The 143294-nt window shown below is 47.3% G+C and overlaps 3 protein-coding genes and 1 pseudogene across 8 annotated transcripts; all 4 read right to left on the reverse strand.

The window, feature by feature from the left end:
* Nucleotides 1-11124: 11124 nt before the first annotated feature.
* On the reverse strand, nucleotides 11125-12278 carry LOC115834831 (annotated as a pseudogene).
* A 2628-nt stretch (nucleotides 12279-14906) lies between these two features.
* NEIL2 (nei like DNA glycosylase 2) lies at nucleotides 14907-32215 on the reverse strand. 5 transcript variants are annotated; one of them, XM_003271439.4, is made up of 5 exons: nucleotides 32055-32215; nucleotides 30288-30427; nucleotides 21898-22250; nucleotides 18841-19037; nucleotides 14907-16283 (listed from the first exon to the last, which is right to left on the reverse strand). In XM_003271439.4, exons 2-5 carry the CDS (start codon nucleotides 30423-30425, stop codon nucleotides 15973-15975), a joined length of 999 nt encoding a protein of 332 aa, XP_003271487.2. In that variant the 5' UTR covers nucleotides 30426-30427; nucleotides 32055-32215; the 3' UTR covers nucleotides 14907-15972. The 5 variants fall into 5 exon arrangements, with proteins under 5 accessions (XP_003271487.2, XP_004088004.2, XP_030668234.1 ...); XM_004087956.3 differs by having other exon boundaries at nucleotides 31517-32198; XM_030812374.1 differs by having other exon boundaries at nucleotides 30283-30427; nucleotides 31517-32198.
* A 7589-nt stretch (nucleotides 32216-39804) lies between these two features.
* Nucleotides 39805-40501, reverse strand: C4H8orf49 (chromosome 4 C8orf49 homolog). Its single transcript, XM_030812376.1, is given in 3 exon segments — nucleotides 39805-40229; nucleotides 40232-40264; nucleotides 40267-40501. Coding segments are annotated over 3 exon segments (693 nt in total).
* Nucleotides 40502-41911: 1410 nt separating this feature from the next.
* On the reverse strand, nucleotides 41912-97640 carry GATA4 (GATA binding protein 4). Of its 2 annotated transcripts, XM_012511141.2 has the most exons (8): nucleotides 97538-97620; nucleotides 95815-95934; nucleotides 92918-93990; nucleotides 52766-52935; nucleotides 51614-51739; nucleotides 46745-46832; nucleotides 44809-44957; nucleotides 41912-43616 (listed from the first exon to the last, which is right to left on the reverse strand). In XM_012511141.2, the coding sequence occupies exons 3-8, from the start codon at nucleotides 93531-93533 to the stop codon at nucleotides 43434-43436; spliced, it is 1332 nt and encodes a 443-aa protein (XP_012366595.1). In that variant the 5' UTR covers nucleotides 93534-93990; nucleotides 95815-95934; nucleotides 97538-97620; the 3' UTR covers nucleotides 41912-43433. The 2 variants fall into 2 exon arrangements, with proteins under 2 accessions (XP_012366595.1, XP_003271486.1); XM_003271438.4 differs by lacking the exon at nucleotides 95815-95934 and having other exon boundaries at nucleotides 52766-52932; nucleotides 97538-97640.
* Between the last annotated feature and the right edge of the window lie 45654 nt (nucleotides 97641-143294).

Below are 143294 nucleotides of genomic sequence, written 5' to 3' on the forward strand. Positions count from 1 at the left end.
CCTGCCAGCCGGGTGAGCTCTGCAGGCGCTCCCCGTTGAGCCTAACACCGTGAAAAGGCTGGCCCAGCGCCAAGCGGGGCGTCTTTACTGTAACACACCCGAGCACAGCCCCACTCGCCTGCCCGCCACCGCCATCCAGCCCCAGGAAGCCCCGCACACTCCTGGAGCTTCAACTGCCCCCTCTGTAGTGTTTACTTGAGATCCAGCTTAGTCCTAGAAAAAGGAGCTGAAGCCTTAGAGGGTCTGTAACAGGAAGGTGGAAACTTCTCTCATCCTAGATCTCTCCAGCCCTAGAAACTACTGGCTACCCGGCCGGGCGCGGTGGCTCACACCTGTAATCCCAGCACTTTGGGAGGCCAAGGCGGGTGGATCACAAGGTCAAGAGATCCAGACCATCCTGGCCAACATGGTGAAACCTGTCTCTACTAAAAATACAAAAAAGCCGGGTGTGGTGGTGGCCGCCTGTAGTCCCAACTACTCCGGAGGCTGAGGCAGGAGAATGGCGTGAACCCGGGAGGCGGAGGTTGCAGTGAGCCAAGATCACGCCACTGCACTCCAGCCTGGGCAACAGAGCAAGACTACGTCTCAAAAACAAAAAACAAAACAAACAAAAAAAAAACAAAAAAAACACTACTGGCTCCTAAGCCATCCTGCAGTCTGTTTTAACACAGCCACCAGTAATCCTTTTAAAACCTGTCAGGTCTAGCGGAGCGCGGTGGCTCATGCCTGTAATCCCAGCGCTTTGGGAGGCTGAGGTGGGTGGATCACCTGAGGTCCGGAGTTCGAGACCAGCCTGGCCAACATGGTGAAACCGCGTCTCTACTAAAAATACAAAAATTAGCCAGGCGTGGTGGCAGGCGCCCGTAATCCCAGCTACCTGGGAGGCTGAGGCAGGAGAATCGCTTGAACCCAGGAGGCAGAGCTTGCAGTGAGCCGAAATCGCGCTATTGCACTCCAGCCTGGGGGACAAGAGCGAGACTTTGTCTCAAAAACAAAAACAAAACGTGTCAGGTCCGTTCACTGCCCAAAGCTGTTCAGCGTCTCTCCAGCAAAAGCCAAAGCGCCCACCGGGATCCCGAGAGGCTGCAATCTTCCACCCAGATTACCTCTCTGGCCTCCATCTCTTATGCTTTCGCTTTCTCTGGCCCCAGGACTTTTTGTCTAGCTGTTCACTATTCCTGCGCTATTCCCCAGATACTGGCTTGGCTAACTCCTGTGCCCCTCGAGTCTGCTCACACCTCATCTAGACCCACCTGTTTGCCCTCTCTCACATTTCCACCACTGCTAATCCCAGTGGGGGTCTACTTGCCTATATTTACCATATTCTAATACATCATTTACTTGTGTATTAGATTACAGAGTGTTTCCCCTGCTAGTGTAAACTAAAATTAAAATCCTAAGCCCCTACCACTGGACAGCCCTCCCACTCCCCACCTCGGCCAAGGGAACCCCAGAAAAATCTTAAAAACTTAGTTTCCAGCCATGATGGTGTAAAAAGTAAAGTAGAGGTTCCTCTTCAAAGACTTTCCTCCCCATTTAATTAGGAATAAATAGTAACTTCTGTTAGAAGCAAAATTTATTCAAAGACCTGTGCTAACATTCTTAAATATCTGCTAGCCATGATAAAGAAATCAATGTACTTCACATTCTTAGCTCTCACAATTTAGCCTAAATATTTGCCCTGGCACGCTTATACTGGTCCAAGAAAGCATTAGGTCATAGGCTGTTCCTCTTCCTTATTTGAAGGTGTTTTTACCTTTCTCACCATTCCACAAATTACTTCCTCCTTCTTTGTTCTCCTCTACCTTTGCCTCTTTTAAAAAGTTCTAAATTGCTAGCCAATCGGGACAAATACAGAACGTGAGGTCCCATTCCAGCCAATGGAAACCGGACACAGCAGTAGGGTGGACATGTCAGGTTATAAATGACGCTGTCTCCTTTGTTTGGTATACTCTTGTAGCAAAACTGCTGGCGAGATTACCCTTTCTGCACGAAGTAAAAATGGCCTTGCTGAGGAAATTAATGTTCAACTGCTTTTTTTTTTTTTTTTTTCCCCCTCAGACAGAGTTTCACTCTTGTTGCACAGGCTGGAGTGCAGCGGTGCAGTCTCGGCTCACTGCAACCTCCGCCTTCTGGGTTCAAGCAATTCTCCTGCCTCAGCCTCCCGAGTAGCTGGGATTACAGGCGCCTACCATCACACCTGGGTAATTTTTGGATTTTTAGGAGAGACAGGGTTTCACCATGTTGGCCAGACTGGTCTCAAACTCGTGACTTCATGATGCACCCGCCTCAGCCTCCCAAAATGCTAGGATTACAGGTAAGCCACTGCGCCCAGCCTTCAACTGCCTTTTTTTTTTTATTTTTTTGAGATGGAGCCTCATCCTGTCGCGAGGCTGGAGTGCAGTGGCGCGATCTTGGCTCACTGCAACCTCTGCCTCCCAGGTTCGAGTGAGTCTCGTGCCTTAGCCTCCCGAGTAGCTGGGACTACAGGCGTGCACCACCACGCCCAGCTAATTTTTGTATTTTTAGTAGAAACGGGGTTTCACCATGTTGGCCAGGATGGTCTCAATCTCTTGACCTCGTGATCCACCCGCCTCGGCCTTCCAAAGTGCTAGGATTACAGGCATGAGCCACAGCGCCCGGCCTACACGTGCTATTTCTTTACGGCACCAGGGAACAAGCATTTCAAATAATGGGACAGGAGATCAGACAGCCCTCATTGTACCCCCTCCCTTTTGGAGTTCATACACAACTGACCAGCATTAACGTTAAAACAGAGATCATAAGACTAATAGAACAGACTCTGTGGCAATAAGATACCCAATTATAAACAGGACCTAAGGCCGTGCAGGCAATGGTGAAGTCATGCACCCCTACAAGAATCAACTAAGCTCTAACTGCCACAGGGTTCTTCTTTTTCTCCAGCAGCTAAACAACACTGGCCTTGAGATAAGCAAGAGTAAAACACCTGCAGTTCCACTAGCCATAACTACAGCTTTGACTGGTCAAGAGACTGTTTTCAGTAACTTTCTCCTGATAAGACCACCGACTATGGACTGGTCTGGCCGCTTTACAGAGACTGTACACTCAAGGTGCCTTCCTGTCCTAAAAAGACCTTGTGACATATAGGGCCTAATTGTAATGCATTCACATGTTGAGTCTCTATCCCAAAGTGAATATGGGTCATATATTACATCCATGTTTGTTCAATGTGTCAGGTCCACCATCATAAATATTCATAGCTCCTCTTGTAACCTGTTAAATATGTATGTTTGGCCAACCCAGTCAGCATAAAGCTCCTACCTCAACCCCTTCTCCTTCAAAGTGCCTGTCTTTGGTCTAAGCTAGAAGCATGCTGTAACCCTTTAGAAGAAATAAAAGTCTCTTCTCCCTTTCTAAATTGATAACTCATTTTTTAAGTCAACACTAGAAATCTAAGCTCAATGATGACAGATCTTTGTTTTGCTCACTAATGTCCCCTCCTCAAGCATCTAGAATAGTGCCCAGCACATACTGGCTCAATGAATATTTATTGGGTGTTCAATGAATATTTATTGAATTGAGCTGCGTGTAGGACACGATGGTGCCTAAACAGTGCAAAGTTAACATGCCCATTTCTTAAATCTCTCTCCCATTGAGTCTGCTTCTACTGTGGGTAGAATTAACAGCCTCTCAGTTTTGTAATCACAAAATCCAGGTGTCATTGATAACTCCCTTTCTCTCCTTATATCCACCCCTTCAAAATCATTCATCAAGTCCTGTGGAGTTCAAGAAAACAAATATTTTTCATTTTAATCTCTCCTCTCTGCTCCATCTTGGTTTAAGCCACATCTTTCCCAAACCATGTTGAAGTTGACTTCCCTCTGTCCTTTCCCATATGGCAGGTAGACTTATTTGTCTAAAACACACACTGGGCTGGGTGCAGTGGCTCACACTTGTAATTCCAGCACTTTGGAAGACCGAGGCAGGCGGATCACTTGAGGTGAGGAGTTTGAGACAAGCCTGGCCAACATGGTGAAACCCCGCCTCTACTAAAAATACAAAAATTAGCTCAGTGTGGTGGTGGGTGCCTGTAATCCCAGTTACTCGGGAGGCTGAGGCTGCAGAATCACTTGAACCCAGGAGCCGAGATCACGACACCACACTGCAGCCTGGGCGACAAAGTGAAACTCCATCTCAAAAAAATAAAAAATAAAAACAAAAATAAAACACACACTTGATTATAATCCTTCCATTTTAAATTCCTCAAATGAAATGTCTTTGAATCAATGGATTGATTTAAAGGAAATCAAGACTTCTGGCATAGAATAAAAACATTCTTGCCATTTGGCATCTACATCCTTTGTTAGGATTTCAGCCTCCTGTCCATCCAGTCTTGTACTTTCACACCCTGATCCAGTCCTAGCAGCACTTACTGTTCCCCAAACAGGCTACAGTACTTCACATCCGGCTTTGGCCCAAGCAATTCACCTGCCTGGAATACGCTTCCTGCTCCTTGCCTAGCCACCTGCCACGCCTCCATTACAGCTCAGGAGAAATCTGCTTCAGGAATCCTTTTCTGGTGTTGCCTGGCCTCTCCTTTATCTGTTCCCCTCCCCCACCATTTTTTTGTTTTGTTTTGTTTTGTTGTGTGTGTGTGTGTGTGTGTGTGTGTGAGAGAGAGAGAGAGAGAGAGAGAGACAGACAGGGTCTTATGTTGTCCAGGCTGGCCCAAACTCCTGGGATCAAGGATCTTCCCATCTTAGCTTCCCTACTAGCTGTGATTATCTGTTCTTTAAACTCAACAAACACTGGTTGAACATCTACAACGTGGCAGCAGACATGGGAAAAGACAAAGATGAGTAAGATAAGGTTCCACACCCAAAGAGCTTACAATGCAGAGGAAGAGACAGACGTGTTATGTGATGGTGCTATTTGTTAAGAGACACAGTTGGAGCCCCTAATCCAGGTCCCTCAGCCTGACTTAGGTGCCCACTTGGAAGCTGAATATACAAATGGACAACAGCCAGATCCTATATAACAGAACCGTGGCTTAAACAACCGCTGCTGCAAGCAGTCCAAGGAAATCAAACTGAGGTAGAAACTGAGATTCGACTCCAGAGGTGGGGCTCAGACAGCCGACCAAATTGAGGACTAGCTAAAACAGGGAGGGGCTGAAGCAGCCTTCCGTAAGACACACCCACCAGTGTGCCATATCAGTTTACCACTGCCGTGGCAACACCCAGGAGTTACCACCCGTTTCCATGGCAATGACCCAACAACCCAGAAGTTACTACCCTTTTCCTGGAAATGTCTTCAGAAACTGTCCTTTAATCTGCATGCAATTAAAAGTAGGTACAGATCTGACTGCAGAACTGCCCTGAGCTGCTGCTTTCAGCACACTGCCTGTGGAGCAGCCCTACTCTGCAGGAGCAGTCACGGAGCTGTCACATTGCCTCTTTAACAAAGCTGTTTTCTTCCACCCTACCACTGGCTCACACTTGAATTCTTTCCTGGGGAAAGCCAAGAAGCCTCATGGGTTAAGGCCCAATTTGGGGCTTGCCTGTCCTGCATCAAAACCACAACCTCAGCAGCAATCAGCCCCAAATGGTCAGGACTCTTGCAACTCAGAATCAACCACAGAAAGACAAATACGCTCCTCAAACCAATCACTGAGGACACCTATCTCTATCAGCTGCTTCCAGCCTCCCCAGGCCAGAAGCCTCCAATCAGAGCACCCTTGCAGCCTTCCCCTTTTCCACCGTAAAGCTTCCCACTCCCCTGCCTGCCTCTGAGCGTCCACCAAGTGCAAAACTCCCTTGCTAGAGCAAGCTCTGAATCAAGAGCCTCTCTTGTTTGTGCTCATTGGGCTGGTCTTAACTTTCATAGACCTCAGTACTTCTACCATGTTCAGTGGTTCCTCCCGTCGTGAACTTTCTGTATTCTAATAATCTCTTGTCTGTTTCGCCACCTCACAGTGGCCCCCTCAAGGGCAAGCACTGGGCCTACACAGTATCTGGCAGAGTGTTTACAGCATAATCACATCTGTCCTAGAAAGCTCAGAACACAGACAGTCCAGTCACTTATCCTCCATCCTCACACAGCACTTTTTCCATTAACAGAAATACTTTTCACACTCCCGTTACAGTAGGATTTGGCTTTGTGTTTTGCTTATCCTTGTATTCCCAAATCCTAGCATTTAGGAGGCATTTAAGAAATATTTATGAAACGTCTAAAGCCACTGTGAAAGCATACGTTAAATCCCACGTTTTTCACAATGTCATTTATCACAAAACCCCAACTCATGAGCTACACCAATCTTTCACCTTAGAATCTGTAGAGTCCAAGTGTGTCCAGAATTGGTGGGTTCTTGGTCTCATTGACTTCCAGAATGAAGCCGCACACCCTCGCGGTGACTGTTACAGTCCTTAAAGGCGGCGTATCTGGAGTTTGTTCCTTCTGATGTTCGGATGTGTTCGAGTTTCTTCCTTCTGATGGGTTCGTGGTCTCGCTGGCTCAGGAATGAAGCTGCAAACCTTTGCAGGGACTGTTACAGCTCTTAAGGCGGCGCGTCTGGAGTTACTTGTTCCTCCGGGTGGGTTCGTGGTCTCGCTGGCTTCAGGAGGGAAGCTGCAGACCTTGGCGGTGACTGTTGCAGCTCGTAAAGGCAGTGTAGACCCAAAGTAGGAGCAGTAGAAAGATTTATCACAAACAACAAAAGAACAAATCATCCACAACACGGAGGAGAACCCCAGGGGAATTCCCATTGCTGGCTCAGGCAGCCTGCTTTTATTCTCTTATCTGGCCCTACCCACATCCTACTGATTAGTCCATTTTGCAGAGAGCCGATTGGCCTATTTTACAGAGAACTGATTGGTCCGTTTTGACAGGGTGCTGATTGATGCGTTTACAATCCCTGAGCTAGACTCAAAAGTTCTCCACTTCCCCACTAGATTAGCTAGATACAGAGTGTCCATGGTGCATTCACAAACCCTGAGCTAGACACAGGGCCCTGATTGGTGGGTTTACAAACCTTGAGCTAGATACACAGTGCTGATTGGTGTATTTACAATCCCTTAGCTAGACAAAGATTCTCCAAGTCCCCACCAGACTCAGGAGCCCAGCTGGCATCACCCAGTGGATCCTGCACGCAGGCTGCAGGTGGGGATGCCTGCCAGTCCCACGCCATGCGCCCACACTACTCAGCCCTTGGGCGGCCGATGGGACTGGGCGCCGTGGAGCAGGGGGCTGCGCTCGTCGGCGAGGCTTGGGCGGCGCGGGAGCCCACGGCGGCAGGGGGAGGCTTATGCATGGCGAGCTGCAGGTCCCAAGCCCTGCCCCGTGGGGTGGCAGCTAAGGCTCAGCAACAAATCGAGCACAGCAGCTGCTGGCCTAGGTGCTAAGTCCCTCACTGCCCGGCCGGCATGGCCGGCCGCCCGCTCCGAGTGGGGGCCCGCCGAGCCCACGCCCACCCGGAACTTGCTGGCCCGCAAGCGCCGCGCGCAGCCCAGGTTCCCGCCCATGCCTCTCCTTACACACCTCCCCGGAAGCCGAGTGAGCCAGCTCCGGCCTCGGCCAGCCGAGAGAAGGGCTCGTCAAGCGCGGCCAGAGTGGGCGCCGAGGCCGAGGAGGCACTGACAGCGAGCAAGGGCCTCGAGGGCTGCTAGCATACTGTCACCTCTCACAAGTATCCCGCCTCTCCTTACTTTGATGGAAGCCTAGATTCACACCACCCCCCCATATTTCCATGCCCTTCTTCACGGTACTGTCGAGTAAAAACCTCTCCTCCTTCCAGGCGACAGGCACAGGCACAAAAGGCATAACCGCCACTGGTCACGCTCCACCCTGCTGTCTCTGTACCATCTCTTCTTCTCTCTTTCAGTCCACTTACACCATATCGTGCCTGCCTTTTATTTATTTAAAATTTTTATTTATTTATTTTTGAGACAAGGTCTCACTCTGTCACCCAGACTGGAGTACAGTGACATGATCTCGACTCACTGCAGTCTTGACCTCCTGTGCCCAAGTGATCCTCCCACCTCAACCTCCCTAGTAGCTGAGGCTACAGGTCTGCATCACCATGCCTGGCTAATTTTTGTATTTTTTGTAGAGATGGGGTCTTGCTATGTTGCCCAGACTGGTCTCGAACTCCTGGGGTCAAGCAATCCTCCTGCCTCAGCCTCCCAAAGTGCTGGGATTACAGGCGTGAGCCGCTGCACCAGGCCCTACCTCCTTTTGGAACCAACCTGAAACCCACTGAGAGCCTACTGCCAGGGTGAGTTAGATCTCACTCACTGGGAGAGAAGCATGGCAGTGTGGGTGTTACCTGCCCACATTCCCCCTTCCCCACCTCTTCCATGCGGAACACGTTCCATGGAGTTCCAACGGCACCAACCACAACACTTACTCTCAGCTGCTAGGTACTAGTATTTTCCCAATTATTAGTTTTTTCTGTAAGTCACTGCAGTCAGAGACACTATTAGCAAGGCTGCTCCAGAGATCCTCCTAAGGCAGGGATGAAGGTCATTCTTTCATGTTTCACTCTATAAACTTTGTATTGTGTGACTCTTTTGATGTCTGTAATTTTAAAAAATAATGTTTCTCCTTGTGCCTTTGGTCTCCCACCATCCTTACCCCGACAAACATCCACGTCCATTGTGGGGTAATCCAACATTCAGTGTCTTCATTTTTTATCCTAAACCACTGGATGCTGTCAGGGAAAGTCAGGAAATGCACAAGTGTCCTGAGCCTCCAATGTGGCTCTACAGCCCTTCCCTCTAACCCGAAGTGATCACGTTTCCCTTACAGCTGTTACGAACCTGCCCACTCTTCTGTACCCCAAAGACCTCACTTTTAGCAAATTTTCTAGGGACCTGTTACTCTTTCTCTTCCCACCCTAGTCCAATCATCTTTAAGCGACAGCTCTGGTGTGAGCTTTCTCTCTCTCCTGGTTTTCTCCCCTGAACTAACTATACATAAATCTTCACGTTATATTCATCCTTTGCTCTCCTCCCTACCCTTCATTTTTTTTTCACATTTCTTACTTTTATTTCAACATTTAAAATATTCATAGATGGAGTATTATATTCAGACATCTCCATGGAAGATGTATGAAAACAAAGCATACAGGCATTTCACAATTACGGAATTACATATGTGTGATTATGTGAATGTTTACCCTAGAGTTTATCTGGAAAAACACCATTAAAAAAAAAACTTTTGAGTGTTTCACTGGATTAATTTCCATAAAAAATGAACTGCAAAGAATTTCAGGATACCTAAATATTAGTACTTTTTAAAAATTTCAAACTTTTATAGTATTTTGCTAACATATCTCCTATAATGAACACTTAATACTGAATTCTTTCTTTTTACCCTCAATAGCCAAGTCAGAATTTCTTCTACTTACTTCATTTTTCACCCAAGTCTTTGTTTCTAAACACATTATGTAGAATAGATTTGATCATCACAGCATCTTGAGTAGCTAATGAGGTAGGAGTATTCTTAAGTTCTTAGGCATTGATAAAGCAAAGCAAAACACAATCAGATTACAAAGTTTTTCTTTTTTAGTGGTTGTTCTTTAAGTACAATGCCAAGAGAACTGGAAATTGGTCAAAAGCTGCTCACATTTTAAAAACAAAGAGGAAAAACCCATTAGAAAGCCACGATACACATAGAGTCTGTTAAAGGGAAAAACCTGAGTACTGGAATTAAATTCATTTTGACACTGTAAGGTAAGATACCTATGCCTAAAAATGCCAAGCTTTCTGTCTTGGAGAAAAAAATCTTACCAAGGAGATAAAATTTAAACAGAAAACAAAATTACACTATATTTTCTTTTCAGAACAAGTTAATTTGTTTCTTTTAACCCAGTTCTCTTTTCCTATACACAAAAAATTGATTAATAATTTCAGTATTCTGCATATCCAGTAACACATTTAAAGGAAGTTAGCAGTCAACTTACCAACTGTGCCAGAGAAACACTCCTTATATGGAGGCTTCATTAACATAATGCTAAACAGCTAGAGAACATGTAGGTAATAGATTTCAGCACCGTCTGTTAATAGTGTTTCAAAATGCATACTCCCCCTAAATTCATATAAACCTAGGAAACTTACCCATCATTCTCTCTGTATCTACACCAAAAATCAAAGTTCTGTATTCTAACCACTCTGTGTGCCAAAAATAAGAAATACTTAAAAATCTATCCAATTAAGTTAATAGGACACAAACATGTTCCCCAAAAAAGACGGGAAGTTACCAATCAAGCATGACGTGTCTAAAATACAACTTTTGGGGGTTTCTCTGAAACTATTCTGGTTCAAGGGGCTGCAAAAAAAAAAACAATACATATTTTTAATACATTGGTACCTATTATTTGATGAAGGCTAAATTACAAGAAGAGATTTATTTTACTAATTTGCACCTCTTAAGGTTACTGCTAAACAGACTTTAAAAAGTCATCTAAAAAATGTTTTAAAAATACAGCAGAATAGCTGCTAGAAAAAAAATTGATAACTATGTGGCCTGGCAAATGATTTTCAAATTATGTCCTTGACAACTACAAAATATTTTAGATGTACAAATCAAACTTGGTAGCAAAATAGTGCAAAACTCTGATATGGCAGCCCTTAATAGCAGGTAATCATTTGAGATTTGCTACCAAAAATAAACTGTCAACAAGAATGTTTTATATGTCTTTAAACCTCTCCTTTTTCTACTCTACCTAGAATTGTGTTCCACTGCTGTTATAAAAATCTCAAAATATCATGTGTATATCATTTAGATAGAAGATAATTATTTCCTCTTCACTGCCACCTCCTTCAATTTCAGTTATAGTTCCCTTTATAAACATTATTTTCCTAAGGCACACCATGCCCTATTTACTGCCACAAAACCACTAAAATCTGTGCCTCAATCTGTCTTCTTCATGGGTGTGGTTAAATACAAACCACTTGCTAGTGTCTGCTAAAACTTAGTAATGTCAAGTCTAGAATGCCATTGTCTGTTCTACTGGGGCAAAGGCCAGTGCATGTGCTCATATGCTCTTTTCCCTACAAGCTAACCATATTACCTACTGACAGTAAACCTTAATGACATCTCTGGCTACATATAATTCATACTCAATATTATAAAATAAAACGTTAGGCCAGTAAGCTTTCATAATTTTTATTAAATCCTAGTCTAGTTTAACAATATCTGATGTTACAGACATCATCCCATGGTGAACATGTTTAATAAGTGAAAGCAAGTCAGACATCTCATCTAGGTCATCATTTTCTGCAGACTAAGGAATAACTACACAGAACACTATGGGTAATGACAAACACCTGCTCAGTGTTCACACAAGCCATTTGTTTGTCAAACTAGATCTGCTAATATTGAATACAGTCGATTTGGTGATTGTAGTTCTCATACAATTATGAATATCTTATTGAGATAACATTTTGACAGTTTCACTGACTTTCCAAATAAACATTTGATTGGAAGAGAACAGATCAAATATGGGTTTCACAAACCAAAAGTTTATAAACTCAATGCAATACAAATCCTTTTTATTGTAAAAGCTGAGTTGAAACTAAAAGATTCATAAAAACTATTACTTTTGGCCTTAAACAGTAACAACTCTTAAGATCAAAAAAGGCCACAACAGTTAAGACTGTATTGCTTGATTTTATTTTACACTAGGTGGTTGGGCACAATCCTCCCTAATAAAGCTGACAATTAGCGTCACTCAACATTTTTAATAATGCACATTAAAAAAACGCATTCATCTTACAAATTCTTCTGCAATCCAAACATACAATAGCTTGGAGAACAACGTTTAGAAAACAAAAGCCAATGTAAAAAGACAGATTAGAACAACTAGAACAGTACAGGTTTTATTTATATGGCTCGGATTTTACAGTTTTCTTACTGCATCATCAATGACAGAATCTGTTCCTTCAGCTAGCTCCATTGTTCTGGATTTAAAGAAATACCTTTTCTTCCTGGTTTCTTTTCACCTTCAGGATCCATCCAATATTCTCTAATATCAATTAGCACTTTCCCTTTAAAATCTCAAACGCTAACGTGCCTCTTTTCCCAGTCTGAAACTTGTGATCGTCTCTGCTGTTGCCGCTCTGTTTAGAAGACGACAGAGCTCTCGAAGTTTCACCTGTCTTTTGCTTCTTCACAGGTTTCTCTGGAGCAACTTGCTTTTTCCTGTTTAACTTTTCGTCAGCCTCACTGTCAGAATCACTGCCAGAAGAGCTTGAAGAAACAAGTTCCTTGGATTTAGGCATCGCTTAGCTCGGCTCTAGCAGTCAAACACCCTCCGTTCGCTGGCGACTCCTCCCTGCCCTTCATTTTCATACCCTCCAAGGCCAAACTTCCAGCAGGGGAGACCACCCTCACATTCCACGTCCTCCCTCCCACCGGGTCCCTTCCCACTGCTGGCACTCTGCACACAGTGCTCTCCTGAAGGTCATCATGACCTCAAATTTGATCACCTGCCAAGCCCGAGGGGCCACTGCTCCATCGTCCCGTCTTTCTCTTTGCATGATTCACGATACCGACAGCCCGCTTCTCCTTGGACGTTCCTCTCTCCACTTACATTTGACTCATCTCACTGACTGCTTTCTCCTTCCTCTCTCGCTCCTTAAACACAAGACTTTCTCTAGGATTCCCTGCACCTTTCCTCATGCTCCATGACTCCCTGTGAGCCTCTCTAGCTCATCATGACTCCTACTAGGAAAGCTGCCCCATTGGTGCCTCCAAGACCAGCCTGTCCTTGAGGGGGGCCGGGCCTGTTCCCCAATTATGTTGTGTCCATCTTCACAGCACAGGTGGTCGCAGGCTTGAGCTCAACACGCCTCAGGGGGTGATACACAGTGCTCCCTCACCCGCTCTGCCTTTCCCCATCTGCCAGGCGGTGGCCTCTGCCAGTGCTCAGCTCAGTGCCGGCTGAGCCGCTCCAGTGTTTCCTCCTCGCCCCGGTGCCCACACTTTTGGCCAGCTGACACCAACAGGGCCCACTGCCGCCGTGGCCTGCGCCTCTCACCCTCTCCACTCCTACAGCTACAGCCGCCCCATCGCTTCTTTGTCAGCAACTTCCTTCTTGGCGCCACAACAGCCTTTTCCTTTCTACCAATACCAGTTGGAGCAGACCACACGCAGGCCGTGGTGTTCAGTCCCCGCCACGTCTGGGGAGCCCCTGGACCCAGTGTCCTGTAGACACCCACTCATAGGAAATGGTCTCAGCCTCATTTGCCGCAGCTCATGCCTGGAGTCCTAGTCTTGTCCTATCCATATGGGTTAGAAAGGTGCATTTCAGTACACACACACACACACACACACACACACACACACACTTTTTTTTTTTTTTTTTTTTGAGATAGAGTCTCACTCTGTGGCCCAGGCTGGAGTGCAGTGGGATCACTGCAACCTCTGCCTCCCCGGTTAAAGCAGTTCTCTTGCCTCAGCCTCCCAAGTAGCTGGGATTACAGGCGCCCACCACACCAGGCTGATTTCTGTATTTTTGGTAGAGACGGGGTTTCACCATGTTGGCCAGGGTGGTCTCGAACTCCTGACCTCAGGTTATCCACCTGCCTTGCCTCCCAAAGTGCTGGGATTACAGGCACGAGCCACCACGCCCGGCTCACATTCTTTGATGTTACATATTTTACATATGTTCATATATACACACAAGTGGGTGAGTATGCTCTTCTCTTCTAAATACAAATAAATCCATTATTCAATATTTTCCCATCGTCTATTCTGGAATTGAGGTTTTATTCATTTTTTCTTAAATCTAGGACTTCGTGAAGGGAAAGTGAGGTTTTATAAGCTATTGTATGTTTTTTCAAGAGTGGGAGGAATGACCTTTGAGAAGTTGAAGATTTTCTCCCAAATTCCTTTGTAGCCTGTAACAGACTGAATTGTGTTCCCTTAAAATTCACATATAAAGCCCTAATCCCCAGTGTGATCTCGTTGGGGAACCGAGTCAGCCAGCCCTTGATCTTGGACTTCCCATAACAGTCTGCTGTTTGCGTCGCCTCCCCTATGGCACACTACGGCAGCTAGAGCTCACTCAGGTGTGGCTCTGGCCCTTGTTAACTGCGTGAGCTTACGCGAGGTCCTCAGCCTCTCTAGACTCTTTTGTTTTCTCATCTATAACTTAAGGACAACAAGGGTGAGTACCTATCTTCATGTGTTATTTTGTAGATCATGTGCAAGAAGTAAGCAAGTGGTGAGGACTGGGTGAGGGAGAGATGGCCCTCAACACAGGGAGAGCACCCCGTGCAGGAGGAGCCTTCAGTACAAGCGACTTGGTCTGCCATCAAGTGGCTCTCCGCACTATTGACAACTGTCAATCATTTAAGACAGAGGAGGCCGGGCACAGTGACTCATGCCTGTTATCCCAGCACTTTGGGAGGCCGAAGCAAGTGGATCACTTCAGGCCTGCAGTTCGAGACCAGGTGGGGCAACATGGTGAGTCTCCGTCTATACAAAAATACAAAAATTAGCCGGACATAGTGGTGCACACCTGTAGTCCCAGCTATTAGGGAGGCTGAGGTAGAAGGATCACCTGAGCCTGGGAGGTCGAGGCTGTAGTGAGCCATGGTCACACCACTGTACTCCAGCCTGGGCAAGAGTGAGACCCTGTCACAAAAAAAAAAAAAAAAAAAAAAAGAGGAGAATAAAGGAAAGCCAGAAACATCAGCCAGTGTTTTCAGCTTCACTCTCACAAATCTCTGTGCAGACATCATGGTGACAGAGGTCAAGTCCATCTCTGTTCACCTGGGGCAGAAGGGCAGGCGTGCACTCACCTCCTCTCACGGCTCCTTTTATGTAGATTCCTTAGCTAACCCAGTAAGCCCTGGAGGCCACCTCCATCAATAGTTGTGTATTTAAAGACCTTTTACTACCAAATAAAGATGACAACAGCAAGTAACAGTGAGCTTTATTTTCATGTCACCGCTCTAGCTTCATTCACCTGTTGCCAACAACCTGAGGGAGTTTCTCCACAGCCCTTGATTCCTGAATTGTTCAACATATCAACAGTCACCAACACATTGACTTAAGGAGTAAATAAGCAGCTTTTCTCTATAGACCACCCGGCACCCCAGGAAGGCGCAGCTCCCTGCTCCATCCCCGCCTCTTGGTGCCTGTGTCCAGCAGGAAGGACCTAGCAGGAGGCTGAATCCAAGCACTGCTCTCAGGCCAATCTATCCTAACCCCTGGATTCTCCAGGGGAACAAGATAAAAAAAAAATCCTGTTTTCCTGCTTTCCAAAATGGAGGGCCTTAACATCAACCAAAGTTACAAAACAAAAACAAAACACAGGAGCTGGCCGGGCGCAGTAGCTCACACCCGTGGTCCCAACACTTTAGGAGGCCAAGGTGGGAGGATTGCTTGAGTTGCAGGGGTTCAAGACCAGCCTGGCCAATATGGCAAGACCCTATCTCTACAAAAAGCAAACAAAAATCAGCCGGGCATCATAGCACATGCCTGTAGTCCCAGCTACTCTGGAGGCTGAGGTGAAGACTGCTTGAGCCTGGGACGGCAAGGCTGCAGTGAGCCAAGATCATGCCACTGCACCCTAGCCTGGGAGATAGAGCAAGACCCTGTCTCAAAACAAAAACCAAAAAAGAAACCCCACATCATCTGCAAAGCTATATTGGGAGCACAGCTATTTCCCATAGGCTTTCTTTTTCCTTGGCCCATTGCCTTCCGGGAAGTTTTCCCCTCACCCATCACCACGATTTTTCTCACCTTTCACTATCGTCCAATTCAATAGGATGAATTAACTCAACTAGAAAAGGACAAAAATAATCTAACCCTATGAAAACTCTGCCTTCAACATAACTCCAGGCAGATGAATATTATAATACTGGCACCTCTGACCCACACTATCCTCTGTACCCCGTCCCTGCCCACATCCTCCTTTCTGGACACTTAGACGTCAGGTTCCCCAAGGGGCAAGGTTCCATGAAGAGCACCACCAGTTCCTTAGGAGAACTGGCGCTGCTCTGGCTCCTCTGACAACTGGGGCTGGCACTGTGGGCACCACCAGGTGAGCCTCTGTAATCCATTTTGGGGCCCAAACGCCTCCTTCATGACCTGGTGGCCAGCAGGGCACTGTTCTTTCTGGTAAACCTGTGTGTGCTGCGGTTTGCCTTCGAACTTGCCCTGTAGCCAGGCTGTACTGAACTCCACCACGTGATCCACCAGGACCTCCCGACGCGAGGCACTCAGGACTGAACCAAGAGAAAGGGGATGGATCCCAGCTCTGTACAAGGCTTCATTCTTAATGATGTTCCCTGAAATAAAGTGGGGGAAGGTAAGGGAAGGAGAAAGGACACACGGCATGATGAAACCACCCACAAAGTTAACAAGGCAGAAATCAGCTCTTCCACGTCTTGTGGGACCCTGGGCGGGTCTGCGATCTCTGACTCCACTTCTCTGTCTGTAAAATGGAGTTGACAATTCCTACCTTTAAGGTTCCTGTGAAGACAAAATGAAACTCATGCACGGCCTGTCATGGCAAACAGGCTATCAAAAAGGGATCTGGCATCTGACTGCCTGTACTTGAATCCCAGCTCAAGCAGATCCTACCCACGTGACTCTGGCAAGCTCCTCAGCCTCAATTAGCTGCAGTTTCCTTATCTGTAAGGCAGGGACGGCTTACCTGGTTTTTGTGAGCAGTAAATGAGAACTCACCAAAAAACGCTGAGCACAGTGGCTGGTATGTAGAGTACTCAATAGATATTAACTGCTGTTATTATTTAAAATGTCGGCCTGGCGCATGCCTGTAATCCCAGCACTTTAGGAGGCAGAGGAGGGTGAATCACTTGACGCCAGGAGTTCAAGACCAGCCTGGACAACGTGGTGAAACCCCATCTCTACCAAAAATACACAACTTAGCCAGGCATGGTGGCACCTGCCTGTAATCGCAGCTACTCAGTGGCTGAGGTATAAGAATCGCTTGAACTTAGGAGGCAGAGCTTGCAGTAATCTGAGATTGTGCCAATGCACTCCAACCTGGGCAACAGAGCAAGACTCTGTCTCAAAATTTTTTTAAAAAAATTAAAAACAAAATGTCAAGCATAGCTAGGCACAGTGGCTCACGCCTGTAATCCCAGCACTTCGTGAGGCAGAGGCAGGAGGATCACTTGAGCCCACAAGTTCAAAGCAGCCTAGGCAACACAGTGAGACCTTGTCTCTACAAAAATTTTAAAAATTAGGGAGGCATAGTGTCATGCACCTGTAGTCTCAGCTACTCAGGAGGCTGAGGTGGGAGGATTGCTTGAGCCACGGAGGTTGAGGCTACAGTGGGTTGTGACTGTGCCACTGCACCCCGGCCTGAGTGACAGATAGAGACCCTGTGTCAAAAAATAAAATAAAATAAAACACCAGGCATAATGCTTGTTATGTAGAAAGTGTTTGGGGAGGTGTTATCTTACTATTTTTTTACTCCTGCCTCATTCTCTGTGAAGCCAGCCTCGATCCCTCCTTCCAGAATCAGTAACTCTCTTTGGAAAGTTCCAACCATACTCTTTCAGCTCCACCAGGCATTCATTGCAATCTTTAGTAACCCACAGTGGACTGAGTCCATGCTTGCTGGGCCATTAAACAATGATCCCCTTAAGGAGAGGTGGTGAGCATGACAGAGGTCAAGTGAGTGTCTGTGTCTGGAGTGAGCGGGTGAAAGAAAGTCCTGCTCTTTCCAAGAGGCTCATAGTCACACTCCTCATTACACACATCAGTCTCTCCAGAATTCGTTGACAGAATACCTGGATTCATGTCTCAGCTGCACCATTTACTAGCGATGTGTTCTCTGCTTCAGTTTCCTCATCTGAAGGAAGGGAAAACCACTACACAACATCCTATGGAACAGCAGTAAGGACAAAAACGTGTGCCTGGCACATCAGAGCTGCTTGGAAAACACTGGCTGTTATTAATTACTACTGTTACTGTTGTTAGCTCTTGTCCCATATAACCAAAAAGCCACTTCCAATGGCTCTTTGCTCCTGACAGCACAGGGACTCCCATGGTTCTAACATGAAAATGCAAGGCTAGTGCCTGGTGCACCATCTGGCCTCCTCCGACCTGCGTGAGGGGTGGTGAGCAGGCAGCAAAGCCAGATGTTGGATATGGAGGTGACTCTGTCACCACCAACCTGCCTGATTGCTTCAGCAGCCAATTTTGGGCACAATTATTCCCCTGCTGTGACTAATAAGAACGGCACGCTGTCATAGTCCCGCTAATTAGCTGTTATATATATTTTTGAAATTGTTCAGCTCTTCTCCCTACCCTGAAATGCTCAGTTTCACTGCTCACACCGCTGCAACAGAGAGAGGGAAACTGCTTCTTCACTCGTGTCTCGTAAGAACTCAGTGTAGACTGAGTCATCTCTGTGCTCTGGCCAGGGCAGGAAGCTCCATTCACCCAAAAGCAGCATCCCTTAGAACAGGCACTCACTCCTCTGTTAGCAGCCTGCACGACTTCAGTTCCTACAGACACAGGTCAGGCACCTCCTATGTGCAGGCGCTGCACTGTGCAGTGGAGGGTACAGAGGTGCCCGAGACACGACCCCGCCCTTTAGGAGGTGATGCTCCAATGCTGCTGGCAGAGGGCTCACAACTGATAACACAGTTAGGGTGTGGATTCTGAAGCTGAAAGTCAAGTTAAAAACTGCCTGATCTAATGCCCTCAGTCTAAAAACAAGGGAAGTAAAAGAAAGGAGATTAAGCAAGCGGCACCTCAAGACCAACAGCACTGGCACAACTAGGGTGGGCCTCAGGTCTTGTGACTCCCACAGGAGCGACTTTTCCATGAAGCAACTCTGTGGACTCACCCCTTTCCCATGAGTCATACCTAGCCCTGAGAAGTATCTCTGGTCCAGCAGTGTATAGCAGACAGGCTGAGCCTGGCCTAGAGCTTCTAAGGCTTGTCCTCGATGGAACTTCTCAGACAGGATATCACAGGTGGGTGTGACCACTGGGGAAGAGCTCCAAGACATCTGACAATTATAAAATGCCACGAAGCCACCACCACCAAAGTGCAGGACCAACCTGGGAAGAAAGAACAGGTCATACGGATACATCGTTACCACAATATAGTCAGAGCACACTCTGTGGTCAGATCATACACACATACAGACATCCCTGACTTACAATAGCTCACTTTTAATTTTTGATTTCATAATGGTACAAAATCAATGCACACTCAGTAAAAGCCATACTTTGAGTACCTGTAAAACCTTTATTTTCAGTACGGTATTCAATAAATTACATGAGATATTCAACATTTTATAAAACAAGCTTTATGTTAGATGATTTTGCCCAACTGTAGGCTAATGTAATTGTTCTGAGCACATATAACGGAGGTTAGGCTAAGCCCGGATGTTTGGTAGGCTAGGCATATTAAATGCGTTTTTGACTTATAATTTTTTTTTTTTTGAGATGGAGTTTCATTCTTGTTGCCCAGGCTGGAGTGCAGTGGCACTATCTTGGCTCACTGCAATCTCCGCCTCCTGGGTTCAAGCGATTCTCCTGCCTCAGCCTCCCGAGAAGCTGGGATTACAGGTGTATACCACCACACCTGGCTAATTTTTTGTACTTTTAGTAGAGATGGGGTTTCATCATGTTGGCCAGGCTGGTCTCGAACTCCTGAAGTCACGTGATCCACCTGCCTCGGCCTCGTAAAGTGCTGGGATTACAGGTGTGAGCCACCACACCCGACCTAGTATTTTCAATACTCCATATACCCTTCCCATATAGAAAGAATACATAAACCTAATTTTATTTATGTATTTATTTATTTGGAGATAGAGTCTCGCTCTGTTGCCCAGGCTGGAGTGTAGTGGCACAATCACAGCTCACTGCAGTCTCAACCTCCCTGGCTCAAACTACCCTCCCATTTCAGCATCCCAAGTAACTGGGACTACAGGTATGCACCACCATGCCCGGTCAATTTTATTTTTATTTTTTTGTAGTAACAGGGTCTTCACTATGTTGCCCAGACTGGTCTCTTACTTCTGGGCTCAAGTGATCTTCCTGTCTCAGTCTCCCAAAGTGCTGGGATTACAGACAGGAGTCACTATACCTGGTAAGCTAATATTATTTATTTCAAAGACCAACAAAGTAGATAAAACTCAGGGCAGCCTATTAAAGAAAAAAGGGACAAAGCAAAATAAATATAAAACATGTAAATGAGAACAGAGACATAACCAGGTAAAAAGAGATTTAAAAATAATGGCATGGTACACATTCACTCTATGGCAATATATCTGAAAAGCTAGGGGTAAGCCTACTTCGTGGAGGGCATTTCAATGCCTCCAGCTGGTGACTAATCCAGGACTCAGCAAAGGGCAGGCTCCTGATGATGACAGGTTTTCTGGGTGTTCTAAGAAAAGTTTCCTCATCCAAACATCTAAAAATGATCGTCTCTTCTTCTGGATTTTTTGGTGGGAATAAAATCCTGGAGCTGCAGTAGCCTCTCGCTGCTGGTCTAAGGACAAAACCAATGCGTGGAAAGTGCAAAGCCAGGAGACTCACAAGAACGTGAAGCCAGAACCTCGGAACTGCAGCCCCAAAGCCCATACTCCTTCTGAACTTCCAGTCATGTGAGCCCAAAACCTCCGGACCACAGAAGCTACTCCAAGTTATTTTTACAGCCCATAGCGTCCTATGGTACCTACATCATGGCTCAAGTAAACACTACAGTTCTAAACATTTTTACAAGTTATAAAACTTCAGAAAATAGAAGTCATGTGACTTTCTCTGCGGGCAGAAGGGGCCTTTTTTTAGTAAAAGGGGAAACCTACGAGCAACCAAGAAAAATACCCACCACTGATGATATAAAAATTTAAAATCCCGAAAGCCAAGAGGCAACATAAGCACAAAGGACAGAGGACAGACTTGAAACAATACCGGCAACAAATGTCACAAAAACAAACACACTTTCTGTCCAAAAGCTTCAATAAATTGATAAGAAGTACACAAACGACCTAACATTCATGAGATTTCAGCTCAGCTAGCACTTTCCTAAGGCCAGAAAAATGTACAGCCCTAAGAATGTGCATTCCCTCTGACCAGCAATTACTCCTCTGGGAATTGACAGTAAGGACACATCTTAAACCTAGATAGAGTCTTATGCACAACATGTTGATCTCAACATTCATAGATTATAAAAACTGGGGCCAAGCATGGTACCTCATGCCTGTAATCCCAGCACTTTGGGAGGCGGAGGTAGGGGGATCACTTGAGCCCAGGAGTTCCAGACCAGCCAGCCTGTCCAACATGGTGAAACCCCGTCTCTATTAAAAATACAAAAGTTAGCCGGTGTTGTGGCACGCGCCTGTAGTCCCAGCTCCTCGGGAGGCTGAGGCAGGAGAATTGCTTGAACCTGGGAGGCAGAGGTGGCAGTGAGGCGAGATTGTGCCACTGCACTCCAGCCTGGGCCAACAGAGCAAGACTCCGTCTCAAAACAAACCAAAAAAACTCATCAAGCTGAACACTTGAGATCTGCATTTTATTGTATGTTAATTATATCTCAATAAAAAATAAACACACAAACAATATACTTAAAACAAAACTGGGAAAATCTTGTCCCTAAACTCAAAGCACACTAGTCAGGAGACAGGCAATAAAATGTTCTTCAGGGACAGTCCACCCTCAAGTGCCACATTTGTTGGGAAAATTCTCCCCTTCTCCCAGCCACCTCTTGGTGCTTAACCCTCTCCTGCATGCAGACCACAGTCTACTTCCTATCACAGGTAGATACAGAGGTGGCCTCTCTCCCCAAGACAGCAGGGCCCTGGGGGGCAGACTGGATGTCCTCAGTGTGTCCCCACTGCTTAAATCCCAAACCCCACCAAGCAGGGCCCTATGACTATCAGAGCCCAAGAGAATCAGATGGCCACACCATTACCTTGGGGAAGGGTCCCTCCAGTCCCCCCTCTTGTTGGCTTTCTTGGCTCTGGAGAACTCGTTCACCCAAACGCTGCCAAACAAACCAAAGCTGACACACAGCCACCTCCCAGCATCTCCTGCAGGGGCGTCTCTCTCCAAATACTCAGAATCATCCTCGCCCTGGGGGCCAAGCTCTGCAGACTGTGAGGATCCATCAGGGGTCTTCTGCCCGCTGGGCTCCCCGACCTGCTTTGGGTCCGCGGCCCCTTCCTTCTGCGCTTCTTTTTGTGGAGGCTCTGGCGGTGGGCTGCTGCCAGGGGGCCCCATTGCTTCATCTGGATCAAACCTAAGGAATAATTTCTTTCCATGGACCTAGAAAAAATGAACAGAGATCTAAGCCTTACAGACCCAGAGAGGGGAACTGGGTAATGCAGATATTCAGCCTACTGCAAAGGTCTTCCTTCTCGCCCCTCCTGGGGGGCCTTCCCAAATGAAGCCTTTGGGCTCTGCCTTTTGCCCTTTTGCTCCAGTGGTGTGAACAGTTTGCATGTGGTTTTCAAAGTGACCGGGAGCAAGTAGACTTAGTTGGCAGTGAAACAGACCCATGCTAGACGGCAGGGCCACCCTGGAATACCTGAAAGGAATCGCTCCCAATTTTTTCACGCAGTAGCTAAGAAATGAACATAAGTTGTCATTCCTTCATTCCATTCGTAATACATTTTCTATGCCAGAAATAAGCAGCACGTGGGAATGCACACACATAGAGCAGCTAAAGACAACACTCTGTAAAACTGGGTACCCCTCGCTACCCCCTCCACCAGCATATTGGACTTGATAAGAAAACTGTAATGAATAAAAATTAGATACTGAAACAAAAATTGATCAATGAATCAAATCACCACCGTAAAATGTACATGGCAAAGGACCCACCTCATCTCAGTGAAAATGATTTCAGTAGAAGAAAATAAATATAAAAATGTGTGTTAAAGGATGTTCTGGCTGCTTTTCTTTTTTTTTTTTTTTTCAGATGGAGTCTTGCCTAGACTGGAGTGTAGTGGCACCATCTTGGCTCACTGCAGCCTCCATCTCCTGGGTTCAAGCGATTCTCTTGCCTCAGCTTCCCAAGTAGCTGGGACTATAGGTGCACACCACCACACCCAGCTAATTTTTGTATATTTAGTAGAGACCGGGTCTCACCACATGAGCAAGGCTGGTCTCGAACTCCTGACCTCAAGTGATCTGCCTGTCTTGGCCTCCCAAAGTGTTGGGATTCCAGGCATGAGCCACCACGCCCAGCTCTTGCTTTGAGTTTATTTTCATATTGCACCTCCTGATATGCAATATGTGTGCCTAGATTTCAGGATGAGTCAGTTCTACACAGCCTGAAATTCAGGCAGTCTTTCAAAGAGTATAAACCAAAATAGCTGGCATTAATACTGGAAATGCCTGTGTTACTTTTTTGACCACTACACGTCCGTGCTTAAAGATCACTGTTCTGATATGATCTTTAACTTGTTAATTAGTATACAAATTAATATTGAAGTTTTCTACCCAAAAAAGCATTACCTTTCGAAATAATCTCGGAATAGCTTATCTGTAAATCTGAGCACAGATTGTTATCTGCCACATATTAGAAATGGTTCAACTGCTCTACATAAAAAAAAAAAAAAAAAAAAAAAAAAAAAACCGAGCAAGGATTTAAGTGGGCATAATATAATTTGCTGCAGAGAATATTTCTTGGTGTAAATTCACCAATGTTGATATAATTCTGATGAAAATAACTGTCAAATGCCCACCATCAACAAAACATTTACTACGTCAAAAATGTCTAGGTCAGGATGTCCTCATACCCTCTCCAACTACAGCAATTTCTGCTGTCCCTCTTTAAGGTTCCTGTGACATTGTAGCCACTTCAATTTACTGATCATTAATTAAGCTTATTCAATGTGCCTGGCAGTGTGCTAGGCTCCAAGGGCAAACAGATGAGTAAGGCTCTGCAATGGTTTGAATGTGTTCCTCAAAAAGTATGTGTTGGAAACTTAATCCCCAATGGAACAGTGGTAAGAGATGGCAACTTTGAGATTAGGCCATAGAGCTCTGGCCTTCTTAATGGAATAATGCCAATTACAAATGACACGGCAAGATGCCAATGCCATGCCCTTGGACTTCCCAGGCTCCAGAACTGTGAGCTAAACAGACTTACATTGTTTATAAATTATGCAGTCTCAAATATTCTGTAATAGCAGCAAAATTAGATTATGACAATCTCCAATCTTCCCTTATCTATAACATGGGTGAACTGTGAGGACTTTATACTAAGTGAAATAAGCCAGTCAAAAAAACTCCAAATACTGTATAATTCCACTGATATGAGGTATCTGGGGAAGTAAAATTCATTGAGACAGAAAGTAGAAAGGTGATTGCCAGGGGCTGCAGGGAGGGAGGAAAGGGGGAGTTAGTGTTCAACAGGTACAGAGTTTCAGCTTGGGGAGATAAAAAAGTTCAGGCAAACTGTTAGACAACATGAATATACTTAACATGACTGAACTATATATTTTAAAATGGTTGAGATGGTAAACTTTCTTGTGTGCTTTTCATCACAATTTTTAAAAATTTTAAAAGGTGGTGGGGGTGGAAGGGGGACAACTATGAAAACAGATACTACAAGAGCATGGAGAAAAGCGTGGGTAGGCCAGGCACAGTGGCTCATGCCTGTAATCCCTGCACTTTGGGAGGCTGAGACGAGAGGATTGCTTGAGCCCAGGGGTTCGAGACGAGCCTGGGTAACAAAGTGAAACGTCCATCTGTACAAAAAAAAAAAGAAGTGTGGGTAGAAGCAGAGGCAGCACACGGAAGAAGAGTCTACATGATGAGGGCAAGCTGGCCGTTACCTGGGCTGCGCTTCACAAGAAGAATGGAGGGCAGAGGAGACAGGGTGTCCCCAGCTGAGGGGACATACCTGAAGGCAGAGGTGGAAACCCCACACTGGGACAGGGGCCCCTGGTCAGACACAGCAGCCAGGGCGTGTGCTGTTAGCACTACTCCCAACAAACCCGCTACAGGAACCAAAGAGCTCTAAACTCTCAGGACCAAGAGGAGCAGCAGACAGGAGATACAAAGTCCCCCCAGAAGATGAGAAACAGGCACAGGAAGGGTAACTGATGAAGCAGAGCAGCGACCCCTGCTGCAGCAGAGGGGTGCCCCAAGGAAGAGGGAACCCAAGGGAACCTACCCACCCTGACCCCAGGTGAACTGGAGACAGGGAGGCCCCAGGTGCTGTGGCAAGAGGTTAAAAATGGAAGGATTGGTCCTCATACACTGCTGGTGGGACGATAACATGGTGCAGCTGCCTTGGAAAACACTACAGAAGACACTAAAAAAGTTAAACATACTATATGGTCCAGCAATTCCACTCCTAGGAATACTGTCAAGAGAAATGGAAACATACGTCTACACCAATACTTGCACAAGAATGCCCACAGCAGGATTATCCATAGAAGTCAAAGAGTTGAAACAATCCGAATGTCCATCAACTGATGACTGGACATCACTGATCATAAAACGTGTGATATGGTTTGGCTGTGTCCCAACCCAAATCTCATCTTGAATTTCAGCTCCCATAATTCCCATGTGTTGTCGGGGGGACCCGGTGGGAGGTAAATGAATCATGGGGGTGGGTTTTTTCCCATGCTGTTCCCATGATAGTAAGTCTCACGAGATCTGATGGTTTCATAAAGGGCAGTTCCCCCGCACATGCTCTTTCTTGCCTGCTGCCATGTAAGACATGCCTTTGCTTCTCCTTTGCCTTCCACCATGATTATGAGGACTCCCCAGACATGTGGAACTGTGAGTCCATTAAACCTCTTGCCTTTATAAATTACCAAGTCTTGGTTATGTCTTTATCAGCAGCATGAGAATAGACTAATACTATAAACTGGTACTGGGAGGGGGGCAGTGCTGTAAAGACACCTAAAAATGTGGAAGCAACTTTGGAACTGGGTAACAGGCAGAGGATGGAACAGTCTGGAGGGCTCAGAAGAAGACAGGAAAATGTGGGAAAGTTTGGAACTTCCTAGATACTTGTTGAATGGCTTTGATCAAAATGCTGATAGTGATATGGACAATAAGGTACAGGCTGAGGTGGTCTCAGATGGAGATGAGGAACTTGTTGGGAAGTAGAATAAAGGTGATTCTTGCTATGCTAAGAGACTGGCGGCATTTTGCCCCTGCCCTAGAGATCTATGGAAATTTGAATTTGAAAGACATGATTATGGTATCTGGTGAAAGCAATTTCTAAGTGGCAAAGCATTCAAGAGGAAGCAGAGCACAAAAGTTTGAAAAATTTGCAGCCTGACAATGCAGTAGAAAATAAAAACCCATTTTCTGGGAGAAATTCAAGCTGGCTGCAGAAATTTGCATAAGTAACTAGGAGTCAAATGCTAATCACCAAGCCAATAAGGAAAATGTCTCCAGAGCATGTTAGAGACCTTCACAGCAGCCCCTCCCATCACAGGTCCAGACACCTAGAAGGAAAAAATGGTTTCCTGGGCCAGGTCCAGGGCCCCCTCTGCTGTGTGCAGCCTAGGGACTTGGTGCCCTGTGTCCTAGCCCCTCCAGCCATGGCTAAAAAGGGCCAATGTACAACCCAGGCTGCTGCTTCAGAGGGTACAAGCCCCAAGCCTTGGCGGTTTACATGTGGTGTTGAGCCTGCGGGTGCACAGAAGTTAAGAATGGAGGTTTGGAAACCTCCACCTAGATTTCTGAGGATGTATGGAAACAATGGGATGTCTGGGCAGAGGTGTGCTGCAGGGGCAGAGCCCTCACTGAGAACCTCTGCTAGGGCAGTGCAGAAGGAAAATATGGGGTTACAGCCCCAGGGCAGAGTTCCCACTGGGGCACTGCCTAGTACAGCTGTGAGAAGAGGGCCACTGTCCTCCAGACCCCAGAACGGCAGATCCACTGACAGCTTGCACACTGCCCTGGAAAACCCACAGACACTCAATACCAGCCTGTGAAAGCAGCCAGGATGAGGGACTGTACTCTACAAAGCCACAGAGGCAGAGCTGCCCAAGGCGTGAGAAGTCTACCTCTTGCGTCAGCATGCCCTGGATGAGAGAAGTGGAGTCAAAGATCATTTTGGAGCTTTAAGATTTGACTGCTTCGCAGGATTTCACACTTGCATGGGGCCTGTACCCCTTCGTTTTGGCTATTTTCTCCCATTTGAAACAGGTGTATTTACCCAATGCCTGTACCCCCATTTATCTAGGAAGTAACTAGCTTGCTTTTGATTTTACAGGCTCATAGGTGGAAGGAACTTGCCTTGTCTCAGATGAGACTTTGGACTGTGGCCTTTTAAGTTAATGCTGAAATGAATTAAGAATTTTGGGGACTGTTGGGAAGGCATGATTGGTTTTGAAATGTGAGGACATGTGCTTTGGAAGGGCCTGGGGGTGGAATAATATGGTTTGGCTGTGTCCCCAAATGTCATTATAACTCCCATGATTCCCATGTGTTATGGGACAGACCCGGTGGGAGGTACCCAGTGGGAGGTAACTGAATCATGGGGGCTGTTCTCGTGATAGTAAGTAAGTCTCAAGAGATCCGATGGTTTTTGTTGTTGTTGTTGTTGTTTTTGAGGTGCAGTCTCGCTCTGTTGCCGAGGCTGGAGTGCAGTGGTGCAATCTCAGCTCACTGCAACCTCTGTCTCCTGGGTTCAGGCAATTCTCCTGCCTCAGCCTCCCAAGTAGCTGGGATTAAAGGCACCCGCCACCATGCCCAGCTAATTTGTGCATCTTTAGTAGAGATGCGGTTTCAACATGTTGGCCAGGCTGGTCTCAAACTCCTGACCTAAGGCGACCTGCCCACCTCTGCCTCCCAAAGTGCTGGGATTACAGGCATCAGCCACTGCACCTGGCCTGATGGTTTTGTAAATGGTAATTCCCCTGCACAAGCTCTCTTGCCTTCCACCATGTAGGATGTGCCTTTGTTCCCCCTTCGCCTACTGCCATAATTGCGAGGCCTCCCCAGCCATGCAGAACTGTGAGTCCACGAAACCTCTTTCCTTAATAAATTACCCAGTCTTGGAAGAGGAGAGTGGAAGGAGCTTGGTTTCCAATGTTGCTCCGACACCACCCTAGACTGTTCCATTACTGGAGCGGGGGAAAACCCTGAGCTGGAGTAGCCATTTTTCTGAGTCTGTTATGAGTAATCCAACATAACTCCTATACAGAAAATGACAAGGAAAGGATGTGCCACACAAACAGATGGCACAGAGTGGAGCCAAGCTCTCTCCTGCCTCATCAACTCACCCTGCTCACTCCACCTCCATCGGCCCGCCTGTAACTGCTTCTGAAGCCTGAAATGCCCTTTCCTCCCTCTTCAGTCCACTGAAATCCTCCAGCCTTCAAGGCCCAACTCAAGTCCTACCTCCTGTGCATCTTCTCCAGGCCACTGGGACCTCTTCCTGTCAGGGCCATTACCTGGGCATTCATCATGTGCTCTGCCCTCCCCGTTTAGCGTAGCTTAATAGTGTGGCCTGTGTTGATACAACCCCTATGTTCTCAATTCAATTCTAAGTTCCTAGGGTCAGGGACTCACCGACAGGGAGAACCAGGGAAGGGTGCTGCCAGGCAGCCCCCAAGGTTTCCTGCAACCTTAGGTTCCCTGCAACGTGGGTTGCTGCTTGGTTTACGGGGAAAGCAGCTCCCAGCCCCATCTACAGGTTCCTTCACGGCACCTCCATCTGCCCACCCATCCACTTGGGAAATATTCTCTTACAGCCAGCTCTGTGGCAGACACCCTGGTAAGTGCTGGGGATCCAGAGACAAGAGACATAATCCTGCCCCTGAAACCTCACAGGACGGTGTGTACAAGGAGGCCACAGTCCTGGAGGCCATGGGGCCCTGTGCTCTCACCTGTTCCTTGCCAGCCACCTGAGCTTAGGCTAAGTACTCCCTTCTCCAAGCCTCAGTCTCCAAAGGAATCAACTATGGGTAAAGGGCTACAGGATCTCTTCCAGTTCTAACTAAGAACGGTTTTAAAACCTATGTGTGTCTGTGTGTTGCGGGGGTGGGGGGTGAGGGCAAGATGGAAGAAAGGGAACTGGTACTTATGGAGTGCCCGTTATGTGCCAGGCATAAAGTCTACTTAAAACAACAATTTTAAGAGGTCAATGGCTTATCTCCATTCTACAATAGAAGAAAGAGCTATGAGATGAACATACTTACGAGCACAATGCTAAGCAGCAGCAGAGCGCGTGAGTTCATCTGCAGGCACCACCCGTGCTTCCTATGTGCCGGCGCCCAGCTAAGTGCTAGGGGCACAATACTGGTGAGGAGCAGCCCCTGCCCTCCGCATCTGTCCTCTCCCCTCAACAAGCAGAACAACTCAGTAAAAAGGGAAGAAGAACAGGAGGAAGTACACGATGTCCTGGAAGCACAGAGATGGAGTCTCCTTCCCACCTAAAGCAGGCAGGGCAGGCTTCTCTGAGGATGCAATGGCCAAGCGGAAGCTGGAAGACCAGGAATTACCATTATAAATTAAGGGGACAGGGGGAGAGTTGGGAGAAAAAGGAAGAAGTGCTTGAGCAGGGCGCAGCAGGTCAAAACCACGGACAGAAAGACTAAGAAGAGCCACAGGCAGTTCCTTCGATCAGAAGACAGGTTTGGGGCAGGATAAGAAGGCTAGAGAGGGAGGCAGGGGACAGAAAACAGGGAGCCCCGTGAGCCCCTGGAAGGATGAGCTGGTTTGAACCTAGATCTGAAGGTTCTGTTCTTTTTTTTTTTTTTTTTGAGACAGAGTCTCACTCTGTCACCCAGGCTAGAGTGCAGTAGCACAATCTCAGCTCACTACAATCTCGGCCTCCCGGATTCAAGCAATTCTCCTGCCTCAGCCTCCTGAGTAGCTGGGATTACAGGCGCCCACCACCACGCCCAGCCAATTTTTGTATATTTTTAGTAGAAACGGGGTTTCACCATGTTAGCCAGGCTGGTCTTGAACTCCTGACCTAGTGATCCGCCCGCCTCGGCCTCCCAAAGTGTTGGGATTACAGGTGCGAACCACCGTGCCCAGCTGGTTCTGCTCTTTCCTTAATTCTCCACTGGCTCAGGGGAATGGAACACAGTTCCCAGCCAAACGTGCCCATCAGCTGTGGCCAGAGAGAACAGAAGCACTCCAGACCCTCTGAATCGGGGTCTCCAGCTCATCCACACATGTTCTTTACAGTTCTACAGTCCACAGCGATATCTACTTCTGGCTGAGAAACGTGAGACTGAAAGACGGAGCTGCATGGAGTCCGAGCTTGGTGGTTCTGGACTCAGGGAAGTGACACCCTGAGACATATGGGGATAGATCCTAGGGGAGGCGCAGGATGTGCGACAGAGCCAGCCCTTCACAGGAGGATTGCCTCACCTGGGTGTCCTGGAGCCACAGAGACTGCAGGCTGGCGGGCTGTAGCTTCTTACTGCTGCCCCCTGTCTTGACCACCTGCTGACCCACAAAGGGGGAGACCAAACGGTGAAATTTCCTCACCAACGGCCCTTCTGGCATCCCTGTGGGCAGAAACGGGCAAAAGAGGCCACGGACTTAGCTCATTTATCTCTAGCATCTTTAACAGGTGCCAAGCATCCTCCACGCCGCCATTTTTGCTGCCAACTAACTTTAAGAGCAAATATGGCCAAAAAGGGAGTGTGGCTGGGAGGGGGGACAGATCATAGAGAAGAGCAGCTGTGGCAGCGTGTGGCAAACTTAGCAAGAAAGGCAGCCCCTCTTACCCTTCTTCATGCAGCAAACACTTATTAAGCACGAACAGTGTGCTAGGCAGCACATCATGGGTACCATCCACTTTATTCCTGAGCGGCATCTGACACACCAGGAGCTGGCCCTTGTTGCTTTTTGCCTGGACTGTGAGCCTCTAACACCTCCTGACTTTGTCTGCCCCTCTCCTCCCGCTCTCAAAAAACAGCCATTCCGACCCACCGCTGCCGACTTATTGAAGGGACCAGATGCCGCCCTCCAGGACCGCCGACCACTCGCATGGGGGAGGTGTGCATGAGACGACCAATACGCGGACAGAGCTCAGAATCATGAGACCCTCAGCCACTTAGTTAAGCCCAGCTTAACTACAGACGGTTATCTCTGATCACCGAGAAACAACCGTGGTTCTGTTTTAATAACCACGCAGGGCTCCCAGGGCCTCCTCTACTCTCCCTGCCCCAATCATCCCAGTCCACTGAGAGCCGCCTACATGAGGCAGTCTGAGTGGTCTACACCCGGGCTGCTCGGGCAGAGGAGACCCCCAGCCTCACCCAGGGCAGCTGCCTAACTACCTGTTCCTGCACCAGCCTCTCTATGAGTTATGATGAAAATCGAAAAGGAGTAGATATCGGGCACATGGTAGCCATTATATTTCAGTGATTCTAAAAAACATTTTAGAATATTTTTAAAATCTCAGGGGGATGGCTCATAATCTCAGCATTCTCATAGTTTCGGCAGCAGCACATTCAATAACGTGCATCTTACACTCGCTGGTGCCGCTTCGCTGAGATGCACTATTTCCCCTCATCAGGCTTTCGAGACACTCTACAGGGAATCCTGTCAAAACCGCCAGGCTGGAAGGAGACGTGTCAAACGCTGCTGACCTTAACCAGTTGGAAGCCTGATCCTCTTCTACGGGAAAGCTTCTGGAAAAGCCTTCATCTGAAATGCACCAAGTCCTTAAAATCTCTGGACACGTGGGCGTTTCCTTTAGGGACTTTTATGGAGATGGACAGGTGGGAAGCAAGCCGCCTCTGCAACAGCCTTGAAAGATGAGACGCAGAAGGGACTTCGAAGAATAGATGAGGATGCTGCGCCCACCCTCGGGCCCTCCCTGCCCGGGGACTACCGAGGAGCTCCAGGCTGGCGCTGCGTCAGCCAGGGAAGGGGAGGGGCGTCTCCGCCGTTCTCTTCCGAGCGCCCGAGGGGGGTCTAAGACCACTGCTTTCCCAACTCTGCCTCGGGGTGTGGGGAGAGGGGCGCAGACGCGGGTCTGAGGGTCACTGGGGGCCTCCAAGCGTGGGCAGCACCTCCACAGGCGGCTGAGACGGAGGAGGGCCCCGCGCCCGCCGTCCCTTCCTGTCCCCTCCCGACTTCTCCGCCAGGCCGCGGATCTACAGGAGGGTGGACGGCTGCACTCACCGGCTCCGGGTGGGTGGTACTTCGGCCCGACTCAGCACGTAGTGCTGCGTAGCCCCCACAGCCGCTCCAGCTAGGGGCGGAGATTACCCGGCGCCGGGGCCCAGGCGGCCTCCGTCCCCTTAGGGGACGCCCATGTAGGTGGAGGTTGTGGGGCTCCTCCCTCAAGTGGGCGGGGGCTTCGGCCTGGAGGCGATGGCGGGGCGTGCAGCTGCGCCCGGGGTTGCGCGCAGGCGCGGGGCTCATCCCCTGGAAAGGGGGTCGAGGCTGCTCTTCTGCGGGTGGGCCTGGGGTTCCGTCCCGGGGGTCGCTGGAGGCAGGACTGCATTAGATAGAGGGGCGGCAGTGAAAGCAGGGGTGGAAGAACGGTGCAGGCTGGGACTAACATTGGAGAGACGCTCTTGGAACTTTTTTTTTTTTTTTTTTTGGGGGAGACAGCCTTGCTGCGTCGCCCAGGCTGGAGTGCAATGGCGCGATCTCGGCTCACTGCAACCTCCGCCTCCTGGGCTTAAGCGATTCTCCTGCCTCAGCCTCCCGAGTAGCTGCGATTACTGGCGCCCGGCTAATTTTTATATTTTTAGTAGAGACCGGGTTTCACCATGTTGGCCAGGCTGGTCTTGAACTCCTGATCTCAGGGGAGCCGCGCTCCTCGGCCTCCCAAAGTGCTGGGATTACAGGCGTGAGCCACCGCATCTGGCCCTTTTGGAACATCTCTTGTCTCAAGGAGACAGTTATGGGGGAAAGTCAATGGGTGTGTGAATGGGACAGCCTGGGTGTTCCCACAATGGCAAGCCTTTCTGTGGGTTCTGCTTGGCCTCCGAGCCTAATGAAGTCGGGTGCAAAGGAAACAGGTGGTCAAGACTCATGAAATGTTGAACGGGTGGGATTTTTTTGCTTTCTGTTGTTTGAATTTTATTACTTGAATTTTTACTATAAGATATTTTGCTTAAAATATTTTGTATTAAATTTTTTATTTCAAAGAATAAAAGAGATAAAACAATAGGCTGTTTAAAGATACATATGTTTTCTTGTCTTTAGTTCTCGAAGGAGGATGGGGAGCCAGCGCTTCCCAGAAAGTTGGGAGGAAAGTCTGGGGAACTCCCCCGCAGGTGGAGGAAATAGGCTGGGGTGAAGTCACCATGGACCCTAGCTGACGGGGCCCTGGGGAAGGGCTTGGTCAGCACAGGGAAACAAGCCCAGCCCACCGGAGACGTGGTTGTGTCCTACTGATTGAGAGGGAGGGTACAAGTGGCCTTCCCACAGTGGTCACCTACTGAACAGGCTAGGGCAGGAGGTGAGGAGAGGGAGGCCTAGGGTATAGGGTCCTCATCTAGAAAGGCATCTGAGGCAGAGGGGATGAGGTTGGAGGGCATGGGGTTTGCAGGAGGCATCCGTTGAAGAGCCTCTGGTCCCCATCTTTCTATATCTGGCCTTTTCTGGAGAATAACGACACCCCCATCCCCAGGATGCCCCTGCTATAGGATCAGGCTCACCACATTGGTAGCTTCTGGGCCCCCCAGCTTCCCTTTCTGTAGACTGGCTGAGCCAGGAGGGAAGCCATAGCCACAATCCTCACCTTACCTGGTGGAATGAATACCTGGTGCCTAAAAGGGTTCTTCTGAGGCTAAGGGGCTATGCAACTGAAAATCACATTGTTCACAGCTTGGCTCTGTCATTGATTGTTATTGTTTATTGAGCACGTACTATGTGCAAAACACTGTTGTGAGCTCTTTGCATATATTGCTTCATTATTAGTTGTGGGGATACCAGCAAGTCACAGTATCTCTGACTTCATTAAATGGGATATCTATTAAATGGTATTATAGAAATATTACAAAGCCACACTTCTCAAACTTCAACGTACCTATGAATCCCCTGGGAAACTTGTTTAAATGCAGATGCTAAGATTTATACCAGAGCCCAAGATGTTGCCTTTCCAGCAAGCTGCTGGGTGATGCTGATGCTGTTGGTCTGGGGGCCACTTTTTTTTTTTTTTTTTTTTTCTGTGACAGAGGTTCACTGTTGTTGCCCAGGCTGGAGTGCAATGGCACGATCCCAGCTCATTGCAACCTCTGCCTCCTGGGTTCAAGGGATTCTCCCACATCAGCCTCCCAAGTAGCTGGGATTACAGGCGTGCACAAGCATGCCCAGCTAATTTTTGTATTTTTAGTAGAGAGAGGGTTTCACCATGATGGCCAGGCTGGTCTCAAACTCCTAACCTAGGTGATTCCCCCTCCTCGGCCTCCCAAAGTGCTAGGATTACAGGTTTGAGCTACTGCGCCCGGCCCTAGGGGCTACATTTTGAGCAGCAAGAATTTGGAGCACAGCGATTGGCAGTTGGTAGACACTCAACAAATTGAGTGAATGATTCAATTCATCCATGTTATGTGAATGATTAAATGAGATACTAGCTAAGAAACACACATAAACTGTAACTATATGCAAGTGCTGTGCAAGCATATGCAATCATCATCCTAAGACAAAAAGGCTGAATAATCTGCCTGGAAAAGGCCAGCCTGGAAGAGTGACTCCACAGAGGAGTGGCTAGAAACCTGCTCCCAGACCAGGCTGCCTGGGTCCACATCCCACCACTCAGCTGGGAGAGGCTGGGCAAGTAACTCACCCTTTCTGCATCTCAGTTTCTTCATCTGTATATAATGACCTTACTGATTTATTTTCTTTTTCTCTTTCTTTCTTTTCTTTCTTTCTTTCTTTTTTCTTTCTTTCTTTCTTTCTTTCTTTCTTTCTTTCTTTCTTTCTTTCTTTTCTTTCTTTTCTTTTCTTTCTTTTTCTATCTTTCTTTCTTTCTTTTCTTTCTTTTCTATTTCTTTCTTTCTCTTTTTCTATCTTTCTTTCGTTCCTCCCTCCCTCCCCTCCTTCTTTCTTTTCTTTGTTTCTCTCTTTCTCTTTTTTCTTTTCTTTTTTTTGACAGTCTCGCTCTGTCACCCAGGCAGGAGTACAGTGATGCGATCTCAGCTTACTGCAACCTCCGTCTCCTAGGTTCAAGTGATTCTCCTGCCTCTGCCTCCCGAGTAGCTGGGATTACAGGCGCCTACCACCACACGCTGCTAATTTTTGTATTTTTAGTAGAGACAGAGTTTCACCATGTTGGCCAGCCTGGTCTCGAACTCCTGACCTCAAGTGATCTGCCCCCTCCTAGGGCTCCCAAAGTGCTGGGATTACGGGCCTGAGCCACTGCGCCCGGCCTCTGTGGAATTTTTTGAAATGATTCACTTCCATCACTGCACTGGGTCTGGTGACTACACTGGGTCTCTAGCACTGGGTCTGGAGTATAGCATCACTAAACATTTTAATAATTATTATTTGTATTATTATTATTAGTAGTAGTAGTAATAGTATTTGTCTGCATCCTGGATTGGGGCAACCCCCAAGCCCAGCGGAGTGGGCCTCAGCTCCGTAAGGATAGGCACCCAGCTTTCTAAGAGGCACAGAATCAATTGCTCCCCCTTCCTTTGTGCCCCTCTTTTTTTCCAACAGAGCTAGAGTTGTAATGCACATGAAAATAGATTAAAATACGGCCGCCCCAAAGAATGCGAGGAAGGGAGTGAAAGAGAAAAATACTAGGATCCTATAATGGATTGAATTGCTGCTGAGAGTTTGGGGATTGTGAAGCACATGGTGAGGGTCCATGTGGCTCTACGGGCACCTCGGAAGCAGGGGCTGAGTGAGGTTCCGGAGGCTCTTCCAGTTGCCCTTCATTTGGGGTGTGTGGCCGTGGACAGTAAACCCTATCCCCCAATGTCTCTAGGTCTTTCTTTAATCCCGTATAAGCTGGGAGAATTTGGAATCAAGGATTCTCCTCAACTTCTAGAAAGACACTGAAAGACTCTTCCTCTTGGACTGCCGTCTAAACCCAGACTGGGCAGGGCTTCCCAGCTTGTAGATTTCCACTGTTTAGGAGACACAAGAGTGGAGTGTAAAGGCCCAGATTCTGGAGTGATTTGAACCCTGATTTGCACTTAATAGCTCTGTGACCTTCAACAAGTGACTAAAAATCCGTGGCCCACGTCTTTTTTTGCGTGCAAAACGTGAGTGGGGGGATATGAAAGTGTTTCCTGCGGCTATAGAAAGCTGCTAGCCGCTTTTGACATGCAGTCATGTTCAATTAGCAGCAGGTGATTTTTGTTGGCAGAATTTTGGGGCTGCTTATGGATTGACGGCAGGAAAACTCAGGCTGTAGTGGAAGCTGAAAGGGAGAACACGTGCGCCCCCACATGGTAGGCGCTTTAACTGCAAGGGTAGTACCCTAGGTCGGTCCCATGGCCCTCATAGTGAGGGTGGGCGGTCAGTGAATGTTGCTCTTCCTCACACCAGCTTTGCGGCTTTGGGCAAGTTCCCTTGACTGAGAGACAAAAGGATTTGAACCAGATGGTCTCGAGACCCAACATGATTTGTAAATGAGTCAGGCTTGGCATCTCAATCTGGACTTCCTTTCCTTAGCAGGGTTCAGTTTTCTTTGTTCCATTCAGTCTCTCAGGCCAGCTGTTGGAAACTTAGGGGTGCTAACTTCCCAGCCATTAGCAGCTTGTCTCCTGGAAGAAGTTCAGTTTCCAAGGCTACTTTGAGGAACAATGCTCTTTGGATGTATGATTCTGGAATCATTTTTTTAAACCTCGTTAACTGGGTCACAATGAAGACACTGCTTTCCATTTGAGACTCAAGACATCAATTTTTTTTTTTTTTTTTCAGACATAGTCTCGCACTGTTGCCCAGATTGGAATGCAATGGCATGATCTTGGCTCACTGCAACCTCCGCCTCTTGGGTTCAAACAACTCTCCTGCCTCAGCCTCCCAAGTAGCTGGGATTACAGGCGCCTGCCACCACGCCTGGCTAATTTTTTGTATTTTTAGTAGAGATGGGGTTCCGCCATGTTGGCCATGGCTGGTCTCAAACTCCTGACCTCAGGTGATCCACCCACCTCAGCCTCCGAAAGTGCTGGGATTACAGGTGTGAACCACCGCACTCGGCCAAGACATCAATCTTGAGCCCCCAGAAAGAGCATTTTCAAATCTTGGGGCCCTGAGGTGTGATCTGTACCAGTGACAGTGTGTGAGGCCCAGAGAGAGAGGTGAGTCATTTTCCTCCAACATGTGATTCTGTAGCTGCTGGTCCAGTCTTGGACACCTGAAGCTGCCCAGGCCAAACCATTTTACAGATGAGAATGCTAAGGTCGGAGCAGTTGTGTGAATGGCCCAACAGCACACAGCCAGCCCATGACCACACTTGTGCCAGAAGACAAGTCTCAGAATTCCCCGTTGTGGGCACTTCCGGTCCCCTCCTTTTTTTTAAGGAGGCAGAAGCACAGATGTCTATGGGTACAGGATCCTTCCAGGTGTGTGTGTGTGTGGCAGTGGCCCCTCCTGGAGGCCCCAGGACCCAGAGGAACCCACAAGCCATTGAAAAACAGTCACAAAACATCTAAGTAACCATCCATTTAGTATCTGTCACAAGGCCACAAGTAAACTAAATGGAACGTCTTTGCCTTAGACAGGAACCCAGCTTGGTGTATTGACTCTCTGGTACTTATTAGCAAAGATGAACAGTTATGATTTTTGTTTATTTATTTATTTATTTATTTATTTTGAGATGGAGTTTCTTTCTGTCGCCCAGGCTGGAGTGCAGTGGTGGGATCTCGGCTCACTGCAGCCTCCATCTCCCAGGTTCGAAGGATTCTCCTGCCTCACCCTCCCAAGTAGCTGGGATTACAGGCGCCCACCACCACTCCCAGCTAATTTTTGTGTTTTTAGTAGAGATGAGGTCTCACCACATTGGCCAGGCTTGTCTCAAACTCTTGACCTCAAATAATCCACCCGCCTCAGCCTCCTAAATTGCTGGGACTATGGGCGTGAGCCACTGTGCCCGGCTTGTTCATTTTTAAATTGAGATATAATTTTCATGCGGTTGTTTTTGATCTCTGAAAATTGAGGAAAACCCCAAATGATTAGTTAAAACTACTTCAAAACATGGGACCTGTGCTGGGTGTGGTGGCTCACACCTCTAATCCCAGCACTTTGGGAGGCCGAGGTGGGCAGATCACTTAAGCCCAGGAATTTGAGGCCAGCCTGGGCAACATAGTGAGACCCTGTCTCTACTAAAAATACAAAAAAATTAGCCAAATGTGGTGGTGCCACACATCTGTAGTGCCTAGTTGCTCAGGACGCTGAGGTGGGAGGATCGCTTGAGCCCGGGAGGTGGAGGCTGCACTGAGCTATGATTGTACCACTGCACTCCAGCCTGGAGGACAGAGCAAGACTCTGTCTCAAAAATAAAAACAAAAACAAAAATGGGGCCCATGGCAGGGGTGGGAGTAGGTAAAGGGGACTCTGCCAGTGGGAAGGTTGGAAGCCACTCTGAGGAATCCCCAAGGAAAGGTATACAATCGGCGACTGTGGAGGGTATCACAGAGGATTCTAGCCCAGAGTCTCCAGCAGGACCCGGGCCCCTCGGAGGCTATAGCAGCTCCTTCCAATGGAAAAGCATGTCAGGGGCACTCTGGACCCGTTGCTTTGGTCAGCAGAGCCCTGGCCCCCTTAGTGTTCTGTGAGTTCAGTGTTTACTGACCACATCTATCCTCCATCCCGACTTAACAGTTTGAGATCATCAAGAACCCGAGAAGTAATGGATATTTTCCATTTTTATTAAGTTCTCATGGAAAAGGAGAGAGGAGGAACGATAAATCTCAATTTATTGTTATTATTATTATTTGAGACGCAATTTCACTCTTGTTGCCCAGGCTGGACTGCGATGGGGTGATCTCGGGTCACTGCAACCTCCACCTCCCGGGTTCAAGAAATTCTTCGGCCTCAGCCTCCCACGTAGCTGAGATTACAGGTGCCCACCACCGTGCCTGGCTAATTTTTTGTATTCTTAGTAGAGACGGGGTTTCGCCATGTTAGCCAGGCTGGTCTCGAACTCCTGACCTCAGGTGATCCACCTGTCTCCCCTCCAAAAGTGCTGGGATTACAGGAGTGAGCCACCGCGCCCAGCCAATGTTTTTTTTAACATCTCTAATTACAACTCACTTTCAGCAAATTCGTCTTCAAGAGGCACCACAAGAGACTACGGTATCTTGGTTGTATGTGCAGTATGCTAGTATTGTCCACTAGTATTGTCCATAGTATCCAGCTGCTTCTGAATTAACTCATGTCAGCCGTTCACTTATTAGGAAGCTGCGACTGGTTAATTTGACTTGAAAAGTGATTAGAGCTGGTGCATCCTGTTACAAACTGCTTATAGATCCAGTGGGGTGTGTGTGTGTGTGTGTGTGTGTGTGTGTGTGTGTGTGTGTGTCTGTGTGTGTGTGTCAGAGGGAAGGAGAGGGAAAGAAATTTATCAGGCGAATAACAGCATCCACAGCTGTAGGACGGAAGACAGTCATCCCAGAGGGAATGGAGTGAGTGTGAGTGTATAAGTGCCTCATTTATCACTCATCTTGGGATGGGAGAAGCCCCCTTTTGTGTTCATCTGAAAACTCCCCAACCTGGAGCCTACGATCACAAGCACCAGTATCTCACAGACTTTTTCGATTCTTGTGTTCTGGATAACTTGGAGCACAGCCATGCCATCAGTACTTTCTGCAAAACTAACCTCCCTACACACACCCCCGCCGCCCCCGGGTTTTAGCCAGAGAAGTGAGCTGGCAGTGCACAGACCAGAAAAAAGAATGGACTTTGAAAAATGAGGGCTGTTTTGCTATCCTCTTCACTTTGATGATTTTATTCTTATTTGTTCTCAAATAGCCTTTTTTCAAATGCCAGTGCCACTGCTATCTGGAGGAGCAATGTAAAAGTCACACAGGGGCCAGAGCTCATAGGGCAGCACCATGTCCCTGGAGAACAAGGGACAGGGCCTCAGTGACTGAAATGAGAGCAACAGTGTAAAGTGGCAGACAGACCACAGAAGGAGATTCCTGGAGATTCCACTTCCCAAGCTAAGCCTCTCAGGGATGGCGCATGCTTGTGTTGTTACAGTTTGACAGGACATTTGTGCTCCAGCTTCAAGCAAGCAAGGCAAGGATGCAAAGTGAAGAATAGGCGCCAATGTCACAAAATGATAAAACAAACAAACTAAAACCAGAACACCCAGTCCCACTCCAAAAGAAAGAGCTTTCCGAATGGCTGTGTCCCATGCACTCGGTCCACGAGTGAGAGGTGGGAGCTCTGCAGTGCGGGGCTTGTCCTAATACTCCCCACCCCGGCTCCATTTGGTACATATTCAGAGGTTGTAAACTTATTATTATTATTATTTTGAGATGGATTTTCACTCTTGTTGCCCAGGCTGGAATGCAATGGCGAGATTTCGGCTCACCACAACTTCTGCCTTCTGGGTTCAAGCGATTCTCCTCTGCTTCCCGAGTGGCTGGGATTACGGGCATGCACAAGCACACCCGGCTAATTTTGTATTTTTAGTAGAGATGAGGTTTCTCCATCTTGGTCAGGCTTGTCTCGAACCCCTGACCTCGGGTGATCCGCTTGCCTCAGCCTCCCAAAGTGCTGGGATTACAGGCAGGAGCCACCGCACGCAGCCTAAACTTATTTTCATTACTGTTAAGCCCAATGTAATCACAGCATAATCCCAGCTAAAATTAATTTTGTTACTGCTCACCTCTTAGAGGCATGTAAGTCTAATTTTAAAGATAAATGCTCTCCTTAATTGTTAAAAGACTTGATGTGGGCTTCAAAAGGTTTTGTTTGTTGTTTGTTTATTTGTTTGAGACAGAGTCTCGCTCTGTTACCCAAGCTGAAGTGTAAGTGGCATGAGCTCACTTCACTGCAGTCTTGACCTCCTGGGCTCAAGCGATCCTCCCACAACCTTCTAAGTAGCTGGGATCACAGGGGCATGCCACCATACCCGGCTAATTTTCTACTTTTTTGTAGAGAGATAGTCCCCCTATGTTGCCCAGGCTTGTCCTCACCTCCCAGGCTCAAGCAATCCTCCTGCCTTGGCCTCCCAAAATGCTGGGATTACAGGGGTGAGCCACCATGCCTGGCCCCACTCCAAATACTTTTAAGATGACACCCCTGTGGCCTAAGGAGGTGAAGACAAATGGATAAAGGAGAGGAAGTGCCAGCCTTCTCTCTCATTCTTGTGGGACATAATTTGCCCCTTAGCCTGTGTGGATCAAACCATAAAATGGCAAGAGCTCCTTGTCCTGGAGGGACACACTTTTAAGTCAGACGGGGCTAGAGAGAACGTTTTCTTCCAGGTAGATGGAATCTCATGCTCCAGACCCTGATGTCCGGAGGAGAGCTCTAAAAACGCCCTCAGATGCTTGGGAGCGGTGATCCATGCCTGTAATCCCAGCACTTTGGGAGGCCGAGGCGGGAGAATCACTTGAGGCCAGGACTTTAAGACCAGCCTCAGCAACAAAGCAAGATCCCATGTCTACAAAATAAAAAATTAGCTGGGCATGGTGCTGTGCACCTGTGGTACCAGCTACTCAAGAGACAGGCAGGTGGATCTCTTGAGCCAGGTAGGTCCATGATGGCACACAGCACTCCAGCCTGAGCATCAGAGCAAGACCCTGTCTCAACAAATCAATAAATACATTGAGCAACTTTTGTTGGACCACAAGGAACTTTGTTTATGGATAGGTACAACCCTCTCCTAGGAAATTAAAGCCCAGTGGTGACCCCCATCTAATGTCTCACGTTAGCAGGGCTGGGATGAGTGTCCTTTTCAGGACCCACTGCTACCTAAAGAGGGAGACTTGGCCAATGGCCAAAAATAAAGGAAGCAGCTGTGAGTGGGTCAGTGGATCCACCGCCTCAAGATTCCCCGGAAGAGAACAGCAACAACGCTGAACCTCCCAGTGAAGACCACTAAGGGAGGACAGAAAGAGGAATACAGATAAATTTATTAGTTAAATACTGATTTTACAGCCATTTCACCTTAAGACAATGTTAACAGGTTTGTGGGTTAGGGAAGGTATACGAGGGGGCCTTTGGAAGAAAACAATGTAAATGATGATTAAAACAGAATCTTGGTTCAAAGGTATTCTCTGCTACAGCCAGTAGGATTTTGGAGTGAGGGGGCTGGGCATGTGGGGAGGTGTAGTAATGCCACAGTCAGCTACAGCTCTGCTGAGAAAGAGGAAGGAGTCTCCATGAGCTCCAGCCTCAGGGGCGGAAACTGAGCAATGTGCAGAGGAGGCGGCGGATCCCGGAGCAGCTCAGAGTCGGAGGCTCCCTCCAGGCCCCCGTGCCGTTTCTTAGCAGTTGTCTTCTTTCCATGAATTTTGTTGCGTTGTGTTTGTTTACTTTGAATTCGTGTTGTAGAATCTCTGGCTTTTTGCCTCCTGGACAAAAGACTTCTGCTGGGGCGAGGCTGCAGGTCCAGAGGGACTCTGGCTGCCATCTGACCAAGGGCCAGGAGGAGCAGACAGACAGCAGGTGGGCGAGCCCTTGGGACACTCCTGCCCCCTGACCAGGACTCTATCCACTTACACTCTCCCCGGAAGGATCTCGAGGCGCGGCTGAGTGCTTGCCAGACCGGCTTGAGCAGCAGAACGTTTTGTTCTTACTCAGAACCCCTCTATGTGTGACACAGTGAATGAAGGGTCTGCAGTGAACTCGAGGGGGTGCCGTTTGGCTAAACCACCCAGCTCTTGTTTTGCCAGGGGAGAGACATGTACAAGCTGCAGGCAGAGCTGAATCGCTCAGAGCAGGAAGAGGGATTTTTCTTTTGAGAGATGTTGGAAGTGAAGGTGCAAAGGCCCGCAGCAGGGGGAAGTCACCCGGGGGAGAAGTTGCCAGCTGCATTTTGATGAGGCTGCGTCTGTGGTGGGTGAAGTGCCCCTCGAGCTCCCCAGGAAGTGTTCAGTCACTTGTATGTCACACCCCACAGTTTTGGAGTCAGATTTGATATTGGGGATGCAGGGCGGTGCCATGCCTCAAGCAGATGGATGGCGCAACGGCCTGTCCCCAGGGGTCCGTCCCATCCAGGTACATCTCAAACAGATGCCGTTATTCAGGCTGCAGCAGGGTCCCAGGGCCCGGCCCTCCGCTTGTTCTCAGATCCCCAGTGCTGGAAACACAATGTAAAACCCATGGTCTAGGCCACAGTGGTGAACGCAGGGGACAAGGACATCTTGGGAAAGAAGTCTCCAACTCACAGGAGACATGCAGTGTGCTCGTGCTGAAGGGTGGGCTCCCTCCAGTCCCACCACCATGTAAAGGCATCTGAGAAAATCCAACACCCGCTTCCCCTAACAAGATTGTCGACTTCAAGTTTCTTCCCAGTTGTTGTTCTGGAGTCACTACCAGGCAGAGGAGGCCCGCCCCTGGGAGCCCAGGGCCTCCTTCTTTGCTGTCCTCCAAGTCCCAGGTCCGTGCAGGAATTTGAGGAGGGAAGAGGGAAGATTATGCAGTGATTATGTCCCCGTGACTGTCGGCCAAGACCAGGCTGTTCCAAGAGTCCTGCTTGGAGCTGGTCTGCGGAGACTGGCTGACAGGAGATGCATAGCCTTGTGGGGAGAGCTTCAGGGCCGAGAGGACTGGGTGGATGGAGGGCCCATGGCCAGACATCGCGCTGACCGAGAATGTCTGAAAAGCACAAAGCACACGATGAGGCCCGTGGAGACGCTCCTGAGAGCTTGGGAGGTCTAGGCTGGGGAGGGCGCCCTACTATGCAGATGTCCCCAGGATGGCTCCAGCCCTCAGGAAGGGATCAAGGAGCACTTCTCTCTGTTTCTCCTGATCCCGGTGATCTAGGCATGAAGGGTCTGGGTGATGCATCAGCTCCTTCTGAGCACAGTATACGACCAGGGCTATGACCCGGTGGCCCTGTGGATACTGTGGTTGCCCAGAAGGCTCTGATGGTTACAGGAGACACTTTCTACCATCCCATCACCACCACATCCACTTTCCAACAGGTAAGCCGTCCACCCGGCCCAGAAGGGGCTCCTGGTGCCCCTGGTTCTGTGGGATCAGGTTCTCCCAGGCAGTAAGAAGCTCATTAAGAAACGGCCTCTTTCAGTTAAGAGCAGAGACAAGATCACAGCAGGGGCTGGTCAAAGGAGACCGTGATCAAGCTTGGTGCATCCTGGTCCCCAGAGAGGGAGCTGCAGAGGGGGGGAGGCAGGGAAGCCGAGGCGCCATCATCCTCCGCCAGAGGGAACCTGGGCTGCCCCCGGGCATCCCCTGACACACGTGCAGAGCTGGGCCTCATGAAAGTGGCATCCTGCCTGTGACCTCTCCACCAGCCTGCCCTCCCTGCCCTCTGCAGGGTCCAGGCCTTTCCCCATGCCAGCTTCCTCCTCCTTCCCCACCCTCTCCTGTTGAAGTCTAACCTCCCTGCACGTAGGAGGCAGATTGCCTAGAGAACCCCCACTCTGCCTCCGACAGCGGAACCACGCCTCCCCTCGCCCCAGCACGCGGTCTCATTCAGGCTGTACTTGTGTGTTGTTTTCTGCCCCCGCCACCCATGCTGCATGCCAGCCCCGGACTCCCCTCTCTTTGTTTCCAAAGATGGTGGCATACAGCAGCTATTAAAAAATTGTGAGTCACAGTCACGTCCACATCACCATAGCTTGATAAGATGTCCTGAAATACAGGCCGATGCAGGCCCTGAGGGCACCACGCAGCTCAAAGGCTGGGTCTTCCTAGCCCAGAGGGTAGCTCACTGCTTGCACCTGCAAGTCCTGGCTGCTAGTCCCACCCAATACTAGGCTGGCCTCTGGGACTCTGCAGTTGGCCTCCCCATGAACAGCCCTGGCGCCTCACCCGTGGCGCGTACCTGGGACACGGAGCTGCCGTGCCCGTAGTGAGATGACAGGCCAGGCTCTGTCTTGATGGGACGCATCTCCTCACTGCTGCTGGTGGCGGCATTGCTGGAGTTGCTGGAAGCACCGCTGGCGGGAGGAAGGCTCTCACTGCCTGAAGGAGCTGGAATGAAGCAGAGTCAGCACACCCAAATCAGCGGCAGGGACAAATGAACAGCCGGCAGCCTGCGAGACAGCCGGGATGGGTGAGACAGCCGGGATGGGTCCGTGCTAATGGCTTTATCTACATTTGCCGGGGAGAGCAGCAGGGGTCCTTATTAGCAGAGAGCTACAGTTCTCACAGGGATGGCTTCTTCCCCCTATCTCATCTCAAACCCTTGAGGCCACATGTGTTTCAGGATTCAAAACTTTAAAAAAAATTCTTCCTCATTCAACTTGAAGATTCAAATTTTTAAAAATCCAAATACTGTGTATTATTACAGAATACCTCCAGCAGGGCCTGAGATAATACTCTGTAATTAAATACATTAATATCTCCACAGCAAAACATGTGAATATCATACTGAATGGAGTAAACAGAGACTATCAACAGCCTTGTGTCTGTTCAAAATAGGTTTTGCTGCCAAATCTAGCTTCCTGGATTTGGGATTTTGGACTGGGGATTGTGCACCTGAACCGAATGTCTTTTCTACCTGTGATTGCTATGTGAGAGGAAATAAGGTTACCCAGGGGACATAGGGGACTCGTCAGCAGTAGGGAAGCAGGAGGAGAGGTGGGAGACCACCGGTGTGAGACACTGAAAATTCCAGTAGGGAATATGCCTGCCAGAAGGGGTAAGCCATGGTTGAATGTAGAAAAGTAGAACTTTGATCATGTTCTTGGTAGTGGAAAGGGCCAATTTATCTGACTCTGTCATGCCTTAGGTTAGAAGACAAATTTTCCATCAGATCAGCCAATTCATTTACTGGCCAAAGATTGGCCAGTAAAATCTTTAACTGGGTAGCACTACTGAGTGAGGAATGTTTTGGTAGGGAACATAAAAGTGTTAAAGAACAGCCCTTGTTCTTTCAGAAATTTATATATAATTTAATAAATAAATATAATTTAAATTTAATAAAGTTAATAAATTTAAAAAAGAACAGCCCTCGTTCTTTTTAAATGTATTTTTTTTTTTTTTTTTTTAGAGATAGGGTCTTGCTCTGCTCTCCAGGCTGGAGTGCAGTGGCATGATCATAGCTCACTGCAGCCTCAAACTTTTGAGCAGCCCTTATTCTTAATCTAGAAATTAAGAAGGCAGAGTGGTATATTGAAGAGAACATTAACCCAGAAGCATAAAAACTTGGGTTTAATTCTCTATGCATTAACAGCTATATGACCCTTGTTAAATCATTGTCCTCCATGAGCCTCAGTTTGCTTGTTAGTAAAATGGGGTCATAAACTGGTTCTCATGGAGTCTTACTTTCATGGAGAGAACATTTCTGAAGGCGCTTTCTGAAGGACAAAGCACTGCATGATGTTAATTATACATTGGCTTAGAGAACAATCTGTTAGGAACGTGATTAATTAGACCCTGTCCTCCTGGATCCCCATTAGCCCAAAGAGAATTGAAAGCAACTGAGCTTTAGGGTGGCTGCAGCGCCAAAGATGAAAGGACCGAGTAAAGTTCCTCTTTCCTGCTCAACTGGTCCAGCCTGAGCACTGGGTCTTTGCAGTTGGCAGTGATCAGGCCCCAGCTCCAGTAGAGCCTGCTTCGAAAGCTCCCAACACGTTCCACGGCAATTGTTACTTTTTTGCTCGGCTCTTCATCCTGCCTGAAAGGCCAAGGATGTACGATGCTGTCACCACACCCTGGCGGCCTGGGCTGGCCTGCCTAACCCGGAAGATAGGATTCTTATGCACTCTGAGGGCTCCCGATGTATTCATATAATCACTCACAGATCTTTTCCTCACCTGCTGGCGTCTTAGATTTATTCAGGTTCTTGGGCTTCCGTTTTCTGGTTTGGATCCCCTCTTTCCGCATCGCGAGAGGCCTGGGGACCTGGAGGGTCACAAGTAAATATACAGGGTTTTCCATTTCTACATAATCTGCTACAGCATTGAAAGACGCACACCTGCTGCAAGAAAGCAACACCTAAGCAATCTCTCCACAAAGCCTGGGGCTCAGACGGGCTGCACAGGCCTCTGGAACTCAGTGAGAAAGAAATCAATTCCATTTTTAAAAAACTTATTGAGCACCTGTGTGATGTGACGGGTACTTTACTAGAGCCTGGAGAATAGGGAACTAAAGACACACAGTTCCTATCCTCAGAAATTCATAGACAAGTAGAAATAACCAGACACTGGCAGGTGATGTAAAAAGACAGAGAAACACTAAACTCTGTCCTGGGGTGAGGAGTGGGAAGAAGGGGCACGTGAGGATATCAAGGAAGGCTTCAGTGGGGAGGTGACACCTGAGTTTGTAAAAGGTTTTGAGTAGACAGAGGCAGGCATTTCAGGCAGCAGAGACAGAATATCAAAAGCCTTTATCATCCACATAAGGACCCTGAAAACAAAAAGTGGGTGCTAGGCCAGGCACAGTGGCTCATGCCTATAATCCCAGCACTTTGGGTGGCCGAGCTGGGAGGACTGCTTGAGCCCAGGAGTTCAAGACCATCCTTGGCAACATAGTGAGACCCCATCTCTACAAAAAAGTTTTAAAATTAGCTGGGCATGGTGGCGCATGCCTGTAGTCCCAGCTGCTCAGAAGGCTGAGATAGGAGGATCACTTGAACCCAAGAACTCGAGGCTCCAGCAAGCCGTGATCATGCCACTGCACGCCAGCCTGGGCGATGGAGCAAGGCCCTGCCTTAAAAAGGGGCGAGGATGCGGGGGTGCTGTCAATAATTGTGCTGGGAAAATTGGCCTCAACAGCAACATTCCCAGTGAGTTGAGATGTAACATCATTCTACTTATAGCAGCTCTGTACTGCACTGGGTCTGGCTGGAGCCATTGGTGCTACTATGAATGGTGGGGACCGGTAAGAGACTATGCTAGAGACTGCCCTGTGACCAGGTTCTGAGATAAAATGTCCCTGGACAATACTTTGACCATAGTTCTGTTGGGAGGCAGTCCCCAGAGCCATTCACAGATGCCTAAGCCGGTCCTGGGGAGCAGGACTGCAGGGTGCCTTCCCCACATCTGGTTTCTCTTAGGCTGAGCCAAGTCTTTTAGACCCTGTTCTATGCTATGCTTGTCTACCATGTGGGATTGATAAAATCCACGCCTGCGAATACAGAAAGAAAAGCAATTACTGCTTCAGAGACATGAACATGGAATGGTTAAGCGAGAAATGCACCAGCATGTGTGAACTTGAACTTGCCTATTTAACTGTGGGTAGATGGGGCAGCATTTGCACCCCCCGACCCCACCATCTGCACATCTGTCTGTGACTCTACACCCAGACCCCTATTTCCCACCTTGTGGAAGGGTGTTCTCCCCTACCCCACCCCCTAGCTATGCCTCAAATGTTCAAGCTCATTCTGGCCTCAGAAGAATCTTCCCCTCATGTTAATCTCCATTCACTTAGGTATGCTTTTTTTTTCAGTTGCAGTAAAATAAAATACATGTAACTTAAAATTTACCATCTTAGCCATTTTTAAGTATATTGTTCTGTAGTGTTAAGTGCATTCACACTGTTCTGCAACCCTCACCACCATCCCCAGAACTCTTCTCATCTTGCAAAACTCAAACTCCATATCCATTAAACATCACTCCTCATTCCCCCTTTCTCCAGCCCCTGACAGCCTCCATTCTACTTTCTGTCTCTATAGATTTGACATGTGGTGTCAGGGGCCAGAATTCCCTTCCTTTTCAACGCTGAATAATATCCTACATGTATATATATCACACTTTGCTTATCCGTTCATTTCTCCATGGACACTTGGGTTGTTTCCATCTTTCTGCAATTGTGAATCATGCTGCTATAAACAGGACTGTACAAATAGCTCTTTGAGACCCTGCCTTTAATTCTTTTGGGTATATATCCAGAAATGGTATGCTGGATCATGTGGTAACTCTATTTTTTTTTATTTTCTGAGAATATAATCTTTTTAATACCTATATAATATTTCCCAATAAGTTTCTTGTACCATTCCCATATTGAAGAACAATAGTTTAACCATTTTCCTTCCAAAGGTTTTTTTCCCTCCATTTTTGCTATTACAGTGATTAACAAACATCCTTGTATATATGCTTTGTAGAAAGAAATATTTTCTTATGAGTGTTCATAACTTTAGCCATTTGCTTGTTCATTATAACAAGAAATCATGAAAAGATACATGAGACTAAGTTAACAACAGCCCTCTCACTCCACTACCGTCAATCCTATCCCAATGAGGCAACTGGATTTAACAGCCTGTTATATATTCTTACATTTTAAAAAAATTCTCAAACGCGTGTACACATATATATATCTATTGACTTGGTTTGGCTGTGTCCCCACCAAAATCTCGTCTTGAATTGAAGCTCCCATAATTCCCACGTGTTGTGGGAGGGACCTGATGGGAGATAATTGAGTCACAGGGGTGGTTTCTCCCATACTGTTCTCACTGTAGTAAGTCTCATGAGAGCTGATGGTTTTATGAGGGGAAACCCCTTTTGCTTGGCTCTCATTCTCTCTTGCCTGCTGCCACGTAAGACGTGCCTTTCGCCTTCCACCATGATCGTGAGGCCTCCCCAGCAATGTGGAACTGTGAGTCCATTACGCCACTTTTTAATTTTGGGTATGTCTTTATCAGCAGTGTGAAAATAGACTAATACAGCTATACGTGTATATTTGTGTGTGTGTGTTCACCCATCCACTGGTCTGTCCACCCATCCATATGTATGTGTGTTTAATGCACCTTCAACACTCATAGTACGGGGTCATGCTACATATATTTCTTTGCAATGTGCTTTTTCATTTTCTAGATCAAGACACATGGCTCTAGATTATTATTTTTAAATTTATCCTCAATATTCCACATTTTGGGGTGTACCAGAATTTTTTCAACCATTCTTTTATGGGGTTTTAAGGTTGTTTCTAGTTTTTACCACCACAAACAATGCAGCAACAAATGGTTCAAAGGTCATCATGTACTGGTTATTTTTTATAGGCTAGTTTCCCAACAGTAGACCTGCCAGATATAAAGCTGTTCATGGTTTTAACCTTAAAAAATACCACTAAGTTAATAGATGCAGTAATTCAAATACAAATCAATAATATATGACAGCATCTAATTCCCCGAATCCATAGCAGCACACACTTTAATTTTTGCCAAATATATGGGCAAAATAGGGACTTCCGTGGTCATTTTCAGGTACATTTCCCTGATTTTTAGTGAGATTCAGCATATCTGCACATGTTTCATGGCTATCTGGGCAGCTTCTGTGAGATGTCAGTCCATATCTTTTGCCCATTTTGGGGAAGTGGGGGAAAGATCACTTGTTCTTTTCTTATTAGGCTATAAGATCTATCTGTTTCTGGTTTGGTGTGGTTTTAATTTAACCTGTATTTGGACAATTAAGACTTGCATATGTACCGTCTAAGGTACCAAGGGGGTACACAGCAAAAAGAGTGTCCTTCCAATCCCTTCTCCCCAGGACCCCACTTTTTCTCCTGGAGGCATCCAATGTACATATATATGCATACATGTGACCAGGTGACCAACCTCTACATATCCTACCAGAGGTGTTCTGTATATGTGGAAGCAACCACCTACAAATTATGTTCTTCCTCATTTATAAAAATAGTGCCATAGTAGGTAGTGTTCTGCACCTTGCCTTTTTGTTAATGGAGAATGTTTCAATAAAAATTAAAGAGATTTGTAGAAGCTCCTTGTAATTCTGGAAATATTAACCCTTTTCCTGATACTGTGTGTATTGGTCTCTACTTTCCCTAGGTATCATTTCCAGGCACTAATAGTAAATATTTACAAAATCAAATATATCTAACTATTCTTATATGGCTAAAAAGTTTTAAAATCTTGTTTAAGAAGTTCTCCCATCCCCAAAGTTATAGAAATACTTTCCCTTACATTTTCTTCCCGTGTTTTTATTGTCTGATTTTTTTTGTAGTATTTTATTGTCTAATATTTTTATTTTTTGGAGACAGGGTCTCACTTTGTCACTCAGGCTGGAGTGCAGTGGCACAATCAGAGCTCACTGTGGCCTCAAACTCCTGAGCTCAAGCCATCCTCCTACCCCAGACTCCTGAGTAGCTGGGACTAGAGGCATGCACCACCATGCCCAGCTAGTTTTTTCTTTTTTTAGTAGAGACAAAGTTTCACCATGTTGTCCAGGTTGGTCTTGAACTCCTGAGCTCATGCAATCCTCCTGCCTCAGCCTCCCAAAGTGCTGGGATTACAGGCATGAGTCATGATGCCTGGCCTTACTTTTAGTTTACTTCAAAGATGTTTTACATTTAATATCTTTAATTCACCCAAGTTTATTTTTGTTTAAGGTAGGAGGTGGAGGTCATGCTTTCCTTTTGTTTTCAAATGAACAGCCAATTTTGTCAATACAACTTTCCTTAAGCTTCTTATCCACTGAATCAAAATGTCACCTTTGTTACATATCAAGCTGCTATATATAAATACAGCGTGCTCATCTGTAAAATGGAAAATTCACTTATACAATGTGAAGGATGGAAGAAGCCAGCAAAGTAGTTGCAAGTCCCTTCCAACTCTAAGTATCTTTGTTAAGAAGGGAAAATGAATGCTAGTTCAAAGGAAGAAGACAAGGGAGGACAGAGAGATGGGCATCAGAAGGCAAGGATGCCGTGTGGGCGCAGGACCCACGTACCCCGTGGAGCTTCATGTAGAGGCCGCAGGCATTGCACACAGGCTCGCCCTCTGCGTTGCGGCGCCACAGCGTGGTGGTGGTGGTCTGGCAGTTGGCACAGGAGAGGCCCACTCGGCGGGAGGCGGACTGCAAGACAGGAAACAAACCCTTCACGTCCAAGTAAAAGGTGGGCACTGCCCTTCCACCTCGCGTGTGGCTGCGGAGCTGGGCCTCCCCAACCGGAGGCAGGGCTGGGCCCTAATGACCCTGCATGAGACCTCTAACCTGTGATGGCACCTAACTCTCCTGTCACCTGGGCCACTGCGAGGAGTAAATCAGAACAAGGTTTCTGCTGCACGAGGAGAGTGAACATGGGCATCGAAGACCTGGTTTCCTGTCCTAACCATCATTCCCCATCAGGCAAATAACCCAGTGAGCGCCGGGCACTGCTGGCAGGAAAGCTTCTCCTGAGAGTAGAATTGACCAGCGCTGCAGGTGCCGGGGGCAGGCGGAGAGTGAGGAATCACGGTGTCCAAACGGTATCAAAGTCTGAATGGCCCTGGGACCTCAAGAAAGGGAGGCACCAGGTTTATCCCCTCTGTTCTTCCCTCCTTAATATAGTGCAAGCTGGTTGGTGTTGATCAGAATCAAATTATATTAAAAAGGAGCAGGAAGCCAGGAGCCAAGGCCCAGGCCCAAACTCTTCCCCAGCCACGGGGCCCAACACAAGCTGCTTGCACTTCCGGGCTTTGGGATTTATCAACTATTAACCGAGGTGAGGGTAGAGACCAGCCTCTGAGGTGACCTTCCTTGCAGGGTTGGTGTGGATGGAGGAGACACTCCAGTCAACACCGGACTGGGAACCAGGAAACCTGGATTCTGGTTCCAGAGTTCCAGATGGGAGACTCAGTACCTGAGTGGCTGTGGGCAAAGCCACTAGCTTTTCTGAGCCTCACTTTCAGTTTCTGTGGCCGAAGAGGTTGAACTAGACAGCCTGGATCATTCTGGTGGCTCCAGCTAACTCTAAAGTTGAGAGAATTATTATGGGGCTCTCACCCATGTAATCCCCTCCTCCGCACCCTCAAGTTCCAAAATTCAAAACCAGAGGATGTCCCACCAAAGCGAGAGCCCTGCAGCCAGGTGCCCAGAGGAGGCTGCGAGGCACGTGCTTACCAGCCGGCGCTGGGGCTTGATGAGCGGCCGGTTGATGCCGTTCATCTTGTGGTAGAGGCCGCAGGCATTGCACAGATAGTGACCCGTCCCATCTCGCCTCCAGAGCGGGGTGGACATAGCCCCACAGTTGACACACTCTCTGCCTTCTGAGAAGTCGTCAAACATATCTACTGAGTTGCGGGGAACAGACAAGAAAAGACACAGATGATTAATTCTTTGTTTACGCCCAGCTCTTACATTTGAGAATCTAGAGCGCACAGCAACAATGCCCTTTCCTTGGAAGGAGAAGACCACCTCGGGCTGCTCTTGCTCTTCCTCACTCTGACTTCAGCCCCTGCTCCCTAATCCCAGACACTGCGAGCTCCCCTGAGAATGAGAAGAGGAAAAGTCGCAACGATCACCCGCGTCCTGGGCTGGGAGGTGGGACACCTGCATTTCAGTCCAGATATCACATTCAGAGCCTCCAGCCCTAGGCCTCTCACCTCACACTGAGGTCCGCGCAAACCTTCTTGCTCTCTCTTTTTCCCTTTCACAGTTAGTTAGATTACTTTTCCCTTTGCATAAAGATATAATAAATATTTACCTTAGGAAAATTATTGCCAAAATATATAAGGAAAATCCAGATTGTCACTAATGTTTTCAGCATTTGGTTCTATTGTATCCTTTGTAAGACTGTATTTATTTTATTCTTTTTATTAGAGACAGGGTCACTATGTCACCCAGGCTGGAGTACAGTGGTGCAATCATAACTCCAGCCTTGAACTCCTGAGCTCAAGCGATCCTCCAGCCTCAGCCTCCCAAACTGCTGAGACTACATGCATGAGCCACTGTGCCCAGCCCTTTGTGAGACTTTTCTTTTCTTTCTTTGAGATGGAGCTTCACTCTTGTTGCCCAGGCTAGAGTGCAATGGTGCGATCTCAGCTCACTGCTACCTCCACCTCCCTGGTTCACGCGATTCTCCTGCCTCAGCCTCCCAAGTAGCTAGGATTACAGGCATGCGCCACCACACACGGCTCATTTTGTGCTTTTAGTAGAGACGGGGTTTCTCCATGTTGGTCAGGCTGGTCTCGAACTCCTGACCTCAAATGGTCCACCCGCCTCGGCCTCCCAAAGTACTGCGTGAGTACACCACCCAGAGGGTACAGGGTGAGGTACTCACACCAGCCTTGTGAGACTTTCATATGTTGATATATATTTTTGCCAAGCTATGTAATTCTGAGTCTGTGTGGGTCTTTTGCTTAATACCAAAACATTTTCCCAATGACAAATTCTTTATAAACTCATATATCATTATTCCATCATATAAATGTGCCATCATTTAACTAGTATCATTCAGCTATTAATCTTCATCCAGTTTTGGATTCTTGTTTCATAAACACTGCTCCTTACTTAAGTCTGTGCATTTCTAGTTATTCCTTAAGATACTCTCTGAGAAGTAGAATTTCTGAGTCAAAGGCACTAAATTTTTTTTTAGGTTCTTGGAATTTTCTAACTGTCCTGCAAAAAAAAAGCTTCATTCATTCATTTTTTCTGTTTTAATATACCTGTACGGGCTGCCGTATCATAGTTGGACATTTTTCTTGCTTATTGATATATAAAATAAAGGTGCATATTATAAGCAATGGCACCTTACAGCTGCTCATATAAGCGTAGCATGTCCCCAACTACCACAAGGCTGCCGGGGTCTGCTGCTCCCCTTCACTCGCTCACCCCTGCCCCCCATCACCTTTGTTGTCCATGTCTACGAATGTTACAATTGACAGATTCCACCTGTGTCCATTCTCCTCACCCTTGTGAGACAGGCTGGGCCAGTTTTCTTACTCCCCGTAGTCTATATAAAGCCTGGCTCACAACCTCCAGAAGTCTCTCTGACTTCATGTTATCCTAATTTGCTGTCCCTAAACACATCTACCTTGGTCTCCAGATTCTTCCTATGCTGCTGCCAGAGGCAAGGGCAGATTCTTCTCTAGTGAAGAGGGGAGCTTTTATTCAGTTGGGAGGACAGGTGGTAAACAGCTCTCTTTCCAACAGGACCCAGCCCAGGAGGGGGTTAAGGTTGCTCATTTTGCTAGTTCTGTGGCCCAGCTACTTGCTCTAAGGGAATGTGGGCCAGAGAAGAGGATGGTGGGGGGCCCTCCCTCCAACTCTGGGTACACAAACAGTCATTTGCACCTGCAAACAGGTAGCTGTGTGTCCACACCAAGTAAACAGTGTGCAGGTGTAAGGGGCTATTTGCTCAGGCCAGGGAGTGGAGCACAGGCGTCACAGCAGAGGCTATTTTTACACCTGGGTCACACTGACAGCCTCCACCAAGGTCGCCTGCCCTCAGAGCCGCCCATGAGATGCGGCCACTCCTGCCCATAGCTTGCTCCCAGCTGAACCACCACAATCGACACTACTGCTGCCACCTCTACAGTCCGTGCCTGCAGGCTGTCAGCCCAGCTTCTGTCATCCAGGCCTGCCCATGAGGGGATTAAAGAGGCCAGGAATTTACAGAAGGACATTAGACCAAGCCAACTCCACAGCAAGAGGGGGGCGTGGGCAATGTTGTCATTTTGTTGGGTGTTCGCAATAAACACTAGGTGGCACTACCATCTCAAAATTGAACAAAGACACGCGGTCTAGCCTGAACTACACTTGGACAAAGAGGCCTTGTAAGATCACCTTTCCAGTCCAAACCTAGCGCAACCCTCTCATTCAGGTTTCCTTTTTTATTTTATTTTGCTCTTTAGAGACCGGACTCACTCTGTCACCCAAGCTGGAGTGCAGTGGTGCAATCATAGCTCACTGCAGCCACCAAATCCTGGCCTCAGGAGATCCTCCCGCCTCAGTCTATTTTTCTATCTTTTTTTTTTCTTTTTTTTTTTGAGACAGAGTCTCGCTCTGTCACCCAGGCTGGAGTGCAGTGGGCACTGCAACCTCAAGCTTCCTTAGAATCTGGGACCACAGGCACACGCTACCATCCCCAGCTAATTTTTGTAGAGACAAGGTTTCACTATGTTGCCCAGGCTGGTTTCAAATTCCTGGACTCCAGTGATGCTCCTGCCTCGGCCTCCCAAAATGCTGGGATTATAGGCATGAGCCACTGCACCCAGCCCTATTTTTCTTTATTATGAAAAAATTTAAACATATTCAGAAGTGGACAGAATATGAAAACGAACTCTTACTTAACTATCATCCAGCTTCCAATCATTTGTGGTCAATCTTGTTTTATCTATACCTCCATTCACTTTCCCCCATATTGTGTTACTGAAGAAAATCCCAGACTTCTATTATTTTATTCATAAATATCTCAATATGTTGCTCTAACAGATAGAGTCACACTCTTAAAAATAAGCAAACTGGCTTCTCTCCTACATTCTGGTTCATTTAAGTCAGAAACATCTCATAATGTGTTCCTCTTGTTCGGAGGGGAGATTTTCTTTTCTCCTCACAATTACTGTTTTATGTGCAAGAATGGAGTCTTTTTTTTTCTTTTTCCCACAATACACTGATGTAAAGAAAAACTTTTGTTGGGACAGGGTCTTGCTCTGTCCCCCAGGCTGGAGTACAGTGCTGCGATCTCGGCTCACTGCAGCCTCAACCTGCTAGGCTCAAGCAATCCTCCCACCTCAGCCTCCCAAGTATCTGGGACTACACGTGCATGCCACCGTGCCTTGCTAAATTTTTTTTTTTTTTTTGTATTTTTGGTAGAGACAAGCTCTCACTGTGTTGTACAGACTGGTCTTGAACTCCTAACCTCAAGCGATCCTCCCACTTCAGCCTTCCAAAGTGCTGGGATTATGGGCGTGAGCCACCATGTCTACCCCAGAACTGCGCCCACCCCAGAACCTTATTAAAGGACCCAGGAATCCCTGGAGCGTCCTCTCAGCTGCTGACTCACCTCTGGCTGCCTTGAGAACCCAACACACAGGTCTGCCTCAGCAGCTCCTGCAGGCTCACGTCAAAGTTGGTTTATGCATTCAAGCAATTATTTTACTGTCCAGGTGAAGTCACTGGAGGTTGCCAAGTATGTATTTGTCACCACCAAATATTTACTGAGCATCTGCTATTTAATCACTCTGATTGATGTCACAGGAGCTAGGAGGAAACCCAAGTCTCAGAATGCTAATGATCTATTTGGACAAATTGGATTTGAATATCAATAATGAGTAATATTACTCGGTTCATTTTTAGAACATACCCTCAGCAGAGTGGGGGACTCATGGCAGACCCTAATTGTCTAAGGCAGAAAGTGTGCAATTCCCACCAGCATAAAAGTCCCATTGCGATAGAAGGGTCAGGGGTTACCAAAACAGCCAAAGTAAAGGCTATGCTTCCAAAAGACATCCAATAGACAACCCGCGACACCTCCAAATCTGCAGAATTTCCACATTTCCAACCACAAAATCTTGCCATCCAACCTGCTCAGTGAAATGTTACACATATTTTTTAACAATTATTACAAAAACAAGGTAACCACAGAGGAAAATGTTAGCCCTATAATGCTAAATGACAAACACAGCAGTAAGTAAGTCCCAAACTAGCACTAACATCTGGTATGAACCTCGGTAAGCACCACTTCTCATTCCTTCCTAGGAAAGGCACTGAGAGGAACTTCCCTGGGGGCAAGAGTGATTCTGAAGCCAGGGGGCACAGCTGTGGCCTCTGACGCAGCCCCTCCCACCCAGTGCTGGCATCCCGGGAACTGCTCCAGCCACTTGGAAGGCATCACCCACATTTGGAGGAAAGACTTGTAATAATAGTTGTAAAGTACTTTGCAAATGAGAGGAAAAACTTACAACAATGGCTGTAAAGTGCTTTGCAAACATCAAATGAGATAACAATGATGGATTATTGTTAGGAGGCTGAAGTTGGAGGGGTCAGGAGGGAGTGGGAACCTTGGCGCTGGTTATTGGAGGAGGGGAGGACAGATAAAAGAGCTAGGAGATTGGGGAATCTGACCTTTCTTAAACCACTGGGGCTATGCTCAGAATTGTCTGTGCTCTCAGCGGTCAGGTTTGAGACTGCAAGCCAGGAACCAACTGACAGCAAGGCTGACCGTGTACACTTATTCAGTCTCCAAGTTGCTTCTCATGGGAAGTATTAGTTAATGATTAGTTTAGCAATGAAAAGCACAAAATAAATTATGTCCTAACTCCAAGGATGAGGATCTCACTCCTCACTTCCATCCATACCTTGCTAAAAAAAGGTTTTTTTAAAAACGAAACAAAGTCTGATAGTCTGATTTCTCAGACAGCCAGTGCAATATGGATATTCCTATGAGTTAAGCGAGCTACTCCCACCCTAGTGCCTGAAAGAAGAATGCAGGCCAGGAGGTTGAAGCATCCCGCCCCGACTTCCCTACAAAGAACGGACGCAACCAGAGGCAAAGACTCCGACCTCTCCTCTCCTCTGACCTGCTCCATCTATCTTGGGGAACCCGCCCACCCCAACAAGGGGAGGCCAGTCAGGGCGGGGAGAGGGAAGGCACGGGAGGAAGAAAGGGAGAGGAATCGGAGGCCAGGGTCACGGTTCCGCTCTCCACTCCCTCCCCTGGGCACTGCTGGCTGCTGAGGAGACAGCTCAGGCCACTGCTGCCGCCCCGTCAGTGCCACAGAGCCTGGTCTGCTCTCCTGCAGATGCGCCCCTCAGATCTCCACCCGCTGGGGAGAGCTGGTGTTGAGCCCCAGCCTGTGCTGGAAGACCCTCACCCTCATGCCTGGAGGCAGAATTGATGGGTCTCAGCTCCTTCACTGCAATGTCTGAAGCTCAAACATTTGCCCTCTGTCTGTATATGCGCCCCTGTCCAAGTGCTAGACATAACGAACATGTTGGCAAAATCCATGCTAACTCCTTGCCCAAAGTTGTTTTGGTCTAGCTGGGGATGCACAACTCAAAAATAATCACTACCTTTGAGGTGACAAACTGCAGTGGGACTGGGCCTCACACTGGTGCCCAGCCCACCACCTCCAGCTTCAGATCTTCAGCATCCTGGACGTTCAGGGAGAGACACGTCAACAGTGGAAAGCGCCCGTGCCCGGGGCAGCTGGGCAGTGCTACACACAGGGGCCAGAGGGGGCCAAGGAGATGCAACCTAGAAGGCTTTCTTGGAAAAGGCCAGACCCCAGCTCAGACTGGGCAGGAGGGGAGGGATCTGCCCAGAAACCATTCCCTGGGAACCAAAGGGGCTTCAGAGCAAAGTCTCAGCCCTACCCAAATGTCCCTTGCTGAACCCCAGGCCCATGTGCCATCCAGAGTTCACCAGAGATGGAGCCTGGATTTCCCGACAGGCCCAGATCTGTCCCTGCGGCTGGCGCCTGGGTGTGGGGCACGAGGCCCAAACAAAGCCTGAGGTTTTCCTGGCAGCTCTTGAGCACTGGGTCTTCTGGGCTTCGTCAGGCTCGGCAGATGCCTGTGACAGGAGGCTGTCACGGGGAGGCCCACACAGCTCCAGCAGCGCTCCGGCCGGGGGATGAAATCACCTATTTTGGAAACTCCTGCAGCTACTGAACAGAGGCGGTTACCAGTTACCGCCCACCTTGCAGAGTCACCCCACAGAGTCCAAGGCCTCTGCTTCTGACCCTTATAAAGGACAAGAACCCGGGACGCCGGCTGGCTGGAGTGACAGAATGTGACTTAGTTTTGTTTTGTTTTTCCTAAATCACAAACAGGCAAGGGCATTGTGAAAGGGGGAAAAAAAAAACCACCAAAAACAAGAACAGAGGGAGGGGGGAATGTAGAGAGACAGAGGAGGAAGAGGTTGAAGAACAAATGATAGAGGAAAATACACCAGCTCATATGCAAAGAGGTTTTACAAATGACAAAGAGAAAGACGAGCTTGAAGGCTGTAATGGGCAACCACACCTGTCACTGGAGGAACTGTAGAAAGACTCAAGCCCCCCGACACCCTGGGCCGCAGCGGCTCCTCCCTGGAGGTCTAAGAACTCCCAGCACCTCCGCACCTGCCTGGTCTCTGCTCACAGCAGGGTGAACGTGGGAGGCTGGTCCAGGAGAGGATGGCAATGGAGGAATGTTCATGCGCTTTAGCGAACAGATCCTGCCCAGGGCCACAGAGCTAATCAACAGCAGAACTGGGATCAAACCCAGGCTGGCCAGTCAGTCTCTTAACCGCAGGCCAGCGTCCCACCAGCGCTGCCCACAGATGCCTTGGCCATCCCTGACCCCTTCCCCAGCGGCAGTAGCTGGCAGCAGATAGAAAATCAGTCTCGATTTGGCCTGTGAGCAACAAGGGCTGTAGGAGTTCAGAGCCCAAGCATGCTCTGTTTTCCCATCTTGTCTGATCTCAGAAACTTCCCAGCATGTCTGTTTCAATGCTTCTCAGCTCACCCACTTGGGAAACGCTTCCCGGCCTTCATCATTGTCAAGATTAGATTTTGAGACCTTCGAGAACCCCTACATGTGGGCCTATAATTACAGCATAAAGATTTCCCCATAAAATGCAGGATCAGTTGCTGACTCCAGGAGAAATGTAGGATGCTTCTGAATTCAAACTTGAGCCTCTGCAACGACAATGCCATAGAGCTAGGTCCGTAAACTTGTGGACTGTCGCATTACTCTCACAGGGACTTTTTTTTTTTTTTTTTTTTCCCAATGGGGTCTTGCTCTGTCACCCAGGCTGGAGTCCAGTAGCTCAGCCATAGCTAATTGCAGCCTCAACTTTCTGGTCCCAAGTGATCTTCCTGCCTGAACCTCCTGAGTAGCTGGGACTACAGGTGCACACCACCACACTCACCTGATTTTTCTAGCATTTTGTAGAGATGGGGTCTCACTATGTTGCCTAGGCTGATCTTGAACTCCTGAGTTCAAGCAATCCTCCCACCTCAGCCTCCCAAAGTATTGGTATTATAGGCATGAGCCACCACTTCTGATCACAAGCACTTTCTTGAAACAAATGAAACAAAAGTATTGTGGTGAATATGGCTTCATCTGCTGCATCTCGACACTAAACATGCAGACTCCCAGAAAATGGTCACTATGGCCCCTTCCCACCAGAGAACTACAGGCTGGGATACCATTTTAAAAATAGGCAAAGGGCCAGGTGTGGTGGCTCATGCCTGTAATCCCAGCACTTTGGGAGGCCGAAGTGGGTGGAACACTTGAGGTGAGGAGTTCAAGGCCAGCCTGGCCAACATGGTGAAAGCCCATCTCTATCAAAAATATAAAAAGTAGGTGGGCATGTTGGTGCACGCCTGTAATTCCAGCTCGGGAGGCTGAGGCAGGAGAACCGCTCGAACCCAGGAGGCAGAGGTTGCAGTGAGCCATGATCATGCCACTGTACTACAGTCTGGGCGACAGAGTGAGACCCTGTCTCCAAAAAAACCGGAAAAGGAACAAAGAAAAGAAGTGAATACCGAAAGACTGCAGTGAGCTCTACATTTCTATTTGAAAACTCTCCCCAGTGCCAGCATTTTGCCCCTATACCAACACATTTTTTACAAAGACTGTCTTGCCAGCTGTCACCCATAGGTGAAAGAGCTATGGAGTTTTCCTGGGGGCCTCCGTGTGGGAAGCTACGATCAGTTCCAGAGTGGAGGGACCTGGGCCTCCCAGTTGCTGTGTCTGCAGGGACCCTGCCCAGCAGTCCCCACCCCGAAACCTGGGACAAGTTTCTCCTCTTTGTGCTGTCCGCCTCCCAGGGTTCATTTGGGAGCCTTGTGACCCACCATACAAAATGGGACACTTCTGAGGGGAGGGGGCATATTACTAATTATTCTGAAAGCACAGTCTTAACACCAGGGTGTGTGGCCACCGTCTGCGACCTCACTGTGAGACCTGCATCCCTGCCATGCTGATCCCTCCTCTCTGTGTCTCCCTAGTGTCCCCGCTGACAGGTAATACGGCTGACTTACCCCCTCCCAGGCAAGCCACACGCAGCATGCCAGGAAAGAGGCCAGGACACCACACTGGGCGCTGGGTCCTGCAGCTCCCGGCTTCAGGGTCAGATACAGCCAGGGGAGCCCTGGCTGGGGATCAGCACTTGAAAATATTTGCTCCTTCCTGGCCTCTGGGGCCTGCATGCGAAGGGCGCCCCCGCCGCCGCTTCCCTGTCCACTGCCTTGTTGAGTTGGCTCGCTCTGCACATCCCTAGTCCTTCTGTGGTAGGGGCTGTGAGGGTCCAGCAGCAAGCGGCAGGTGGCACAGCGGTACAGTCTTAAAACCTGCAAGCTGGGTCTGGGCTATTTCGTGAATATTCAGAAGAGGAAACCAAGGAGCAGAGCAGGCCAGGCTAGTGCCTCATCTGAGCTCGCCTTCCACAGCACCACACTGCTCTCCGCTGGACCCCGCCACCTGCAGCACCCTGTACACAGCAGAAGCTCCGCACACGACAGAAGCTCCGCACACAACAGAAGCTCCGCACACAAGAGAAGCTCTGCACACAGAGCCATCGAGTTTCAACAAACCCAGTGCCTAGAGAGTCCCATGAGGCGGCTGAAATGACGATGGGACAGCATCAGTCCCAGGGCTCGGCTTCCGGCCAGCTGGACTGCCTGGCCACTGAGATGCCATGTTCCTGGACACACAATATAATTCAGCTGTGAGAATTATCTATGCAGGGCCAGAAGTTTCCTTGTGTGTGTGTGTGTACACATACATGTGTGTATATATGTGTGTATGTAAAATCATATATAATGGATGTATACGGAAAATTACACTACGTTGCACTAAAAGCCAGCCCACTCTTGCTAGCAATAAAACTGCTCTAATAATTCACTGGAATAAACTTTTTTAAAGGGAAAATGTCTATTTTTCAGATGTTCCTGCCAAATACTGGAAACAACCAAAATGCCCGATGGTAGAGGAGTGAGTACAGTAAAGCCATACTGAAATTGGAGTTGGTTTATTAAATGACAACTGGATAGACTATGTTCTTCAGATTTTCTCTTCCTGTGACATGGTTTAAGTTAGTTAAATATGCAGTTAATTAAACAAGCATCTCTGCCTAGGCATTGCAGGATTGGAGATGTTTATTTTCTTCAATTTCCTGGGATCCTCCCGGCCTGAAGGAAAAAATACGAAGTGCTTTTTCCACGTTGGTCCCAGCTGCCTCCCCACCACAATGGCAGCCCCATCTGGGCTCAGGCATCACTGCCCCTCCCTTCGGGGTACAGTCCCAGCCAGGGTAGAATGTACACGAAGAGCTTGCCAGTCATGCTGTGGACGAAGTCTGGCACCCGTCCGGCTCCTCCAAGTCACTGTGTTGTGATGATGCCCCTCTCCAGGCTCCTCCTAGCTTGCCTCAGTCATTTTAGTGTGCCCTGGGGTTGGGGGATGTGGGAAAGCAGACACTCTGGGCATTTATGGGAAGTGTGACATGGTACAGCCCCACAGCCAGTGGGGAAAGCAATTTGGCAATATCTTATCAAAAGTATAAATGCATGTGTTACTTGATCCAGAAACTCCACTTCCAGGAATTTATCCTCCGGATGGACTTTTCTGTAAAATGGTTTATGTACAAGGATATTCACTATGGCATGTTTTTCCATAGCAGAGGACTGGAAAAACAACTCTTAGGTTCATCAATACGGGACTGGTTAATTCAATTAAGGCATACTATGTAGCAATAAATAATGGTCTTGATGTACCGATATGGAATTCTTGCCAGTATATCCTGTGAAATATTAGACGGCATGGACAAATACATTGATACTCTTACAAAAAGAAGGGGAGAAGAATCTATACATGGATTTGTTTATATATACAATCAACATCTTTAGGAGGACAGACAAGAAACTGATCATACTGGTTGCTTCCAGGGATGTGTCTTGGTGGCTCACGGAGGTACTTGTCATTGTTTGCTCTTGTGTACCTTTTAAATACTCAACTATGTTAACGTTAATGTATTTCTTATTTGGGATAGTGATTTTTTTTTTTTTTTTGAGACAGAGTCTTGCTCTGTCACCCAGGCTGGAGGGCAGTGGCATGATCTTGGCTCACTGCAACCTCCACCTCCCAGGCTCAAGCAATTCTCCTGCCTCAGCCTCCCCAAAAGCTGGGATTACAGGTATATACCACCATGCCTGGCTAATTTTTGTATTTTTAGCAGAGATGGGGTTTCACCACGTTGGTCAGGCTGGTCTTGAACTCCTGACCTTAGGTGATCCGCCAGGCTCGGGCTCCCAAAGTGCTGGGATTACAGGCGTGCACCATCATACCTGTCCTATGATTATTTTGCATGTTAAATAAAGTACCTAAATATGTCAGGGGCTAGCATCATCACTCTTTCATGCGGTAACATTTTTAATTTAAAGCTGGGCAGGTTCCATTTTCAGATTTTTCCATAAAAGCATCTTTTCTCCCACCTTACTTTCCTACAAAAGCATCTTAATTCCCTAATGGGAAAATGGAACTCATTTCCCAAGTGGGTCCTCAGCTTTGCTGCACTCTTAAAGCTGTTGACCCGCTGTCATCTCTCACAGCACCCTAGCTCCTGTCCCAGGGAGCCACAGCCTCAGCCCCGGGGAGCCCTGGCCTGGCTTCTAATGCTCAGTGATATGGTCCTGGTTCCTTTTATTTATTAGGAAGATTGCAATGGAGCTTTGGCCAGAGGAGACTTAAGCTGGGCTAGTCTGGGCCGTTTGACTCTGCAACCCCAGTTAGGAGCTGGCAGGACGGAAAGGGAATATTGAATAAATTGCCAGGGCAGCTCCCTCAGGGACCGAGACAATGGGTCTGCAGGGAGAGGCTTTTCCTTCCAGGCCCATGGCCTGCCGTCAGGAGGAAACAACTTCCCCTTTGCCTCTGGAATGGCAGCAGCAGCAGCCAGCTGGGAGATTTATGGAGATATAATGTGACCTCTTTATTGCCCTGAATGCTAGGGAGGCATTTCAGGGGAGATTTACGCCTTTCAGAAGAGGGGGCGAGCAAGGGTGTAGAAATTTATACGTGAGGACTGTTTTCCCCTCTCGGGGGTTTCTGGGGGATTACTTAATCAAACCAAGGTTAAGCTCCAATCGCCGTCACTTTACATCTTCTTCTCCTGCTAATCCACCCAGTTACCCTGCTACCCCGAAAGCTTTTTGCATGAAACATGGAGTCTAAGCTAAGTTGCAAGGGATCTCTTTAGCTCTAAGTTTAGTTAACACAAAACAAAACAAAAAATAAAAATGCAGACCACATTACCAGGGCCAGGAAACAGTGCCCTGCAGCCATGGATCTGGGCAGCACACATTTTGCCTATATAGGCCTCAGGTCTTCTTTGTAAAAGGAAGGTGTTAGAACAGATGACTTAGGTCCTTCCTAGTGTGAAAATAATCTAGATAATATCAGACCAAATGCTAACGCTATACCTTACTCTGCACCAGTGATTTTTCTGTCACTTTTTTTTTAAGCTGCAGAACTCTTTCTTCAAAGAAAATCTAATCTGAGGAAGCCCAACATTAAAGACAGAGGAATGCAGTTGACTGGGTGAAAAGGTGGCTCCGCCTTCTGCCCAGCACTCCTCCAGGTCCACATCCACACATCCCGGGGTCTTGACGAAGGTCCTCCAGCCTCTAGAGGGCGCCCTGCGCTGCAGAGTTCCTGCCAAGCGAGGTTCAGGGCTCGCCTGATGCAGTGAACGGGGTCCGCCCCTGGCTTCGCTATCAGAAGCTACGCACACCAGACTTGCAGGCAGAGGCAGGGGCAATTCCAGACACAAGCAGAGGTGGACGCCTTGGCCAACAGTCATTTCACCTCTCTTGGTCTGGTCTCCACAACTCAAAAGTGCAGTAGTTGGAAAAGATTTCTAGGCTCCTACCTGTGAAAGCATTCAACGTGGCACTGCATTCTAATGCTCATTTATGTTTTCAGTCCCTGTCCCCCTTCAATTTATGTTTAAATTATGCAATTTTTAATTGCTACAAAAATTCAAACAGGCCAGGTATGGTGGCTGTGGCCTGTAATCCCAGCCCTTTGTGAGGCCGGAGTATGGCTTGAGCTCAGGAGTTCAATACCAGCCTGGGCAACATAGTAACACCACATCTCTTAAAAAATAATAATAATTAGCTGGGCGTGGTGGCCCTCGCCTGCGGTCCCAGCTACTCCAGAGGCTGAGGTAGGAGGATCACTTGAGCCTGGGACTTCAAGACTGCAAGCGAGTTATGATCGCACCACCACACTCCAATCTTCGTGACAAAGCAAAACCCTATCTCAAAAAAAAAAAAATTGTTTTTTCAAACAGTCAAACGGTACAGAAGAATGTCACATAGAAACAAAAGGTCTCAGCTAGGTGCGGTGGCTCACGCCTGTAATCCCAGCATTTTGGGAGGCCGAGGCAGGCGGATGACCTTAGGTTGGGAGTTCAAGACCAGCCTGACCAACATGGAGAAACCCCATCTCTACTAAAAATACAAAGTTAGCCAGCGTGGTGGCACATGCCTGTAATCCCAGCTACTGGGGAGGCTGAAGCAGAAGAATCGCTTAGACCCGGAAGGAGGAGGTTGCAGTGAGCCGAGACTGCACCATTGCACTCCAGCCTGGGCAATAAGAGCGAAACTCCGTCTCAAAAAAAAAAAAAAAAAAAAAAAAAAAAAGAAACAAAAAGTCTCCACTATCACCATTATCCCATCCCCAGGGGCAGAGATGGCTAACAATTTTCCTATTTTTCCAGCTATCTTCTACTTCATTAACATTTTTATTTTTAGAAATTTTAAAATTACATAAAAACACAAAGGACACTGTAACAATTCTGTTTATTCCCCCACCATCTACTATCCAATCACTATATTGAATTTAGTGTATATCCTTACAATTAATCTATATACTTCTACACACAGGGATAAATGCTCCTTTGAAGAACATAAGCATTGCTTTGCAATTTTAAAGATTTACATGAATGCTTTCTTTAAAAAATATGAAATATTTCAGTCACTGAGAAAAAAATATATAGCAAACACTCTTAAACCCACCACCAGCTTTTTCAAATCTTTGTTTTACCATATTTGCTTCAGATGTTTTTAAAGAAATACAACATTGCAGATACAGTAGATGCCTCTGTGTAACCCACATTTCCAGTCTCTTTTTTGCCCATTATGTTTCCCAGTTTTAATTATACATGTGGATGTGCTTTGTGTTGATTTACAGTTTTCCATTATATTAATAAATCACATTTTACTTCTTCATTTCTTTATCGTTATGGACTAAATGTCTGTGAATAACCCAAATTTAGATCTTGCAATCCTAACCCACATGTGATGGTATTTGGAGGTTGGGCATTTGGGAGGTGAACAGGCCATCAGATGGAGCCCTCATGAATGGGATTAGTACCCTTAGAAGAAGAGACAGAGGCTGGGTGTGGTGGCTCACTCCTGTAATCCCAGCACTTTTGGAGGCCGAGGCAGGTGGATCACCTGAGGTCAAGAGTTCGAGACCACCCTGACCAACATGGTGAAACCCCCCCACCCATCTCTACTAAAGATACAGAAATTAGCCGGGCATGGTGGTGCACGCCTGTAATCCCAGGAACTCAGGAGGCTGAGGCAGGAGAATTGCCTGAACCCAGGAGGCAGAGGTTGCAGTGAGCCGAGGTTGCGCCATTGCATTCCAGCCTGGGCAACAAGAGCAAAAGTCTGCCTCAAAAAAAAAAAAGAAAAGAAAAGACAGAATAGATATCTCCCTACACCCACCACATGCGTGGATGCAGTGAGATGATTGTCTTCTGCAAAGCAGGCTTGGGACTCTCACCAGACACCAATCTGCCAGTGCCTTGATCTTGGACTTCCTGGCTTCCAGAACTTTGGGAAATACGCATTGTTAAAGCCACACATTCTATGGTATTCTGTTACAGCAACCTAAACTGACTAAGACACTTACTGATATATATTCAGATTGTTTTCAATTTTTTGCTGTAATAGCAATGCTTCATCAGGCGTCCTTGTACATATCTGTTTATACACATGAGAAAGTGTATCTAGGATTTAGGAGATATATTTTAGCCATGTTCAAATGTATATGTATAAAACACTTATGCTTGGTTTGGTGCTGTTAAAGCTGTTATGCTGTAACAAACAAATAGTTATTTGTTTGCTGTTCACATTACATGTCAGCTGCAAGTTGGCTGAAATTCTATATGTGTCTTCAATGGGACATGCAGGCTGAAGGCAAAACCTCTGTGTGGTTCATGCCAGCCTCGTGGCAGGGGGGCAAAAAGTAATGACAGAACCACATAATGGCTCTTAATACCTCTATGTGGAAGTTGCATAGTGACCTCCAGTAACATGTTCTTGATCAAAGCAAGTCTCATAGCCAAGCCTGTGTCATCAGGGTGGTGGAAATAATCCTCACCAGAAATGGGCTCCCTCAGTACGGGAAAGAACAAAGCAGTGTGCTGAACACACGTGGGATCATAACATGGATACTCCTCTGCAGCTGTTTCTGCATGGAAGCATATCTGTTTAGACATTTTTCCATATCAGCACAGATCTACTTCTCTCTTCGAAGAGAATTTATTAGTTTTGCATTGTTAAGGCACATAACATTCACATTCTACTCCATAATTCTCACAGCTGTTTAGCTGTACATGATATTTGAAAGGATTCAATGCTAATGCCAATCTTTTTATGCCACAGCCTCCCCATTCCTAATACCTTGGCTGCATTTCAGCAAGTAATTTTTCACTGCTACACACAACAGGGCTGCAATGAACATCACTGCTTTAGCTTCTGTGCCAGCACGTCTCTAGTTTGTTTTGATTTCTGATAAGGCAAGTTCCCCTTTCTTAAGTCTCCTTTAAAAAATTATCTTGGCTATTCTTGTACAATAACTCTTTCATAAAAATTTTATAATCAGCTGGACATGTCGTATTTAAGAAATCTTGCTGGGATGTTTTCTGAGACTGTGTTAAATTTATAGATTTGAGGGAGTTTGGAATAAAGAATGCTGCCAACTTTTCCAATCCAAGGATCTAGTATCTTTCTGCATTTATTCATGCCTTCTTTTATGCCCTTCAGTAAAGCTTTATAGGTCCCTCCATAGGGAATTTACATTTGTTTACTGAAGTTGACCAGTATTTTATCTGCAAATAATGAAAACATTGCCGCTTTCTTTCCTATCTCATTTATTTTATTAACAAGGAAATTTACTCCTGGCAACCCTAACCCAGATGTGATGGTATGTGGAGGTTGGGCATTTGGGAGGTGAACAGGCAGGAGAGCTGAGACGTATGGACCAGCTCTCGAAGTCTTTCCCTCAATGTGGTCTGGATTTATATTATATTTGGCAGTTTTCTATAGTTGGGGATATGAGTTGTCTCTTAATTTCACTGCAGATAAAAGTTTTACTTGATTTGGGGGTTCTTTTCATCTGATGTGCTGGTCTTCAGGGAGGAGAGGGAGAAAGCAAACCTTTACTCTGCTAGCCTTCACAGGAAGTCTCCACCTCTTCTTCAGACCAAACATCCATCCTCCTCAGATGCTGTCAGCTCCTCTTCCTCTAGCCTTCAGACTCAGGTTCACCTGAGTCAACGTGTTCATGAATCTTTATGGCAATCAATCAAATCTATCTTGAATTATCTATTTTATCCTTGCTTTGCAACAGCAGTTAGTTTTTTGGCGTTACTTCACTTTTTCTTCCCAACCTCTCTCTTTCTGTTTTGTTGCTCTAGCCTCAGAATTCTTTAGCCAAGCAAATCAAACATTTACAAATCAAATATAAAGTAGATGAAACGGAGCTTCTCTGCAATAGGGGCCCCACAGACCCTGCTCTCACCCTTCCTCCCATCTAAAGCACCTGCGCTGAAATCAGAGCTCCTGGAGCATAGTTCGATGACAAATGTCTAGTAGTTCAATCGGCCTTTTTACAAATACATTTCACTTACCTGGCAGACATCTTAGGTAGAGCATGAAGCTGCTACAAAATCTACAGTCTTTTATTACACATGCTTAATAGTTTTAATCTAATCTGATTTGCATTCCAAATAAATTTTAAAAGTGCATTCACTACTATATTTTATGAATGTCACTTAAAATTTTAATGCAGATTATAAACATGATAGATTTGCAGATCAAAACTGGGTTAGTTGCTTATAGCACAACATTTAAAAATCACCATTTTCCACCTCCTCACCAAGGATAACCTTCTCGTTAGTGATCAGCCCTGCTGTGACAGCAGGATAACACTGAGGCCTGGGCAAAAAGAAACACTGAAGAGCCAGAAAGGCAATCTTACAAAACAAATTCTGGATGGATAGTTCTACCTAATCTTCCATTAATGCTACTTACACCTTTGGCTAAAAAAGGAAATAGAATGAAGTGTTAGGAAAAAGGTTTTCACAATTTACTTTCTACTTGCCAAGCTTGTACACTGCCTCTCCATTTTTCTCTTCTTTATTTTAAATTGTGATTAAATACATATAAAATTAGCCATCTTAACCATTTTTAAGTGTACAGTTCAGTGATAGTAAATGTGTTCACACTGTTGTGAAACTAATCTCTACAACTGTTTGCATCTTGCAAAATTGAAACTCTGCACCCATTAAACACTAACTCCCAATCCTCCTGCATCCCCTGCCCGGCCCCGCCACCTGGCAACCCTCATTCTACTTTCTGTCTTCATGAATTTGACTGTTCTGGGGGCCCCACAGAAGTGGGATCATACATTATTTGTCCTTTGGTGACTGGCTTGTTTCACTTAGCGTAATGTCTTCAGGATTCATCTATGTTGTAGCAGAGCAAGACTTTCTTCCTTTTTCAGGCTGAGTAATACTCCACTGTGCACACACACCACATTTGTTTATTCATTCATCCATGAATGGACACCTAGACTGCTTCCACCTTTTGGATATTGTGTCTCTCTCTTTTAATAAATAAGGCGCTAATTTTTACAAGAAAATAAACATTGGGAATAAATGTAACCTCAAAATACATCAATCAAATGTGGATCACTGTGGCTTTGCTGATCCACCCAGGAAACTCCTCAAGACCAGGTCTTCATAAGACTCAGTCTTCCAGGAAGAAACTCAGAGGCAGTGGTATCTGCAATATTATTCTCTTGCTGACCAAGAATGAACAGATTACAGGTAAGGAAATGAAAAACCAGAAAAGTCAGGACCAAAGGAGAATCCTGCAGGAACAAACTGAGAGGGAAGGAAGACTGCCCGAGAAGCTCGCCCTGACAGAGCTGTCCAGGCATGCGGGCTGCACCTCAGTGAGCACTGGGCCACGTGCCCTGAAATGGGAGCTCCCAAGGCAGATGACACGAGACAAACAGAGAGGGCACTGGCCGGGGAAGTCAGGCTGACCTAGGTCCCGCCAGCCTCGGGCCTTCTGTGGCCTTGGGCAGGTCCCTGTGACCTGGGTTTCTTCTTCTGCCCGTGGACATTACAGTTCCTGCCCAAAGGACAGTCGCTGGAATAAATAACAAAACAATGCCAGGACAGCAGGCAACATCCTAAGCGCTCAGTGTTTGCGGGGCCTCAATGCCACCACCAAATATCATACCTTTTCCCACAACTGCTCTGCTGACCGGGCTGGCCATGGCCTGAAGACCCAGGATCCATCCTCCTCTTTGCTATCTGCACCTCCACCTAGTTCTTGTCCTCAGGCCCCTACATGGAGGCCAGAGAAAGCTCCCAGCTCCTGATCAGAACAGTACGAATAATCACCTTTCAGTTCCCCCTATTTCACATTCTATTCCGATTTTTAGTAAAATCATTAAAACATCCCCAACAGTGAGTGTTCACCTTCACTGAATCTCACAGATCATCAGAGGTAGAAGGGCCCATAGATCTAAGAGGTGTCAGGTTTCAATTCACTCATCTTCACAAGAATCGAAATCCTAGGCAACCCCACTTGGCTCCTCTGAGATGGACACCACGTCCATGTCACTCCTGCAGTGAAGACAGCTGGATCCTGACTCCAGCCCACAAAACCACTCAGTGAGGCCAGGCACCATGGCTTATGCCTGTAATCCCAGCACATTGGGAGGCTGAGGCAGGAGTATCACTTGAGCTCAGGAGTTCAAGACCAGCCTGGGCAACATGGCAAAACCTTATCTCCAAAAAATATAGAAGTTAGCTGGGCATGGTAGTAATTCCAGCTACTCAGGAGGCTGAAGTGTGAGGATTCCTTGAACCCTGGAGGTAAAGACTGCAGTGAGCCATGATCATGCCACTGCACTCCAGCCTGGGCAATGGAGAAAGATCTTGTCTCAAAAACAATAAAAACAACAACAACAACAACAAATAGTAAGTGGTAGGAATATCCAAGAATTATATATTGGGTTTAAAAACCAAAAATGCATAACAACTAACTAATAAGTTACTCCTCCTCATTTTCCTTCCTTCTCCAAACTCACTCAGAATTGAGCAGCCACCATGGGTCAGATGCATTTCCAGGCAGAAATTCACAAGGCAATGGACTTAACACCCCTGCTTTTCAGCGAACACAATTTTACATCATGATAATTCAAGCTGGAATGATTCACTTATTTCCAGAGATTACTAGAGACCAACAGTGTGAGGGCTTTCTCAGAACACACCCTACTGAACTACACAGTCCTTCTTCCTTTCTGAGTTCAACCTAAGTAGCTTCTGCATTATTAATATTTTTTTTTGAGACAGAGTCTTGCACTGTTGCCCAGGCTGGAGTGCAGTGGCACAGCAACCTCCGCCTCCTGGGTTCAAGTGATTCTCCCGTCTCAGCCTCCCAAGTAGCTGGGATTATAGGTGCATGCCACCACACCTGGCTTATTTTTGGTATTTTTAATAGAGATGGGGTTTCACTATGTTGGCCAGGCTAGTCATGAACTCCTGACCTCGTGATCCACCCATCTTGGCCTCCCAAAGTGATGGGATTACAGGCATGAGCCACCGTGCCCAGCTACACTTTTTCTTTTTGTTCAAACATCACTGGAGAGAGTCATCTGGTCCCAACTCCCTCAGCTAGATCTTTTCTTTTTTTTCTTGCTCTGTCGCCCAGGCTGGAGTGCAGTGGTATGATCATGGCTCACTGCAACTGGGTTCAAGTGACTCTCCTGCTTCAGCCTCCTGAGTAGTTGGGATTATAGGCACCTGCCACCACACATGGCTAATTTTTCTATTTTTAGTAGAGACAGGGTTTCACCATGTTGGCCAGGCTGGTCTCGAATTCCTGATCTCAAGTGATCCTCCCACCTCGACCTCCCGAAGTGCTGGGATTACAGGCGTGAGCCACCATGCCTGGCCCTCAGCTAGATCTTTAAACTATTCTAAAGCTATGTCTATAACCCCAATTAGTCTGTGCTTGCCGAAATCTGCCCCTCTATGTAAGAGAAATTATAGACAGTAAGTTGGATATGGGGTCTATGACCTAAATGTAGATTAATACTGAGAAGGAAGGCAAATTCTCACTAATATAAAACCCCACTTAATTCAACTTGGCAGCCTCCTGTGCAATTTAACCCTTTGTGGTATTGAATCCAGGGCTGGGCACAGTGGCTCAAACCCATAATCTCAGCATTTTTGGAGGCTGAGGAAGGACGATCGCTTGAGCCCAAGAGTTGAAGGCTACAGTGAGCCATGACCATGCCACTGTACTCCAGCGTGGGCAATAGAGCAAGACCCTGCCTCTACAGAAAGTAAAATGATAATTAAAAAAAAAAAAAAGCCTAGTATGGTGGTGCACACCTGTAGTCCCAGCTACTTAGAAGGCTGAGGAAGGAGGAGCGCTTGAGCCCAGAAGTTCGAGGCTACAGTGAGCTATGATCACAGCACCGCACTCCAGCCTGAGCAACAGAGCAAAACCCTGTTTCGAAAATAAAAGTAAAACTAAAAAGATCCTATTTTACATATTTCCTTTAATGATAATAGCTAATATTTATTAATGGTTGGCTTAATGACTAATATTTGGCTGGGTGCAGTGGCTCACGCCTGTAATCCCAGCACTTTGGGAGGTCAAGGGCGGTGGATCACCTGACATAAGGAGTTTGAGACCCGCTTGGCCAACATGGTGAAACCCCATCTCTACTGAAAATACAAGATTAGCTGGGCGTGGTGGTGGGCGCCTGTAATCCCGGCTGCTCTGGAGGCTGAGGCAGGAGAATCGCTTGAACCTGGGAGGTGGAGGTTGCAGTGAGCTGAGATTGCACCACTGCACTCCAGCCTGGGCAACAAGTGTGAAACTCCACCTCTACATAAATAAATACATAAATACAGACAAACATTTATAGATACTTACTACATGCTAAGTACTATGCTTTATGAATATTATTTCTTAGCCTCTATGGAGTAGCTTCCATTCCAATTTTATGGGCATGAAAACTGGGTGACAGTATACGGGGTAAAGCTGGATTTTTTCTACTTTTTTTTTGAGACAGACTCTCACTCTGTCACCCGGGCTAGATCATGGCTAACCGCAGCCTCCATCTCCATCTCTCCCAGGCTCAAGTGAGCCTCCCACTGCAGCCTCCCTAGCTGGGGCCACAGACAGACACTACCATACAGGGTGAATTTTTTGTATTTTTGGTAGAGATGGGGTTTCACCACGTTGCCCAGTCTGGTCTCGAACTCCTGAGCTCAAGCGATCTGCCTGCCTTGGCCTCCCAAGGTGCCAGGATTACAGGCGTGAGCCACCGCACCCAGGCTAGCCGGAATTTTAAATCAGGTGCCTGACTCCAGCTTCTTTAACCACTTACTAGACTCTACTGCCTCTCCTTATCAACTGTCAAATAAAAAGTTGGTGGTCCCCATAAGCATTATAAGCAAAATCCCTGAAAACAAAGGAAAGAAGGGTCTGGCTAATGGGCTCCCCCTTCACCAGGAACAGCTGCTTATATGGCCAGCTCTCCCCACTTCCCAGCAGGGCGGGTCCATTCTCCTCTTCCTTCTCCCCCCATCCTCTGCTTTGTCCTGGGGAAAGGGTCCCCATTATTAATGCCACTCCTGGAGATGTGTTTACACAGGGGAGGAAACTCAATATCAACATTCCCCGAAGGAAAGTGTCTTGTCACTTCTCTGAAGGTTTTCAGGCAGGGAGTCACTATCCTCCAAGACTGACAGGCACTTACCGCCTTTAAACAGGGTCTGAAGGGAGCTTGTTTCCCTGTGGCGTTTGTTATGATGAGGCTGAGAGGCATGGCTGGCATGCACAGCTCTCCTGGTGCCTCAAGGGGCTCTCCAGAAAGGATCCTGGGGAATCTACTCAGAGTGAGTTGGGGGGAAAAACAGTGGTCTGAGGCACCCAAGATGGGAAAGGCCAAACTAGATGAGTGAAAACTCCAGAAGTCTCTGTGAGCTGGCAGTGAAAGACTGTGAGTCATCTGCTCCAGGTCCAGAACACTGATGGAATGTGAAGATGGCGGGGGGCCTTTGGAAGCCAGGAGGGCACCATCAGGGCCCGGCAGAGCATCAAGGGATCAAGTGAGGAGGCCAGGGATGTTTACAGGCAAACACGAGGGCACAAGCCTGTCCATCTCCTCATCTCCCTTGCCTGGCTCTGGGCCTCCCAAGGCCTCCAACTGCATCAGAAGGCAGCTCTGCAGAGCTCCTCCTCCACCCCTCTGCACCGCCCCCACTCCCCTGGGGGCTCTCTCCTGCTCTCAAGGGTTCAGACGGAGGCTGGAGGATCCCACATGTGCACCACCCCTTAGCCCTCAGAGTCCAGCCACCGCCACCTGTCCCCCTGTCCCTGGGACATCTCCAGCTGCACCTTTCTCCCTGCCTCAGACCCAGGAGGTCCCCGGTGTTGGCCACACCTCACTGCCCTGTTCCCGTGTTACTACCTTTGAGAACATAACGTTAGAACTTTCTGCACTCTCCTCTCGCCTCCTGGCCTTCTAGGTTTTGGGCGCCTTTGCTCCCTCAATCTCCCTGGCGTCTCTCAGGGTCCTTCTCCCTGTAAAACTGGCCAGGGATCCACATGGGCTCATCCCTGGGCTTCTGTTTCTCAGGTTCATTTTATAAGGATGGCTCCGCTCCCCCCGGGAGATGTCTCAGCAGAGCCATTCACAGAGGTCTGAATGTGTGAGCCAAAGTTGCCAAACGCTTCAGGATGGATTCCGGGCTCCATCTTTTCGGTAAAGGAACACATGCATGTGTGCTGTCTGCACCAGGTGATTGTATTCCAGACTCCAAAAGGAAATGCGGCATAATTCTTGCCCTGAAAATAATTCCAGACTAGTGGAACTATAATTCAAATAAAAGGACAGCACCAGAAGGTAGAGTGAGAACAGAGGCCACAGGTTGACGCTCAGGAATTGTGCCTGGAGATGAGCGAAAAGCTGCATGCAGAGACAAGCCACACAGAGATGCAGAGGCCAGAGGCTGCCCCACCCCCGGGCCCAGGCCCCTTTCCCGCCACTGGCTTTCATGCACTTCCAAGATGCACCTTCTGCTTCCCTCTTTGAGGCCACCAGTACTAGATGGATTGCCAAGGTGCCCAGTAATAATGGCTCAGGGTCAGCACTCGCTGTGAGCCAAGGCTGCTGGGTCCACGCTCTTCCCCGCCACAACAGGCAGGCAGCAGCAAGTCTGACCTCCAGAGTCAAGAGCGAGGGGCAGGAGCTTCACGAACCTTGGCCATCCCCACTAAGACGAAGACTCACCCCAGCCTGCGCAGTAAAACCCAAGCACTCTCCAGAAATACTGTAGAATTTGCTCTTCTCCCAAAGGGAAAGCAGGCAAAAAGAGGTCTTCGGTTCTGCAAGTTCCCTCCCCAGCAGTGGCATCCACCTCCCAGCGTGTGCCCGGAGCTGGAGGCTTCTGAGGGTGGGGGCCAGCGCAGAATCAGATTCCCCAGCCCTTCCGTGATGGAGGGAGCTTCAACGGGACTGGGAGTGAGACAGTCTTTCATAACTTTCACAACCTACTCAAAATCTACTCAACTCCCTATTCAAAAGTTCCTCCAGACTTTCTCAACCCAGCAAATGAAGCTATTGGGAAAACATGGATCTAAGTCCCTGATGGAGGGTGCGATGACCTTGGCCTGGGCCACATGACCGGATCCCATTTACTACAGGGTATCCCTCCTCCCTCATCTCTACCCCAGCCCCACAGGGACTGCGTGGACTGCGCATGAGGCTCCAAGGACAGAGCATGACTCCTTCCATGACAACACAGAAGGACAGCAAAGAATGAAAGGCGGTGAAGCAAACGCGAAGGCCACCCCTGAGTGGGCAATGTCAGGGTGACCCACCCCCAGCCCGTGTACACTGTGGGCATGAGGGGCACATGGAAGATGTCTTACACGTACAGCTCTTCCCTTCACACTGTGGCTACAGGAGCTCAAGAGAAAGACGATGGCCACTGGCTCCCCCATGGCCTTCCTTCCCTATTTGGCCTGTGCCTTTCCCTCCCTCCATGTCCTCTGCCATCACCCACTCACTCCCAAGGCTGGGTTAGGCCTCTCATCGCCTCCTCTCTCAAGCCTCTGCCTTCAGCCTCCATGTTGGCAATGCATTTGATACACACACACTTCAGTGTGCATGTGTCCCTAAGGTACTTACTTAATCATGCCTGCCCATGTGCCACCAGCTCACGAAGGTGATGAGGAGCCCACAGCCAAGAGCTAGAAACACTGGAGGTGAACCCAATGTCAAAAGGCAAGACAAGGCAAGCCACACAGGGCGGGTTTCAGAACTCGTACTGCTGGTGAAGTGTTGCTATTATTACTCAGAGATGTGGATGTTATGACATAAAGAAAATGAAGAATTATGTTGGAGATGTTGAGAATGGGATTTTTGGAAAGACTGACAGATGTAAAGATGCCATGAAGGATATAAAATGGTGCAGTCTCTGGAAAACGGGATGATGGCCCCTAAAAACCACATAGCATTACCCTAGGATCCAGCAATGACGCTTTTGCGTATATACCATAAAGAAGTAAAAGAAGGGAGTTGAAAAGATATTTGTTCACCCATGTAAACATGGCAGCATTATTCACAATGGTGAATGGGCAGACGCAACCCAATTGTCTGTGGAGGGATGAATGGATAAACAAAATACAGTATCGATCCATACAACGGAATATTATTCAGCCTTAAAAAAAAAAGACATGCTGCATTCTGACATGCTACAAAATGGAGAAACCTTGAAGACACCATGCCAGAGGAAATGAACCCGGCACAAGAGAATATTGTGTCCTTCCACATAACTAAAGTAGTTACATTCAGAGAGACAGAAAGCAGAATGGGGGCTGCCTGACGCTGGGGAGAAGAGGGTACGAAGACATTATTTAATGGGTACAGAGTTTCACCTGGGAAGATGCAAGAGTTCCGGAGACTGCTGAGGGTGATGGTTGTACAACACTATGGATGCCCTTAATGCCACCCGACTGTACACTTAATAATGGCTAAAGTGGTACATTTTATCTTATGTATAGTTTAAGATAATTTTTTAAAAAGATGAATGAAGCAAGTAAAAGCCTTTTAGCCCTAAATCTGAATTGAAAGCATCAGTATGAAGACACGCTGTATTTTATCTTATCTTTGGGGTACGAGGAGTACGTATTTCCTGACTCTGCATGTTGAATGACTAACCCAATAGCAAAAAGCCCAGCTGGCAGAGCCAGCTCTGAGATTGATCTCCAAATGCCATTCCTCACTAACAGGAGCCAGGTTTCTTCGGGGAAATGGCCAAATCCAGGCCTGGCAAGAGAAAACTCATAAAAAGAGATTAGGACATTTTATAGGATGGAAAGCAAGAAACTATTAAACTAAGATTTTGTCAAAAGAGCTCAGTTTAAGCAAGTTCCCTCTAGCAAAGATAGGACAATCTGAGCATCAATCAGGATATATGGATAGAAACACATCATGCTTGTTTAAACCCATGAGGGTTTTATTTATTTATTTATTTTTACACAGGGTCTTGCTGATTGCAGTGGTTGGACCATGAGTCACTGCAGCCTCGAACTCCCAGGCTCAAGTGATCCTCCCACCTCAGCCGCCCAAGTATCTGGGACTATAGGCACATGCCACCACCCCTGCCTAATTATTTTTTTTTTTTGTAGAAACAGGCTCTCACTATGTTGCTCATGCTGGCTTCAAACTCCTAGGTTCAAATGATCCTCCAGCCTCAGCCTCCCAAAGTGCTCGGATTACAGGCATAAGCCTCTACACTCAGCTGAAGTCCATGAGTTCTTAATTATGCTGAAAACAATTTCATTTCATTGGTAATCGTTGAAGGATGCTAGAGAACTAATTTGTTCTTTTGAACAATGAAAAGTAAAGTGACTGCAGTAGGCATGTATCCTGCCTTTCCTAGACAAACTGTACCTCAAGGTAACCAAATATTCAATAAGCTAAAAATGTGCTTGTTGCTATAGAAGAATTCCAGCTAACAAATGAAGAAGGAATGATGGCATTAGAATATCACCATTAGCAACGCCTAACAAGGCGAAGGGTCTAAGCGATGAGCATCCAGGGCTGCTGCCATCACAAACTTGAATCTGAGCATGCCTATTTTTCCCACCACAGACTTACATGAGCAACAGGGGACAGAGGAACATGTTCAATGTCATGAAGAGAATGCAGTCAACAAAATCCAGTCTGCAGAAGTCCTCTGGGAAAAGCCTCATTTCTTTAGCAAACAGAATGCAAGGAGAAGAAAAGGAGATGAAAGAGAAACCCACAGATTAAAAGAAACTTAAGAGGCATAACACAGGCAACGCTTAGACCTCATTTAGATCCTGATTGGAACAAGGCATTAAAGACAATTAGACAAACTGGGAAATTTGAACAGTGATTGCATACTGAATGATATTAAAGAGTGACAATTTGTTTCAGGGTGATAACATGGCACTGGGGCTGTATTTTTTTTAGTAAAAGAGTCCTCGTACTTTTCAGAGATATATACAAAAGGATTTGTGGGTGAAACGACATGCTGTTTGGAATATGCTTCAAAATAACACTGTGTGGGGGAAAGTGAGTAATGTATAGATTAAACAGCTGGCCATGATTGATATTTGTCAAAGCTGAGGGATGAATATTCTACTTTCTATTTTTATTATGTTTGAAATTTTTCATATTAAAAAACTTATTTAGGCGGGGCATGGTGGTTCACACCAGTAATCCTAACACTTTGGGAGGCTGAGGCAGGAGAATCGCCTAAGCCCAGGAGTTAGAGACCCGCGTGGGCAACAAAGTGACAGTCCGTCTCAAAAAAATGTTTTTTAATTTCTTTGAAAGGCAGAAATTGAACTTAAAATTAAAGGAAGGATGATGGATCAAAGCGAGAGAGGTTCAAATGAGAAAGAAAGACAGGTTAATCTGAGCCCTTCCTCTTCACCTCTACACCTCCTGGGAGGTAGATGGATCCACCCTACAGGGTCTGGCAATCCATCCTTGCATCATAGTATTGTCCCCTGTAATTATCTATATTGTAATCCTATTTGATCCCACCACCTTTAAAGAAAGTACAAGAAGAGGGCAGAATTACAAGATGCTTGACCTCCTGGGTCAGACGAACACTCCTCTTCCTTCCCAGGGCAGGGATCCAGATTTGGGGACTAAAATTGGCTTGAGTTTTGTCCCCTCTTGGCCCTCAACTTGAACTCAAACCACACAGCCGCTGTGCCCTACTACCGAAGCACATCACATAAATCCTCCAAAACTGGCCTGTAGCGTGTGGCTTCATTTTAACCAGAGTTCCTTCTCCGATGGGAAATGGGTGACTCAGCGGGAGGCGCTCATCACCCTGCGTGGGTGCAAAACAAAACCAACAGCCAGGAGCTTGCGCCTTTTTATACCATAACCAAAGCGCTATATCTGAAGTGCTGCTCGAATCCTGCTCACCTTTCCAGCCTTCTAACATCCCTCAACGCCATGCCTCTGCTTGCATTCCTGCCTCGCACGCTCCACTCGGGACTGCAGAACAGCCTGATTCAAGCTAAGTCCTGGGCTCACAATGACCTTCCCATAAGCAGCAAACTCCTACTCATCCTTTAGGATTCCACAAGTCTGCCTTGCCCAGGAAGCCTGGCCTTGACTTCAGGCGCCGAGGCCAGTTTCGGTATCCTAAGGGCTCTGTAGAACCCACTTTCGCCCCCTTGTGCTTCATCCCCTGCCCTAAGCACGTGTTCCCCCCACTAACAAGCTCTAAGCTGCTGGGATGCGGAGACACTTCCGTTCATTTTGTATCTTTACAGCCTGACCAGCGCCAGGCTCACAGGGAATGGGGGGAAGTATTTACTGGCTGGTGGATGGATGAAGCAAATCACACATGTGGAGCTGGAGTGTGAAGGGAGCTGACCTTCTATGAAATCTCCACCACTGCCAAGACCTGCAGACAACACTGAGTGGGTTTATTAACTGAAAAGCAAAGCACAAGCAGCAGGAAACTCAGAGCACCTGAGGTCACTTTGCATAAGAAACACAATGCAGCCATAAAAAAGAACCAGATCATGTCTCTTGAGGGAACACACATGGAGCTGGAGGCTATTATCCTTAGCAAACTAATGCAGGAAAGGAAACCAACCGCATGTTCTCACATATAAGTGGGAGCTGAACGATGAGAACTTATGAACACAAAGAAGGGAACAGCAGACGCTGGTATCTAATTGAGAGTGGAGGGTGGGAGGAGAGAGATGAGTAGAAAAGATAAGCATTGGGTACTGGAGCTTAACACCTGGGTGATGAAATAATCTGTACAACAAACACCCGTGACACGAGTTTACCTACGTAACAAGCCTTCACATGCACCCCCAAATCTAAAATAAAAGGTAAAAAGAAAAGATGAGTCCATCAAACCCAAGATTTCACAGAGTTGCTTAAAACGAGGCAGGCAGCCGTGGAAACCTACCTGACACAGGCAAGCATGCATTCGAGTTTGATGTTCACGCAGGCGCAGGAAGGCTTAATGTTACTGTGGCCTCTGTGGTACCAGGAAAGACAAAGTCAGCCTGAATGACTATCACGGGGCATGCCAGAAGACACTGGATTTTAAACATCTCCAAAGGGCGGTAGAGCAGTCCTTCTCACCATTGCTGTACCTGACCTGATTTCTTCACCTTACAAATGGCCACGCAAGCAGAGAGAGGCACAGTGAGTCACACCGCAGGAAGAGAAGGGTCTGGGAGAGGAGCCCAGGGTTTCTCCGCACCAGACCAATGTGCTTTCACCTCCCTGCGGCTGCTGGGATCTTGGGTCACCCCTTTTCAAATAGCAGATTTCAGCCCTGCAACTCCCATTCCCCAGTGAGGCCTAGTAAATCACACGTCCTGGGGGCACCTCGCTTCAAGGACCTTAATTTAAAACTTACAAATATGCTTTAAAGTGGCTATAAATTATATACCATAAGATTAAAAAATATGTTTTTACACCCAACTCTTCCATTCAGATGTTTTTGACAGTGCTGATCAATTTCTCACTTCTGCTTTACTTGAAAATGGCAACAGTGTTTAAGGATCCAATCTGGGTCACTAATTTTACAGAAACTGCCATCAGTGCTGAAATGACTTCAAACAGTACCTTGTATGACTACTTAATAATGTAGTTATACACATACCTGTATATGTATGATAACTAGAAGTCAAGGATTAATGCCTAACAGTGGTTATCTTTGGATGGTAAGATGACCAATTATTTTTACATTGGTTTATGTGAGTTTTCCATTTTTCTGTAATAAATATACATTGAGTTTCATAAAAGAAGTTTCCCTGATACTATTTGAAAAAAAAAAAATACTACGTGTTTTTCTGAAGCCATTTTTGCCTGGAAAGCATTTTCTTTTTTAAAACAAGCAGTATTTTCCTACATCTGTGCACTCCATGGGAACTACATTCTTTATTTCGGGTCAAGTTAAGTTCTCCCTAAATGCTAGGGAAAGGTTTTATTTGTTGTTTGTTTTCCCCGCCTACTCAATTTTGAGGGGCAACCTGTATTATTGCCTGTCTCTACTGGTTTGATTTATGATCTTGGAAGTCAGGTCATTCTTTTCTAGGTCAAAGAAAGAAAAAAAAAGGACTCCCCCACCTAATACCTGATAAAATATCTGAAAAGGTCATTGCAGACCTTGACGGAGACACAGTTTCAACCCAAGCTGATAAACCAACAACTAGAAAACTTTTATCAGAATAAAATGTAACTTTGCCATGTCCCAGCTCAATTGATGAACTCTTTTTTTTATCTAAAATGACAGACATCATAAGATAGGAAAACCTCTAGATAAGAAACCAAATTGAGTTGTTTGAATCAGATCCGATTGTCTGCCCCTGGTTCAAACTCCCACACCTGCTCTGAATGGGTCAATGAGCGCCTCCTGGCATGGTCCCGAGGGGTTTGGAAACATTGCAAAAGTGGTGAACTTTGAGACTTCAGCGTTTATTCTGCGATTATAATTAACCTGCTCACCAGTTGCTATCGATCAGTTCTAAATGGAAGTGATAAGGCTTGACTGGATTTCCAGAAGTAGAAATGGAGATTTAAACTGGGGAGTAGAAAGGAAGATTTAAAAAATAACTTAAGGACTCATTAGAATTTAAGAAGCAAAACTGGATTTGCGATTAAGGGATCCCAAAACCCATGGCTTTGATCTGCCTGGAAGAATCTTGAGGAAGCTTAAGTACAAAGGAAAACTCCAAAATTCGAAATTCCCACCAAATTGTGGTAGTAACTTCTGGATTTTTCCTCCTCCAAAATAAAATACATCTGTAACTATTCAATGTGGGTTACGGACAGCCTCAAATTTTACTTGCAGAGGCTTTTCAATGACTTTAAACACACAGAATGGCCCACCTGTCTGGATTATACTCCTCCTTTGGAGGGGAAATATATTTTAAAACATCAGGTCAATTCTTGGGCTCCTGCAAAATGCAGAAGGCCAGAAAACCAAATTCCCATCATTCAGATAAGAAGCTTGAATATCGTGGCTCAATTCTGATTACAGAGCAGTAATAGATAAAAGCACAGGCCACCTGCCAGAAATAAGAAAACTTCCACTGATGGGCTGCTACGTTCAGTTCAGACCAATTCCATGGGGCTTTTCCTGCCTGGGGTTTAAGTCACTGTCTTGATCCATGCCCCTATTCTTATCTTTACTAAAATCATCATTATTGTGCTTTTATTGTGCTTTTCTCCTCTTCTTTCTCTGCTTTTACCCCAAATATATTTGAAATTTTCAGAGAAAAGCGAAGACAGAGAGGTCATTACAGATTTCTCTTAGGAAAGGGATTTTTGCCTGAGCCATATGGTTTTGCTCTTAAGCAGCCAACAGTTCCCCTAGAGTTAGGAGAATCCTCTCATTGGAAGGGTCTGAATCCTGGGAAGTATCTTTAATTCTCTGCACACCAGAATCCAAGGGCTAAAAAGGAAGTTTGTGCAACACTGGGATTCCTAACACTGTATTCCTCAACTGCAGAGCTTACAGTTGAGGAATGATACGGAAGGTTCCATAGGACGACATTGCTCCTAGAGAGACAATGATTGGTGGGAAGCAAACGGAAACTCAGGCAAGAAGCTGCCCTGGGGAGAGGAAGCGGATGGGAGCGACAAGTCATGGAAAATCCTAAGGTTTAATAGAGTCCTTCAATCACACATAGCTTCTGGTTCTGAAGAACTAAGTGCCCTCATATCAGATTTGGCAAATGGAAAGTGTGGGGAAAGAGGGAAAGTACAATCCTGCAGGTTGGACTTACCTGGGTTCCAAACCGGAGCTGTTGACTACCCATGGGGACCTGAGATTACAGCCTCTTTCTGGGTATCAGCTTCCTTTCCAGCAAAACAGAGATCATCATATCTACCTCTTGGAGAAAGACTTCAAAGTCCCTGGCATCAGATGATTTCTTCATTGACAGGGATCCACCTTACTGTTCAATGGAATAACATGCAAGATACAGGCTACTCTCGCTAAAAAGTTGTTAGCCAGTATCCAAACACGAATGTACCAAAACTTATAAATGTATTTTGTATAAATTAAAACAGATTCAAGATTATTCCTATTATAACCCCATTTATATTTTCTTCCCTGTCTTCTTTAGAAGGTGACAAAAGAGTAGCTCTAGAGATAGCCATTAAATTAGTCTTAGTAACCGGTTTATGTTGTATGGTACATGGGGCCATGTCATGGTCTACCACAGGTCAATATAGCAGAGCGATACTCCTTCCCAAGAGAGCCTTATCAGCTGGTTCCGCAGGCAGGCTAGGACAAATAAGTTCCCAAAAGACAAATAGTCTCAGATGTCAGAAATTTTGCTTCAAGTTCTTAAAGCAGCAGCTCTCGTTGGCAAGAACTGCCCTCTTCTGGAACAAGGAAAGGAAAACTAGCATACTTCCTCTTTCTTATGCAGACACAAGCAGCTACATTTGCAACTGGCTTCAGCTCTAAATTCAGTACAACTAAATTGTCTTAAAATTTGTTTAAAAGAATCACCTTGCCCTGGAGGAAGGTAACTTGTTCTTCACACAATCCCACCACTGCAGCCGGTTAGTGGTTTACAGGCAGGTTCTAACACCAATATAACCTGAGGGAAAACTGCCTACCTGGAGAGGTCACCATTGCCTAGTATGTGACTGTTTGTGCCGACAATCGGGGAAGCCACAGTAGTGTGGGGCTGGGATGTCTGCCCATTGCCGATTTAGATCCACTACCAGTACTGAGACCAGGAGTAGAGATTTCCCCCTCTCAGTAAAGCAACCTCCTGTGAGATAAGCAAAATCAAAAGCCAAATACAGGATTGCCACTGAGGATGGTTTTGATCTGCCTTTAAAGAATCTTGAGGAAGCTTGAGTACAAAGGAAAACCCCCAAACTTGTAAAAGAATAGGTAAAAGACAAATTTAATAAAAAACAACTTATGCCTTAAAGCAGTTTTCCTGTGCATCCATAAACACTAAATATAGAATCTTCTTAAAAAAAAAAAAAAAAGATGCTACTTTCAGGAAGTTGATTCATGAATATCATATATGTTTTTTTTAAACTTAGTTTAATATGTTTTTAAAATTAGGTAATATAGTCACATCCTTCAAAATTCAAAAGGTTTCATTTGCATATCCATGTTCATAGCAGCATTATTCACAATAGCCAAGACTACTGTGAATAATAGTCTTGGCTATTATTCACAATAATTGATTACACAGTTCTCAGGATGGACACCTGAGAAGCAACTCAGGTGTCCATCCATGTATGAATGGATAAACAAAACATGGTCTACACATACAATGGAACATTATTCAGCTTTAAAAAGGAAGGAAATTCTGGCACATGCTACAACATGGATGAATCATGAAGACATTATGTTAAATGAAATTAGCCAGAAACAAAACGACAAATACTGTATGATTCTACTTGTATGAGGTCCCTAGAGTGGTCAAATTCTTAAGAAAAAAATAGAATGGGGGTTACCAGGGGCTGGTGTGGAGAGGAATGGGAGTCGTATTTTAATGGGCAGAGTTTAACTTCTAAAGATCTGATACACAGCAATGCGAATGTACTTAACACTACTGAACTGTATACTTAAAAATGGCTAAGATGATGTGAATTTTTTTTTTCTTTTTCTGAGATGGAGTCTTGCTCTGTCGCCCAGGCTGGAAAGCAGTAGTGTGATCTCGGCTCACTGCAACCTCCAGCTCCTGGGTTCAAGCAATTCTCCTGCCTCAGCCTCCTGAATAGCTGGGATTACAGGCACGTGCCACCATGCCCAGCTAATTTTTGTATTTTTAGTAGAGACAGAGTTTCACCACATTGGCCAGGCTGGTCTCCTGATCTCACGATCTGCCCGCCTCAGCCTCCCAAAGTGCTGGGATTACAGGTGTGAGCCACTGCACCCAGCCGATGATTTAAATTTTTACATTAAACTTAGCTGTAACTTCCCTGTATGTTAAATGTATTTTCTTGTTATTAAATGGATTAATGAAGCACAGAAATGAGTATAAAAATGATTAAGGTGGTTAAAAAATTCAAAAAGTTCCAAGGCATGCATAGCGAAAGTCCCTTTTCTACCATTATCCCTCAACTACCCACTTTCCTCCCCACAGGCAAATCTGTGTTACAAATTTCTTGTGAGATTTTGTATTTTCAAGTGAATATAATATTTTTCTTCCTTTTTTTAACACAAAGAGTAAAGTGCTATATACACTTCCTGCGTTTATAAATGTCTTTGTGAGGATTCCATACATTAGATAATGAACTTCATTATTTTTTGCCTACATAGCTTATGGTTTCTATGTGCCACATGCATACAAACAGTCCCCTAAGGATGCACATTTAGATTATTTCCAATTTTGTTATTACGAGCAATGCTGAAATTAATATGTGCTGGTGTATTTGTGGAACAAATCCCTAAAAGTGAAAATTCCGGAGTCGAGGCTGTCTACTTTGCAATTTTATGGCTACTACACCTAAGACTCTCCATAAAGGTCAGAGCGATTTACACTCCCACCCACAGGTATCAGAGTTCCTGTTTCCCCACACCTCAGTATGTTTGTTTTCTTAGTGCATTTAAGTAAGAAAAGAAATACAGAATAAAGCGTTATCTAGAACTGTCTCCCGGGCATCATTCCACCTGAGTGCTTAGAAAGTGCCTAGCAAATGTGGCCTGACCTTTTGATGGGACACAATTGGGCAAGTGACAGGGCTCACTAGAGGTAGTGACACACCCCTGGCTACCCCAACACACCTCCCTTATTTAATTCATTCTCAGCTTAGCACCACAGACCAACCCCAACTTTGACTGACCTGCTCAGGGTGGTAACCGGAAAGTTAAACAACTTTGGTTTTCCTGAAGATCGACAAATCATTCTTCAGTCTCACAAAGTTTCCTGCACAAATGAACCGGCTTTGAAAGCCACTAGCGTACTTGATAAGCAGGTCCCAAAAGATCTAGAAAACACTTCAGGGTTTTTCACTGACCTGCACCATAAACAAACTCTGAGAACACCTTGAATGCCCCCACTCCGTCCCTAATGGGGCAAAACTTCTTTTAAATAAATTGTTTGGATAACACAGTGATATACTGTACATGTATTTCATTGTGTTGTTATTTTTATCAACTCTAAAAATGATTCAAAATTTTTGAAATCCTTGGAGAATATCATAATTGCTTATTTCTCCATTACACAAAATAATCGTTATTCCATAGTAAAATATATTTTCCTAGCCTTTCCAGTAACACCTACCACCATATATCCGTCAAGGCATATTTACAATCTATTTCCATTTCGGTCTCCTTTTCAGCCTTAAGTACTCACAAGCATTAACTGGTACAAAAATCAGCTTCACTGAGGTGTAATGTACATGCAATAAAAGACTCCCATTTTAAGAGCACAGCTCCACAATTTTGCCATATGGAGATACATGTGTAACCACCGTAACTGGGTTCTTTAAAAGGAAACAGCTACATTCTCCGGCTACGGCTGTTTCACAGGCACATGCAGATCCTAGCCCCTGCAAGGCAAGAACTGTCCGCAGAGCTCCAGAGCTCCACAAGTGCTTCCAGCGCCCAGGAGTTTATGATGAAGACAAGCCATATTCCATATTGCATTTCCACACAACCACAATCATCTAGGAGTGTTCTCGCGTCTGATAGCTGCTCACCTTCACTAACACACAGTTAAAAGGCTATGGACTTTTTTTTTTTTTTTTTTGCTTTTCAGAAATTTGGACATAGTCATACTCCATCTTGCTTTTATCCACTCAGTGACTTCTCCAGCCTAAAAGCCCTGCTTTCCTCCAGTGGTTCCCTGAAGTTTCCAGAACCCGCTTCCATCCTGCCCACCATTCCCCTAGGGCTCTCCAGTTTGCTTCTTAAAGGACTCAGGCAGCCATTCTGGGTGGCTGGACCCAGGCAGGGCAGAGTCCTGGGGCAATTACCAGCAAGATCCCTACACAAATATTTGCTAAGTGCCCAACATGTGCCAGGCACTTAAAAATGAGTAAGACTCTGTACCTGCCCTCAGTAAGGTCACATAATTCCATTCATGCAGCCTAATTAATGATTTTAACAGTTGTTTTAGGGTCGTAGCTCAAATGGAACTTGGAGTGAATTAAAGTTCACATACATTGCAGTCAGGCCACACATTTCTTTCAACCTAAGTTCAGGGCTTTACAGAGGCCCCTGTTAACTTTTATTATTTATTATTATTCTGATTTTTGCCCTATTCAAATAACCAACATAAGAACTATGGCAAGATATTGTTAAAACTACAGCAGTTACATAGAAAAATAAAAGTGTTCTCTTATTTCTCCTCATTGAAATTAAAAACAGTTTCTGAGTTAAGGGTGAATTAGTCTGTATAGTTTTACCTATTGTGACAAATACATTATTTAAACCAAAGGCCCGGTTGCATTGTATTATTTCGTGGTACTACACAACATATTAGTAAAGCAGAGTATATCCTTTCTTTTTCTTTTTCTTTTTTTGAGACAGGGTCTTTGTTCTCCAGGTGGGAGTACAGTGGTGCGATCACAGCTCACTGCAGCCTCAATCTCCCTGACTCAAGCGATCCACCTCAGCCTCCTGAGTTGCTGGAGTTACAGGCATGCATTACCATGCCCAGCTAATTTTTTTTTTTTTTTTTTTTTAGAAATGCAGTCTCACTATGTTGTCCAGGCTGGTCTCAAACTCCCGAGCTCAAGCAATCCTCCCACCTCAGCCTCCCAAAGGATGAGATTACAGGTGTGAGCCACTGCACCTGGCCTCTTTTTGTCTTTCTTTTTTTTTCCTATAAAATGGCCAATATTTCTTTTTTTAAAAAATTGCTTGTTCTTTTCCTGACAAACTCCTACTCACCCTTCAAGACCAAATGCAGCTGGCAGCACTTAAGTGACTACTTGCAGAATCTCAGCAGAGGGAAGAACGATGCTGCTTCTCCTTTGCTCTCAGCTGCTTCTCCTCTGCTGTTTCTTCTTTGTTCTCAGCTCATTACCAAACCACAACGATGGGTAATGCACCCATTTTCACATTGAGTGTCCAACGATCTGTGTTCAGTGGGGACTGTCCCAGGTTTACCACAAACAATCCCACATTCTGGGAAAACCCTCAGTCCTGGACACACCAGCAAAATTGGTAACTCTACATGATAGTGAGTGGCTATTCAATAAAATAACCATCATTTATGAAGGGCCAAAGCCAAATTCTTCAAAAGTATTACCTTAATTTTCTAATTTAAGGCAACACTAAAAATTGTTATGATGATCCCGTTTTACAAAAAAAGAGGTGAGACCAAGACAGGTAAGTAACTTGCCCAAGATAACACGAGCCTCCTGGAACTGAATCTAGGTTTGGCCAACTTTAAAACCCTGTGCTCCTCCCACCACACTGGCCATCTTAGGGCTCAGTGGCAACTCCTCAGAAAGCTGGGGTCAGTTCTCATCTTCCCTCCATCACTCAGGGTCAGCTAGTATGTGATGCTGGTCCTCACTAAAGCTGCCAGGCAGGTAGGAGAGCCCAGGTAATGGGAAGAAGAAGAACATATAAAAGGCATATTCATATTCACATGCACTGGCTTTTTTTTTTTTTTTTTTTTGAGAGAGGGTCTCACTCTGTCACCCAGGCTGGAGTGCAGTGGCCTCGGGCTCATGTGATCCTCCTACCTCAGCTTCTGAAGCTGGGACTACAGGCATGCCACCCCATGCCTGGCTAATTTTTAAAAATGTTTTGTAGAGATGGGGTCTCACTATGTTGCCCAGGCTGACCTCGAACTCCTGGCCTCAAATGATCCTCCTGCCTCAGCCTCCCAAAGTGCTGGGAATACAGGCATGAGCCTCCGCGCCTGGCCACATGCACTGCTTTTAATTTCAAATGCTTTTATGTAAGTGCCACCTGCATAACAGGCTGAAGCTATGAATGCCAACAAGTTCAACATGCCCTGTGTTCCCTCACAGAGAGCTGCACCTCTCCGAAAACACTTGGCAAGGTGCAGAAGAGAAAAGCTACCCTCTAGGCCAGATTCAAAGGCTGTGGACTTCAGAAGCTATCCGGGAAGAGCCCAGAGAAGGCAGGTGGCAGTTCTTGGCAGAGAGACGCTCAGGGAGGTCAGCTTGCCATCTGCTGACATGGGAATTTGGGAAACATCACTTCATCAGCAGCCTCTACATGGCATGGCTGACATTTTAAAATCGAATACTGTGTGCACTCAAATGGTATTTCGGTTTTTTGTTTGTTTTGAGACATACTCCCTCTGTCGCCAGGCCTGGAGTGCAATGGAGCAATCTCGGCTCACTCCAACCTCTGCCTCCCGGGTTCAAGCGATTCTCCTGCCTCAACCTCCCAAGTAACTGGGACTATAGGCACACACCAACACACCCAGCTAATTTTTGTATTTTTAGTAGAGATGGGGTTTCACCATGTTGGCCAGGAACTCCTGACCTTGTGATCCGCCCGTCTCGGCCTCCCAAAGTGCTGGGATTACAGGCGTGAGCCACCGCGCCCGGCGGGTATTTAGTTTTTACACTGCTGGATGTAACTCATGATTTTGAACTTCTCTCTTTTCCTTAACCAAACACCAAATTCCCTCCAGGATTACCGGGGTTACAAAGCAAACTCTCCCTGGACCGGTCCTCCTTTATTTTATTTATTTATTTTTTTTTTGAGACGGAGTCTTGCTCTGTCACCAGGCTGGAGTGCACTGGCGATCTCGGCTCGCTGCAATTTCTGCCTCCCGGGTTCAAGCGATTCTCCTGCCTCAGCTTCCCCAGTAGCTGGGACTACAGGCGCGCGCCACCAAGACCGGCTAATTTTTTTTTTTTTTGTATTTTAGTAGAGGCGGGGTTTCAACATGTTGGCCAGGATGGCCTCGATCTCCTGGCCCAGTCCTCCCTATTTTAAGTCAGAGGCCCCAGAGGCCCTGGAGAGGACCCCGTAAGCGCGCAAGGCCAGGGCGCCGCGCCCCGCCCCGCACTCCCGCCTGCGGGCGCCATTGTGTGGCGATGTCGCCGCGCTATCTCGCAAAGGTCGCAGCAAGGCTCGGCCGGGCCCCTCCTCCCCTGGGGGTGGCCGTCTGGCTCCCCAAGAGGGGTGAGGGGGAGGGGAACACTAAGACCTACAGACCGGGCCTCGGCGCCACTTCCAGGGTTAATCAGTTTGCCGGCGATGTGTATTTGGCTGCATCCCCGGGGACCTTCCCTGGCCACCCTGGGCCTGAGGATAATTTAAAAGGGCTTCAAAGCCTAGGCCCTTCTCGGAGCCAGCCCAAGACTGGAAACCTGACAGGGGTAGCCTTTACTCTTCAAAGTGAGAATAAATGCAGAAGGATTTAGCACTTAGTAGGTGGTCAATAAACGCGAGCTTTGCTTCTCAAGCCTGGGCTTCCCCTCCCCCACAGTGTGGGCTCAATCCAAACTCACTCCTCCGTCCCTTCCCGAAATTCCAGAGGTCGTTTGCATTTTGAACTAGGGGTTGCCACTTCCCTTTCTCCCCCGGCCCGTGTTCTCAGACCCCGTCTCAGATTCCGCTGCGTTTATTTGTGAATCAGTGGAGGCTGAGACACGTTTCCCGTCCCTCCCCGTCTGACATCCAATGGAAACACTGCATGGAACCTACCACAATGGTTATTTCCAACCCTGGCCCACGCGAGAAGAGGAGGCTCCACGCGTGCAAGCGACTGCAAAGTCTCCATTTAACTCGGGCGTCATAAACAAGCCCGTTTGGGGTCCCTATGTTCCCGGACACTGACCGGCCGTGTCTGCTCCCCGGCCGCCCGCATGATGCGGCCACGCGCCCGGCCCGGTGGCTCCCGCACGGTGCCAGGGCTCCTGTTCCGCGCATCTCCCCGGCGTCTCCTTTGTCCATCCCTCCTTTGTTCTCGGTGTGAGACCCCCGACGGGAAAATCATCAGCTACCCCGAGGGATCCTCCAACTGGGCCGCCAAATGGCCCAGAAGGTCTGAGGTCCAAACCATTGTAATTAGTTCCCTGCGGAGGCCCGAGGGCAGGCGGGGAGGAAAGGGGCGCAGAAACTCAGCAATCGCCAGCAGGGGATCCCAGGCCGCTGCCCCCGGCTCTCCAGGGAGCCCGCTGTCCTCCCGCGTCACCCACATCGCAGCGCGGCCACGGTCGATGTCTGGGATGGCGGGGAGGCCGCACTCCGACCCTGACACCATCTCAGAAGAGGCCCCGGCGGGCAGGCCCGGCCCCTTCCACAGAAGCCGGTCTCCTAGGGCTGTGGTGTCGCCAGTCCCGCACTGGCTTCTGCCTTCCCCAGAACCTCGAGGTAGTCAAGCACCATCCCCAGCCCAACGAAGGCGTTCGTGGAAAAAGAAGAGGCCCTCGACAGGGCTCAAGACGGTCCCTGCCCCGGCCCTCACGCGCCCCAGTCCTCGCGCTCCTACTCACCGAGATTGGGGTGTCGGGCGGCCGGGTTGGCCCGGCCGGGCAGGCTGTGCAGGACCGGGCTGTCGAAGGGGCCGGCGGAGGCGGCGGCGGCTGCGGCCCAGGACGCGCCCACGTCGGCCATGTAAGCCGGGTAGGGGCTGGAGTAGGAGCCCGCGAAGCCGGCGCGCCCGTACTGCTCGCGGCCAGCCAGGCCCGCCCCCGCCGCTCCGCCGCCACTGCTGTAGGCCGCAGCTTCCCGGGCCGCGGCAGCTGCGGCGGCGGCCGCCAGGGACCCGGTGGTCCCCGGGAAGGAGAAGCGCGGTGACACCGGCGGCGGGGTGTAGGCGGCTCCGTCGGCTCCCGCCTGGCTCCAGCCCGGGCTGCCCTGCTGGGTCCCGGGCCCCGCACCAGACGCGGCCCCACCGGAGCTGCCGCCCGAGGCGCCTCCGGACGCAGAGCCCGTGCCTCCGCCCTGGAGGTAGGACAGGCCCAGCACGGAGGAGGGCACCCGCGGTGTGGGCACGTAGACTGGCGAGGACGCGGCGCCAGCGCCGTGCATGAAGGCGCCGGGGCCGCCCGCCTCGTAGGCACCGGGGGGCGGCCCGTGGTTGGCGGCCATGGCCAGGCTCTGGTACATCGTCCCTGCGAGCTCCCGGCTTCGGGGTCCTCTCTCTCCCTCGCGGGTCAAGGAGCCACGCGGGGAGAGAAAACGACGGCAACAACAATAATATGCGTGGGAGGAAATGTCACGAAGATCAAAAATCAAAGGGGAAAAAACCAACTCGCTTAAAAATATATAGGTATTAAATCCAGCATTGAGCAAAAGGCTCTAGGCTCTTGTTTACTCCGGAAAATCTCAATTTGAATTTTTGGTGGTTCCGGAAGCTGATGCAGGAGCAGCTGAATTCACCCCAGGGCCTGGAGGTCCGGAGCACCTATTGGGGGCAGAAGACGGAGGGCAGCGTCCAGGCCTGGAGGTGGCGCACGAGCCTTCGGGTCCCCCACTTGTCACACCGAAAGGCCTCCAGGACACCCGCGGCCACGGGTGCAGAAGCTGCTAGGCTGGCTCCTTCCTCCTCGCTGCAGCCGGGGTCCTAAAGGAGGAACGACAGAAAGAGAGAGGGCGGTTCATCCCAGAGCTTTCTGAACCCACTCTCTACTTGCGTGGTTGCTTCTTCCACGCTGCAAACGAAGTCGCCACGGGGATTTTGGGGTGCAGCTCCGGAGGACGCGCGGTGCCGGGAAGCAGGGGCCTTTGCTTTGTCCAGGCGTTGGGTCAGGAGGCCCAGGCAAGCCTCGGGAGAGGCGCCCCGGGGACCAGGGGCTTCCCGGGTCTTGGGTGTGCAGTTATTGGTTGTGATCTTAGTCAATTATTTTTGTATTGCTTGTCAGGAAGGAATTTAATGTTACCTTATTCTGCAAGCATATTTTTCTAAGTCCAAAAGTTTGGGGTTAATGCAGAGTGCTTGGGACCCAAGAAATCTCTCATCTCCTCTGTTCCCCATCGCTCCCCAAGTATTACTGGCCTAGAAAGAACTTTAGATTGTCCCTGGGGGGGCAAGGACAAACTTTATACAAAACAACAACCTAACAAAGTTTTGTTTGTAATTAAAAAAAAAAAAACAGAAGTAGAGTCCAAATGTTTATAAGTGAACAAGGGTGTCTGCTAAGCCTCATGAAGAGAGTTGTGAAACCCTCATCCATACACTATACCATGTGGACGTCAAATCGGACAAGTTACAGGTTTCTTGCAAATAGTTATAATTTAGACGTTTTGCAAATTGTATATGAGAACCAGAAAAGTGAGAAGAATATACAATGTCGCTCTACAGAATAACCCACTGGACCATTCTAATTCACTGAATGGATTCTTCATATAGAATCAGAAGTCCACCCATAAGCAGAATCATAACACCAAGGTGGATGCTTGGGGAAAGAGCAGTTTGTAGAACTTGATTATATACTTCCCAGCATCCTGCGTTTTGTTATTATTAGGCAATTTTTCTGATAAAATAAGAGCTACACTTTTTTAATTACCTGCCGTGTGAATTACCTCCAGGTCCTTTTCTCTACAACTCTACTAAGCACAGGTGTCTCTCCTCATTTTACAAGAGGGAACTGAAGCACTGGAAAGTTTTGAAACTTGTCTAAGATCAAAGTACAATCAGAAGGGGTGGGGGAAGGGGATGGGATCAGTAGGGCTCCAGGGCTCCAGGGGCTTGAAGCTGTCCACCACACTCCATTTCTCTCTTTAAAAAGAGGCAACTACTTCCGAAAAGATTTCTTTTTTATTTCAATAGTAGATTTACAAGAATATTAACTATGTATGAATCCAGGCTCTGAAACTTATGGAATAAACACCTTTAGACAAATTACTTAGCCTCTCTGTGCCTCAGTTTCCTCATCTGCAAAATGCACATATTAAAGTTACCTATTTTGTAGAATCATCGTGAAGCTTAGGAGTGAGGATTATAAATTAATATTTGTAAAGCATTTGTAACAGGTTTTTATAAAACTGTCCTAACAGGCAAAAAGAAAGTTCTAAATAACAGTTGACTATTACTACAGATTTCTAGTATAATACAAGAAAGTACCTCAAATGTATGTACTATAATAAATGATCATCTTTATTACCGTAAAAATCTGGAAATGGAATCTTTAGTACACACTACGTAACGCTTTTCACCATTTTTGGCAACATCACTAGTAATAATAATGGAATTAATACTACTGTATTGTATTATATAGTCACATGGTAACTCCTAAAAGCCTATTTGCTTTCAAAATATGCAATAAACTATTGGCTTGGCAAATAGTTCATTCCAGCAAGTTTGGTTAGAGAATGGATTTTAAAAAAAATTGACCTGAGGTCACCAACTTTTCCCTTTGAAAATAAAGTTAAAGAATTATGGGTTTACCTTAATAAAAGATCCAATATTTGACTTTTAAATCAAGTAGCTGACCTATTTCATTGCATTTTCTGGAATACTCAACTCCTGCAGTTCTTCAAGATAATGTAATATTTTTTTCTCTCGTAACTTTAGAAAAGAGATTTAGAATTTTATAATCCAACTTCCAGTATACATACAGGTAGTAACTTGCAGACTTTAGAATGTAAATGCAAAAAATGTCATAAATCTAATATTTGTCTTTATCACATTCTCTGCCTTTTCAAATGGCTGATACAGTGCCTGCGCTGGATTGCTAGAACAATAGAAGGTGGAGAAAATACCCCTCTATAACTTTCTGGAAAGACAAGGAATTAGCTACTCTTGGAAAACGCCTCTGGCTGGTTGCTGAAATTGAGTCTGGATCCTGCAGTTGGCGGAGAAAGCCCAGCAGCTCCCGAGGCTACCAGAATCGGGGAGTTTTTGCTCTCCTTCTGATCATTCGTCCCAGTTCACCCCAAATTCGCAGGCCAACAGGAAATGCGCTTTCCTTTCAAGAATCAACCAACAGCCCTCTTCCGATCTATTTTTGAGAATGGGAGAATTGCAAGCGCCCAAATGTCCCAGTCCCTTTATAGGACACTCCTCGCTGGCCTGGGTTTACGCCTCCGCTCTCGGCCTGCAGCGAGGAGGACGGTCACACGAGAGCCGGCACAACCAAGCCGGCCGCAGCAGGGTAGGAGACACAGACGTGTGCGGAGCATCACCTCCACACCGCAGGCTTTCTTTAAAAGCCTGAAACCTGCTCTCGGTTGTCTTCCTTTTCTGAGAACACAGGAAAAACTTCCCCGAGGCGCTTCCCCAACCTCCGCGTTGCGGGCCGCGCTGCCCCAGGGCTTCCACCGGCCGCGGGTCCCCCACCACACTCTTTCCCAAACCAAAAGTCCCCTCCTTTCCTCAACCTGGTAGCAGTCCGCTACCCCGGCACCTCCCTCTGCCCACGGTGACCCCTGAGCCCAAAGCCAAGCGACATATCCCGGCAGATCCGGGCAGCGCCGTGGCCGGCGGAGGGAAGTCACGGCTCCGGTCCGGGCTCGGGCCCTTGGCCACTTTCAGGTAGAAGCAGCGCGGGTAGGTGGGGTGGTGAGCTTCTAGAGGGGCATTCAGTCCCTGGACCCCAGCTTCGAGGGCGAAGAGACCGGCCAGAAAGGGCATGAACAGTTCCGCCACTCAGCAGCCTCCCAGCACCTCGGAGAGCCTCCCGGGGGCCCCCGAGGCCCAGTGGCGCTGCCTGGCACTGCCACCCTGCGTCCCCGGAGTCGCTGGTGGGCGACACGCCTCCGTCTACTTCCCTCCATGTGCGAGCTGCCGTGCAGCCTGTCCCGGGCCCGTCAGTCCCGGTAACTTCACACGGCCACCATCACCACCCAGGCCCCGGCCTGCGATATGCAAACAAGGGCTGGAGAATGTGCACACGGGGGCAGGGATTGAAGCGTTCAAGTTCACACGGAATGAATCCAAAGGCGCTTCCAATATTTCTCTGTTTTGCCCCCAAGTCTTACTTTGACTTAAATAAGTTGCTAAGGCAAAGTCAAAAGCAGAGCAGGGGTTGGCCAATTTCGGTGAAGGGAGTAGCGCATGTCTCTTTTCCTCCCACCAGCTACCTCCCTACCTCCAGACAAGCAAGGGCGGAGAAGCTCCGAGTTTGGGGGACCGCGGGAAGGAGCAAAGATAGGGAAGAAAAAAGCCCTACCTGCTGGGCCTGGAGGTTCCGCGCGCGCTCCCCTGGGCGCCCCCGGAGCTGCAGCGGCGACGAAGCCTCTCGCGGCCCCTGCGCCTGCCGCCTCCGAGTCCCCAGCTCGCGGCTCGGGTCCCCGGCCCTGCGACTCGGCCCGCGGGCGCTGACTGGCCTGTGGGAGTCACGTGCAAGGGCGGGGCGGGGGTGCGCGGCCCCGGCTACACCTCCGCTGGGCGCCGGCTGCTGGGCTGTGCGGAAAGCTCCCCCAACAGGCAAAGTCCAGCCTCTGGGGTCTCCGCGGAAAACGCCCAAGTGCTACCGCCAGGGCGCGGGGAATCACCCGCAGCCCAGCCGGAGGTAGATTGGGTTCTCTGTGGTGCCCAGGGTCAGCTTTATTAATGAGTTCCCTTTCTCCCTCCCCGCCCCCCTTCCTGTGGTCCTCATCCCGCCGCGGTGGGCGAGGGGCGGGGCCAGTAGAGAAGAAGGTGACCTCTTGGGCTCAACTCTCGATCTTGTGTGGGGCACTGGGTCACCTGGGGTGCCCGGCTTGATGCTAGTTTCTGGGCAGGGGTAGTGGGGATCTTCCCAGCCCCGGATTCCGGGGAGGTTCAGGAGACACTCAGACTGCCTCCTAAAATCAGAGCGTAGAGACCAAAGCCTCCCTTTTGCCTTCCCAAAAGCCCAGGGAGACGGTCAGGAACACAGGCCTCAGCCTCAATTTTATGTATTTATGCAGTCTGCATCCCTTCCTGGCGACGCTTCCCATCTCCTGTGGCCTCCTCTCTTCTAATCTTTCCCGGTATTTTTCTGCAGCCTGCGGCCGCCGCTGCACCAATCCAAAAGACGTGGCGAGGGCTGGGGAGCCCGGCGGTCCAGGGGAGCTTCTCCGTGGAGGGGGTTCTTCCAGGGAACGGGGGAGGGGAATGTGTCAGGCATGAGTTGGGAGTCGGCGTCGGGGCCTGGAGGCCCCAGCGCAGCGGGGCTGCGAGCCGGAGAGTCCCTCAGACAGGTCTAAAGGTTAATAGAGCAATCACAGGGCCCTATTACCGCGTAAAAATAACCCATCGATTACCGCAGCCTTCAGCCTCAGATAACAGCCGGCGGGTGGCTCTCACGCTTTCGGTTAAACTTTTTTTTTTCTTTCTTTCTTTCTTTTTTTTTTTTCTTTTTTTTTTTTTTTTTTTTTAGGCCGCGTTTTTCTCTCCAGCACAGGCTTCTCAAACCAGATTAGAGGGATGGGGGAAGGGGTTGGGATAACACCCTGCACGAAATCCGCGCTGCTCCAAAAGCAGGCTGGGGACGCCACCCGCTTCCGCAGAAGGAAATCAGTCCTAGATTCCCAGCCTGAGTGAAGGCAACATGGGCGTTAAGGACGAGGCCAGGACGCGGGGCTGGGTAGAAGGAAACCCCCCATGGGACCGTGGCCAACTCCTGGGGATTCTCAGGAAAATCCCAGAGGAAGAAACGAGCGCGGCTGCGCGGGGAATTCTCTTCCCTGAATGAGAGGTGTGGAGGTTCACGGGGGCCCAAACAGAGGAGAGGAAACTGAGACTGCGTGGGGCGCCGAGCGGCGAAAGGCCTGCGCACAGGCTGGACGCACTGCAGCCGCCCCTCTAGACCCCGGCCGGCCTGCACCCCAGAAGCTGGGGGCGGCACCCTTAGGGTTTCTTCTCCGACTTCCCCCAACTCCTAGCCTGCTACTTAGCAGAATTGGCCCCACGGACCCGAAACGTGGGAACTTAAGGCCGAAGGGGTCCTGGGGATCTCCGAGGCCGGCGCTGGGGAAAAGCAGTCTCCGGAGCACGCTCCAATCTGCGATCCTTCGGACGCAGCGGAGAAGGAAGCAGACTCCTTGCTCCCGGTTTGAAACCGGCAATCATCCTCGTGGGGGGTGACCGAGAGAGGCGCGAAGCCAAGGCCTGCAGCAGGGGCCTGCAAGGCCTTTCTGGAGAGTGGAAATTCTGGGCTTGGGCGAGCGGGAAGCTGCCCCGGCCTCTCTTTTCTCCAAGGGAATCTGTGGCTCCAGCGCTGCCCGGGGTCTCAGAGCTGCCTCCCACGCGCGACCCTCAAAGGGCGAAAAGGGCTGAGTCTGGACCAGGCAGTGAATTTTCTTAGCAACAAGCCAGGGGCTCGGGGCTTAGTGTCTGGCGGGGTGCCATCTGAGCGTCCTCCCCACAGCCAAGGACACAGGCGGCGCTCCTACGCCGGCTTCTCCCAGTAGTGCGGGATGGGCTGCAGCGGGAGGTGCGGTGCCTTGCGGCGATCCTTCACCCTCGCCCTCCCCATCCTCCCTAAACTTCAATCCCCTTCTCTGTAAGCTGGTGGGGCTATAACAGGCTGTGCTGTGGATGGTGGGACTATAACAGGCTGTACTGTGGATGGCTGCTGCCACACTGCTGGGTGGGATCGCCTGCTTTTGCTGGGTGCTTGCTTGCGAGGAACCCCAGATTCCCTGAGCCGCCGCTTTCTGCCAGCCCTGGGCCACCCCTGCCACCTCCCCCCCTCCACCACCCCAGTCCTTTACCCACACCTTCCGCTGGCACTCCTAGTGGACTGAAACCTGGGATCCCCTGACCCAGGAATATTCGCTGTCTCTGGAAGGCGCCTGAGACAGAGACAATTATGTTTCTTGTGGCTTTTTCCTCTAGGTCCAGCGCCCCAACTTTCTCCCCAAGGCCTCAGCTCAAGCACAAACCAGGGGTGGTTGGCAAACGGCCTTTTTTGGGGGTGTTTCCTTTTCCCTCCTTTCCTCCTTCGCTCGCCGCTCGCCCCCTCCCTCCCTTGGGCCAAGCGGGAGCCTGCAGGTTGGCTGCGCGTTGCCAGGAGCGGGGAGCATTTCAAGGCCTCGCTGGGCCGCCGGCTGGAGGAGGTTTATCGGCGCCTCTCTAGGTTCCCAGGCTTGTCTCTCGCTCCAGAGGCCGCTGGGAAGGGGGGCAGAGGGTGGGTGCTCTGAGGTCCGGCCTCTTGGCTATTTTTAAGGAAGATATGCCTGGGCTGGCCTGGGTAGAGCGGCCCAATCCCCATTCAAGTCCTCTCTCGGGTTTCCTTTCCCATAGTCTAGGAGGAGAATTTAACACTGTGAACGTCTTTGACTTTTTTTTTCTGAGTGCCTGGGTCTAATGACCCAGCGTCAGGTCGTCAGATTTTAGACAAATAAGAATTACTTAGGTGTACTGTACTCTTTTAAAAAAGATCTCCAAGGCAAGAATAAATTGCTTTACCCTGTGCCATTAAGGCTCTTGGGACTTGAGCTGGTCCATCCCCTAGAAGAGGCAAATTGTAGGCTGCGTATTGTGTACAGAGGAATCTAAACACTGGTTCCCCCCCTAAAATAAAAATAAACGGTGGATGCTGGAATTCACAGTGAAACCACTGATAGTTTCCCAGCGCCGAGTTTCTGAGAGTTTTTGGTGGGACGTGTCAGAGTTTGCTTTAAACCAAGTGCAACGCCTGGGACCATGATCTTGGCAGCTACACCAGGAACAAAAGCAACGTCTGAAAAAATTTGGCGCCACCAAGGTCGCCAGAGTGTTATAATGGAAAACAAGAAACCCCAGAGAAAATCAACCCTCATTCTATGGAACGAATTCCTCCAAGATATGAACCCTCTGCGGACCTGCCGCGAGGGTTCCGGACAGACATTCAAGGTGACCCTCGCAGAACGAATGCCGAGTCCTGCAACACGGCCCTCGGATTCCCCCACTGGGCCTGGGCGCCGGTCTGCGATACTCCTTCCCTGCGCGGCACTCGGTCCTCACCCGCGCGGCCCGCAGTGCCCTGCACGAGCCTCCGCGAGCGCAGCGCCGAGAACCAGGGTGCGGAGCAGGATGCGTCCCTGCTGAAGGAAAAATGGGGAACGAATTCAGCTGCAAGGCTACGTCGACCTACCTTCCTTCACTTCCTATGGTCGGTGCCTCGGACACTCTTTCTTGGGGATACAGAGTGGACGTAGAGCCCCCGCCCTGTTCCCCCGGAACCGTGCTCTGCAGCCAGTTACAGACGAGAGGAGAGGAAGGAGCAACTCTTGTTAATGGTCTTGCTTTCGAAATTACTACTCTGGGTTGCAAAGCGAATACATGTTCTCCCTCGTAGACCTCCGCAAATGCTTCCTGGTGCTTCCAGCCCTGAGTACCAGAGTTTCTGGCACACCCCCTCATATTTTATAGTCACTTCCAGATTACAGAACACTTTCAAATCTCATTTTTCTCTAGGGAACAACATTATCATTAGCAAGAGGAAGGGAGAGACGGTGTTATCGCCCTCACCTTAGAAACCAGCACATGGAGGCTCAGAGAGGTTAAGGTACTTGTCTGAGGTGGCAAAGCAAGGGTGAAACTGCAGGTCTAGAACCTGGATTCCTGAATCTTAGTTCTTTTTTTTCCATTCTATTTAATATCGACTTTCTACCATGAAAACGTATTTTTTAAAACTGTCTTTTAAAATTTTTTCTGAGTTTCCTTTAATGAGCATATTTAACATTTAAAAAATAAAATCAATGTTTAAAAAGGTTTATATCTCATAATCTAAGAGCCCACAGGAAGAGGAAAAAAAGTGAAAAGGAATCTGTGAACATTTTTGCTGAGTTCAGGACGGACACCATAGCCTTTTTGAACAGGGAGGGGCTCTTCAGGTCCAGCGTAGCTGAGGCTAGGACTGAAGCCTGGTCCAGTGCCTGCAAGTCCAGGCAGGTGCCCCAGCAGGTTGAGGAGCATCAGAGCTGGAGGGGCAGTGGCCACATGGGCGCCGCCATGTATGCTGCTTTTCCTGCTGCCAACCTGGCTCCCTCTCTCCCTCTCCATCCAAAGACCTGGAGACAACAGCAGCCTGCAAGAGCTGCTAACACCTACTGCCCAGGCCACCCACCACCCAGATCATAGGGGGTCTTGTTCCCAGACTGCAGGTTCTTTGAGTCTGTAAGGGGCCCTTTCCTTCCAGGATTGCCTCCTCTGAGATCTCTCTTGGTGACACAGGCCCCAATTCTTTCACATGTGGGGCCTCGCTACTCCCCAATTAGAGACTTTTGAAGTCACAGTGCTGTTTGTGCTGAGCCCAGAGCAAGACCATGGTTAACATCCTTGGACTAGTAAAATGATCTTGCCCTTTATTCACTTGTCCATCCCCCCTGAAGTTATAAAGTAATTTATATGGGGTTGGCTGTCAACACACATGCACCACTCACCTCCCCTCTACACCCCCAAAAGGTATGCTCTGTGAAGGCAGTGACCAAAATCCTGGTCTGCCCAAAGCAAGGATTATAGTAGGTGCTCAACAGGTGTTGGGTGAATGATTAAAATTTTAAAAAGGGCTGCTAATAGCATCCATGAAAGTTGCTGGGAGATGGAGAATGAAACATTCCCCTCAAGGGACCTGGTGCACTGGTGGGCAGGACTGCCATTTCTGATTAGAACACTGGCCGGAAGTGGAGGGAGTGGCCCACCCTGGGTGGCACAAATCTCCCTGGTGGCTTCATCTGCCTGTGGAGCTGCTACCGCCTACAAACCACCAGCTCAAATCTAGGCTGCTCTTAAGGACACCCCGGGGTCCCCAGATCCTGGGGACTGCAGGAAGAAGGGACTTCCCTGTGCACAGCCAGGATTTGGGAAGTTGAGCTGGGAACCTGGCTAGATGCTTAGGCTGTTAGACTGGCGAAGGAGTCCCTGGGCCTCCGGGGATGAAGGCTGGCCAGGAGCCAGGTGCACCCTTTCTGAGGCATAGGAAGCCCAATCCATAAATCCTGGAAGGATGGAGGAACCAAGTCAGCAGGATAGAGGAAAAAACGCACGGTGAGGAGTGGAGGAGGAGAAACAAGAGGAGGGAGAGAAAAGCGGGAGAGACAGAGGAGGACAGGCAGAGACCAGGGCAGAGAGAAATGACTGGCCAGCAGCGGAGAGGGAGAGATGGGGACTCATTCACTCATGCATTCACTCACTCACCCACTCGTTCATTTCACATTGACTGAGCACCTACTCTGTGCCAGGAACACTACAGGCATGAGTACTCAGCATGGAACAAAGTAGAGAAGAATTCTATCCTAAGCAGCTTACATGCTATAAGAGAAAAACGGACAATAAGTAAGTCAATTACAGTGTTGAATGATGACATATTATGGAAAAACCAAAGCAGGCAATGGATGGGCCGAGAGAGCAGAGACAGAGAAAGGAGAGAGACCACAGAACCTGGGAAGTAAGGCGAGCTGGGAGTCAAGAGACTTGGTGGCCGAGAGAGAGGCCAGGACCTCCTGGGAGAGGAAGGAGGCTAGAAAGCGGCCGGGCCTGGGTGGGAGGAAAGAGACCCCGAAAGGGACGAGGTCAACCCAGCGTCCAGGGCTCCCCTTGCCCAGCTCCCAGGGAGGACAGTGGTGACGGTAGGGACACCCGCGGCTGGAGGGCCGCCAGGCCCAAGACCTCAACGCGCACATCAGGGGACTGGTGGGTCCCCCAGAGATCTGGCGTTCCCTGAGCCAGCTCGGCCCGTTTCCGCAAAGGCCGCTCCCTCCCCTGCCCCGTGGTGGCCGGAACGCCCCACCGGCCCGGCACCCTTGCCCTCGCCCCGAGGTGACCCGGAGTTGGGGAAGACGCCCAGGCAGGCGCCGCGACCTGGCGCGGCGAGCAGAGACAGGAAAGTGTCAAGGAAGCGCGAAGCCCAAGTGCGAAAACAGCCCCTGGTCCGCAGGCGCGGAGACCCGGGGTCCTCTGAAAGAGGGGCTGTGCTGGCGCCGGAGGCCCGACCGTCCTCGGCGCAAGCGAGGACCCCTTCAGACAGTCCAGGCTTCCCTGGCGGTGGATGGGAAAGTGGCCTCCACGACTACCCCTCCCACCCCAACTGCAGCAGGTGCCCACCGAGAGCGCTGCTCCCCTCCAAACACCGCTTCCCGAGCTGGGAGGTTCCCATTGTTAGAAATCATTGGTTTCTTGTAACAACAGTCCAAGAAAGGGGAGACACGGAGCTTGGAATAGCTAGATAGTCCTTCTTCTGTCAAAGGGTGTTCACTGTGTTCTGAACGGAATGGATTTTAAAGAAGAACCTCCCACTCCATTTCTTTGCGGCTGGTTTCCACTGATGCCCCTCGTTAGTCCTGTGCGTGTGTGTGTCAGAAGGACGGGGCTCTCCTGTTAAAGTGGGACTTCTGGTGTTGCCCCCTGGTCTGCAGCAGAGGTGCTAATGAACAGCAAATTGCCAAAGGGCAAGGAAGTGAAGAGAGAAAATCTAAGGTGCAAAGGGGCGCAGTGAAATGGAGCCCTCCGCACCTAGGTGGAGGGCACCGGCAGGATGTCACTCAGGAAGGTACAGAGCTATCCTGACCTCATCGCCTCCTCCCTCCCCTATTTCACACCATCTCCCCGGGGGACCTCCCCCAGTGAGGGACAAAGTCCACCCCTCCCCAAGGAAGTCTCTGCAGATGCCCAGTTCCAGGGGCCCGCACTCTCCCTGAGCAGGTGGGTGGGCTCAGGGGCTGGTGGGCTCAGAACAGGTAGAGTAAATAAAAGACTTATTTGCCACCTCAGTTTCTCAATCACCCTGTAAGCACTTTGTCTTTACTGCACTTCCGAAGCTCTGAATTCATATCTTTCTTTCCACAAGTAGAATGCACATGCACACACCCCCTCCACACACCACTTTTTGTCAGGGATTGTGACGTCCTCACCCCAGTCTTTGAACATGCCCCAGGAGATACACTATGTGTAATGAGCTTCAGGACAAGAAGAGCTAAATATAAGTTGTGTTTTAAACTTTAAACTCTAAAATAGTATTGTTGTTATCTTCAAAACCTACAGCTGTATTCATAATTGCCCCAAACGGGAAACCACTCAAATGATCCTTAAGCGGGGTAATAGGTAAACCGAGGTACATCCATACAATGGAATACTACTCAGTAACAAAAAGGAATGAACAACAAACACCCAGCAACACTAATGAATCTCGAATGCATTCAGCTAAGTGAAAGAATATTCAAAAGATTATAGACAATATCCATTTTCATGATATTCTGAAGAAGACAGAAAAACAGGGACCGAAAACAGATCAGAGGTTGCCAGGGGCTGAGGAGGGGGAAGAGTTGACTATGGGGGGGGGAAGAAATTTGGAGGGGCGCTGGGACTATTCTCATATCTTGTGATGGTGGTCACACAATTTGTGTGTTTGTCGAGACTCAGAAAACTGTACACTAAAAGGAGAATTTACTGTATAGAAGTTGCACTTCAATAAATCTGGCTTTGAAGAGAGCAGAAGGAAAAAGAGCACAGGTGGGGCAGGATAAGACTCTTCGGCTCCCATTCTCTCCAGCCCCATCCTGTCTTTAGTGCGAGTCCACATCCCTGGTACACGTTTGACTCCCACCTAAAATACGTTAGAAGAGTGATTTATATACAACAGAAAGCCTTGCATTTCATTTTAAAGGATCACTTTTCGAGGTTGGTCCTCCCTATTGCTCATCCTCTTTCCACAGGAATGGCCACAGTGGTCCATCCTGGGTACAGCTCCAGCGCCTATCTTGAGCATGTATGGCACAAACACACGAGCACCGATGCACTCATGTTTTTGGGCAGGCTGCAGGAAGGGTGATGTCAGAGTGAGGGTTATCCTTCTCTCACATCCTGAAGGTCTTGAAGCCAAACAGCAGAAGCTCAGGGAATTGCTAAGTCCCTTTCAACAACCTGATGGCTGCCTGGGAGAGGGTGATGGGAAGCGGAGAGAACAAGTCAGTCCTTGGAAACTGAGTTTGGTCCAGGTAGTCCCCTGAGGCAAGGGTAAGCCAAGGACTGGCCTTGAAGGAAAAACGCTTTGGCCCCTTGAGAGTAGGACTGTATTTCTGAATGGAATAAGGGAAAAGCACTCAGTGAAACATGGCCTTTTCTGTACAAGACGATATCGTTCTGCAGAACCCATTACTCTGACTCTTATTTATTTATTTTTATTTTTTGAGACAGAGTTTCACTCTTGGTGCCCAGGCTGAAGTGCAATGGTGCGATCTTGGCTTATCACAACCTCTGCCTCCCGGGTTCAAGTGATTCTCCTGCCTCAGCCTCCCAAGTTGCTGGGATTACAGGCATGTGCCACTATGCCCAGCTAATTTTTGTAATTTTAGTAGAGACGGGGTTTCTCCATGTTGGTCAGGCTGGTCTCCAACTCCCAGCCTCAGGTGATCCACCCGTCTCCGCCTCCCAAAGTTCTGGGATTACAGGGGTGAGCCACCTCTGATTCTTAAGTCAATTTCCATTATGCTCAGTTGCAGGTCACGATGTTCACATGGATGGGCTACCATCAGGGCACAAGGTAATAGGATGAAAGTGCTCTGTGCCAGATAAAACCACACTCCGGGCTTGTACACACAGCAATTACAGTCCATATATAGTCTATATATAGCAACTATAGTCTATATATAGCAATTATAGTGGACATCACACAAGAGCCCAAAGCCACTGACTGCCTGGGCCACAGGATGTCTTTGCTACCTTTGCTCTTCAATAAAAGTGAGGTGTGTGTGTGTCTGTCTGTGTGTGAGAAGGAGAGAGAGAGAGAGATTGTTTCTACCTCCTCCCAGAGTTCTTGATAATATGATTATTTCTAACTCCAGTTATACCTCTGTGATCATGGAAGAAAAATGGATGTTAAGATTAGCAGACACCCACTGGTCACTGATTTTAATTTCGTCATTTGAATTTGAATTTAAAATCGAACACCATCAACACTAAGAAAACAACACCATGAACAAAAACAAAACAAACCCCCACAAAATATTGTGTTTCCTCTTAGGAACAAAGCAGACAGTTTGGCTTCATGATCTTCTCTGTCCCTCATCCTGGGAGGGCTTGTTAATTAAGCAGCAGAGGAACCAAAAGGTGGCAAGGGAAAGAAGTGATGAGGATGCAGTCCGCAGCTGGGAGAGCTGGTGGCAGGGCAATGTTCTGGGGGGAGAAAAGAAAGGGATCCCTGAGGGCCATGCCAGCTCTGACCTTACAGAGGAAGGCCTTGAGTCAACCAGGCAATGGTTCAATGGGGCAATGCTGGGATCCTCAGTCTCCCTCTTATGAAATGAGATTGGACACCTGATCTGTGAGTCCTTTCAGCCTACATGCCCTCTGATCCAGAATTATTTGAATTCCCTCACAAGAGCTACAATTCACAAAGCAAACATTTATTGAATTTATTATGTGCCAGGCACCATGCAAACTTGTAGATACAAGGATGAACACAAGTTTCTTTTTTCTTTTTTTTTTTCTTTTGAGACGGAGTCTCGCTCTGTCGCCCAGGCTGGAGTGCAGTGGCGCCATCTCGGCTCACTGCAAGCTCCGCCTCCCGGGTTCACGCCATTCTCCTGCCTCAGCCTCTCCAAGTAGCTGGGACTACAGGCGCCCGCCACCACGCCCGGCTAGTTTTTTTGTATTTTTAGTAGAGACGGGGTTTCACCGTGGTCTCGATCTCCTGACCTCGTGATCTGCCCGCCTCAGCCTCCCAAAGTGCTGGGATTACAAGCGTGAGCCACCGCGCCCGGCCCAGAACACAAGTTTCTGCCCGCAAACCAGAGAGCAAAAGCATCCTGCAGACAAGAGCAGGAGTGAGCGCTGGCGGACACGAGCAGGAAGGGGGACCCACCGCACCTCCTTGGGGAAACGGGCAGGTGGGAGACTACCTAAATTAATTCAAGGAACGCATTGCTTTTAACGTAGAGGTGTTTCTCCCTCTCTTTTACCTAGTACTCTTTCTGGACCTCAACACACACACACATGCACACACACACACACACACACAGAGGCTGTGGCCTGAGTTGGGGGACAGAATGCCTGCGGACTCTGTGCTGTTCATGCACTGACACCCACACCCATAACCTATGACTTCGCCCTTTTCACACATTCGATGCCAAACACTCATATCGATCCTGGACCTGCGGAGTGCCCATTTGGAGGGCACAAGGGCCGGGAGTGGGGGTAGGGCAAGAGATGCAGGCCCCAGTATAGTTTCCATCACCACCTCCTGGTGTGGCCTCAGGCACGCCAGCCGCCCACTCTGGCCCTTGGTCTCCTCATCTGTGACATGCACCGGTTGTGCTGAATCAATCCTTTCTCTCTCTCTCTCTCTCTCTCTCTCTCTCTCTCTCTCTGTGTGTCTGTCGAATCAATCCTCTTTCTCTTTCTCTCTCTCTCTCTCTCTGTGTGTGTCTGTCGAATCAATCCTCTTTCTCTCTCTCTCTCTCTTCTTTCTCCCTTTCTCTCTTTCTCGACAGGGTTTCACTCTGTCACCAGGCTGGAGTGCAGTGATGCGATCTCAGCTCACTGCAGCCTCTACGTCCCCAGGCTCAGGAGATCTTCCCACCTTAGCCTCCCCAGCAGGACCACAGGCACGCGCCACCACGCCCGGCTAATTTTATTTTTTTTGTGGAGATGGGGTTTCGCCATGCTGCCCAGGCTGGTCTCGAACTGCTGGGCTTAAGCGATCCTGCCGCCTCTGCCTCACTAAGTGCTGGGATTACAAACATGCGCCACCGCGCCCAAGCTTGCCGAATCATTTCCAAGCTTCCTTACAGCTCTTTAGGAACAAATGAACACCAACCACATCGTTAACAGACACTGGGACTAAGAAGCGGAATAAAGCCATATATTTGCTGCCGGGTAGAACAACGCTGCCGGCGATCCACGCGAGTGTGTTAGGCCTCACTCCCGGGTGAACGCGGGCACTGCCCACTCCACGCAGAGGCCCCGCAGGCGCTCGCAGAAGCCTCGCTGCGCGGCCGGGGGTGCAGCCCGGGTGATGGATGGTCTCGGGGCCGGCGCCTGGCAGGCCTTATTGATGAGGTGCGCGCTGACGGCCGCCGCGGAACCCCAGGCGGCGGGAGGCGAGCGCGGGGCGGCGGGCGGCGCAGACTCGGCGGCGCTCGGGGTCAGCCCCCGGCCGGCCGCCCCCGCCTCTGCCCGGCCTGGCGCCCGCTGTGCCGGCCCCGCTTCCTCCCCTCGGCAGCCTCGCTTCCCGTCCCCCGTCCGTCCGCGCCCTCGCGTGGGTCCCGGCGCCTGGTATCCCTCCCAGCCTCCCGGCGGGGCAGCCCCGCGCCCCGCACCCCCGCACCCACCCGCAGTGGAGGTCGGCTGAGGCGCAGAGGCCGCGCGTCCCCAGAAGCCGGTTCCCGCCCCAGCGCGGGGGCCACGCCCTCCCAGGCGGAGCAGCCGCGGCCCGAAGGATCGGATTCAATCTAGATCCGCATGAGCGTAGTTTCACGGGAATTACTCAGGCTGTGCACGGGCGGAGAAAATTCAGGACACCGGTCAATACTCTATTAGGGCTCATTCGAATTATATAGTGATAGACAAGATAGGTAGAGAAATCAACGTAAATACACCTGCGTATAAAGACGGCGAGGTCTTGCGTGAAATTTTTTTGTACGTTTCTAATGTTCTCATGGAGCAAGTGTTCTTTTATAACAGCACACACTGTCACTGCTGTGCTTGAAAAGGTGTGATGGAGCTTAGTTCATTCTCCACCCCTGCGCTCAGTTTCCCCCAGTTCCACCTTCCTCCCTCTGGTGGTTGCCTCGTTTTTCTTCCCTTGCATTTGGGGAAGGAGGAGCGAGGCCGCAGGGCTGCTACCTGAGGCCATTAGGTTGGAGAACAGGTGGCCCGAGCTCCTGCCTGCCTCACCTGTCACCTGCCCTTTCTACGGAAAGCCCCCACGGCCACCTCTGTTGGTGACACTAGGGTGAGGATCATGAACAGATCCCCTGCGAAGTGGTCTCCTTGAATGAGAATTTAAAGGAGAAAGTCAACACTGTAAGCAACATGGAGCGTTTATGGTCTGAAGTGGTTTTTTTCTTTTTTGTTTTCTTCCCTCTTTGAGTTGAGAGCTAGCCCTGGACTGGGAAAGGTCCTAAATTCTTCCTTAGATGTGCCCTAAGAACTGGGAAACAGGTAGTCTCTTGTTTGGGACGCCATAGAAAGAGGACGGAGGGACCCCAGGTTGCTGTGGCCTGAGTGTCAGTGTAGAACGAAGCTTAGGCCTCGAGGATCTGGGTCTAGTTGAGGCTGGAGGGAGCTCCCTGGTCTGCGAGTCAGGATTCCTGGATTCTAATCCCACTACTACCACCAGAGGAGTGCCATGCCCACAGGCGAGTCACTTAACTTTCTAAGCCTTAGTTTTCTGTCCGTAAAATGAAGAGACTACTAAATTGTCTGAAGTTCCTTCCTATCCCAACATTTTGTGACTTTAAGCTCCCGAAATCCAGCCTGGACAACATGGAGAAACCTCACCTCTAATAAAAATACAAAAACATAGCAGGGCGTTGTGGCACGTGCCTGTAGTCCCAGCTCCCAGGGGGACTGAGGTGGGAAGATCACTTGAGCCTAGGAGGTTGAGGCTGAAGTGAGCAGTGATGGCACCACTGCACTCCAGCCTGGGCAACAGAGTGAGGCCTTATCTCTTAGGGTGAGAACACCAAGACCCTAACTCTGAACTCAATCTTAGCCATTCATAATGAATATGTTCAGTGAGGAACTAAAAATGGGAGGCCCATTTGAATATGCAAAATAAAAGGCTTGGATTGCAGATGAAAACTGGGATCCATTTACTAGGCAAACATTTATTGAGTAACACTGGACACTGCCATATACCAGGCACAGTGCCAAGTGTGCTGCACAGATTGATTATCCACACAATCATTTGTCCACACAGTCACTCTATTTCCTCCATTTTACAGATGAAGAAACCAAGGCACAAACTATTAAGTAACTTGCCCTGCTTATAAGGTGGTGGAGTCAAGATTTAAATTCAAATAGGTTGACTGCAGAACTCAAAAACTGCTCCCCTGGGCAAGGCTTTGGTATCGTGCAGGGTATCTTCTTACATAACCTTTTTTTTTTTTTTTTTTTAGAGAGAGAGAGAGAGAGAGAGAGACAGGGTGTTTCTCTTTCACCCAGGTTGGACTGCAATAGTGCGATCATAGTTCACTGGAGCCTCAAATTCCTGTGCTCAAGCAATCCTCCCACCTCAGCCTCCAGAGTAGCGAGGAGTACAGGTGCGCACCACCAGACCTGGCTAGCTTGTTTGTTTGTTTGTAAAGACGGGGTCTCGCTATGTTGACCAGCGTGGTCTGGAATTCCTGGCTGGAGTGACCCTCCCACTGCCCTCTTGCTTAGCCTCCCGAAGTGCTGCGATTACAGCCCTGAGCCAGAGCCACCACACCAGGCCAGCCTTTTTTTTTTTTTTTTTTAAATTTCCATTCTTATTCCAGAATCAGTCTCTTTCCCCTTCTGTTTCTACAGACTTTATCATATTGTATTTTAGTTTAATCTCTCTACACATCTGCCTCTCTATATACCTCTCTCCCCAAAATTTTAGTCTCCTTGAAGGCAGAAATCTTATATTTGACATCTTTGTATTTTCCAGTTTCTAACATATAGCAAACATTTTTTTAAAAAAGTTTGCTGAATTGAATTTTAAAAAGTGGAGTTTCCACTTTGTCCTAATACAGTGTAAATCCTCATCCTTGATGACTGAAGATGTGGTATCAGGGCTGTGGCTGAGACATGGGCTCCATGGTCTCTTCCATTGTGTGCAAACACAGAGGCTCACGTTCGGAAGATGCCACGTGGCGCCTCATTACACCTTCTTCGTCCAATTGTGGGTGATTATGGCACCAGGTACTGTTGGCCCATTTATCAGTCCTGAGACAGCCTCTCTCTGACGCTGATGTGGAGCCGTGGAGTTGCAAGGGACTTCAAGGATTGTTGTCCAATCCACTCATTTTGCAGAAGAGGCAATTAGTATCTAGAAAGGGCTACAGAGCCACACACCTATTTAGCGGCACAGCCAGGACAAGGTTCCCTGGCACCCTGGTCATACTCTGTTTTCCATTTCAACATGCTGCTATAGGAATTGATACCTCCCCTCTACACATCGACTCCTAAGGCCAAACTTCCCTCACCCTGATGTAATCACTAGGGTGAGAGGATCAGAGATAAGGCAGCCCTGGGCTCTGGGGCAGAGCCTAGAAGTCTGGCAGCCTGGTTAGAGCTGTTGCCCACGCCCTTTGCAGGGCACTGGAAAGAGTGACCCTGGCCCAGCCAAGGGTGGGGGTGAGTGAGGGCTTGAGGATGAGGTAAAGGGAGGTCATAGACATTCAAAGCCACAGTCATTCCATGCCCTACTTAGACTGGGGATAAACCAAGCCAAAATGGGCACCAGGCACATATTGCCCCTCTAGGCTGAATATCTTCCTAATGGTCTGCTGGACTCAGCCTTCAAAATAAAGAAAAGAAGGTAGCCAAGTGTGTGTGGGGCATGATGGGTGGGTCCTTGTTCTGATTCTCATTGTTTATTGGGGGTGATCCAATGTCCTGGATGCCTGAAACAGGCCCGGTGCATGCTGCTGTTCTGGGTGATCATCAGTGACATACACCTTCACCTATAATTTCACGTAAATTATGTGGTCACTCTATGTATAAGTCATTTGAATTTGCTGAGCCTCAGTTTCCCAATATCCCAAGTAAAGGATTTTGAGTAAATGTCTTCCCATTTCTTTTTACCCTGGAAAATGCTTCAGTTTTATGAATTCAGGGCCCAGAAATAAGTGGTTACTGGACTGAAGAAACAGGCCCCATCCCTGGGGAGGAACAGTGAATTGACCCATGGGAGGTTCCAGAAGTCATCTTGTAGCTTCTTCTCTGGGCAGCTAAGAGCAAAGTCACTTATTGGATTTGTCGCTGCTTTGTTATTTACATTGAACTTTGGGTCTCAGGTCCACCACTGGAAGACTGGGAGCGATAAAAATATAAGCTAAGCCAACCTTTCCGAATAACACATGAGAATTCATTAGCGCTCACCTCCCGAATAAATCATCTGTTGGATTTATTCATTTTCTGCAGACGTTACAAATATTTTAACTGCTATTGCCCCCATTGGCCCCTTACCTATCTCTCCACCAGTTTGTGCTTCAGGGGATTTGGGGATTAGGTTCTTAATTGGAGCCATCAATTCTTTGTCTTATTTTCTGCCTATGCATTTTCCTAACCCTATTGTCATGATAAAGATACGTCACTGGGGAGAAGGTTGAGGCAAGGCCACGTCCTCAATGTGTTCCAGTTGTGGCTCCCCTAGTCACACCAGACAATCTTCCCATTCCCTCCTGTCCCCATGCCCACACTCCCCTGACACCCGCTGACTCTGGGCATCATACAACGTCCCCACACAAAGATTTATATGGTTGTGATTCGTGTGTGTGTGTGTGTGTGTGCGCGCATGCATGCATGTGTGCTTTATTTTGTCACATTAGGTTTAAAAAGCTCTGGATGCCTGGAATATCATTTAGTAATTCTATAATCTCCTACAGTGGTCTGCACAGAGTAGGTACCCAATACATACTCAAAAGAATGAATTAATGATTGAATATGTCTGAAGGTCAAATATAGAGCTCTGTATAAGAAATGTGCCTATTTCTGAAATGCAAAAAATTTTCCCACATGTTATTCTTTTTCATATTTCAGGAGACCTCAGGCATAGATGCATTATAAATGTATAGCTTTGAAAATCAATTTGTTTTTCACTGTTTTGATCTCACGTGTGTGGGGGGCTCTTGAACTGCTATTTGCTTCACTTTATAACTTGCACCTTGGAGAGGCTGGATGATAAATGAGAGATGAATAATTCCTTATTGCTACTTGTCTGCCAAATCTATAAACTGGTGCCAGCATTTACTCAGTTGGGTTTAAGCTGTGCCTGGTATACTTATTAACCCGCTTAAAATAAGCCATAAAAATGGGCTTGGTAGAAGGTACTTTCAACTAATTTTTTAAAATGACATTGGTCATTTTCCACGAACTCATGGAGTGACTGGCAAATCACTTAACCTCGTTGGGCCATACCTTCAAAATGAAACAGCGGCAGGGCTTGATCAGCTCTAGGAACCTTGTAGCTGTGTCATTTTTTGATTTTTGGATGAGTAAGGGATCCCAATAAAACCTCTCAGAGCCATTACATATCAGCTCATGTAGACAATCTCCTGTATCCTTGGCTTTTCTCTGGAGGGTGAGGGAGGCAGCACTTGGTAGTTAGAGCAAGGCATTTTGAGTTCAATTCTGTTACTTATTAGTACTGTGACCTTTGGATTTACAACATCTCGGAGTCTCAGTTTTCTCATCTTTAAAAAGGGGGAAATGCTCTAATAATACAGCAGAGAGTTGCTGTGAGGTTCAAATGTGACATATGTGATAGCACTTTGATAAAGCACACAATTACTCATTGCCCCCAACTCACAGATGAGGGCACAGAGCACTGTATGGTTCAGCAGTTTGTAGCAGGGCCAAGAGGATGATTGCTTGACCTCCCGCATTCTATTTTGATCACGGGTGGAAATTATTACAAAATTGTACAAAGATGGAACACCTAGGATACTTCTCTGGATAATTCTCTTGGAGGGGGGTGGTCTATGGATGCCTAAAAAAACCTGTGCCTGAGGAGCCACTTCTGCGAAAGCTAAATGGTACAGCCATAAGAAAAGCAGTCAACAACACACTGACCCACCCACCCCAGAATGCCTAGCTAGCAGAGAATGAAGCATTTTTCAAAGGCAAGGGAAATCTGTTCCCTCCCAGCTGTGTCCTCCTCGCTTCTCACACCCCTTGCTTTGGGAGGCGTCCTCTCCACATCAAGAACACAGATGTCTGCTCAGGCTGTGGAGTTGATCCCCTTCCTAGAAAAGGGGCAGATAAAACAACTGTGGTTGAGGATTTTTTTTTTTTTTTTTTTTGAGACGGATTCTCACTCTGTCACCCAGGCCGGAGTGCAATGGCGCAATCTCAGCTCACTGCAACCTCCGCCTCCCGGGTTCAAGTGATTTTCCTGCCTCAGCCTCCTGAGTAGCTGGGATTACAGGCGCGCACCACCACACCCAGGTAATTTTTGTATTTTTAGTAGAGACGGGGTTTCATCATTTTGGTCAGGCTGGTCTCGAACTCCTGACCTCCTGATCTGACCGCCTCGGCCTCCCAAAGTTCTGGGATTAGAGGCGTGAGCTACCGCGCCCAGCCTGAAGATTTTGTTGGTAGAGAATTAAGTCAACAAAGGTGTCTGGAACTCATCCCTGCAAGAATCATCCTTCAAGAAAGTTCCTACCACTATGCCTGTGCAGTGTAGGGGGCTGGAAAATTACATGAAGATGGCTATGGTGCCTGTCTGGGCCCTGTTTGCCTGCCTTGTAGATGAAGAAGGGGAGAGATGAGCATAGGAGGAGCTGCCTCCAGTCTTCAGAAAATTCTGTGGTTTGCAAAAATTCTATTCATACTCCATTATCAACAACCACCCACCCACCCAACCAACAAAGGCTAACCTCAAAATTTTTCTTTTAAATGTAGGACTTCGAGAAAGAAAATACCATTATTAAATGGTATTTTAAGTTTGTATTTCATACTGTATTCAGAATGCAATTTATTTGCTAAATATTTATTTGCTAATTAATAAAAGTGAAATCGGTCTTTATCTTGTTGTTATTTTTATCTTCTGTTGATTGGGACGTGCTACATTAAGATTTAAAAAAAAAGACCCAGTACAAATCTTTTGAAGGTCTCCTAAGTTTATGGTGGGATGTCATTTCTAGTTCCTTTTGTGACCACTCTCCCCCAGCCCCATCCCACACCCTGCTTGTAAAGCGGGCGGAAGGCATCTGCTACGTGTTTCTCTACAAGCGCAAACTATTTCAGTTTCAAAATCGGCACCTGACATTTGTTAAGAGCTGTCTTGTGATTCATTCGGTCTGCAGTCCTGTCCTCCGCTTTGGCTCTCTTGCCTTCACATGGCCTTCCTTTCTGAACACCTGGCTTCTTGGCCACCACCAAAGGTCTGACTTTCCCCCTCACCGAGTCTCCTCCTTTTCTCCCTCCCTGAGGTCTGAATAATCAGCTTCTATTTGCAGCGCCCCCCATCACTACCCCGCACCTGGCCTCACATCCCACCACATCCTCCTGCCAGAAAAGGGAGTCGTGGAAGAGGGAAAAGTTACAAGAACTTAGATGATTGTTTTCAATTTCAGAAACACTCAAGGTTGCAAGTGAAATTCTGAGACAATTTGGATCTGAAAACATTTTCTAAACGGGGAGGGGAATCTCTTCCTTGTGGAAAAATCACTCCTAGCATCTGAGAACATCTCTAGCCTGGAATCAGGAGTCCAGGGCTGTTCTTGGAGTTTTGAGTCCATTGAGTTTTAGGGACCCTAAAACTGAATTCTCTGGAACAAATGCTTTGCTATGAAAACACAACAGTCATAAACATCGTAGGAAGCCTGACGAAGGCTGACATGTCTTGGATCTGGCCAATCTTCCTCACCTCTCTCAAAATATTTGTTTATTCTACTTTCAAATAAACACGAGTTTGTCACAGTCCATTTGGAAATACAGAAAAGTATAAGGAGGACAACCAAATCCATCCTTAGCCACATTAGGCAGAAAGATTGGAAACATTAGTCTTCTTTCTTCTCTTTCGCGATTGTGGTAGAAGTGTTTCACAATCTACTTTTTATTTCTTAAGAATCGAGACTTCCCATGTCATTGAATATCTTAAGAAAACAGAATTTAATGATCATGTAATGGATTTAGTATAGTTCATGTAAGTAAACTCTTATTGTTTAGAGTTTAGGTTATTTTCTGTTTTTCACCTCAATTCGTAATGTTCGGTGCATCCTTGTCAAATCATAAATTTTGCTAAGTAAAGCGTCTTGTAAATCTCTGATTATTTCCTGAGGGTAAATTTCTATTACCAGAAAAAGTGGGTCAAAGAATATGACCACTTTTTGGGTTTTGAATGTCTATTGCCACATTGCCTTTCAGAAAGGTTAACTCACACAATTTCCACAACCATCAGCAGCAGTCAATTTTGGGTAAGCTAAATAAAAAATACATTTATCAATGTGTCAGGTAAATTTCTACCTCTTATTAGATGTATTTAATTTCTGAAGAGTTTTGAAGTAATAGGTTAAGAAACAAAACACAAAAAGCCAAACAAAAACAAGGAGAACATCAGCATCCAGCTGAACACATGATTATCTCAGGGATTAGGGCAGTCTTTCCGTCCTCTAAGGTTTATAAGTATTTTAAAATATAAGAAACTCAAACACAGAAGTGTTAAGTAATTTGACCAAGAAAACACAGCCAGTGAGTGGCGGAGATGGAATTCAAATCACATCATTCTAACACTGGAGTCTAAACTCTTACACTGACCTAGGGACAATGTACATTTAGGATCTCAACAAATCTAACAAGTTTCCAGAACATTCTCTGTAATGAGTTTATGGTTCAGAAGTTGACTTTTGTGAGCACAGACTACAAGGAGAAATTTTATCTTTGAAAAAGATGTCATTTTCAACTTTTGAGAAGCACATTCCTGCACCTTATTTTTAGACTATGCTAGAAATAGAAGTGAAATAACTTACTCAAGGTCACCCAGCTTGTAGGTGTTTGTGTGGGAACTAGAATCTAGAATCTAGGCTCTGGCAATTCTTTGGCTACTCCCTATAGTGTTTTCTCTCACCTGGCAGCAAATATCCACCATAGCAACAGAGGAAGGTTGGCTTGACTAAGGCCCACAGCGTCTTCAAGTTTCAGGGGCTTTAGTTTCCAGCAGCTCAGGGATCTCCATCACCAGGGCAAGGCTGAAGGGAGCCATGGCACAGCCCAGGTCGAGGCCAGCCAGTTATGGCTGAGGACATGGGTTGCCCTTGCGCAGGGAAACCCTTACTCTTGGGGCATAAACCCCGAGACTTGGGAGTCACAGTAGCATTGAGGGCTCAGCAGTCCAAGTTTAGGTGTGAGCAGGCTAAGACCATTTTCTCCCAGGGAAATTCTTTCCCGCTCACAGGGCCACTTTCAAATGGGAAGCCCACCCGGGAGCTGTAGTTTCCTGAGCTGGCGGAGAGTACAGGTAGGGGCCTGGCCCTGGCATTGCGGGGAGGGATTCCTGCACTGAATGGAAGGCTGACTAGATAACCCCTGGGGCCCTTCCAACGCCAAATATCTCCGATTTGTGTGTCTCGGGGCAAACAAGTGAGCAGTTGCGGGAATGAAATAGTTGATTTAGGGTCCCGCCCCAGTCGCCTGCTTTAGTCCTCATCTTTGGCAAATAATTTAACCTGTCAGTACAAGGCATAATGCCTAGCGCAGAGGAAAGCTTGGTAAATGTTTGCTGAATGAATGAATGAAAGAATGGGCGTATGGATTTAGTCTCCCTAGTTTCAAGGAATACGGTGAAAGTTGGAATCGAACCGCGCCCCTTGATGGGTGAGTCTGAATGAGACAATATAGAGCACATTGAACTTCTTAAAAGAAAAAAACGATCCCTCCAACCCAAAGGGATTCTGCTACTTCCTAACAGTCACAATGGGGAGAATTACTATTTACCGGCATCAGCAAGCATAATACGCAGTGGTGAGTTTTGATTTAGCACAAAACTCTCTGATGAAGTCCCCTGCCACCTATGGGGCAGCTCTGCGCCTCCCAGGGCCGGGTGGGGCACGCCAGCCCCGTCCCTCCGTCCTCCCCCGCCCCGGATAAATGCTGAGGTTTAATGGATTGTTCCTGCTGCTGTCCAGATTAGATAGCGAGCCCCGCCATTATCTCTGCTGGAGCAAACCCCAGTGGCCACCACACCAACAGCTTTCCAAGCCAATCCGGCGGGAAGGCTGGGAAAACCTAGGGGGTAAGAGAGACCAGAGAGCTGTCGAGAAACCCCCGCGCACTGAGGCTGTTTCCACCTCAAGACTCTTCCCAGAACTTTCTCTGAACCCGAAGTCTTGTCCCCACACCCATAGCATTTAACAAAGCAGGTCCCCGGTGTGGAAACTAGCTACTACCTACTGAATTCTCGGGAGTAGTTCTAAGAGGGTAACTGTTATATTCTGCGTCAACCTTTTAGAAGTGAGAAGGACTATTGGACCACACGCCCTCCCCACATGGCCACGACCAAGAGGTGTTTTTGCACAAACGGGGACTACTACGTCTGACCAGTAGGGTAGTAACTTTCCGAACTTTTGTTATTCTGCAATCATTGCAGAGGAGGCAGAGCTGACTTTCATATCTTCCTTCTGAATTTCTCATGGTCAAGTTTTTCCCCGTTAATAATTTTGTTTCTTCAAGGAAAGTTCTGTTAGAATTATTTTTAAGAGTTAAAGCTTTCTTTAAGTTTCTTGAAGGGAAAAAAAACTTCTTACAAGCAAAATCTTGTCTCCGTTTTGTTGGAAATGAAACGCATCTACTATCTATCAGCACTATTCTATTAAATAAAATTCTCATGTATGATCTAACAACAAATTCTACATAAAACAAATAATAAGCACTCGAAATCATTATCTACAAAGAAAGACTAATTATTCTATCATTATTAAGATAGAACTACTGTGATCTAACAGAAAGCAAATAAAATCTTAGCTAGTGAACAAGGAAAAGTTATCTATTTCTACCATATCAGTTTCCTGTTCAATCTTTAGAGTTAGTGGAAAGCTACAAATAAACGATGTGGCAGGAGAAGCCATCTGACACCGTTTTAAAAGATTCTACATTTAAGAAATTCTGCATCGTTTTTGAGTGAATCAGTCTTGTCAGACACCACCCAGTGCTTGGAAAATTATTTATAATGTGCCATTAGAGGTAAAAACTTAAGAAATTTATTAAAGGCAAATAAAATAGCTACTGTGCAGTTTAATATCCAGAAATTAAAATAATTCACAGACAAGAAGCCTTTTGATTCATCATACAAAACATCTTTATCGAGTAACTTCTGTACGCAAATATCAGAATGAATAAAAACGAATTTTTTGTGAGGGGCAAGGACCTCAGGTTGGGGTGGGAGAAGACCCAGACAGACGCGGACCACATCTGAAAGCGCGGAGTATGCCAGGGAAAAACTGCGGTCCTTAAATCAGCCGGGTCTGCCCACGGCCAAGAACAGCAAGAAAGAAGACAGGTAGGCAAGGAGAAAAGAAGAACGAATGCTGTGGGCAAACAACAAAGTAAGCGCAGAGGATTTTGATTAAGCAAGAAAAGGAAACTGCAACAGAATTAAGGAAAAAGAGAGAAATGAAGAGACAAAGGGGATGAAAAAAGGCAAGGAGGAGACAAGAAACGTTCACAAGACAATAGTAAACCAATAAATAAAATTGTTAAGAACAGCGAGTGGGGTGGACGAGAGAGAAATTATATTCAGTATCTAAAGAAACAACAGAGCCGTTCCCAAGAGGGACCGACCTCATCGTCCCCCGCGAGCGCCGCACCCCGCGCGGGGACCGGGCCCCAGATTCCGGCGTCTGCGCGGGGATCGTAGCTACGGCCCCCGAGTTGAGCCACGCGTGGCCCTGGAATGGTCTCCCAGGAATTTTGTGAGACCTAGGGGGACGAGTGCTGGAAATTTGTTGGATTCGGGCGCAGGTCGGGAAGTGGTGAAGACAGTGCTCTTCCCCGGAACCTCAGCGTGCAAAGGCCTGGGAATCCAGTCGCTCCCAGACAAGCGTAAGTCCCCAAGTGTCGAGAAATCTCTGCCTCCAGATCCTGCGCGGGCCAGGGCCTGTGACTAACACCCGAAGGTTCTGCAAACAGAACGGAGCTGGAGATTCCCTGGGCTCGGTTTTCGGGACCACAAACCCTGCGAGCCTGGGGTGCCACCCATGCCCCTCAATGTCCCTCCAAACCCGGCCAGAGAAAGTAGGCATTGTATCTGTGCTTTGCAGGCTGGGGTATGGGATTCGGGGGTGCGGGGTCTCTCTGCAGGGGGATATTGAGACACCAGCAGCCTAACCTGGGGGACACAGTGACCATTTTGATGAAACACCTACTGTGATCCTTGGCCTCCTTAGGGGTCTCACACTGGGGGTCGCAACTGAGAAGAAATGGGTCAGGGGCTTCGCTATGTGTCTCGCTGCCCAGAGCGTGGGGACAGCGGCGTCGAGGGGCGGGTGAGCACCTCGCACCTGAAGACGGGTGCGCAGAAGCCGGGCTCTCCTCGCCGCCCAGGGTATCCGTGCGCAGCGGCTGGAGGACCCCGCGCTCCCCGAGGGTGGGTCTCTGGCGCAAAGGGCGACCCGAGACACGTTCCCAGCAGCGCCAGGCCTGGCAAGAGGTCACGCCACCGACCGCGGCTCGGACCCTGCTGGGCATGGCCTGGGCTTCCTGGCCCACCAGCATGCGACACCGAAGGACGTGGGCGCGACACCCGTCCGAGGTGACCTGGCCCACGTGGCGCCAGATGGGTCGAAATGCATCCAAAGCAATCCGGCTTCGGCCTTGCCAGGAACGGAGAGGCGATGAGAGGGAGCTCCTCTGCCTCGAGGGCCGAGGGCGGGAAAGTGGCAATGAATCCGAGGGGCCTGTTTAGTTACTAGCAAAGATTCGCCGGCGCCAGGGCGCGTTGTCGCGCCTGTCCGGGGGGATCTTCCGAGCCTCGCGCTGCTGAAGTAGCCCGCTCCACCGGAACCGCCTCGTCTCCCGCCTGCCCACTCAGGCTTTGCACCAAAGATTGAGCCGGGGGTCGGGACGTTCCGGACGTTTAGCGGCCCCAGAGCGGCCTAGGTGGGAGCCGCGTCATTTACAGGCGCGCGTTATGTTTCCCCGCGGGCTGCGCGCTCTGGTTGGGAATCTCTCTTGGGAAGACCTTCTCCGGCGGGAGGTCCCTTAGCAACTGGTCCAAGCCCCCTGGCAGGAGACCCCGGCGACTTGACTTTGAGCCGATTAACTTGTCCCAATCTTTCTTTCTTCTCATCGTTCGGGGAGTGGGAGAAACAAAATCCCAATGCAAAAGAGTTTGTAAACTATTCGGCGACACACAACAGGGATTAAAATTCATGGCCAATTAACAACACTGTTACGCTCTTCCTCATTTTCCCCGCTTGGGGACACTTCCCTGCCTGTTGGTGGTGTCTCTGAGGCTTCTGCGTTTCCATTATTCGGGGGTCTCCATCTCCCTCCCGACCCCAACCTCGCCCCTGTAAAAATGTCACTTTCCGTTCGCTTTTCCAAACTCAGTGCAGGGCTACGACTATTCGCCCAGGACCCGGCCCACTCAGGGCTCGCCAGGATACTTTTAAGGCCGCGGGTGCTTGGCTGCCCTCGGGTGGAGCAGGTGGGGGGCCCAGGCCGCGCGCCCAGCTCCTCTCCCCGGCTGCGCGCCCCGCATGCGGCCCAGGGCTCGGACCCCAGCAGTCCGGGTTCCTTTTCATTCCACCGCCAGGCTGAGCGGGCTCCACTCTCCTCCCCTCCCGGCCCTCCGCCCGAGCCTGACGCCGCCTGGTTTATTGACCTTAGATCGGCTTCGGGGCTTTATCAGACCCGGCTGGGGCGTCCCGCGGCGCACGCCCTCCACCTCCAGTCGTGCGGCGCGAGCCCCCTTTAAGCTTCTTCTAGAAACCTCCCCTTCGTCCCCCATCTCCTAGTCTGAGAACCTGCAGAAACATTGCCCGAATTCGCGCGACCGTGGAGATCCGAGGCAGGGCCTTCAGGGCCACTGACATTCTCCTGTGTCGCACTTTTATCTAGATAATTCAGGCGAAAGTGCCCCCCCCCAATTATTCGGATAATTGCCTCGAATCTCCACTTCGTGCAGTGTTTAGACAATTGGAGATTGATGGCTTGAATTTAACCCTAAAACCTCTCCTCTCCTCTGCTCCAAGCTCTAAAATATCTCTGAACTTTACACACGCAAACTCTAATTTTCTGTCCTATAAATCACTTGGCAAATATAACAAGACATTAGAAAGCTATTTGAAAATGATATTTTTTTAGACTTAAGACTAGAACAGGGAGAAATAGTAATTTATAAACACTTCCTCAATACTAAGCACACAAAATTGTCTTTAAGGCTCCCCCCAATCGAACTTGTGAGTGCAAAATCACTTTCAGAGACAAATTCTTAGAAGAAAAAGGAAATTTGTGGCAATGATTATGTCACTAACAATGAACTCTGTAAAAAAAAAAGTTCATAAAGTGGGACTTTCAAGTATCCTTTACTCTAGACCGATTTATCAAAATGAGAACAGCAGAAACAAAACATTTGCTAGTACTACAAATACTACAACAACTACTGCTACTACTACTTAATAAGCCAATCCAATTTTGTGATGATAAATCACAGGATTCTAGCAACCTTACATAATACGGCTTTCCCTCAACTCAGATTGGCCCGTCCCTGCTTTTCCCACTAAAACGCTTTCAATTTCCCTTATTTTTGGACAGCGTACAGAAGAGCAGGAATATCAGCCCTGGGAAAACATTAGCAAGGGTAAGCAAGCCAGAGAGTTGGGCAGGGGAAAGATAAGCAATGCAGATGAGTGTAAGTTTGTGACAGCTTTTCAATTCACCCCCTGGAAGCCGGTGGGGCTGCTGGAAATGGAAAGATAGTAAAACGGAACAATTTTCTGTTCTCTGCTTTGCAAAGCTAATATTTGTAATAGGTACATCAGGACTGAGAGGCTTTGCCCTCAATCCTACCCAATTCCAGAAGAGCACTTGCTGGGTCCTCCTGAGGCTACAGGGTGAACAAACGGCATTGTCTGCTTTCAACCTGTGAGCATATGGAGGAGGCACAGGAAACTTGGTAGGTTTCAAACTCTCAGAGCCTTGGTTATGACACTGACCCGTGCCTTCTCAAAGCTGCACTCCTTCTCAAAGCTGTCACTCCTATTTTTTATTATTATTATTATTATTATTATTATTATTATTATTATTATTATTTTGACTCAGCCGTTTTCTCAGCTACAAATCAGATTCAAGGCTCATTTGCCCAGACTTTGGCTTTATAGGAAGTAGAGGTAAGTTCGACTTGTATGCAAAAGGGTGTGCAACCAAAAGCATTAGCGACCAAGCTCTGCAAAGCACGCAGTGGGCCTGGGGAAGAAAAATACGATCGCTGTGGTCCACCTGCAAGACCCACCCCCACGCCTCCTTCCCATCACAGGTCTGACTCCAGAATAAACGAAAATTAAACCGTATACCAAGCCTGGCTGACCCTTGATCTGCGAATAGGCAAGGAAAAGTATCCAACCCTGAGGGCTCTGAGACCTAGCTACTAACCGATGGAGCCACCCGAAGGGAAACAGCATAGACTTTCTGACCCCAGAAGCAAACTGGGCTGGGTCTGACATGGGCCAGGAAGGGTTTGCCTAAACTTTCCAAGGGCGTTCTTAAGAGGACACCAACGGCTGCAGGGGACCCCAGGGGATTTGGTTGTGCTAGAGGAAGCAGAGGCCAGATGGTCCTGGGATACCTGGTCAGATGCATTTGATTTCTGGTGTGTATGTATTTATTTAGGTTTTTCCTGAGACACCAGCCACCCCTCTCCATTTCCAGTTGTCGGAGTGGGAAGCTGAATCAGGAAACAGAGAAACTAAAATGCCACCTAATTGTAAGAAGGAGAGACACAGAAAGAAAGTGGGACGGAAGCCCGGCGTCTGCGGCCTTCACAGAGCCTCATCCTTCCTTCCCGTCCGCAAAGGCCTCAAAGCCTCTCCACAGCCTCCGCCTCGGCCCCACGCTGGGGAAGCCTTCCCCTCCCCTCCCCCACCTCCCTGTCCCCACAGCTGGAGATTGTGGTGAGCAAGGAGAGCTCCCCAAGCCTTCCATTCCCCCAGCATCCCAGCCTCCCCCGGCAGAGGGGTCACCAGGAGGGCCAGGAGGGGACTCACCCGCGGTGGGGAGCGGCGTCCCTGCGGCTGCTCAAGGCCCGGTGTGAGGCAAATTCTGCCCAGGGATTCCAGGCTGTTCTCAGCCGGGTGGGAGGGAGACGTTGTGAGCCATGTCTCCCAGCTCCCTCTGAGCTCCCAGCTTCCTTCTCAGAGTTAGATAACAGGAAAAATAGATAAGAGAAGTGGTTCATTAATTCAGCAAGCCTCTTTTTTTTTTTTTTTGGTGTGTGTAAAAGTGGAAGGAAACTCTGCTAGGGAATGAAGTTCTGGCTGGACAGTTTTTAAAAAGTCAGTGTTCACAAGGTTACAGAGATGCTTCTGGAAGGTCACTCAGAAGGACCTGAGGAATCGCCATTCATGGGGAGAAATGCTCAGTTCACCGTATGTGCTTCCGGTACCCCAAGACTCCTCTCAGACTCTAGTCTTGCCTTTAGATTGAGGCAGGGAGGACTGCTTTGTGGCACTTGCTCATGTTATACGACTGCCCTCTGGGCATGGGAGAAGAGTAACAGCAGTGCAGCTCCTCCTAGCATGCCAATTACAGATTACAAGTTTTTCCAATACTGCTATAACAGCATTTCTGAGCTCCGTACAATAGGGTCAAGCAGGCAGATGCTTTATTATTAACTTAGATGAGGTAACCAGCTCAGAGAGGTTAGGAATGTGCCTGTGGTCAAGTCACACAGCAAGAAAAAAATGGAGCCGGTATTGAATTTCAAATTAAAGAAATCCATGTCTTCTTAGAATAGGAAGAGACCTCAGAATTCCAAGCTCCTGCTTAAATCAGGAATCCCCTCCAAGGCCATTTTCCATACTCTACTTGAATACTCTTGGGGACGGGGAGCTCATTCTCTGCGTGCCATGGGTGTGCAGCTCTGCTGACCACCACACTTTGCTGCTTCCCAAATGACCCAGCATTGCAGGGCTGGGAACACAGGCACAGGGAGCTGCCGCTGTCATGTGATTTGAGGAACATGGCAAACAGATCTCCCTTGACAGGTCTGCTGTGGAATTCCCTGCTCTCCTGCCTGGTTTTACTTAGGGAAGTTGTCTCTGTTGGGAGTTGGTATCTCGCAAAGGCAGTTTGGAGGAAAGGAAGAATATTTCCCAGTTTACAGTCTCCCGGGATCCTTACAACTATCTCTGCAAGGTAGGGAGAAACCAGACAAGTTAATATTTTTTTACAAATGTAGGCCAGGAAGCCGAGCTTGGTGATTCACACCTGTGGTTCCAGCACTTTGGGAGGCTGAGGCAGGCAGATCACTTGAGGTCAGGAGTTCGAGACCAGCCTGGCCAACGTGGCAAAACCCTATCTTTACTAAAAATACAAAAATTAGCTGAGTGTGGTGGCGGGTGCCTGTAATCTCAGCTACCGAGGAGGCTGAGGCAGGAGAATAGCTTGAACCTGGGAGGTGGAGGTTGCAGTGAGCCGAGATCAAGATCATGCCACTGCACTTCGGCCTGGGTGGCAGAGCGAGACCCCATCTCAAAACAAACAAACAAACAACAACAACAACAAAAAACAAATGTAGGCCAGGAAACTGAAACAGAAAAGGTAAGTGAACTGCCAGAAATCAAAGAGTAAAGGTATGGTCATATGGTGGGAACAGAACTAGAGAGGTGAATCAGGCTGGGAAGAGAGAGGAAAAATATGAAGGAAACATGAATATTTTTTCCCTTCCAGGAATTTTTGGTTTTGAATATTTTTGCAAATGATGAATAAAGCATCCATTATTGTTATCTGTCTTTATACTCTTCCCCTGCCAAATGACTCGTAGAAACTGTGCCTCAGAAAGATTTTAGTGTAAAGCTCCCTGTCGTGTCAGATCATTAAAATTCCTGACGCATGAGCCCAACAGTACAAGGCACAGATGCAGACGCCAGGGCCAGGCCTTGTCTTTCCAGGGGCCCTGTCATTTTCACCAGAGAGGAGACTTGTTCACTTGTAGCTTTCCCTTATGGAGTTTTTTTTTTTTTTTTTTGAGACAGAGTCTTGCACTCTGGCCCAGGCTGGAGTGCAGTGGTGCAATCTTGGCTCACTGCAAGCTCCGCCTCCCGGGTTCATGCCATTCTCCCGCCTCAGCCTGCTGAGTAGGTGGGACCACAGGCGCCCGTCACCATGCCTGGCTAATTTTTTTGTATTGTTAGTAGAGACAGGGTTTCACCGTGTTAGCCAGGATGGTCTCAATCTCCTGACCTTGTGATGCGCCCGCCTCGGCCTCCCAAAGTGCTGGGATTACAGACGTGAGCCACCGCGCCTGGCCCTATGGAGTTATTTTTATTACTTATGATTATTATGGTAAAATACGCATACTACAAAATTTGCCACTTGAACCTTTTTTATTTTTATTTTTATTTTTTTTTTTGAGTCGGAGTTTCTCTCTTCTCACCCAGGCTGGACTGGAGTGCAGTGGCCTGATGTCCGCTCACGGCAACCTCTTCTGCCTCCCAGTTTCAAGCAGTTCTCCTGTCTCAGCCTTCCGACACTGTAACCGTGGTTTTTTTTGTTTTTGTTTTTGTTTTTTAAGACTTGCTCTGTAGCCCAGGCTGGAGTGCAGTGGTGTGATCTTGGCTCACTGCAACCTCTGCCTCCCAAGTCCCGGTTCAAGCAATTCTCCTGCCTCAGCCTCTCGAGCAGCTGGGATTATAGGCACGCACCACTATCTCCAGCTAATTTTTGTATTTTTTGTGTTAGGCAGCATGGTCTCAATCTCCTGACCTTGCGATTCACCCGCCTCGGCCTCCCCAAGTGCTGGGATTACAGGTGTGAGCCACCTCACCCGGCCCCACTTCAACCGTTTTTAAGGGTACATGTCCATGGTATTAGGTACGTTCACATTGTTGTACAACCACCACCACTTCCATCTCCGGAACATTTTCACCTTTCCAAACAGAAATCCTGCACCTATTAGCACTAATTCTCCATTTCCCTCTTTCCCCTAACCTCTGGCAACCCCGCTTCAACTTTCTGTCTCCACGAATGTGACTCCTCTAGGTACCTCCTGTAAGTGGAATCATACAGTATGTATTCCTTTGTGGCTGGCTTATTTCACTTAGCATCATGTCCTCAAGCTTCATCCATGTTGTAGCAGGGGCCAGAATTTCCCTCCTTTTTAAGACCAAGTGATACTCCATTGCACACAAAGACTGTATTTTGTTTATCCATTCATCTGTTGATGGGCATTTGGGTTGTTTTCACCTTTTGGTAACTGTGAATAATTCTGCCATAAACATAGATGTGCGAATGTCTGTTTTACTTGCTGCTTTCAATTCTTCTGGGTATATCCTTAGAAGGGGGAAGGGGGATTGCCAGCTCACATGGACCTATCTATGTGCAAGTTTTCTGAGGAATTGCCATACCATTTTCTACCTCTTATGGAGTTTTGATCCAAAATTTAGAGAAGAGGTCTCCATCATCCTGTTTATGTAGCAGGTAACTGGGAGCAGCAGCATCCCCTTATCCCAGTTGGGGTCACATTCAGGGGCAGATTGCCCTGCCTGCTCCAAAGTTCTGTGAGAGAGTGCTGTGCAGTAAGGAAGAAGGTGGAACATGAAGTTCTCTTGAGAATTGCACTGGAGCAGAGACAACACTCACTTCTTTATTAAAAAATTAGGAAGCATAACTTCCAGCGTTGTGGTACAGTAACAAGAGCACCTGTGTCGGACCTTCACCTCTGACATCCCATTGCCTCCGTCCTCCACGTGTGCCTACAAGAATCTGGGGACCTCACGGCATTATTGTTGAGGCCACCAATGTCCAGGAAAAGTATACAAGTCCTAGAGAACACATTTTTATGTTCCAAAATTAAAAAAATAAAAGGAATCATGGGAGTGTTAGTGAACCGTCAGGTATTTTTATTTCTCCCTACATTTCTGAATTGTTTCTTGTGAGGTGAAAGGAAGCCCATTTTTGTCGCCCATGGTTTCAGATTTTCCAGGGGTTTTATATATTTTGAGGAACCTAAAACTCCACTGTCGTGAGGCCTACCTCAGGGTGTTACGCCAGCCCAGGCCAGCATGAATCTTTCCCTGGGAAAATCTAACGAAGCCCAGTGGCCCCTACTGCCCGGGAGGGTGGAGAATGGGGCCAGGAGACAGGGCCCAGGGAATCCAGGCATCATGAGCGAAGCCACCTGCCATGACTCTTGAGTGTCCTTGTCCTGGGCGGAGGCTGGTGTGCCTCTGTGCTCCCACACTTATCCTGTTGAGTCAGAGGGGCCACTAGAGATGATGAGGATGATGTGACTGCTGATAACACCAGCCCAAACTCCAAAAATCACTTGGAATCCAGACCAGGGAGAGGGCCAGAGAGAGACTTTCTGGGGAACACCTCGGAGTGTTTCTGAGGCCTGCTGTCCCTGTTCTTTAAACATATACACATACATGCGTGCGAGCAGGTGCACAAAATTTTCATTAGTTTTTCTTATCAAAGTATTACATATTTATTGCTGAACTTAAAAGTACTGTATTTTATTTTTCATTTTTAGAGACAGTCTCTTTCTGTTGCCCAGGCTGGAGTGCAGTGGCATGATCATAGCTCACTGAAGCCTTGAACTCCTGGCCTCAAGCAGTCCTCCCCCTCGGCCTCCCAAATGGCTGGGATTATAGGCATGAGCCATTGCGTCCTGCCCAAAAGTACTGCAGAAGGTAGAAAACAACAGTCTTCTGACCATCTGCCATTTCCCCGCCCCCAGCCAGACTTCCCATCTGAGGACTATCCTTTTTCTGGGCTGTTTGACATTAAGCATGTGATTAAGAGATAGTCTCCAGAAATTACATTTCTTCCTCTAGTGTAGCAACTGAATGAACATCTTTAATCCTCAGTTTTCAAATCTGTAAAATGAGTGCAATAATAATACTTATCTCATAGGGTCCTTGCCAAGGTTAAAATGAGATAACCCTATGAGCATCACTTAGTGTGATGCCTGGTACTAAAAACAATTAGCTATTACTACCACTGCTAATATTATTAGTAGCTGTGGGCAAAAGGAATCTTGCATTCAGCCTGGTGACGCTGCTCGAGCCACCTAGACTGACCTGTGTTTAGGGCAGAATACCAAAACCTGTGGACAGCTGCCTGCTGAGTGTTAGCCAGCTGTGGCTGCTCCAGGAGCTGAGGGCTATGGAGTGCTCAACAGGCAGCTTCTCCCATCGTGGCGACAGAACTGCTGGAAAGAGTGTCCCCTTGGGACTAGGAAGCCCTAAGTGATGAACTGCTGGTGAGTGGCACTTTATTTGCACCTGAGTCTCCAGAAGAGCTAAGGGACCCTGGAGTTACCTGAAGTCCCCACAGCATGGGCAGAAGTGAGAACAATTTCAAATCAAGTGGCCTGATGGACCAGGTTCTGAGTGAGTCTCCACATTTCCATCCTGCAATGAGCGATGCTCTCTGTTCCAGGCTGTTAGGCTTCCACTGTTACAAAATGAGATAGAATTCACATACCATCAATTTACCCTTTAAAAAAGTGTGGGTCAGTGGTTTTTAGTATCTAACAACGTTATGCAGCCATCACCAGCATTGAAATCTTAACATTTTCATCCCCCAAGGCTGCAATTTGATTGGATTCAGTAAATGTTTACTGGAAGTTTCTTGTGTAAAATCTCACGTATTGTAGTTAGTGTGCTCCTTGGAGTTTGGCTGGCCCAGCTCCATGCTGGCTCACTTTTCTGGGTCCACATCTGCAACTGAGCCACACTCCCTCCCTCTGGCTTCTACACATTGACATTGAACCGGAACATCGGTGAACCGGGACTGTCTTGATGAATGACCACCATTTCTTGGGCTCTCCCAGTACCAGGCACTGTGCTAAGCTCTGTGTGTGCATTCTCTCTTATTATCTAATTTTACAAGAAAGCCTAGAACTGAGGTCTTCTGGCTTCCACTTTCATATTCTTGTGGCTGGGCACAGTGACTCAAGCGTGTAATCCCAGCACTTTGGGAGGCTGGAGTAGAAGGATCACTTGAGCCCAGGACTTCAAGACCAGCCTGGGCAACATAGTGAGATCCTGTCTCTACAAAAAATAAAAAAATTACCTGGCCATGATGGCACACACCTATAGTCCTAGCTACTGAGAAGGCTGAGGCAGGAGGATCACTTGAGCCCAAGAGTTTGAGGTTACACTGAGCTATGATCACACCACTGCACAACATCCTGGGTGGCAGAGCAAGACCTTGTCTCAAAAAAAAATTATTTCATTCTTGCTGTGCCAGGCTGACTTTGACCTACTCATTATACCTGCCCTCAAGCTCACACTCCTTGCTAAGTAATACCAACAATAATTTGTGTAGCAGCTTGCAGTTTACAAAGCATTCTCTCCTGTTGCTTCATTTGATCCTCCCATCCACTTTGTGTGTGTGAGGGGAGAATGTTTTCATACTTTCCCTCCTTTGACGCTGCTCCTCAGAGTCTGTCTGCACCAGGTTCGTCTGATCCCAGACCCTCCAGTCACTTGGGAGACCAGCTCAACATTTCATTATTCAGCCTTTAACGTCCTAGTCAGATCGATGTCTTTTCATAAGTTGAGTGTGTGCATATTTGCAATCTCCCATCTCTGGTGTTTATGTATTAATTATGTATTTGGATTCATCTTGTTGCTCATCTTGGGACATAAGGACATAAGGCCTACAGGGTCAAGGACCATCTGGTAATTTCATTTTTAAGGGCCAAGAGGGTTGTTTGGAGGGCTGGTCCCATCATATGGCCTCTCTCATCCCTTCTCCAAGGGACAGATCCTCTTTCCTGTGGGACATCCACTCTCTGTGGCTGAGGTGCAACAGGTGTCCCAACTTTGGCCAATTTGAAGATCCACTAAGAATTTTCCTGGGACTTTTTAGCCAGGGCTAATGATGAGAAAGCTATCTGTCCAAATATAATTCTAAAATTTGTATAGAACAACAACAACAACAAAACCCTGAATAACAAATGCAATCTTAAGCAAAAAGAACAAAGGTAAAGGCATCACACTACTTGACTTCCAAATACACTACAACGCTATAGTAACCAAAACAGCATGATATTGGTATAAAAACAGACACATAGACCTATGGAACAGAATAGAAAGCCCAGAAATGAATTCACACATCTGCAGCCAACTGATTTTTGACAAAGGGACCAAGAAAACACATGGGGAAAAGGATATTTTCTTCAATAAGTGGTGCTGGAAAAATTGGATTGCTACATGAAGAGGAATGACACTAGACCTCTGTCTCTTACCAAATACAAAAATCAACTCAAAATGGATTACAGACTTGAAGATTAGGCTCAAAACTATGAAACTACTAGAATAAATCATAGGGAAAATGTTTCATGATGTTGGTCTGGGCAAGGATTTTTTGGATAAGATCTCAAAAGCACAGGCAACAAAAGCAAAAAATAGACACATGGAATTACATCAAACTAAGAAGAGTCTGCACAGCAAAGGAAAAAATCAACACAGTGAAGAGACAACCCACAGAATGGGAGAAGATATTTGCAAACTATACATCTGACAAAGGGTTAATATCCAGACTACAACAGGAATTCAAATAATTCAATAGCAAAAAAAAAAAAAATCTGATTTAAAAGTGAGCGAAATAACTCAATAGACGGAATAAATATTTCTCAAAAGAAGGCATACAAATAGCAAACAGGTATGTGAAAAAATGCTCAACATCAGTAATCATCAGGGAAATGCAACTCAAAATGACAATGAGATATCACTTCACTCCATTTAGAATGGCTATGGTCAGACAGACAGAAGATAGCAAGTGTTGGCAAGGATGTGGAGAAAGGGAAACCCTTATACACTGTTGATGGGAATGTAAATTAGTACAGCCACTAAGAAAACAGTATAGAGGTTTCGAAAAAAATTTAAAACTGGAATTACCTATGTAATCCGGTAATCTCACTACTGAGTGGTGGGAAAGAAAAGGAAATCAGTATGTAGAAATGACATCTGCACTCCCATGTTTACGGCCACACTCTTCACAATAGCAAAGACATGGAATCAACCGAAGTGTCCATTAACAGATGAATAAAGAAAATGTAGCACATATACACAATGGAAGACTATTCAGCCATAAAAAGAAGGAAATTCTCTCCTTTGATGAAAGGATTTACAACAAAGGACGTAAATCCTTTGATGAAAAGACATTCTCCTCATGTCTTCTGCCCATTGTCTGGGTAGTTAGGTTTTACTATTGTCATTATAATTATTATTTTACTATTGAGCTTTGGGGGTTCTCTACATATTCCTTCATTTGCTGTGAATCTTTGGTTTGCAAATATGTTCTCCCCATCTGTAACTTATCTTTTCAGTTTCTTAAAAGGGTCTTTCACAAAGCAGACATTTTCAGTTTGAAGAAGTTGAATTTTTTAATGAATTGTACTTTTCGTGTCATGTCTAAGCAGTTTTCATCAAACCCTAAGTTATGAAGATTTTCTCCTATGTTTTCTTCTAAAAGTTTTATACTTACACATTTTATATTTAAATCTATGCTCCACTTTGAGTTATTTTTGTATAAAGTACGAGTTGAGTTCAAGGTTTGTTTATTTATTTAGTTTCAAGATATCCAGTTGTTCCAGCATCATTTGTTGAAAGGACTATCTATTCTCCACTGAATTGCTTTTGCATCTTTGTCAAAAATCAGTTGGCCATACTTGTATGGGTCTAGTTTTGGGTTCTCTACTCTGTTCTACTGATGTAGTGCCTATTTCTCTATCAATGCTTCATAATCTTAATTACTATAACTATATAATCCCAGTTTGTTCTTCTTTTCCAAAATTGTTTCAGCTCTTCTAGTTGGGTGGGATTTTTTAGGCTTTCTACATAATTTTTTCGCCTTTCTACATAAATTTTAGAATAATCTGGTCTCTATATGAAAAGCTTGCTGAGATTTTTCACAGGAATTGCATTAAAACTATATATGAATTTTGAAAGAATTGACATATTTACTATGTTGAATCTTCCAATCCATGAACGTGGTATGTCTCTCCATTTATTTAAATCTTAATTTCTTTCACCAGTGTTTTGTAACATTCAGTATACAAGTCCTATACATGTTTTGTTGGATTTACACTTAAGAATCAAATTACTTGAGCAATTGCAAGTAATATTATATGGTTAATTTCATTTTCCACATGTTCATTGCTAGTATATGGAATAATAGTTTATTTTTGTATGTTGATTTTGTTTTCTGCAGCCTTGCTGAACTCATTTGTTAGTTCTAGGAGGTTTTTTTTTTCTTTTCTGGTATATTTCTTGGAGGTTTTCTACGTAGATGATCATGTTATCTCCAAACAGACATACTTGAATTTCTTCCTTTCTGACCTGTATTCATTGTATTGTTATTTTTGTTACTATCTTTTAAAAAGACGGGGTCTTGCTGTGTTGCTCAGGCTGCAGGTCAGTGGCTATTCACAGGTGCAATTATGGTGTACTACAGCCTGAGCTCCTGGGCTCAAGTGATCCTGTTGCCTCAGCCTCCGTAGTAGATTGGACTACTACTGGTACATACCACTGCACCCAGCCCTTTTATTATTATTTTCTTTACTTGCCTTATTATCTGGCTAAAACTTCCATTACTATGTTGAGTAGAAGTAGTGAGACTGGAAATTCTTGTCTTATTCTCAGCCTTTGTGGAAAGGCTTTAGTCTTTTACCATTAATTATGTTAGCTGTTGGTCTTTTGTAAGTGCTCTTTATCAAGTTGAGGGAGTTCCGTCTATTCCTAATTTTTAGAGTTTTTATCATGAATGGGTATCAAATTTCATTGAAAGCTTTTTTCTGTACCAATTGGTATGATCATTTGATTTGTTTTCCTTAGCGTGTTAATGTGGTGGCTTGCATTGATTTTAAATTAGTAAGTCAGTTCTGCATCTCTGAAATAAATCTCACTAGTCATGATGTGCAATTCTTGCATATTGCCGCATTCTATTTGCTGATATTTTGTTAAGGATTTGCATCTATGTCAATGAGGGATATTGGGCTGTAGTGTTTTCTTTGTATATTAGTCTGGTTTTAGTGTTAGAGTAATACTGGCCTTACAAAATGCATTGGAAAATGGTTTTTTTTTCTGGAAAAAATGTGTTGAATTGGTGTGTTTTCGGAGTTTTAATTAGAATTTCAATTTTAAAAAGAGTTATAGGGCTACTCAAACGGCCTATTTCATATTAAGTAAGTGGTTGTACTTTATACTTTTTGAAGAATTGGTATTTTTAGTAGAGATGGGGTTTCATTCACCATGTTGGTCAGGCTGGTCTCGAACTCCTGACCTCAGGTGATCCACCTGCCTCGGCCTCCCAAAGTGCTAGGATTACAGGCATGAGCTACCACGCCCAGCCTTTTCAGCTTTTTGTTTTATTGTTTGTTTTTTCTGTTATTTTTCTATTTTCTATTTCATTGATATCTGCTCCTGTCTTTATTACTTCCTTCCTTTTATTTGCTTTGGACTTATATTGCTCTTATTTTTCCAGTTTCTTGATGTGAGAGCTTAGATAGCTGATTTGAAACTTTTCCTCTTGTTATTATTTTTTTTTTAAATTGAGACAGGGTCTCACTCTGTCACCCAGCCTGGAGTGCAGTGGTGTGATCATGGCTTACTGCAGCCTCAACTTCCCTGGCTCAAGTGATCCTCCCACCTCCCTTCCTGAGTAGCTGGGACTACAGATGTGTGCCACCATGCCTGGCTAATTCTTTAAAATTTTTGTAGAGACAGAGTCTCACTGTTTTGCCCAGGTTGGTCTCAAACTTCTGGTCTCAGGTGATCCTCCTGCCTTGGCCTCCCAAAATGATGGGATTATAGACATGAGCCACTCCACCCAGACTGATTTTTTTTAGGATAAATGAAAGATAAAACTGGTATAAATTTGGAGTCATTTTAATGAAATGATTCTTCTTAATATTGATGTAACTATTCTAAATGAATAAAATATTAGCAAGCTGAATCCAGCAGAATGTTTAAAGAAAATATCAATGTTCAATAGGGTTTTCCCTTAGGGAGCCACGTCATTAATATTAGGAAAGAGGCAGGCACTGTAATCCCATGCCTGTAATCCCAGCTACTTGGGAGGCTGAGGCAGGAGGACATCTTGAGCCCAGCAGTTCAAGGCTGCAGTAAGCTATGATTGTACCAGCACACCCTAGCCTGGGTGATAGAGTAAGACTCTCATCTCTAAAAAATAAAACAAAATATTAGGAAGCAATATAATTTATTACAGTATTCAGTCAAAGGAAGAAAAACTATACAATTATACCAATAGGAGTGAAAAGGCATTTAACCCAATGCAGCATCCTTTCTTGATTAAAACAAATAAAACTCTCACTAAAAATTAGAACAGACGGATTTTCCCATAACATAATAAAAATATCTGACTCAAACAAAATAAAGAAATGGGACCTTATTAAACTAAAAGCTTCTGTACAGCAAAAGAAATAATCATCAGAGTAAACAGACAACCCACAGAGTGGGAGAAAATATTTGCAAACTATTCATTTGACAAAGGACTAATATCCAGAATCTACAGGGAATTCAAAGAAATCAGCAAGAAAGAAACAAATAATCCCATCAAAAAGTGGGCAAATGACATGAGTAGACATTCTCGAAAGAATATATACAAATGGCCAACCAACATATGAAAAAATGCTCAACATCACTAATTATCAGGGAAATGCAAATTAAAACCACAGTGAGATACCACCTTACCCCTGCAAGAATGGCCACTATTTAACAAATTAAAAAACAATAGATGTTGATTGCATGTGGTGAAAAGGGACCATTATAAACTGCTGGTGAAAATGTAAATGAGTACAACCTCTATGGAAAACAGTGTGGAGATTTCTCAAAGAAGTAAAAGTAGACCTATCATTTGATCCAGCAATCTCACTACCAGGTAACTACCCAAAGGAAAAGAAATAATATCAAAAAGACACCCACATGCATATGTTTATTACAATACAATTCGCAATTGCAAAGATGTAGAACCAGTCTAAGTGCCCACTGACCAATGAGTAGAGAAAGCAAATATATACGTCATGGAATACTACTCAGCCATAAAAAAGGAAATGATATCCTTTGCAGCAACTTGACTGAAGCTGGAGGCCATTATTCTAAGTGAAATAACTCAAGGGTGGAAAACCAAACACCGTTATGTTCTCACTTATAAGTGAGAGCTAAGCTATGGGCATGCAAAGGCAGACAGAGTGGTATAATGGACTTTAGAGACTCAGAAGAAAGACAGAGGTAGGGAGGGAGGTGAGGGATAAAAAATTACTTATTGGGTACAATGTATACTACTTGGGTGACAGGTGCATAAAGATCAGACTTCACCACTGTATAATTCATCCATGTAACCAAAAAACCACTTTCACCCAAAAAGCTATTGAAATAAAAAAAAGTTTGAAATCTGACTCAAGCCAACCACTAGCATTATTTAATTGTGAAAAACCGGAAGAGATATTCTCATTCTTGTTAGGAACAAAAGCAAGACGCCCAACATCAGTATTCTGGAAATGCTAGCCAATGCAATAATATAAGAAAAATATGAGAGAAAAGAATTGGAAGGGAAGAAGCAAAATCCTTTTTACCTACACACTGTAGAAGTCTAAGCTGTTGTCCCTACCTCAAACCCACCTTTCTGTTTTCTGTCTTGTGCTTGTGGCGTTGAGATTCTGTAAACCACCCTTCTGTCTTTCTGGCTGGCTCTGTATCAGGTTCTGCCCACAGAGAACAATGGAGGGAGACTACAAGGCTTGTGGAGGTGAAGGAAATACACATTTCGTTTGCTTCCTAGTCATAAATGCTTTTCTCTAGCCTCTCTATCATGGCAGCAACAGTTCATTCTTGTAGCAGCAGCTGAATCCAGTTTTCAGTTTGTTGTTGTTGTTGTTGTTGCTGTTTTGAGATGGAATCTCACTCTGTTGCCCAGGCTAGAGTGCAGTGGTACGATACTTGCTCACTGTAAACTCAGCCTCCTAGGTTCAAGTGATTTTCCTGCCTCAGCCTCCTGAGTAGCTGGGATTACAGGCATGTGCCACCACACCCAGCTAATTTTTGCATTTTTGGTAAAGATGGGGTTTCGCCATGTTGGCCAGGCTGGTCTGGAGCTCCTGATCTCAAGTGATCCATCCATCTCGGCATCCCAAAGTGCTAGAATTACAGGTATGAGTCACCACGCCCAGCCCAGTTTTTCTTATTCTTGCAGAAACAAACTCATCAAGACCCTGTCAGAGATGTCAGTACTGTCTGTCACTCACCCCCTCCTCAAACATATGTTTCCAGCCCCATGGGCCTCTCCTCCAAGTGTCTAAATGTTAATAATTTCAACCTTTTTCTTCTGATTGCGCAACTTTACAAGTAATATCTGCCTCTGCAGTCTCTACCTTCATGATACGTTAGGATTATCTTTCTGCTTTATTGGTTTTTCCATGCCTAGTTAACAATTCCTTTTATTAAATTATCTGTTAAAAATACTGATGTAGTTTCATCTCCTCACTGGTCCCTGGCTGGTACCCCAGCGCATAAGACAGTTTTATATGGTAGCTGGTTATAAAAGAAGTATCTGAAAAAATTAACTTTCATACCAACACTAACTAGTTAAGAAACATAATTGGGTATTAATCTGAAATTCACTTGTGACTGGGTATCCTGCATTTTTATTTGCTAAAGCTAGAAACTCTGAATATGGAGAGCCTACTCCAAGTGTTTTGGGATCAAGCAATGGGGTAAGTGTCGATGGGGATGCAGTGTCAATGGTGGGATCCTACACAGGGCTACTGGCATCATGATAGTGTCCTGTTCCAAAGCTGGGATTAGCACACTAGGACAACCCAGGGTTGAAGATAAGTGAATGCTTTACAAAGATGGTGTCTGAAGGGTGGTGGATTTCCCAGGAATATTATCCACACACATTACAATATATTGGACATAATGTCAGCTCTACCTACTCTCTCCAGAATTCATATTATTCATTTTTGTCAAGTCACTCAAATACACCAATTCACTGCTGTCTCAGAACCACCTCCTATTAAACTGACCTCTGACTACAATGGTACTAGTTGAGTCCATGAGGCCAATAAACTTGGGGGCCTTGTGGGCTGAGGGGGAAGGAACCAGGCCACGCGGAGCTGGCCTGAGTCAGTCTTTCTGGGAGTAAAGTCTCTCCTGAGGGAGGTGAATGAACTCTGTTCTCACCCAGCTCACAAGCCACGTTTTCCTGGTGGCTCTAAGACTGCATTCGCTTGAATGGCTTGGGTCACAGAACGGTTTGTTCTTGTTTGTTGAATAATAGTACCAGGGAACTTCCACCACCACCACCACCACCACCACCACCATCCCCTTTACATTACAAAACACAGAAATTCAAACATTTAGGTTCAAATTTGTATCCAAGAAAGGTCTGGAAAGACCCTGCAAATGTAAAAATAGTTACTCTGGGAGAATGAGATTGGGGGTTGGGTAGTGGGAGTAAGGCAGTGCTTTTAATTAATTAATTATTTATGTATTTTAAAACGTTTTATTCACTTCTGCATTGCTTGAAAACAAAAGCTTTACAAAGAGAATGTCATATTAATAATTTGTAACAGATCAGTAACAAAGCAATAACAATAGAAACAGAATTTGAAAATAAAACCCACTTCCAAACACAACTGTTTTCATGTTTTGAAATACTGTTTCCCCCCCACACACAATTATTGCAGTTCATAGGATGTGAGCTATTTTTTTTTTTATTCTGCTATGTTCCTTAACATTTTACTACAATTTTTCTTTGCATTGCTAAAAATTCTTTCTGAGCACACCCTTTTCAGGGCCAGAAGGGTGGCTTTGAGGACAGCTTGTAGCACAAGCTTGTCTTTCCTGAGCCCTGCCTTAGCCAGCTAAGGAAGGTGGAGGTGGGGAAGGGGTTAGTTTATCTTGGGCAAGTTCCTTCTTTTCTCTGGGCCTCAATTTTGGTGTTTTTTTTTTTTTTTTTTTTTTTCCATTTGGAGAAAGAGGCACTGGAAGCAGGTTTTCCTAGGGTCTCTTCGAGTTCTCATCTATTACCCTCACCAAGCACATCATAAATAAGGATCATTTGGACATAATTCTTTGTAAATCTTTTTTTAATCCACCAGCCTTCCTGTTTCAAGATCACTTGGCGCAATGCAGTTCATTTATCCTCATGATAAATACCTGGCAGTGGACAGAATTTTCCCTTTCATAGATGGAGAAACTGAGTCCAGAGGTGTGGGATGGAGGTGTGAGATGATTTACCACAGTTTCGGCCTCTTATCACGGCAGCCCTGGGGTTCGGCTGCCCGTGCTATGGGTGATGCATAGCAGACGGGGTCTCCGTGGTGTGGACGTCATGGCGGCTTACGTATGACCATTGCACAGATCCATCATGTGCCTGCCGCCTCCCTTTTTTTCCTCTTTGGACTTCAAGTCACTGTTTCTCTGTGACATTTCTTTGGGATCTATTCGTGAATAAACCTTTGGAGCCAACACACACACACACACACACACACACACACACACACACACACGACAATTTCGTCACACCTAAGAGGCAGATAAAGCTGGAGCGAGCCTGCAAAAGAGCTGCAGATAAAAAGTCCAGTATCGGGGCAGGTAACACCCAATTACAACAGAGCAGTGTTGACTTACACTTTTCCTTATCGGGGGAATCAGGTATTTGTGTAAATCAGAGAAGGATTTGATGGATACCAGTGCATTGGAGTCTCTAGCCAACGGACAGGTTTGGTTAAACAAAATATATATTCTCCTTATCTGCAGTGGCGACTATCACTGCAACTCCCCGTCTCCCCTTTACTCCTCCGAGCTCTATAAAAACGAGGGCCTTATCTAGCGTTTGTAATAGGCTCATGTCTAGCAGGGTCTGTGCTAAAATTACTCTGACAATGCCACAGCTCAGGCCCAGCGCAAGCCATTTTGGCAGACAGATGATTTTCCCTTATCTCCAATTGTCTTGGCAATAAATGTCTTTTTCTTAAGATGCTTGTTTAGACTACCCAGGGGAAAAGAACAGGTACGGTCTCTCTCGATGGAAGAAGCCTTTAAGACGCGGAGTCTCACAAACTGATGCACTTGTTTCATGCACTTTGAGGGCCGTGGTGCAGAGAGAGCACAGACTCCAAGAGGCGGTTGTTCCTGCATCAGGTCGGCTGCAAACACCTACAGAAAAAAATAATGCCAGTGGCAATAGTGTGACACGGGGAGCTTTGGGTAAGGCAGGAAGTCTTCAGTTGGATAGTAAAGAAATAAGGATGGGGATGAAAGCAGAAAGGTCATGAAGGTCAAAGGAGGGAGAGTAGTTTACATGAGACCTGAGGAAGTTGCTGATATTTGGGAGCCACTTGTTGAAAAATCTCTGAGATGGTTGGTGTCAGGCTGAAGGTCATGAGGGGATGCAGTCTGGTGGAGTGGGAGGCCTGTGCCAGGCTCTGCCCCTAACCTGCTGAGAGACCGTGACCAAGGCCCTCCAACTCCCAGGCTTCAGAGCTGGTCTTCCATGAGTGTGGTCCACACTGCGTGGTCCCAGAAGTGCAGGAAGGCAGCGACATACTCCTTCTCTGCTACTGCTGGAGCTGCGCCTCCCTGGGACCCACCCTGGGCAACCACAAGGTGCTAGTCGGCCTTGAATTTGCCTTTTCTCTCACTCCAAGTGCTCTTCGTTGAATAACAAGATGGTCAGAGTGAAAATCCTGGCAGTGGCCTTTCAGTCACCCAGTGGAACATCCTGTGTGAACTGGCATGTCACTTCTATCCACCCAGAGGAGTGTCTGATCTTATGCTTCAACCCCCCGCCCCCCAATGAAATGGACGCCTCACTCTTCCTGGGTAACTTCTTCAGAACTGCATGGGCCTGTCTGCGTCTTCCCACCGACTATGTAGTCTAAACTCCTCTTTCTTAGTTTGATTTGCATTTCCCTAATGATTAGTGATGTTGAGCATCTTTTCACGAGTGCTGGCCATCTGTACATCTTCTTTGGAGAAATGTCTGTTCAAGTCCTTTGCCCGTTTTTAAAAATTGGGTTTTTTTTTGTGGTTGAGTTGTTGGAATTCTTTATATATTATGAATATTGATCCCTTATATGTTATATGGTTTGCAAATCTTTTCTCCTATTTCATAAGGTACATTTTTCACTCAGAGAGATGGTGAGGTGGAGTCAACATGGGTCTTTTGGAACAGACCAAGTTTGCTGGGGTGGGGACCACAGGTCTGGAAGGCTTCTCAGGGAACCAAGGAGCAGGCTGACCCTGCCACTTCCCCGAAGGTGCCCTGGGGAGAAAGTCCACCGTGCTTGCCACTGGGCAGCAGCAGGGGCAGGCGGCCTGTGGTGCCAGCTGGTGCTTCTGGGGAGATGAGGAAGGTGTTCTGGGAGGTGGGAAAGGACTCTTAGTTTCATTCTCTTTCACTTACGAAGAAGGTGAGAAGTTCTCCATAGAGGGGAATTCTCGGGAAAGGAGGAAAAGGGTTTTGGTGGAGGGAGAAGGACTTCACCCGTCTGGGATCACACGGAAGGAAAACAGAGAGGTGCAGGGGATGGTAGCGTTCTGGGGATATAGGGCAGCTCTGCATAGGGACAAGTCACGAAGAGGCAGGGAGTCAGAGGGTGGAGATGGATGAGTGGGGGTTGTAGAGGGCCCTGAAGATGACTTCCCTCGGATGGCCACCCTCTGGAAGCAGGCATGACAGGGCTCGGAGCCCTGTGAGATTGGCAAGATATCTTGGCAGCCACTTCTTATGTGGATGAAAGGTGATATTTCCACTTCTGAACTTGGAAGGTAGGGTCCTGCCCAACCTCTCTCTTGAAAAGGGAGTGCCAACGGCCACTTGGTTATTTATTTCTTTCAAATCCTGTCATTTTATGGGGCTGTAAATGAGGATGGCAGGGAATTAATTAAGAAGGTGGAGCCCAGGCGAATAGCAGAGTACTTGCCCATGTGGCACTTGCAGTCTAAAGGTGCAGTCAGGACAGTCCAGGGTTGTGGGAGGGACCATGGCTCTTCCCTCAAGGAATGACCGAGAGAGATCTTCTCCGACAGCTGCCAGGGGACAGGCAGCAGGGTGACGCAGGTGGCCACAGTTCATTGGAGCAGCCAGAGTGAAGCACGGGAGGGAGGATCCAGATTCCGTCTCCTTTGTTTAGGAGACGTGGGAGTGGC

Source organism: Nomascus leucogenys, chromosome 4 (assembly GCF_006542625.1).
Source record: "Nomascus leucogenys isolate Asia chromosome 4, Asia_NLE_v1, whole genome shotgun sequence".
In the NCBI taxonomy this organism is placed as follows: Eukaryota; Metazoa; Chordata; class Mammalia; order Primates; family Hylobatidae; genus Nomascus; species Nomascus leucogenys.

What these genes read in the sequence shown, in the direction of transcription:
- NEIL2 (XM_003271439.4), bottom strand. Translation starts at nt 30,425, where the DNA reads ATGCCAGAAGGGCCGTTGGTGAGGAAATTTCACCGTTTGGTCTCCCCC. An exon ending in TGGAGGGACCCTTCCCCAAG is followed by an intron (nt 19,038 to 21,897) that starts GTAATGGTGTGG and finishes CTTTCTTCCCAG; the next exon opens with GTTGGTCCTGCACTTTGGTG. An exon ending in GAGATACTTCTCAGGGCTAG is followed by an intron (nt 16,284 to 18,840) that starts GTATGACTCATG and finishes ACTTTATTTCAG; the next exon opens with GGAACATCATTAAGAATGAA.
- GATA4 (XM_012511141.2), bottom strand. Translation starts at nt 93,533, where the DNA reads ATGTACCAGAGCCTGGCCATGGCCGCCAACCACGGGCCGCCCCCCGGT. An exon ending in CGCCCGACACCCCAATCTCG is followed by an intron (nt 52,936 to 92,917) that starts GTGAGTAGGAGC and finishes CCCGCAACTCAG; the next exon opens with TAGATATGTTTGACGACTTC. An exon ending in ACGGCAGCTCCGTGTCCCAG is followed by an intron (nt 43,617 to 44,808) that starts GTACGCGCCACG and finishes TGTGCTTTTCAG; the next exon opens with ACATTCTCGGTCAGCGCGAT.